This window comes from Dryobates pubescens, chromosome 20 (assembly GCF_014839835.1).
Source record: "Dryobates pubescens isolate bDryPub1 chromosome 20, bDryPub1.pri, whole genome shotgun sequence".
Taxonomy (NCBI): Eukaryota; Metazoa; Chordata; class Aves; order Piciformes; family Picidae; genus Dryobates; species Dryobates pubescens.
This window is the reverse complement of record NC_071631.1, coordinates 20,200,344-20,338,247: the sequence shown is the minus strand read 5'-3', so window position 1 is coordinate 20,338,247 and position 137,904 is coordinate 20,200,344. Positions and strand designations below refer to the sequence as shown.

The following is a 137,904-nucleotide window of genomic DNA, read 5'->3' as shown; positions in this document are numbered from 1 at the left end:
CCAGTTTGGATGAGGCCTTGAGCAGCCTGGGCTGGTGGGAGGTGTCCCTGCCCAGGGCACCTAACCCTACCCCAGCCCCATTCCATGACTCTATGATCTCTGAAGCCAGAGGCTGACAGAAGCAAACATCAGAGAGTGAAATCTGCTGTGGAAGGAGACAAGCCCAAGGCCACCACCACCTCTAGGTTTTCCCCAGCTGGCACTTGGAGGCCACTCCTTGATTTTGGACAGGGGAGCAAACAAGGAGTGAACTTTAGTGAAGGGTTCCCTCAGTCCCACAGAGAGAGGCTCCCAGGGGCAGGACAGAGGCCAAGCAGCCTTGAGGGAGTCTCAGTTTAACTCTCTCTCCATTTGGTGTCTTGGCACAGAGGGAAAAAGCTCTGAGGCAGTGGGCTGTGGAGGTCAGGGGTGATGAGATACCCTCCCAGGAGAGCAGAGGACACAGGACACAAGGGGCTGGGTTTTAGCAGAGAATAGAATAGAATAGAATAGAACAGAATAGAATAGAATAGAATAGAATGGAATAGAATAGAATTAACCAGGATGGAAAAGACCTTTGAGACCATCAAGTAAAACCAATCACCCAACACCATCTGATCAACTAAACCATGGCACCAAGGGCCTCAGCCAGGGATGGCGACTCCACCACCTCCCTGGGCAGCACATCCCAATGGCCAATCTCTCTTGCTGGGAAGAACTTCTTCCTAACATCCAGCCTGAATCTCCCCTGGCACAGCTTCAGACTGTGTCCTCCTGTTCTGGGGCTGGGTGCCCAGGAGAAGAGCCCAACCCCCACCTGGCTACAACCTCCCTTCAGGGAGTTGTAGAGAGCAATGAGGTCTCCCCTGAGCCTCCTCTTCTCCAGGCTAAGCAACCCCAGCTCCCTCAGCCTCTCCTCACAGGGCTGTGCTCCAGACCCCTCCCCAGCCTTGTTGCCCTTCTCTGGACACCTTCAAGTCTCTCAATGTCATTCCTAAGCTGAGGAGCCCAGAACTGGACACAGGACTCAAGGTGTGGCCTGAGCAGCGCTGAGCACAGGGCACAATGACCTCCCTGCTCCTGCTGGCCACACTGTTCCTGATGCAGGCCAGGATGCCATTGGCCTTCTTGGCCACCTGGGCACACTGCAGGCTCCTGTTCAGCTGCTGTCAACCACTACCCCCAGGTCCCTCTCTGCCTGGCTGCTCTCAGCCACTCTGCCCCCAGCCTGTAGCACTGCCTGGGGTTGCTGTGGCCAATGTGCAGAACCTGGCACTTGGATGTGTTCAATCTCCTGCCCTTGGCCTCTGCCCATCTGTCCAGCCTGGCAAGGTCCCTCTGCAGACCTCTCCTACCCTCTGACAGCTCAACTCCTGCCCCCAGCTTGGTGTCACCTGCAAATTTACTGCTGAGGGACTCAATGCCCTCATCCAGAGCATCAGTGAAGATATTGAACAGGATGGGGCCCAGCACTGATCCCTGGGGCACACCACTGGTGCCTGGCTGCCAGCTGGCTGTGGCATCATTCACCACCACTCTCTGGGCTCAGCCTCCAGCCAGTTCCTAACCCAGCTCAGAGAGCTGCTGGCCAAGCCAAGAGGAAGAAGCAGAGAAAGTGCAAGGAAGGGGAAAAGATCTGCAGGGTCCTGGTGCTGGCCACTGTGCTCAGCCCCCCTCACTGGTGCAAGGACTTCAGTTCATCTCAGTTGCCAAGTAACCACCTGAGCATCATCCAGGTGTCCCCAGCAACAGTTCCATGCCAACAGCTGGTGGCCACAGGCACAACCAGGGCCAGGAAGGTCCTGGGAAAGTGGAGGAAAGAGGCACCCAGGGGCTCATCCCCTGCCCATTTGCCTCTCCCACACAGTGCCAAGGCTTCAGGCTTGCAGGGCAGCTCCTGGGCTGAGCTGGGAGAGGTGCAGTGCTGGGAGAACCTGATCTGCCTGGGCTTTGCTGGGGCAGGCTGGAGCCATGGCCACCATGGAGGAAGAGGACCTGCTGGCCTATTTCCTTATGCAGTACAGGCAGAACCTCCTGACCCTGATCAGGTGAGGAGGCTGCTGCCCTGCCCCCAGCTCTGCTATCCTCTTACCTCCTTGATCCTCTTCACTTATCTCCTCCAGCCTTCCTTCCCTCACCATGGCAAACTCCCATCCCTCACCTCCACCACTTAAGCCTCATCTTGTACCTCCTTTCCCCAGCCCTCCTCCTCCCTGTAACACTTCCCTTGCTGTGCCAGAGGGATCCCTGCAGAGGAGGGATGTGGCTTCCATACAGCCAGATGGGATCTGAGATGCTGTTGGGCTGCCCAGCTCTGACAGCCCACCCAGGGTGGGCTAGATGGGTCACAGCACCCCAACACCATGGCACCAGGCAGCCAAGAGGGCCAAGGGCATCCTGGCCTGCAGCAGGAACAGTGTGGCCAGCAGGAGCAGGGAGCTCATCCTGCCCTGTGCTCAGCACTGCTGAGGCCACACCTGGAGTGCTGTGTCCAGTTCTGGGCTCCTCAGTTTAGGAAGGATGTTGAGCTGCTGGAAGGTGTCCAGAGAAGGGCAACAAAGCTGGGGAGGGGTCTGGAGCACAGCCCTGGGAGGAGAGGCTGAGGGAGCTGGGGTTGCTTAGCCTGGAGAAGAGGAGGCTCAGGGGAGACCTTCTTGCTCTCTACAGCTCCCTGCAGGGAGGTTGTAGCCAGGTGGGGGTTGGTCTCTTCTGCCAGGCACCCAGCACCAGAACAAGAGGACACAGTCTCAAGCTGTGCCAGGGGAAGATTAGGCTGGAGGTGAGGAAGAAGTTCTTCCCAGCAAGAGAGATTGGCCCTGGGGATGTGCTGCCCAGGGAGGTGGTGGAGTCCCCATCCCTGGAGGTGTTCACCAAGGCTTGGCTGTGGCACTTGGACCCATGGCTTAGTTGTCCGGAGGTGTTAGGGAATGGGTTGGACTTGATGGTCTCTGAGGTCTTTTCCAGCCTGGTTGTTTCTATGACTCTATTCTATGCCCCAACCTGTAACCCTGGGGTGAACTTCTGTGGCAGGAAACTCAAGCTGACAGAGGAGGAGCCTCTGTCTTCCTTCATCCACCTCCAGGACAAGAAGAAAGAAGCCAAAGAGCTGCGAAAGGTCGCGGAGGTGAAGGAAGAGGTGAGAAAGGTGGGAGGCTGGTGGGGCCTGGTTGGGAGGTGTTATGGTGTGGTGTTTTGGAGGGCAGCAGTGGGCAGGTGAGTGGCTCTGGGTGCAGGCAGCCTTCTGATGGTGGTTGTGGTGCTGCCAGGCCTTCAGGGAGAGGATGAAGCTCATTCTCCGCTGCTGGAAGGACCTCTGCGCAGAGGAGGAGCAGATGAAACCCTGGGTGGAGAAGATAGAGAGGATGTCACAGGTACACCTGACCCTGAGCTGCACCACCGCCTCCTCCCCTTCCTCAGGGAGCCCACACCTGGCCAAGCCTCCCCTGAGCCTGCAGGGGTGAGGAGCAGGGCTGACAGGGCACAGGCATGTGGGAAACCCCTAGGAGAGAGCTTGTCCTGTCCCAGTGCCATCTCCTGAAGGCCCCAAACATTCCCCCTCAGGAGCCTCAGGTTGTCCCCCCTCAAGGGACCTGCCTACAAGACCAAAGGGTCAGAGCAAGAGGGATGCTGCTGTTAGGCAGGGAGGGCAAAGGCTGCCAGGGGTGCTCCAGCCCTGGGCTCTGCTTTGTGAAGCTCTCTCCTCCCTGTGCTGCTGAATGACCCCAGCTCCATCTCGCCTTCCTTCCCCTCTGGGTGTGTGCTGATGGGGGAAACACCCCCAGGAAAAGGACATGCTAATCCAAACTCTGCAAAAGGCCACCCAATTGAGAGAGAGGACCATGCAGATGGAGAATGAGCTGCTGAGAGCTAAGCAGGAGCTGGAAGCCCTGAGAAGAAAGTACCTGAAGCTCTGCCACACAGGGAGGAAGTACTCCATCTTCAGCAGAAGTCTGGAGGATGTGGTGAAGATCTCACAGGTGAGTTTGGATGTGAGGGGCACAGACTATGGCCTCAAGGAGGGCCTTACATGGGGGCTGAAGCTAGAGGAGGAAGGGCAGGTCTAGGGATAGCGACACTGGGTCAAACCCAGGGACCTCAGATGGGATGGGCAGAGGTTCCCTGCAGCCAAGGTGAGCCAAGGGGACCAGGGTTAGGGACAGAGAACCAGCAAAGGAGAGGAAGGCTCGAGACAGGCAAAGGAAAAGCCCTGGAAGGGGGAAAAGCTCAGGGCTGAGGGAAGTGGGGACTCCTTGGTGCCACAGTTTCACATCTCATGGGGGGTTTGGGAGGAGTGAAAACCTGTCTGGGAATGAGAAGCTAGGGCAGCTGTCCCCAAAGCTATGCCCAGCCATCACTCCAGCTGCCTCTCCTACTCCTGCAGTCCCTGCTCTGCCCCTTCCATGTGTGGCTGACTCAGTGCTGGTGGTTGCAGTTGTGCTTCACCAAAGCACTGCTCACTGTGGGGGAGAGCTGCAGCATCTTGCAGTGAAGGGGAAAAGGACCTGGGGGTCCTACTGGATGGAAGGTTTGCCATGAGCCAGCAATGTGCCAATGGCAACCTGGGGTGGATTAGGAGGGCTGTGTTCAGTAGGTCGAGAGAGGTTCTCCTGCCCCCCTGCCCTGCCCTGGTGAGGCTGCATCTGGAGTATTGTGTCCAGTTCTGGGCCCCTCAGGTCAGGAAGGACCTCAGGGAACTGCTTGAGAGAGTCCAGCACAGAGCCACAAAGATGCTGCAGGCAGTGGAACATCTTCCTTAGGAGGAGAGCCTGAGGGAGCTGAGGGCTCTGTAGCTGGGAGAGGAGGAGCCTGAGGGTGACCTCATTGCTGCTGATAAAGCTGTGCAGGGTGATGCCCAGAGGCTGGAGCCAGGCTCTGCTGGGGGATGCCCAATGCCAGCACAAGGGGCAGTGGTGGAAGCTGAGGCAGAGGGAGTGCCATGGACACAGAAGGAAGAATTATTTCCCTGTGGGGGTGCCAGAGCCCTGGAGCAGGCTGCCCAGGGGGGCTGTGGAGTCTCCTTCCCTGGAGATATTCAAACCCCACCTGGATGTGTTCCTGTGTGACCTGCTCCAGGTGCTCCTGCTCTGGCAGGGGGGTTGGACTGGGTGAGCTTTTGAGGTCCCTTCCAGCACCTAACATTCTGTGATCTCTCCTTGCTCATGCCAGGGACAGCTGTGGGACAGGGACAGCCGTGGGACAGGGACAGCTGTGGGACAGGGACAGCTGTGGGACAGGCACAGCCCTGGCACAGGGACAGCTGTGGGACAGGGACAGCCCTGGGACAGGGACAGCTGTGGGACAGGGACAGCCCTGGGACAGGGACAGCCCTGGGACAGGGACAGCTGTGGGACAGGGACAGCCCTGGGACAGGCACAGCTGTGGGACAGGCACAGCTGTGGGACAGGGACAGCCCTGGGACAGGCACAGCCCTGGGACAGGCACAGCTGTGGGACAGGCACAGCTGTGGGACAGGCACAGCCCTGGCACAGGGACAGCCCTGGGACAGGCACAGCCCTGGCACAGGCACAGGGAGGGTGTCACCATGCAGGGCATGTGGGGATGCTCACACCCCAGCTGGGGCAGGAAGAAAGGAAGATCTCTCAGCTGGGGGAGGCTGGTCAGGGCAGGGTGCCAAGCAGCATGAGGCTTGCAGTCATGAGCTGAAGGGAAGCCAGAGGGAGTGCTGACCAAAGGAGTCCTGTGTTGCAGTTTGAGGAGGTGCAGGAAATCATCTGGCGCTACAAGACGCTGGTGAGGGTGAGCAAGGACCAGCTGCAGTCACAGCAGGAGGGCAAGGAAATGGCTGCTCAAGCAGACCTGCTCCTCAAGCAGCACAGAGAAGAGATAGAAGCTGGCATCCTGCAGTACCAAAATGAGATGGAGCAACTCCCAGAGAGCTTTGAGCAGGCTCAGAAGGAAGTCATCCTCTGGGTGAGGACCTGTGGGATGGGCAGGGGGAGATCTCCAAGGCCTGGCTGTGCTATGGGACAGCAAAGTGCCCAGGGGGCCAAGAGAGCCAGTGGCATCCTGGGGTGCAGCAAGAACAGTGTGGGCAGCAGGAGCAGGGAGCTCATCCTGCCCTGTGCTCAGCACTGCTCAGGCCACACCTTGAGTCCTGTGTCCAGTTCTGGGCCCCTCAGGTTAGGAAGGAGGTTGAGATGCTGGAAGGTGTCCAGAGAAGGGCAAGAAAGCTGGGGAGGGGTCTGGGGCACAGCCCTGTGAGGAGAGGCTGAGGGAGCTGGGGTTGCTTAGCCTGCAGAAGAGGAGGCTCAGGGGAGACCTTCTTGCTCTCTGCAACTCCCTGAAGGGAGGTTGTAGCCAGGTGGGGGTTGGTCTCTTCTGCCAGGCAACCAGCACCAAAACAAGAGGACACAGTCTCAAGCTGTGCCAGGGGAATTTTAGGCTGGATGTTAGGAAGAAGTTCTTCCCAGCAAGAGAGATTGGCCATTGGGATGTGCTGCCCAGGGAGGTGGTGGAGTCCCCATCCCTGGAGGTGTTTAGGAAGAGCCTGGATGAGGCACTTGGTGCCATGCTTTAGTTGAGATGGTGTTGGGTGATACTTTGGATTTGATGATCTCTGAGGTCTTTTCCAACCTGGTTAATTCTTCTCTCTTCTCTTCTCTTCTCTTCTCTTCTCTTCTCTTCTCTTCTCTTCTCTTCTCTTCTCTTCTCTTCTCTTCTCTTCTCTTCTCTTCTCTTCTCTTTTCTCTTCTCTTCTCTTCTCTCCTCTCCTCTCCTCTCCTCTCCTCTCCTCTCCTCTCCTCTCCTCTCCTCTCCTCTCCTCTCCTCTCCTCTCCTCTCCTCTCCTCTCCTCTCCTCTCCTCTCCTCTCCTCTCCTCTCCTCTCCTCTCCTCTCCTCTCCTCTCCTCTCCTCTCCTCTCCTCTCCTCTCCTCTCCTCTCCTCTCCTCTCCTCTCCTCTCCTCTCCTCTCCTCTCCTCTCCTCTCCTCTCCTCTTCTCTTCTCTTCTCTTCTCTTCTCTTCTCTTCTCTTCTCTTCTCTTCTCTTCTCTTCTCTTCTCTTCTCTTCTCTCTGAGCCTCTCCAAGCCTCTCCTCTCCTCTCTGAGCCTCTCCTATCTGAGCCTCTCCTCTCCTCTTTCAGCCTCTCCTCTCCTCTTTCAGCCTCTCCTCTCCTCTTTCAGCCTCTCCTCTCCTCTCCTCTCTGAACCTCTCCTCTCTGAGCCTCTCCTCTCCTGTGTCCCCATGCTGCCTGTGCCCTCTGCCCTCAGGAGACCTGCTGGGGCAGCATCCAGGACGTCACTGCAGAGAAGACCCAGCGGCTGGGCTGCAGCAGGATGGCCATCCTCAACCTCTTCCTGATCACCAGCCTGTGGATAGAAGTCAACCTCAATGTCCCAGCAGATGACAGCTGTGCACAGCTGAGCATGGTAGAGCCAAGCCAGAGCCCTTCTCCCTGTCCTGGCAGTGCAGCAGTAATGACCCTCAGCTGCCCAGAGGGAGGGGAAAGTGCAGAGCCCAGCAGACATCTTCCCTTGCTCCTGGGCTCTCCCCTGGCCATGGGCAATGGGCAGAGGACACCAGGCAAACCCCTCCTGCCTGAGCAGGGTGAGGGCTCCTGGTGGGGCAGAAGGAGAGGGAGGCAGCAGGGCTGGGGCAGAGGGCACCAGGCAAACCCCTCCTGCCTGAGCAGGGTGAGGGCTCCTGGTGGGGCAGGAGAGGGAGCCAGCAGGGCTGGGGCAGAGGGCACCAGGCAAACCCCTCCTGCCTGAGCAGGGTGAGGGCTCCTGGTGGGGCAGGAGAGGGAGCCAGCAGGGCTGGGGCAGAGGACACCAGGCAAACCCCTCCTGCCTGAGCAGGGTGAGGGCTCCTGGTGGGGCAGGAGAGGGAGGCAGCAGGGCTGGGGCAGAGGATACAGCAGGTACAGATCTGGCCTTGGGCTCAGGCTTGCCCACAAAAGCCCACTCTGGTGGTGCAGGGCCAGCAAGCCAAGTGCCTTAACCCTCCTACTCAGTCAGGCTGGTGAAATCTGTGCTCCAAAAGAGCTCCCCTCTGCCTCCTGCTCCCATCCTAGAGCTGAGCTCTGCCATCTCTCTTCCCCACCCCAGATTCAGCACCTGACTGAAGACAGCAAAGACCTCTGCATGAAAGCCAAGCCGAGGAGACGGAGGAGACGCCAGCGAGCAGCTGCACCTCCAGGGCTGTGAGGGACACAGCCACACCACCTGCCCTGCCTGCAAGGGCTCAGCAGGGTGGGAAGGGAGAGAGGAGGAGGTTTGAGGGCTCTGCAGATGCTGTAGACTCCACCAAACCTCACACCAGTGCAGCTTCATGCCCTGCTGGCTCCTCTGTCCCGCAGAGCTGCTGCTAACTTTGATGCTGTTAAAAAGCACCAAAGCTTCCAGGGAGTCTCCTGGTTTCCTGGGAGGGTTGGAAGCATCAGAGCAGCTCCATCCCACAGCTCCCTCCCCACTGGGTGCCTCCTCTGGCAGATGGGATTCTGGTGGCAGGAGATAGTGTAGGCCTGCATCTAGTGGAGTCCCTCAGGACACCTGTACTGACAGCCCTCAGGGGCCAGTACTGGCAGCAGTGCTGTTCAATGGATTCATCAATGACCTGGCTGAGGGCACAGAGAGCACTGTCAGCAGGCCTGCTGGTGGCACCAAGCTGGGTGGAGTGGCTGGCACAGGAGGGCTGTGCTGGAGAGCTGGGCAGGGAGACATGGAATGAAGTTCAACAAGGGCAAGGGGAGAGTCTTACACCTGGGAAAGAACAACCCCATGGAGAAGTATAGGTTGGGACTGACCTGCTGGAGAGCAGTGAAGGGCAAAAGGCCCTGGGGGTCCTGGTGGGTGGGAGGTTGACCATGAGCCAGCAATGTGCTCTGCTGGCCAAGAAGGCCAATGGTATCCTGGGGTGGATTAGGAGGGCTGTGGTGAGTAGGTTCACAGAGGTTTCCTGCCCTGGTGAGGCCACATCTGGAATATTGTGTCCAGTTCTGGGCCCCTCAGGTCAGGAAGGACCTCAGGGAACTGCTTGAGAGAGTCCAGCACAGAGCCACAAAGATGCTGCAGGCAGTGGAACATCTTCCTCAGGAAGAGAGCCTGAGGCAGCTGAGGGCTCTGGAGCTTGGAGAGGAGGAGCCTGAGAGGTGACCTCATTGCTGCTGCTAAAGCTGTGCAGGGTGACTGCTCAGAGGCTGGAGCCAGGCTCTGCTGGGGGATGCCCAGTGCCAGCACAAGGGGCAGTGGTGGAAGCTGAGGCAGAGAAAGTTCCATGGAAACAGAAGGGAAAACTTTGTGAGGGTGCCAGAGCCCTGGAGCAGGCTGCCCAGGGGGGTTGTGGAGTCTCCTCCCCTGGGGATATTCAAACCCCACCTGGATGTGCTCCTGTGTGACCTGCTCTAGGTGCTCCTGCTCTGGCAGGGGGTTGGACTGGGTGAGCTTTGGAGGTCCCTTCCAGCCCCTGACATTCCCTGATTGTGTGTCCCAGCAAAGCATGCAGGACAGGAATGTAGTCTCAAAGAGGGAGATGTGAGCTACCTGAGAGGGTTGTCACAATGCTGGGGGGAGGCCATGCCTGTGTTGCAGGACAACTTGAGAGATGTTCCTCCAGCACAGCTGTGGGTGTGGATTTCTCTGAACAGCTCTGTGCTGCATGCTAAGCCTCCCCTTCTCACCACCTCACTCCCTGCCATTGTGCCAGGGGAGGCTTAGGCTGGAGATCAGGAACAATGTCTTTGCTGCAGGAGTGGTCAGGGCCTGGCAGAGGCTGCCCAGGGAGGTGGTGGAGTCCCCAGCCCTGGAGATGTTCCAGCACCCTGCGGCCATGGCACTTGGGGCCAGGGTTCAGTGGCCATGGTGGGGCTGGGTTGCTGGCTGGACTGGGTGAGCTCAGAGGGCTTTGCCAACCCAAAGCAGCCTATGGTTCTGTGATTCCATGACTCTCCCTCAGGCTGCTGGCAAAAGTGTGGAGAATGGAGAAGGTGAAGCTCAAGCAGGCAAAGCTACTGCACAGAGCATTGAGCTCTGGGCTCACTTTGAGGGCCCACAGGATGACTGCAAGACAAGAGGAGTGGAAATGGCTTTGGAGGTCAGGCCAGGCTCAGAGTTTTGGGGGAGGCTCTTTTGATGGATCAAGGACCCAAGGACACAAGATTACAGATTTGGAGGTGAAAGGCCTTGGACTTGATGGCTTCAGAGGTCTTTATCAACCAAACAATCCTGGGAAAGACATTAGGAAGAGGTTGGGGAGACCCTGGCACAGGCTGCCCAGGGAGGCTGTGGCTGTCCCCTCCCTGGAGGTGTTGAAGGCCAGGCTGGATGAGGCCTGGAGCAGCCTGGGCTGGTGGGAGGTGTCCCTGGCCATGGCAAAGGGGTTGGAGCTGGAGGATCTTGAAGGTCCCTTCCAACCCAAACCCATTCTGGGATTCTGTGATGCTTTCATGATTCTGTGATCACCTGCTCTTGCTCCCTTCTCTCCAGCACTTACTCCTGTCTGGAGGCAGTGGATTCAGCTAATGCATCTTCTAGAAGAGTCTGAACCCATCTGGTCCATCTTCCCAACACCTGGGGGGTGCTGAAGAACTTGAGCCCTTCCTTGGAGAGTGAGGAAGGCCCAGGTTAACCCCCTCCCTTTCCCAGATCTGTGCTCTCATCAGGGACAGGGAAGAAGGTGGAGCCCAGAGCTGGTGCTGGCTGCTTGTCTGGGCAGCAGATGAAGGGTGAGCTGGAGGTGGGACACTTGGTGCACAGCCTGGGGTGCAGAGGATGCTCCCTCTGTGCCTTGGCTGGCTCTGCAAGCTGGAATTCATAAACCCAGCAAGAAGCACAGTACCACAGGCACCACAGGCACCACAGGCACCACAGGCACCACAGGCACCACAGGCACCACAGGCCAGGTCTCAGCAAGAACTCATCCAGGAAAACTGATTGCACAGCTTCAGATTGCATTGGGTTGGAAGGGACCCTCCAAGCTCACCTTGTCCAACCCCCTGCAGGCTGCCCAGGGCCACAGCAAGGCTGATCCTGAATGTCTCCAGGGATGAGGCCTAACCACATCCCTGGGCAGCCTGTTCCAGTGTCTCACCACCCTCATGGTGCAGAGCTTCCTCCTGATGTCCAACCTGAACCTCCCCTGCTCCAGTTTCACACCAATGCTCCTTATCTTATCCCCTCAGGCTCTTCTAAACAGTCCCTCCCCAGCCTGCCTGGAGGTGCCCTTCAGACATTGAAATGCAGCTGGACTGCTGAAGCTTAGTGAGTTAGCCCCCACCAGCAGAAGCTGGCCCTGTGCAGTGATGCCAGGGCAGCAGCAGACACCAGGGCGAAGGCTTCCGTGGCAGAGGCAAGGGCAGTGCCTGCTGCTCAGCTGCTCTGTGGGGAAGAAGGGCTCCTTCCTCTGGGAAAGCCTGCCTTGTAAATGCAGTGTAGGCCCTCATCTTCTCCTGACTTGATCTCCAGAGCAGTGGGAGGTGAGTGGCAGCTGAGGTTTCAGCTGGTAGGGAGCAGCAGAAGCCGGCGCAGGTTGCTGCAGCCACCGAGTGCCCACACAGGAGTGATGTGATTGTGCTTCCTCCATAGAGCTGGGATGACAGCTGTCAGGGAATGGCAAGAGTGGGCTGCTCCTCAAGGGAAGGAGCTCAGGTGACAGCAGAGCAGGCAGCAGGATGTCCTCACCGGCAGGTTGCAGCCCCCATGGTGTGTGAGCAAGAGCAGAGGGGTTCATGGCTGTGTCCAGTGATGTCCACACTGCCTTGCAGTCATGTCCCTGCCCATGGCAGGGGGGTTGGGACTGGATGAGCCTTGAGGTCCCTTCCAACCCTGACAGTTCTGTGATTCTGTGATTCTATGATTCTGAGGAGTTGGTCCAAGGTGAAGAGCTGAAGTCAAGTCAGCAAGGCAAGGTGGGACTCGGCCAGGAACGAAGCTGGGCAGAGGCTTACTGCAAGGCAGGGACCAAGGGTGAGGATCTGAACACAAATGGAGCTCCTGAGCAGGGCAGAGGAAGCTCCAGGGAAGCTCCACAGAGTTCCTTCTCAGTCTTTGCCTCTCCAGCAGTCTGACCCCAGGAAGCATGGCTGGCATCAGGGGCAATCAGACCCCTGGCAGGTGGGGAAGGGGTCAGAGAGCCTGCGAGTGCACCAAGAGCCCTGCCCTTCACATCTGCTGCCAGTGGGCTGAGAACTGCCATTTGGCAGCGTGGTAGGAGCCCAGATTTGTGTCCTGATGGAGTGACAGTGAAACCAGGCCTGTGCTCAGGGCTCTGCTCCACTTGCTGTGTGTGTGCACAGCCTGCTCCAAGGACCACAGGCTGCAAGGAGGAAAGAGATGTCCAGTCTGGGAGCAGAATAAGCACAGAGGAGCCCAGGGGGTGAGTGACAGAGCTGGGAAGGGGCTGGTTCCTTACCCATTGGCCATCCAGCAGGAGCAAGGAGGTCATTGTGCCCCTGTACTCTGCATTGGTTAGGCCACACCTTGAGTACTGTGTCCAGTTCTGGGCCCCTCAGTTTAGGAAGGACATCGAGACACTTGAACGTGTCCAGAGAAGGGCAACAAGGCTGGGGAGAGGCCTTGAGCACAGCCCTGTGAGGAGAGGCTGAGGGAGCTGGGGTTGCTTAGCCTGCAGAAGAGAAGGATCAGAGGCGACCTCATTGCCCTCTACAACTACCTGAAGGGTGGTTGTGGACATGAGGGGGTTGGTCTCTTCTCCCAGGCAACCAGCACCAGAACAAGGGGACACAGTCTCAAGTTGTGTCAGGGGAGGTTTAGACTCGAGGTGAGGAAAAAGTTCTTCAGTGAGCGAGTCGTTCGTCACTGGGATGTGCTGCCCAGGGAGGTGGTGGAGTCCCCATCCCTGGAGGTGTTCAAGGGGAGATTGGACGTGGCACTTGGTGCCATGGTCTAGTTGTGAGGTCTGTTGGAACAGGTTGGACTTGATGATCCTTGGGGTCTCTTCCAACCTTAGTTACTGTGATACTGTGATACTGTGATCCAGGAGGGGTGTTCAGTTGCCACATCAACAGAGTGGGACACAGATAGGATCTGAGGGGTGTGGGAGGATGCTCAGGGGAGTAAGAGGGATGAAGAAGACATGGGGTAAGGGTGAGTGGGAGGCTTTCCCTTGGCTTTGATAATGGCTGAGGGTCTGCAGTGGTTCCTTGCACAGGAAGGGCTTCCCACAGACCCCTTCCTGCTGCCTTGTCTGGGCTCCTTCCCCAGCAAGCAGACACCTTCAGCCTGGCTGCAGTCTCCCCCGTGGCTGGGACCATGGAGGGGACCTTGAGAGGCAGGTGGAGAGCACTTCAGCCTGGTGTAAGTCAGTGTCTGAGTGGGAAGCAGATGCATTGTGTGGTGTTTGTAGGCAGTTATCCAGTCCTCAGCCTCACAGCTGGGCCTCATGAGGACCCTGTCACCTCCCAGGAGACAGCAGCTCTCCGTGCCAGGGCTGGGTGTGAGAGCCTTCAGCCCACAGCCAGCAGCATCCTCAGGGCCTGGCCTTCCTCGCTGCTCTCCAGAAGAGACAAAAAGCCAAGCAGGGGAGCGTGAAGCTTGCTGAGGCCCTCAGGGGGCTGGAGACGGTTGGTGAATGTCCTGTAGAGGCAGCAGTGACGACTCCAAGGGCTGCTGCCTGCGCTGGGAAAGCCAGCCCGTGACTCATCCCAGCAGAGCCGATGCCGTGCCCTTGCCTCTCCTCTCGGCAGTGACACATCCGAGGGGACCAGGAGCACTCACATCCATCCTGAGAGGTGACTCAGCTGTCCTTCTGCCCGCAGCCACCTCCTCAGCCCTTCTGGTGCATCTCGCTGGTAGCAGCTGCTGGGAGCTGGTGGGAGAGGAGCAGCTCTGCCCTGCCGCTGAGCAGGACGGGGAGGCTGCGGCTCGGAGCCTGCCGCTCGGCAAGCGACAGTCTGGGGCCAGGGCTGCCTCCAGGCTGGGCTCATGCGGAGGGCAGAATGCTGGCCCAGGGCTGCTGAAGTCCTTTGGATGCCGAGAACTGGCCAGGTTGGAGACTTGACTCTTGACTGGGTGGCTGAGCTGAGCTCCTCTGAGGAGCTTTCAGCACAGGACAGAGGCTGATGGGACCCAGGGGTCTGACCAGGCACCTGCTGATCTGCTGCAGTGGGCTCTGTTGCTTCCATTCAGCAGGCTGGGCCTGGCAGTGTCCACCTGTCACCCAAGGCAGATGCATGCCCTGTAGCTCTGCCCAAAAGCCTGCTCCTGAGCAGGTGCTGAGCTCCTACTTGCTCCTCCTTAGCCCCACCAGCCCTTACTATACTGAACAGCAAGGTGCAGCAGGTGTGGATGCTGCTCTGCAGCTTGGTTCTGTGGCCCCAACCATGTCCCCCCCCCCCCCCCCAGGGAAACACCTGGGTTTAGAAGGTCAGAGACCAGCAACTGAAGGTATTGAGGTGCCAGACCACATCCAGAGAAGGGCAACAAAGCTGGGGAAGGGTCTGGAGAAGAGGGCTGGGGGGGGGAGCAGCTGAGGGAGCTGGGGGGGGTTAGTCTGGAGGAGAAGAGGCTGAAGGGAGACCTCACTGCTCTCTGCAGCTCACTGGGAGGAGGCTGGAGCCAGCTGGGGGTTGGGCTCTTCTCCCTAGTCTCAGGTGGTAGAAGGAGGGGAACTGGCCTGGAATTGTGCCAGGGGAGGGTTAGGTTGGAGAGGAGGCAAAATGTCTTTGCTGCAGGAGTGGTCAGGGACTGGCAGAGGCTGCCCAGGGAGGTGGTGGAGTCCCCAGCCCTGGAGGGGTTCACGAAAGCTGTGGCCATGGCACCTGGGGCCATGGTTGAGTGGCCATGGTGGGGTTGGGTTGAAGGCTGGACTCGATGACCTTAGAGGGCTTTTCCAGCCCAAAGAATTCTGTGCTTCTGTAACTGAAACCTGGGGAGATGTTTGCTTATGTGCCATTCATGCCACACCAGCAGGGCACAGACAGCAGATCTCCCCTGGTGCAAAGTCCTTAGCCAGCCCTGAGCAAGCCATACTCGAGTGCCAGATCTCCAGGAGGCACTGCAAATAACCCTTCTGCCACCACAGACCTGGATTGAAGCTGGGGGCAGACTGCTGTGAGGCCAGGCTGAGAGAGTTGGCCTTGGGCAGCCTGCAGAGGAGAAGGCTCCAGGGAGACCTTCTGGTGGCCTTGCAGGGCTTCAAGGGCTGAGCAGAGAGCTGGGGACAGAGTTCTGAGCAGGGCCTGTGGTGACAGGACAAGGGGGCATGGCTTGGAACTCAAAGAGGGAGATTCAGGCTGGGGAGAAGGAAGAAATGTTTGCCCCTGAGGGTGGTGAGAGCCTGGCCCAGGCTGCCCAGAGAGCTGGAAGCTGCCCCCTGGCTGGAAGCATTGCAGGTCAGGTTGGTTGGGGCTGTGAGCAACCTGCTGTGGTTGGGGATGTCCCTGCTGAGTGCAGGGGGTTGGCCTGGCTGAGCTTTCTTGAGCAAAGAGAAGCTGATGTGCCTTGTGATGCCTTGGGATGTGGAAGTAAAGACTAGAATGACCTCACCAGGGGCTCAGGCCAGTGACAGTTCTACAACAAACAAGCTGCTTGGTGCTGCCAGGCTGCCTCCTCCTCGGGCAGCCACAGGCTCTGGCTTTGCTCGCTGTGGGACTTGTGGGGCTGGGGTATGCTCTTTTCTTTTCAGCAAGACATCTTTTCCTTGGCACAGAGAGCAGCTGAGTCCAACACTGGCTACATCTCCAGCCTGTTTTGCCTCTTGCTGATGGCAGATCCCCAGCAGCCCGAGGCGTTCGCGTTGGTTTCATCTGGACTCTGTCAACGTCTCCTCCGCAGCAGGCTGCCGCTCCGCCAGCGTGGGCACGAGCTGGCACTGCTGCTGCTCGCTGCTGAGCTCTCTGCCCCAGCAGAGGGCTGGGGGATTCCCACTGCAGGGCTCTCTGCCAGCTGCAGAGAGGCCATTGTGTAGTCCAAGTGACGGAGACAGGCTCTGGCACACGGCTTGGCTCTACAGGAGGGCACTGACAGCTCCAGGTGCCTCAGGATGCCCGCCTGGAGACCTGCTCTTAGGCACCGTGGCAGTTTTAGGCTAGGCCTTTACAGTTCTGCACAGACCTTGAGTGAAAGGTCAATAAATCCCTGCTGGGGGTGAAAAGGGAAATCAAGATCATTCTGGAGCAGGCTGCCCAGAGAGGTTGTGGAGTCTCCTTGTGTGGACAGCTTCCAAGCCCAGCCCCTGCAGCTCGATGCCATCTGTCCCCTCGTCCCTGGCATGTTCCTCCCCCCCCCCCCCCCCCCCCCCCCCAGTCCCAGCAGCCTTGGGCAAGGTTGTCACAGGCAGTGCCTGATGCCAGCAGCGTGGCAGCAGGTGCCCTGCCAGCCCCAGAGGGTTCAGCATCAGCTGGCAGCCCTTGGGGGCTGAGCCTGCTTCCCTCCCTGCCCAGGTGCCATGGGCACCCCTGAGCCCCACGGGCTCACTGCTGCCAGGCACTCAGAGCTGCCTGTGCCACGCAGGACCTGCACAGCCCTGGTTCCATAGCACCCCTGACAGTGCTTGCAGAGAGACTGAGGGAGCCCTGGGCAGGGCAGGGAGCTCTGGGCAGGGAGCTCTGGGCAGGGAGCTCTGGATAGGACAGGACAGGGAGCTCTGGGCAGGGAGCTCTGGGCAGGGCAGGGCAGGGAGCTCTGGGCAGGGAGCTCTGGGCAGGGAGCTCTGGACAGGGCAGGACAGGGAGCTGTGGGCAGGGAGCTGTGGGCAGGGAGCTCTGGGCAGGGAGCTCTGGGCAGGGCAGGGAGCTCTGGGCAGGGAGCTCTGGATAGGACAGGACAGGGAGCTCTGGGCAGGGAGCTCTGGACAGGGAGCTCTGGGCAGGACAGGGCAGGGAGCTATGGGCAGGACAGGGCAGGGAGCTATGGGCAGGGAGCTGTGGGCAGGGCAGGGAGCGGCGCAGGGGCACGTCCGGCTCGGCAGAGGCAGCCCCCGAGCCTCAGCTCACGGTGCTGCCCCAGCAGCAGGCACGGAGGGGATCTTTCCTCGGCCTCCGCCAGCTCCCCCCCGAGAGGCGCAGGGGAGGCGGCCCCGGCACGGCCCGGGCACCCCAGACCCAGGCGGGAAGCAGCCAGGTGCCAGCCCGGGCACCCCAGACCCAGCCGGGAAGCAGCCAGGTGCCAGCCCGGGCACCCCAGACCCAGGCGGGAAGCAGCCAGGTGCCAGCCCGGGCACCCCAGACCCAGGCGGGAAGCAGCCAGGTGCCAGCCCGGGCACCCCAGATCCAGCCGGGAAGCAGCCAGGTGCCAGCCCGGGCACCCCGGAGCCCAGGCGGGAAGCAGCCAGGTGCCAGCCCGGGCACCCCGGAGCCCAGGCGGGAAGCAGCCAGGTGCCAGCCCGGGCACCCCGGAGCCCAGGCGGGAAGCAGCCAGGTGCCAGCCCGGGCACCCCGGAGCCCAGGCGGGAAGCAGCCAGGTGCCAGCCCGGGCACCCCGGAGCCCAGCCGGGAAGCAGCCAGAGCCCAGCCCGGGCACCCCGGAGCCCAGGCGGGAAGCAGCCAGGTGCCAGCCCGGGCACCCCGGAGCCCAGCCGGGAAGCAGCCAGAGCCCAGCCCGGGCACCCCGGAGCCCAGCCGGGAAGCAGCCAGGTGCCAGCCCGGGCACCCCGGACCCAGCCGGGAAGCAGCCAGGTGCCAGCCCGGGCACCCCGGAGCCCAGGCGGGAAGCAGCCAGGTGCCAGCCCGGGCACCCCGGAGCCCAGGCGGGAAGCAGCCAGGTGCCAGCCCGGGCACCCCGGAGCCCAGGCAGGAAGCAGCCAGAGCCCAGCCCGGGCACCCCGGAGCCCAGGCAGGAAGCAGCCAGAGCCCAGCCCGGGCACCCCGGAGCCCAGGCGGGAAGCAGCCAGGTGCCAGCCCGGGCACCCCGGAGCCCAGGCGGGAAGCAGCCAGGTGCCAGCCCGGGCACCCCGGAGCCCAGGCGGGAAGCAGCCAGGTGCCAGCCCGGGCACCCCGGAGCCCAGGCGGGAAGCAGCCAGGTGCCAGCCCGGGCACCCCGGAGCCCAGGCAGGAAGCAGCCAGAGCCCAGCCCGGGCACCCCGGAGCCCAGGCAGGAAGCAGCCAGAGCCCAGCCCGGGCACCCCGGAGCCCAGCCGGGAAGCAGCCAGGTGCCAGCCCGGGCACCCTGGAGCCCAGGCGGGAAGCAGCCAGGTGCCAGCCCGGGCACCCCGGAGCCCAGGCAGGAAGCAGCCAGGTGCCAGCCCGGGCACCCCGGAGCCCAGGCGGGAAGCAGCCAGGTGCCAGCCCGGGCACCCCGGAGCCCAGGCGGGAAGCTCCCTCTGGCTCCTTCCCGGAGGCTCCCCCAGGCCGAGCAGCAGCAGCAGGGTCGGGGCCGGCTCCGGCCCCGCCGCCGCCAGGGGATGCCCAAGCGGCAAACCCCAGCAGGACCCAAAGGAAGTGCAGGGATGAGGCAGAGCCTGGCGTGGAGAAACAGGAACAAATCTATTGATGGAAAAGAGAAACACAAGTGTTCACAGCTACAGAAACTTACTGCTGCTCAGCCTGCAGGAGAGAAGGCTCTGGGGAGACTTCAGAGCAGCTCCCAGTGCCTGAAAGGAGCTAAGGAGAGCCAGGAAGGGACTTCTGACAAGGGCTGGGAGTGAGAGGAGGAGAGGCAAGGAACTGAAGCTTGAGCAGGGCAGAGTGAGACTGGACAGGAGGAAGAAATTGTTCATAGTAAGGGTGGAGAGATGCTGGAACGGGAGGGAGGTGACAGAAGCCTCCTCCCTGGAGGTGTTCAGGGCCAGGCTGGATGAGGCCTGGAGCAGCCTGGGCTGGTGGAGCTGTCCCTGCCCCTGGCAGGGGGCTGGAGCTGGATGAGCTTTGAGGTCCCTCCCAACCCAAACCCATTCTGTGAGGCTATGAATCTGCAGGAGGTCATCAACAGCCACACTCAGCAAAGCCTCACCAAAGATACCCACAGGAAGGGCTGAACAGATCTGCAGGCAGAGCCAAATAAAGGACTGCAGCAACAGCAGAGAGGAGCAAACAAAAACTCCTCCTGCAGCAGCCTCCTTCGGCAGCTGCCCCCCAGCCTCCACCCAGCCTGGAGGCAAAGGCAGCAGCACAGCTCCTGGCCCAGGGAGCAGCCCCAGGCCCAGCGGAGCTGGGGGCTCCTGAGTGGCTCAGCTGCAGCCTGGGCATGGTCCTGATGGGCACTGGAGGTGCCACAGCCCTGGCACACGCTGGGCAGAGCAGCACTCTGCTGCCAGCACTGAGCACCCCTGGCCTCTGGCTTACACTTGGGGTGCTGAGCCCTGGGGAAGTGCTGCCTGCCCAGCATGGGTGGGAGCTCAGGGCAGGGCAGTGGTGGCAGTGGTGCCACCAGGACAAGGGCACAGGAGCTCAGGGCAGGGCAGTGGTGCCATCAGGACAAGGGCACAGCAGCTCAGGGCAGGGCAGTGGTGGCAGTGGTGCCACCAGGACAAGGGCACAGCAGCTCAGGGCAGGGCAGTGGTGCCATCAGGACAAGGGCACAGGAGCTCAGGGCAGGGCAGTGGTGGCAGTGGTGCCATCAGGACAAGGGCACAGGAGCTCAGGGCAGGGCAGTGGTGGCAGTGGTGCCATCAGGACAAGGGCACAGCAGCTCAGGGCAGGGCAGTGGTGGCAGTGGTGCCATCAGGACAAGGGCACAGGAGCTCAGGGCAGGGCAGTGGTGGCAGTGGTGCCATCAGGACAAGGGCACAGGAGCTCAGGGCAGGGGAGTGGTGGCAGTGGTGCCATCAGGACAAGGGCACAGGAGCTCAGGGCAGGGCAGTGGTGGCAGTGGTGCCATCAGGACAAGGGCACAGGAGCTCAGGGCAGGGCAGTGGTGGCAGTGGTGCCATCAGGACAAGGGCACAGGAGCTCAGGGCAGGGCAGTGGTGGCCGTGGTGCCACCAGGACAAGGGCACAGGAGCTCAGGGCAGGGCAGTGGTGGCAGTGGTGCCACCAGGACAAGGGCACAGGAGCTCAGGGCAGGGTAATGGTGGCAGTGGTGCCACCAGGACAAGGGCTTGAGTGGATGTGTTGGGCTTGAGTGGATGTGTTGGGTTGGGCTTGTGTGGATGTGTTGGGTTGGGCTTGAGTGGATGTGTTGGGTTGGGCTTGAGAGGATGTGTTGGGCTTGAGTGGATGTGTTGGGTTGGGCTTGAGTGGATGTGTTGGGTTGGGCTTGAGTGGATGTGTTGGGCTTGAGTGGATGTGTTGGGTTGGGCTTGAGTGGATGTGTTGGGTTGGGCTTGAGAGGATGTGTTGGGCTTGTGTGGATGTGTTGGGTTGGGCTTGAGTGGATGTGTTGGGCTGGGCTTGAGAGGATGTGTTGGGCTTGAGTGGATGTGTTGGGTTGGGCTTGAGAGGATGTGTTGGGTTGGGCTTGAGTGGATGTGCTGGGCTTGAGTGGATGTGTTGGGTTGGGCTTGAGTGGATGTGGTGGGTTGGGCTTGAGTGGATGTGGTGGGTTGGGCTCGAGAGGATGTGTTGGGCTGGGCTCGAGAGGATGTGTTGGGCTCGAGTGCGGCAGGGCTGGGGAGGGAGCCTGGGGCTGTGGTATGGCTCAGGGAAGAAGCTTCCAGAAGCTTCCTGCCCTCCAGAGCGGAGCTGCCCCTGGCCAGGGCAGAGCCAGTCAGCACCCCTGAGAGGACAGCGCTGCCGGAGCCTCCACGGCCGAGAGCTCTGCAGCCCGCGGCAGGGACTGCAGCTGGGAGGAGCAGTGGGGGCAGCGCTGGCTCCTGGGGCAGGGACGGCAGCGCTGCTGCAGCCGAGGAGTGTGAGGAGGAGGGAGCAGCATTCTGCTGTAGTGTGAGGTGTTCCTGCCCATGGCAGGGGGGTTGGAAGTGGCAGATCCTGGAGGTCCCTTCCAACCCTGGCAATTCTGTGAGGCTTGAGAGTTGTGGCACAAGCAGCTCCCTTCGGTCCACTTGCTCCAGCACACAGCCCTGAGCAGCTGCACAAAGCACTTCAGAGCAGCCCTGGGTCCATCCCCTGGCACAGCTCTGTTGCCCAAAGGTGGCCTCTGAACGCTCCCAGCCCAAGGAGTCTGTGGGGCAGGCTGCAGCAGGATTTGCCCAAAGGAGCTGATTTCAGGGGCAGTGAAGCTCTCTTCAAGCTGTAATGGGGAATGGGACTGGGGAGCTGACTCCTCTCAGGCCTGCTGCTGGGGCTGCGGGCCCTGGGGTCTGCATAACAGAGGGGAGCTGCAGCAGGGCCGGGGCTCAGCCTGGCTCTGGCTGCCTTTCTCCGGCCGCCCTCTCTCTCCCTGCAGGGAAGGAGCTGGTGCTGTTCATCCGCCCAGCGGCACAGAGCTGCGAGCCCGAGCGCCTCAGCCAGGAGCTGGACACCTTCGCGATGCAGGACATCCTCTGTGGCTGCGAGTGCTGCCCGCAGCCTCGCTTCTCCGTGCTCTCCACCGACAGCGGCATCGAGCGGGACCTGCCCCTGCCGGCCGAGGAGTCGCTGCCGCCCTGCGGCGCGGAGCCGGAGCACTCCCGGCTGCACAGGAAGGGGGGCATGAGAAAGAAGCCCTCTCCCCTGGAGAGCGTGGCCTTCCTGCAGGCCGGCTGCGACGGGGCCGGGCTGAAGCCCCCGGGCAAGCCGCAGAGGAGAGCTGCCCCCGCCCCGGGGCCGGCAGCCCTGCCGCAGAGGCTGCGCACTGCCCGCATCCTGCTGCTGGGGGACGACCGCGTCCTGGGGCGCCTGGCCCGAGCCTACCGCTCCCTGAGGTAGCTTGGTGGCCGCAGCCTCTTGGGCTCTGGGCGCCGGGGGGAGGGCGGCAGGGAGTGGGGGCTTTGCTCTGCAGCCTGGTGCAGCAGCCCAGATGGGAGCCCATCCCCACCCCGGCCCCCGGGGCGAGCCGGGGCCCAGTTCTGCACCCAAATGCCTCTGACTTGACTGGCTGCAGGGGAGGGTTGGCTTCTGCCGGCCCGAGGGGTGCCCAGGCTGAGCTTTGCCCTTCTGCCCATGGGATGGGGTCGGTGAACAAGAGCTGAGGCGAGAGATCGTTCCTACCAGAAGGAAAAAGCCCTGAAGCGAAGCTGTTGTCCGGGTGGAGCTTCCCAGCTGCTCCACCTGGGCCAGCAGAGCAGCCTGGGCTGGGGCTGGGCTGCAGTGCAGGCAGCAGCCTGAGGAGCAGGGCTGGTGCAAAGAGGAAAACCAGTCCCAGCCAAGAGCTTGCCTGCAGGTTGGGCTGGCTGCAGGGAAGGGTTTGATTCTGCTGGCCCAAGGGGTGCCCATGCTGAGCTTTGCCCTTCTGTCCATGGGATGGACTGGAGGCCTGGAGCAGGCTGCCCAGAGAGGCTGTGGAGTCTCCTTGTGTGGAGAGCTTCCAAGCCCAGCTGGGCACTGTGCTCCTGGGCAGGCTGCTGTGGGTGCCCTGCTCGAGCAGGGGGCTTGGAGTGGCTGATCTGCAGAGCTCACTTCCAACCCTTACCATCCTGTGTGAGTCTGTGGTAGCCCATGAGACCCTGCAGTGTGCAGCTCTGCCTGTCCTCTTCCTCCTCCTGGGAGCACTTGGGAGCTGGGATACTGGAGACAGTGAGTCAGGATGACACGAGCATTGAAGCTGCAGCCAGACTCCCTTCAGATCCACATACAGAAGACATTTGATGTTCCACAGCCCTTCTGTGATGCTTGGTGGGACAAAAGGCTGTCACCAGTGAACAAATACCTCAGAAGTGTTCAGCACTCTGAGCATCAAAGGACATCAACCCATGGAGGCTGTTTCTTGCCTCTTCAAAGATTCCCCAGCCTGGCTCTGAAGTGCAATGCTAGGTCAGGAGACAGAAATGGATGGGTTGGACCTCCAGCAGCCCTGTGCTCTGCAGTACCAGGGGGCTCCAGCCTGATCTTTTAGCAGCTTCTTTCTTCTCCAACCACCTTCCTGTGACCCAGCCTGAGACATCTCTCTGCAAGAGATCCCAGGTGGGGAAAGGATCTGCAAAGCAAACCTTCCAGCAGACATTTATTTGTATGAGTTGCAACCAATGCAGATGGAACAGGGAGGCTCCTGTGTGCTGCACACCTTTGCCATCACTTCAAACAGAGGTCACCTCCCCTGCTGTGACCAGGCCAGGAGCTGCCTCCTCCTCCACACCCAGCCACACAAACACAGCCAGCCAACACTGACCAAAGCAGGCCAGCACCTTGCCCACCCCCCCCCAGCCAATCTCCCTGCTCAAGCACCCCCAGGCTGAGGTCCTGGGGCTTTGTGGGGTGAAAGTAGGGATGGGTTAGGGGAAGGGAGCAAGTTTTGGGTCAAGAGCTCTTCTTTGCCTTTGGCTCCATCTCAGTCCACCCATCCAAGCTGGCTCAGTTGCTCACCCTTCCCAAGCAGGCTCAGGGGAAGGCAAAGACACTGAGAAGAGTCTCCTAGGGCTCGAGGCTTCGGTTTGGCTGGAGCAAAGCACACAGCTGTGGTGCACCACAGGTGGGGCACTGCAGAGTGACCCAAGCAAAGCAGCCCCTGCAGCTTGTGGAAGAGCAGGGAGTGAGTGACCCAGTCTGTCCTGTCAGCTCCAGGAGGGATGGTCCTGATGATGGCCCCAGCCACCCTGCCTGGACAGCAGCCCCGGCTCTGGACTGCACCTCGCTGCACCACACAGGCTTGGCACAGCAGAAAGGAGCAATCAGGGCCTTCATTTGCCCCTGTGACCTGCAGGGTGCTCCTCCAGCCCGCACTGAAGCCTCCCCCAAGCAAGGAGAGCAGCAGGCCCTGGCAGGTGGTGATTGGAGGATGCTGGGGGACGTGAGCAATAAAGAGGCCAAAGGAACAGGCTTCAGAGTGAGACCACTGAAGTCAGCTCCGAGGTGACAGGAACCAAATCGGGGTCACATCTGCTAGAGGTGACCTTCTGTCATGCTGAGCACTGCCCTGGGAGTGTGCAGAGGGACTGCTTTAGGCTGTGGAAGGCCTCTGTGGGGAGGAGATTGCTCAGCAAGGACAAGGGAGAGGAAACCTCCTTGCCAAGGCTGGAGAACAGGCTCCCACACACTGAGCCTCCTGGCAGTGCTGATCAAGAAGTGCAGGAGGAGCGTGGACCTGCCTGGGGCACTGCACTAAGAGGGATCCCCCCTGCAGTGTGTTTTATAAGGATGAAGGTGCTGCCAGGTGCCATGGGAAGAGCCAAAGGGGTTGGAGCCATCTCACTGGCATGGGCATGTCAGACAGCAGGAGCACCATCTCAAGCCCCTCCAGCAGCTGGCAGCAGGACTGAGCTGGACTGAGCACTTTGGCCAGCATGCAGCCAGAGCTCTTGAGCAGCCACCCAAGTGGGAGGCCTCCCACAGCAGCCTCCAGGGCAGCAGGAGATGGCAGAGACATTCAGTCAGTGAGCAAGAGCCCCTGCCCTGCTGTGCTGGCATGAGCAGCTCTGTGCCACCTCAGCAGGGGGGGATGATCAGAAGGTGACAGCAGGAACTGAGGCTCAGGGTGGCCTCAGGGTCTTAGCAGCCTCCTACGTGGAGCTCTGTGTTCAGCTCCTGGTGCCAAGCCCAGTGGTGCTGGCTGGGGCACTGGAGGGCAGGACTGAGTGGCATCCTGGCAGGGAGTCTCTCTCACCTGCTGTCTCCACCTTCCCTGCCACCTCTCCTGGCTCCTCTTTGGTTTTCATCTCCTCCTGTGTGTTCCTCTGTTCTTGTGAATTCTGCCTCTATGCCTTGGAGCTGAAAGGTGAATCCAGCAGCAGTGAGGTGTGGAAAGCAACTCCTCTGCCCATAGTCCCACACACCAGCTCTGTGCCCAAGTGAGAGCTTCACAGGAGGGAGCCCTGCATTCAGCTGGCTCTGGGCACAGCTCTCCACAGCCTGCTCAGCCCTCCCCAGAGCCACAGAGCACCTTGCAATCAACCTGATGCCAGCACAACGAGACCCAGGCCAGAGAGATCCCCCCACCAAGAGTCCTCAGGAGCCATCCCATGGAGACTCAGGTGGTGGCCCAAGGTTAAGTCATCCTCTGTGGCCACAGGCTGGCTGGGATGGAGGAGCACAATGTTCTCCAAACATCAGCTCCCAGTGCTGTGCTCTCTCCACTTCTCTCTGCTCTGGACCCCCTTGCTGCTGCTGCACACAGCTCTTCCAAGCTCAGCTTGGGTGGAGTTTGGTGTTGGTTGCTGCCACGGAGGAGATGAGCACTGAGGTGGCCCCAGGGGACACATGCCATCATTCAAGCTCGCCCCAGCCTGCTTGGAAAGTCTCTTTGGTGGTGGTGCTGCAGTGGGAAGCATGAACAATGATGGGAGGTTGAAAGGCTCGGAGGAGGCTGTGGACTCTGCCTGGAGACCTGGAGAGGAAAGGCAAGAGATAGGAACCCCTGGGCTGCTACCATGGGATGCCCTTGGTGCCTCCCTTCTCCCCTGGCCAGAGAGCCAACCCTGCTCTGCAGAGCACCTGGTGCCAATGAGGCTAAGTCCTGCCTGCCAGGCCACCTGCCACCAGGGCAGTCCCCAGCAATCATCAGGCTGAGATGGGGCCTGCCCCAGAGTCTGCAGCTCACTGGGCCTCCATGACCATCATCTTCCTCTTACACAGTGCTGTCAGGTGGGACTTAGCACTCAGCTTTGGCCCTCACCTGCTGAGTGCAGCCAGGCATGGAGAGGAAGGTGGAAGCTCACTGGGCAGATGGTTACAGCTCCTTACCAGCTGTCCTCCATCTCTGCTCCCCCTCCACCCCGCTCTCTCCATCTCCTTCTCCCCTGACCGCTGTTGTTTGCCTTCCAGCTCCTCTCTCAGCCCTCAGCAGGACTCCAGCACTCTTCCCTGGGGGCAGACCCTGCCTGCAGCACCAGGAGCCGTGTGTGCCCCCTCTGGGACACCCTGAGGGTCGCCCACCCTGCCCAGGCCACTCAGCACAGCGTGGAAGCTCCTCTTGCCCAGCCCAGCTGCCCAGGACGTGTACACTACCGTGGGCATGTCCTGTGCAGAGGAGCTGGGGTGGCCTACATGATGGAGCAGGTGAAGCCACAGCACTCCTTGAGCAGGGTGAGACCTGTTTTGGTCATGTATGGGGTGGAGGTTTGCTGTCCTCTGGAAGTCATTTTCTTCTCTTTGACAGGAGCTGTGGAGAGAGGAGCCAGTGTCTGCCTGGGCAGGGGGGCACAAGCTCCCCACTGCTTCTTAGGGGGCTTCTCAGGGTTAGGCTGCTGAGCCTCCCTGGAGCCACAGCTGAGCATGAGCTGCATCCAGGAGGCACATCCCCGTGGATGTGCACAGGCAGGACCCAGGCACAGGGCCCCTGGGCTGGAAATGCCTCCCAGCACTCTGGGGAGCTGTTCCTCCAGAGATGATGGAGGCACAGGGAGGAGGGTGGCCTGCTGCCAGAGGCCACATGGCTGGAGAGGTGTCACAACTTGTGGCCTTAGGTAATAGTGTGGGGGGCTGCAAGGGGCTGGTTGGAAAGGGCCAGAGGAGGCACCTCAGCCCTGAAAGGTCACCTGTTTGACACCCATTCCTACAGGACATGGTGGCTGGGAGGGAGATGGGAGCATCACACCTGCACTGATTGGGGATGCTTCCTTCCCCAGCAGCAGCAGCTGGACTCCTGGTCAGCTAACCCCATGCACAGCAATGGACTCCGGGAGACAGAGTGCTCAGGGAGAGGAGAAACTGCCCCCAAGGGTCAATGCAAGGAAGGAAACTCATCAACCACCTACTTGCTTTCTGGAGGTAGCTTTTGGAGAGCTTACTTTGCAGGAACTCTGCCATTTCCTTGTCTTCCTCCCTTTCCCTGTGCCAAAGAGATTGGTTACCGCTCAGGAAGGCTGCAGCAGGGCGTCCAGGAGCAGCTGGCAGGGCACAGTGCAGAGAGGACAGGCTGCAGTGCCCTCAGGGCAAGGGAGGAGCTGCCCCCAGCTACCTGAGCCTCTCAAACTCCACATCATCCACCAGGAAATCCCGGGTTTCCACCAGCTTGTGGATCTGCTGCACCAGCTCCTCTTCCCTCTGCTTCTCCTCGTTGGACTTCTCAGTCTCTGCAGCAAAGGGAACACATTTCACACCCCCCAGGGCTCAGCCTGCCCAGGCCGAGACTGCTCTGGGGCTGCCCAACCCCGGGGCTAAAGCTCCACCCTGGGTCCAGACACAGGCTGCTCAGTGAGCAACAGCCTCATCCCCACCCACCCTGGCTGGGAGGAGACAGCTTTGGGCCACCAAAGCCTTGGGGCTCTTTAGCATCTTCATTGATGATCTGGATGAGGGCATTGAGTCCATCAGCAGCAAACCAAGCTGGGGGCAGGAGTTGATCTGTTAGAGGGTAGGAGAGCTCTCCAGAGGGACCTTGCCAGGCTGGGCAGATGGGCAGAGGCCAAGGGCAGGAGATTGAACACATCCAAGTGCCAGGTTCTGCACATTGGCCACAGCAACCCCAGGCAGTGCTACAGGCTGGGGGCAGAGTGGCTGAGAGCAGCCAGGCAGAGAGGGATCTGGGGGTAGTGGTTGACAGCAGCTGAACAGGAGCCTGCAGTGTGCCCAGGTGGCCAAGAAGGCCAATGGCATCCTGGCCTGCAGCAGGAACAGTGTGGCCAGCAGGAGCAGGGAGCTCATTCTGCCCTGTGCTCAGCACTGGTCAGGCCACAGCTTGAGTCCTGTGTCCAGTTCTGGGCTCCTCAGTTTAGGAAAGAGGTTGAGGTGCTGGAAGGTGTCCAGAGAAGGGCAACAAAGCTGGGGAGGGGTCTGGGGCACAGCCCTGTGAGGAGAGGCTGAGGGAGCTGGGGTTGCTTAGCCTGCAGAAGAGGAGGCTCAGGGGAGACCTTCTTGCTCTCTGCAACTCCCTGCAGGGAGGTTGTAGCCAGGTGGGGGCTGGGCTCTTCTTTCAGGCACCCAGCACCAGAACAAGAGGACACAGTCTCAAGCTGTGCCAGGGGAGGTTTAGGCTGGAGGTTAGGAAGAAGTTCTTCATAGAGAGAGAGATTGGCCCTTGGGATGTGCTGCCCAGGGAGGTGGTGGAGTCCCCATCCCTGGAGGTGTTTGGGGAGAGCCTGGCTGAGGCCCTTGGTGCCATGGGTTAGTTGATCAGACAGTTGATCTTGAAGGTCTCTTCCAACCTGGTCTGGTCTATTCTATTCTATTCCATTCCATTCCATTCCATTCCATTCCATTCCATTCCATTCCATTCTATTCTACCCAGCTTCAAAGTGTTAGCTTCTCCTCAGAGTGTTCTTGGGCATGAGCTGTGCAGAGTGGAGAAAGGGCCTCAGCAAGGTGCTCTCTCTGGTGGGAGGTGACTGTGTCTCCTCTAGGACCTTCACCCCATTGACTATGGCTCTCCTGGGGCCTTCACCCCACAGTACTGAAGGGGGCTGGGTCTCAGTGAGCTGGGAACTGTCACACTGAGATGTTCTCCTCCAGGCAGGAGGTGGCTAAGCCACACTTCCCATGCCAGCACACCCAAGCAGTCCTCAGCTTGGCCCTGAGCTGGAAAGAGGTCTGGAGACCTCTAGGTCAGGTCCTCCAGGTGGCTGAGAAAGCAGGCAGGGATTCAGGAGTGTGGGAATTCTCCCCATGCCCACAGCAGCTCTCATCACCATTGACCCCACACACACAGAGCCATGAGGACCAAGAGGATCCATTGCCTTTGTGGCCTTATTCCCTTGCTGAACATGGTCCCAGGGATCTCATCCTCTACATCTGACCTTCCAAACCACTGCCAGCCCTGTTCCCACCCCAGGGGCAAAAATGACCACGAGTGTCTGTAGGCTGTTGGGAATGTGTTGTTTGGTTGGCACTTGAACCCAGGGTGGCCAGCAGGAAGAGGGAGGTTCTCCTCCCCCTCTACTCTGACCTAGTAGGATCACATCTGGAGTCCTGGGGCCAGTTCAGAGAGGCAGGGAACTGCTGGAGAGAGTCCAGGGGAGGCTGCAAAGCTGCTGAGGGGCCTGGAGCAGCTCTGGGAGGAGCAAAGGCTGAGAGCCCTGGGGCTGAGAGCCTGCAGAAGAGCAGCCCCAGAGGGCAGCTGAGCAATGCTCAGCAAGAGCTAAAGGAGCTGTGGGGGGCAAGAGGCTGGGGCCAGACTCTGCTCAGTGGTGCCCAGGGACAGCACAAGGGGCAGTGGGCACAGACTGGCAGCCAGGAGGTTGGATCTGAGCAGGAGGAGAAAGTTGTTTGCTGTGAGGGTGCTGGAGGCCTGGAGCAGGCTGCCCAGAGAGGTTGTGGAGTCTCCTGGTGTGGAGAGCTTGCAAGCCCAGCTGGGCACTGTGCTGCTGGGCAAGCTGCTGTGGGTGCCCTGCTGGAGCAGGGGGCTTGGACTGGATGCTCTGCAGAGATCCCTCCCAGCCCTCCCCATGCTGGGGTGCTGCAGCATGCTCCCTATGGAGCCAGCAGTGCCTGGTATCTCCCCATGCCTCCATGGTCAAGGCTGCTGCTCTGTTTCAGCAACACAGACTTGTCTGGCTGGCAGAGAGAGATCTGCCAGCAGAGAGAGCCCAGGACAGAGTGGTCTGGGATGTCCCAGGGATGCTAAGGGCTGAGAGGAGCTGCAGCATGGGGCAGCCCTGGAAGCCTGCTCTGAGCCAGTCCACAGTGGGGCCAAGCAAGGTCCTTTCCCTGGCAGAGTAGCCTGGAAGGTGTCAGCCTCAGGTCCTGCAGGGCTGGGTGCTGGCTGGAGTGCCACCATGCTGGATTGTGTGTGATGATAAGTGGCACAGGTGGGGGCAGGGCTCAGGAGTGTTCAGTGTAGATGCAGAGCTGCCTTGGGTGGAAGGAAGCTCTGCCTGGCCCTGCTGCAACCATTTAACATCACTGCTGAATTCAGCAGCCAGCTCCAAAATCAATCCAGCAGGGGCTGGATCAATCTCCAGCCCTTTCTTCAGCTAAACAAAACTGCAGCACAATCCACAGCGTGGAGCAAGCCTCCCAGGCTGGGCCTCAGCACTTACCTGGAGGAGTTATTGATCTGTAGTGGAAAGCCTGCTCTGTATTGATCAGAGGGACTGCTGTGAGGGGCTGGGTGGGAGGAACTTCTCATGATTGCTGTGCTGTTAGGAACATCCCCCAGCAGCCAAAGGTTTCTCCTACTAAAGATTTCTCCTACCATTGTGTTTCTGGGGCCCTCAGCCCGAGGAGGATGTGGACCTGGTGGAGCAATTGCAGGGAGAGCCACAGAGATGATCAGAGGGCTGAGAATCAACCCTAGGGGGACAGGCTGGGAGAGTTGGGGCTGTTCAGATCTGGGGAGACCTTGAAGCAGCCGAATAGAATAGAATGGAATGGAATGGAATGGAATGGAATGGAATAGGAAAGGATAGGATGGAATGGAATGGAATGGAATGGAATGGAATGGAATGGAATGGAATGGAATAGGAAAGGATAGGATGGAATGGAATGGAATGGAATGGAATGGAATGGAATGGAATGGAATGGGAAGGGAAAGGATAGGATGGAATGGAATGGAATGGGAAAGGATGGAATGGAATGGAATAGAATGGAATAGGAAAGGATAGGATGGAATGGAATGGAATGGAATGGAATGGAATAGAATGGAATGGAATGGGAAAGGATAGGGTGGAATGGAATGGAATGGAGTGGAATGGAATGGAATGGAATAGGAAAGGATAGAATGGAACGGAATGGAATGGAATGGAATGGAATAGGAAAGGATAGAATGGAATGGAATAGAATGGAATGGAATGGAATGGAATAGAATGGAATGGAATGGGAAAGGATAGGGTGGAATGGAATGGAATGGAGTGGAATGGAATGGAATGGAATAGGAAAGGATAGAATGGAATGGAATGGAATGGAATGGAATGAATGGAATAGAATAGAATGGAATGGGAAAGGATAGGATGGAATGGAATGGAACGGAATGGAATGGAATGGAATGGAATAGGAAAGGATAGAATGGAATGGAATGGAATGGGAAAGGATAGAATGGAATGGAATGGAATGGAATGGAATGGAATAGAATGGAATGGAATGGGAAAGGATGGAATAGAATGGAATAGGAAAGGATAGGATGGAATGGAACAGAATAGAATAGAATGGAATGGAATGGAATAGAATGGAATGGAATGGGAAAGGATAGGGTGGAATGGAATGGAATGGAATGGAATGGAATGGAATGGAATAGGAAAGGATGGAATGGAATAGGAAAGGATGGAATGGAACGGAATGGAATGGAATGGAATGGAATGGAATGGAATGGAATGGAATAGAATAGAATGGAATAGAATGGAATGGAATAGAATGGAATGGAATGGAATGGAATGGAATAGGAATAGAATGGAATGGAATAGAATGGAATGGAATGGAATGGAATGGAATAGGAAAGGATGGAATGGAATGGAATGGAATGGAATGGAATGGAATGGAATGGAATGGAATAGAATAGAATGGAATAGAATGGAATGGAATAGAATGGAATGGAATGGAATGGAATGGAATAGAATAGAATGGATGGAATGGAATAAGAAAGGATGGAATGGAATGGAATGGAATGGAATGGAATAGAATAGAATGGAATGGGAAAGGATAGGATGGAATGGAATGGAATGGAATGGAATGGAATGGAATGGAATGGAATGGAATGGGAAAGGATAGGATGGAATGGGATGGAATGGAATAAGAAAGGATGGAATGGAATGGAATGGAATGGAATGGAATAGAATAGAATGGAATGGGAAAGGATAGGATGGAATGGAATGGAATGGAATGGAATGGAATGGAATGGAATGGAATGGAATGGGAAAGGATAGGATGGAATGGGATGGAATGGAATGGAATGGAATGGAATGGAATAGAATAGAATGGAATGGGAAAGGATAGGATGGAATGGGATGGAATGGAATGGAATGGAATGGAATGGAATGGAATGGAATGGGAAAGGATAGGATGGAATGGAATGGAATGGAATGGGAAAGGATGGAATGGAATGGAATGGAATGGAATGGGAAAGGATAGGATGGAATGGAATGGAATGGAATGGAATGGAATGGAATGGAATGGAATGGAATGGAATGGGAAAGGATAGGATGGAATGGAATGGAATGGAATGGAATGGAATGGAATGGAATGGAATGGAATGGGAAAGGATAGGATGGAATGGAATGGAATGGAATGGAATGGAATGGAATGGAATGGAATGGAATGGGAAAGGATAGGATGGAATGGAATGGAATGGAATGGAATGGAATGGAATGGAATGGAATGGAATAGGAAAGGATAGAATGGAATGGAATGGAATGGAATGGAATGGAATGGAATGGAATGGAATAGGAAAGGATAGAATGGAATGGAATGGAATGGAATGGAATGGAATGGAATGGAATGGAATGGAATGGAATGGAATGGAATGGGAAAGGATAGGATGCAATTGAATGGAATGGAATGGAATGGAATGGAATAGGAAAGGATGGAATGGAATGGAATGGAATGGAATTAACCAGGTTGGAAGAGACCTTCAAGATCATTGTGTCCAACCTATCACCCAACACCACCTAATCAACTAACCCATGGCACCAAGCACCCCAGCAAGTGTCCTCCTGAGCACCTCCAGTGATGGTGACTCACTGGAGGGACCCAGCACATGAGATGCTCTTTCTCCCTCAGAGCCAGAGCTGTGTGGTGTTTGCTCTTGTCTGAAACCTCCAGAGGTAGGAGGTTTGGCCCTCCCTGGGCTGTGAAGGGACAGGGGTGGCCCTGGCTGTGACAGGGACCGTGAGAGTCAGTGCTCATGGTAAGTGGGGGTGGCAAAAGCAGCATCTCCTCCCAGCTGAAGCTTTCACCTGGGCTGTTTGCCTCCTTTCAACACCCAAACCAGGGGCACCAGCAAGCCCCCTGGCACCCAGCCTAGCCTGGCTGCGGCCACCACTGCCCCAGCCATCGCTGCCACCCAGTCCTGACGTGGCCAAACCAGGAGTTCCTTGGGTCTCAAGGAGCTGAGACCTCTGGAGGCATCTCCCCTCCCCTCCCTGGGGTGCTCTGACACTGTCCCTTGCTTGTCCTCTCCAGCTGGTCTGGGATCCTCCTTGTGGCAGGTCCACAATGAGCGTGTCAGCAGCCACTGTCCCCTCACTTAGCTCCTGTCCTACTTCCACACCAGGCTGTTCTCACTCAAAGGGCTCAGGAGCTTTCTCCTTTTCTGCCTCCTCTGCCCTTCAGCCCAGGCCTGGACAGGGACTCCCTGGCTACTGCCAGCAGCAAGGCTCCCAAAGGGACCTCAGCTCTGCCTCAGGAGCCACCCTGCTGGCTGTGGCAGTGGTGACTCTGGGAGCATCCCAGGGTGGGAGCCAGTCAGGAGATTCTCTGGGGGGGTGGAAAGCCTTCTGCTTGCTGCAGCAGCAGGGTGCAGCTCTCTGGGGCTTTACCAAGCCTCACCTGGAAGAGCAATGAGTTTCTGAAGCTCCTTCTTCAGCCGGCTGATCTCCTTGCAGAGCTGAATGTCATCCATCCTGCAGGCACACAAAGCACACTGCTGAGGGGCAGGAGAGGACCAAAGCCCCCAGAGCAACACCCAACCAACACTTGAAGGCAGGGGAGGTGGGGAGCAGAGGCTGACCTGGGAATCATAGAATCACCAAGGCTGGAAAAGACCTCAGAGGTCATCAAGTCCAAGCTGTCGCCCAACCCCTCCTGAGAACCAAACCATGGCTCCAAGGGCCACAGCCAGTCCCCTCTTCAACACCTCCAGGGATGGGGACTCCACCACCTCCCTGGGCAGCACATTCCAACAGCTAACAGCTCTCTCTGGGAAGAACTTTCTCCTCACCTCCAGCCTAAACCTCCCCTGGCACAGATTGAGACTGTGTCCTCTTGTTCTGGTGCTGGGTGCCTGGCAGAAGAGACCAACCCCCACCTGGCTACAACCTCCCTGCAGGGAGTTGCAGAGAGCAAGAAGGTCTCCCCTGAGCCTCCTCTTCTCCAGGCTGAGCAACCCCAGCTCCCTCAGCCTCTCCTCCCAGGGCTGTGCTCCAGACCCCTCCCCAGCTTTGTTGCCCTTCTCTGGACACCTTCCAGCAGCTCAACATCTTTCCTAAGCTGAGGAGCCCAGAACTGGACACAGGACTCCAGGTGTGGCCTGACCAGTGCTGAGCACAGGGCAGAATGACCTCCCTGCTCCTGCTGGCCACACTGCTCCTGAGGCAGGGAAGAGGCAGCCCAATTCAGCTCACAGCTTGTGGTGGTGATCATAGGTTCATAGATTCACAGTCTGGATTGGGTGGGAAGGGACCTTGAGGATCATGTACTCCAATCCCTGCTGTGGACAGGGACCCCTCACACTAGATCAGGTTGCTCAGAGACACATCCAGCCTGGCTGCACAAGCCCCCAGGGTTTTCAGAGTCTCAGACTGGGTTGGGTTGGAAGGGACCTTGAAGCTCAGCCAGCTCCAACCCCCTGCCAGGGGCATGGACACCTCCCACCAGCCCAGGCTGCTCAAGACCTCATCCAGCCTGGCAGGGGACATCCACAACCTCCCTGGGCAACCTGTTCTAGTTTCTCATCACCCTCACTGCAAAGAATTTCTTCCTCATCTCCAGTCTCAGTCTCCTCTCTCCCAGCTCAAAGCCATTGTCCCTTGTCCTGTAACCCCCAAACCTTGTCAAAAGTCCCTCCCCAGCTCTCCTGGAGCCCTCTTTGGGTACCAGAAGGCTGTTAGGAGGCTGTGTCACTGCTTGGCAGGCAGAAAGCTCCATGGGTAATGAATGGAGAGTTATGACAAGCAGGCACATCCTCCCTGAGGCAGCAGCTGGGCTTCTGCTGATCCCCCCTGCAAAGAAACCCAAAGCCAAGCAGCAGAATCCAAACCCAAATGCAAGCTGCTGTTACAGGAAAAGATCTGAGAGGCCTGTGCTGCCTTTCTGCAGGAGGTAGGGAAGTGAGACATGACACAGAGGGAAGTCTGCACACTCAGAAGGTGTCCACAGAGAAACCAGGTTCATTCCATCAGGAGAAGTGGAGCTGCAAGCAGTGGAATCATCTCTGGCTCACCCCATGGGACCACAGCAAGATACTGATCAGGATGGGCTTGACTCAAATCTTCCAGGATCTGAAGGGGGTACAAGAAAGCTGGGGAGGGACTCTTGAGGGTGTCAGGGAGGGATAGGACTGGGGGGGAGGGAGCAGAACTAGAAATGGGGAGATTCAGCTTGGATGTGAGGAAGAAGTTGTTGCCCAGGAGGGTGGTGAGAGCCTGGCACAGGTTGCCCAGGGAGGTGGCTGGGGCTCCATCCCTGGAGATATTCAAAGTGAAGCTCAACAGGGCTCTGGGCAACCTGATCTAGTTGGGGTTGTCCCTGCTGACTGCAGAGGGGTTGGGCTGGATGTCCCTTCCAACCCAGACCATTCTATGATGCTATCCTTCTTTCTTTTCTCTCTCCTCTCCTCTCCTCTCCTCTCCTCTCCTCTCCTCTCCTCTCCTCTCCTCTCCTCTCCTCTCCTCTCCTCTCCTCTCCTCTCCTCTCCTCTCCTCTCCTCTCCGAGCCTCTCCTCTCCGAGCCTCTCCTCTCCTCTCCGAGCCTCTCCTCTCCTCTCCTCTCTGAGCCTCTCCTCTCTGAGCCCCTCCTCTCCTCTCCCCTCTCCTCTCCTCTCCTCTCCTCTCCTCTCCTCTCCTCTCCTCTCCTCTCCTCTCCTCTCCTCTCCTCTCCTCTCCTCTCCTCTCCGAGCCTCTCCGAGCCTCTCCGAGCCTCTCCTCTCCTCTCCGAGCCTCTCCTCTCCTCTCCTCTCCGAGCCTCTCCTCGCCTCTCCTCTCCTCTCCTCTCTGAGCCTCTCCTCTCTGAGCCTCTCTGAGCCTCTCCCCTCCCTCTCCTCCCTCTCCCTTGGCTGCATTGTTTTGCTATCCTCTGCTCCTTTCTCTTGTCCCTTCTTTTGCACAGGGGGTCAGGGGCAGGCAGGGAAGGAGAAGCTGGCAGCTTCCCCTGGTCTCTGGCCAGGGGCTTCCTGTGCTGCTTGCTAACTGTAAATCCCTGTAGCTGTTGTAGCTCCTGGGTGTTTTGTACCTGTTCATTGCACCCCAGTGCAGATTGTAGTTCAGCCTGCACACACAGCTCCCTTTGCCTCCCCCTGAGCTGTGCCCACTGATAACCCATGGCTGCCATCACCTCGAGCAGATGTGCCACCGGTGCCTTCTGAAGCAGCTGTCCTTCCCCTGAGTCATGCTGTCCACCCCTCCTGGGGATGACTCATGGCTGCTGAAGCTACTTGAAGATGAAGCTTTGCCAGTGGAGCTGAGGACCCCAGAGACAGCAATAAAGGAAGGGAAAACAAACAGCCTGCCAAGAGGGGACCCTCTGAGATACTGCTGCAGGAGGAGATCATCTCAAGTGGAGGAGAAGACTTCCTCTTGGTTCTGTCAGAGTTTTGCTCCATCTGATGGACTTCAGGTTGAGGGAGCTTCTCCTCCCCCCTCTACTCTGACCTACTGATGCCACAGCTGGAGACCTGGCTCTGGGTCTGGGCTTCCCAGATCAAGACCAGGAGCTACTGCAGAGAGACAGTGGAGGACCACAAGGATGCTGAGGGGCCTGGAGCAGCTCTGGGAGGAGCCTTTGTGGCCTTATTCCCTTGCTGAACATGGTCCCAGGGATCTCATCCTCTACATCTGACCTTCCAAACCACTGCCAGCCCTGTTCCCACCCCAGGGGCAAAAATGACCACGAGTGTCTGTAGGCTGTTGGGAATGTGTTGTTTGGTTGGCACTTGAACCCAGGGTGGCCAGCAGGAAGAGGGAGGTTCTCCTCCCCCTCTACTCTGACCTAGTAGGATCACATCTGGAGTCCTGGGGCCAGTTCAGAGAGGCAGGGAACTGCTGGAGAGAGTCCAGGGGAGGCTGCAAAGCTGCTGAGGGGCCTGGAGCAGCTCTGGGAGCAGCAAAGGCTGAGAGCCCTGGGGCTGAGAGCCTGCAGAGGAGCAGCCCCAGAGGGCAGCTGAGCAATGCTCAGCAAGAGCTAAAGGAGCTGTGGGGGGCAAGAGGCTGGGGCCTGACTCTGCTCAGTGGTGCCCAGGCACAGCACAAGGGGCAGTGGGCACAGACTGGAACCCAGGAGGTTGGATCTGAGCAGGAGGAGAAAGTTGTTTGTTGTGAGGGTGCTGGAGGCCTGGAGCAGGCTGCCCAGAGAGGTTGTGGAGTCCCCTGGTGTGGAGAGCTTCCAAGCCCCCCTGGGCACTGTGCTCCTGGGCAAGCTGCTGTGGGTGCCCTGCTTTGGCAGGGGGCTTGGACTGGATGCTCTGCAGAGCATCTTCCAACCCACACCAGCTGGGGTGCTGGGATTGTTGGCACAGCAGGTCTGTGTCTGGGAGCTGCATGTGGAGAACAGGGAGGTCTGTTTGTCCTCCTGTTGCCAGCTCACAGTCCTGTGGTGACTAAGCCTTGAGCTTGTACAAAGAGCAGCAATGGCAAGGTTGGCACAGGACACCTGAGCACAGACTGCCTGCTGCTGATCATAGAATCACTGAACTGGGGGGGTTGGAAGGGACCTAAAGGATCCAGAGCCCAGGCCTTGGATTGCTCTTCTCCGGCAGTGCTGCACAGGGATCACAGATCACAGGGTCACAGGATGTCAGGAAGGGACCTCCAGAGATCAGGGAGTCCAAGCCCCCTGCCAGAGCAGGACCATAGAATCCAGCTCAGGTCCCACAGGAGCACATCCAGACAGGGCTGCAAAGGCTCCAGGGAAGGAGACTCCACAACCTCTCTGGGCAGCCTGCTCCAGGGCTCTGGGACCCTCACAGGGAAGAAGTTCCTCCTCCTGTTGAGGTGGAACCTCCTGTGCTGCAGTTTCCATCCCTTGCTCCTTGTCCTATCCCAGGGTGCAGCTGAGCAGAGCCTGGCCCCTGCCTCCTGACCCCCAGCCCTCAGCTATTGAGAGACATTGATCAGATCCCTCTCAGCCTTCTCCTCACCAGACTAAGGAGCCCCAGGGCTCTCAGCCTCTCCTCCCCAGGCAGGGCTGCAGTCCCTTCAGCATCCTTGCAGCCCTGCCTTGGACTCTCTCCAGCAGATCCCTGTCCCTCCTGAGCTGGGCAGCCCAGCACTGGATGCAATATTCCAGGTGAGGTCTCAGCAGGGCAGAGGAGAGGGGGAGGAGAACCTCCCTGGATCTGCTGGCCACACTCTTCTTGAGACACCTCACACTAGATCAGGTTGCTCAGAGCCACATCCAGCCTGGCCTTAAATACCTCCAGGGGAACAAAGCTCTGTGCAGCCCATCAGGCCACTTTGGCTTCTTCATCCTCTGGAGTGCTGAACAGCATCCTCATAACCCACCTGGGGAAACTGAGGCAGGGGAAAGGGAAGTCACACTGGTGAGGCTGCACCTCAGATCCTGGGTTCAGGTTTGGGCCCCTGGCTCCCCTGCAGTCCCTTCAGCATCCTTGGAGGCCTCCCTTGGACTTTCTCCAGCAGATCCCTGTCCCTCCTGAGGTGGGCAGCCCAGCACTGGATGCAATACTCCAGGTGAGGTCTCAGCAGGGCAGAGGAGAGGGGGAGGAGAACCTCCCTGGCTCTGCTGGACACACTCCTAATGCCCCCCAAGACCCCATTGGCCTTCTTGGCCCCCAGGGCACATTGCTGTCCCATACAGAACTTGCTGCCCACCAGCACTCCCAGGTCCCTCTCCCCAGGGCTGCTCTCCAGCAGATCACCTCCCAGCCTGTCCTGCTGCAGTTTTTATTCCTTCCCAGGTGCAGGACTCTGCACTTGTCCTTGTTGAACCTCATGAGGTTCCTCTGTGCCCAGCTCCCAGTCTGGCCAAGTCTCACTGAATGGCCTCACAGCCTTCAGGTGCCTCAGCCAAGGCTCCCAGCTTGGTATCCTCACCAAACTTGCTGAGCAGTCTGTCTGTCTGTCCCCTCATCAATGCCATTGATGGAGATGTGGAACAGGACCAGACCCAGCACTGATCCCTGGTTACAGTGGAGTGAGAGCCTGGCATAGGCTGCCCAGGGAGGTGGTGGAAGCCTCCTGCCTGGAGGTGTTTGCAGCCAGGCTGGATGTGGCTGTGAGCAACCTGCTGCAGTGTGAGGTGTCCCTGGCCATGGCAGGGGGGTTGGAGCTGGCTGAGCCTTGAGCTCCCTTCCAACCCTGGCACTTCTGTGATTCTGGAGCTCTCCAGCTGGACTTGGCACCATTGCCCTCAGCCTTTTTCCTCCTCACTGCTGTGCTCCACAAAGCTCCACACAGCCCCTCCACACCACTCAGGTGTGTAGTCCTGGTGTTCCCAGGGCTCTGCAGCCGAGGCCACCTCTGTGGCTGACCCCCTTTGGTTTCCCAGGTACAAGTCAAGGAAGAAGCCAACCAGAGGCTGAATAAAACTCAAGTGCTGAGAGTGTGGCTGGCACCTGTGAGCTCTCTGTGCTGGTTGCCATGGAAAGCATTTAAGAGCTGCACTTTGTATGATTTCCAACAATGTACCCAGGAGGAGCTGAGCTTCACAGAGGTCCTCCCTCCAGAGCTGAGCCTCCGCTGCGGGAGCCAGCGGGAGCCTGGCCACGCTGCCATCAGCAGCACAGCCCCTGCTGCAGCCCAGGGAAGCTGGCTCCTGCCATCAGCAGCACAGCCCCTGCTGCAGCCCAGGGAAGCTGGCTCCTGCCATCAGCAGCAGCACAGCCCCTGCTGCAGCCCAGGGAAGCTGGCTCCTGCCATCAGCAGCAGCACAGCCCCTGCTGCAGCCCAGGGAAGCTGGCTCCTGCCATCAGCAGCAGCACAGCCCCTGCTGCAGCCCAGGGAAGCTGGCTCCTGCCATCAGCAGCAGCACAGCCCCTGCTGCAGCCCAGGGAAGCTGGCTCCTGCCATCAGCAGCAGCACAGCCCCTGCTGCAGCCCAGGGAAGCTGGCTCCTGCCATCAGCAGCAGCACAGCCCCTGCTGCAGCCCAGGGAAGCTGGCTCCTGCCATCATCAGCAGCACAAAGCCAGCCTCAAAGCCCCAGAGCAGGACCTGGGAGCACTGCAGGCAAAGTTCCCCATGAGCCAGCACTGTGTCCTCGGGGCTAAGAAGGCCAGTGGGGTCCTGGGGTAGAAGAGTGAGGCCAGCAGGGCAAGGGAGGTTCTCCTCCCCTTCTGCTCTGCCCCAGTGAGGCCACAGTGCTGTGCTCCCCAGCTCAAGAGAAGCAGAGAGCTACTGGAGAGAGCCCTGCTGAGCTGGGGCAGGGCAGCACACTGAGGGATGCAGCTGATATGCCTCAGGGGTGGGATCCATCCAGAGGGAGCTGGATGGGCTGGAGAAGCAGAGCTGTGTGAACATCAGGAGGGGCAACAAGGCCAAGTCCTGCACATGGGGCAGGGCAAGCCCCAGCATCAGTCCAGGCTGGGGGTGAAGGGCTGGAGAGCAGCCCTGAGGAGAAGGACTTGGGGGTGCTGGGGGGTGCAAAGCTGGAGGTGAGCTGGCACTGAGTGCTGCCAGCCCAGCCCCAGCCTGCCCTGGGCTGATCCCCAGCAGTGTGGGCAGCAGGGGCAGGGAGGGGATTCTGCCCCTCTGCTGGGCTCTGCTCACAGCCCTGCAGTGCTGGGGCAGCTCTGGAGCCCTCAGCACAGCCAGGGAGCTGCTGGAGCAGGGCCAGAGGAGGCCACAGCAATGCTGGCAGGGCTGGAAGCCCTCTGCTGTGAGGCCAGGCTGAGAGAGTTGGCCTTGGGCAGCCTGGAGAGGAGAAGGCTCCAGGGAGACCTTCTGGTGGCCTTGCAGTGCTTCAAGGGCTGAGCAGAAAGCTGGGGACAGAGTTTAGGGCAGGGCCTGTGGTGACAGGACAAGGGGGGATGGTTTGGAACTCAAAGAGGTAGATTGAGACTGGAGAGAAGGAAGAAATGTTTGACCCTGAGGGTGGTGAGAGCCTGGCCCAGGCTGCCCAGAGAGCTGGGAGCTGCCCCCTGGCTGGAAGCATTGCAGGTCAGGTTGGTTGGGGCTGTGAGCAACCTGCTCTGGTTGGGGATGTCCCTGCTGGCTGCAGGGGTTGGACTGGGTGAGCTTGGAAGTTCTCTTCCTACCCAAACCAGTCTGGGATCCTGTGAGTCTGTGACCTCCCCAGAGCAGCAGTGCACCACCAGCCTTCAGCTCCCTTCCTGAGCCCAGCACAAGAGCACTGAGGGCCCACTGGGAGAGGAGGTGCTTGGGGCTGACTGTGGCAACACTCAGTGTAGCTGAATCCAAGTCCTCAGCTCTGCACAGAAATAGGCTCAGGGACACATCCAAGCCCCTCCTGAGAGTAAGGGCAGAGTGGTGGGAGAGAGAGGCTGCACTTCAGCTGGAACACCATGGGGAGGGCAACCTCAAGCCTGCCAGTGCCTGGGGATGATCTCTGCTTGCTCAGGCAAGCAAGTTGGGAGCAGGAGTTGAGCTGTTAGAGGGTAGAAGAGCTCTCCAGAGGGACCTTGCCAGGCTGGACAGGTGGGCAGAGGCCAACAGGATGGCACTGAACAAATGCAAGTGCCAGGGGCTGCACTTTGGCCACAGCAACCCCAGGCAGAGCTACAGGCTGGGGGCAGAGTGGCTGAGAGCTGCCAGGCAGAGAGGGACCTGGGGGTGCTGGTTGACAGCAGCTGAACAGGAGCCAGCAGTGTGCCCAGGGGGCCAAGAAGGCCAATGGCATCCTGGCCTGCAGCAGGAACAGTGTGGCCAGCAGGAGCAGGGAGGTCATTGTGCCCTGTGCTCAGCACTGCTCAGGCCACACCTGGAGTCCTGTGTCCAGTTCTGGGCTCCTCAGTTTAGGAAAGATGTTGAGTTGCTGGAAGGTGTCCAGAGAAGGGCAACAAAGCTGGGGAGGGGTCTGGAGCACAGCCCTGGGAGGAGAGGCTGAGGGAGCTGGGGTTGCTGGAGGAGGCTCAGGGGTGACCACATTGCCCTCTACAACTCCCTGAAGGGAGGTTGTAGCCAGGTGGGGGTTGGTCTCTTCTCCCAGGCAAGGAGCACCAGAACAAGAGGACACAGTCTCAAGCTGTGCCAGGGGAGGTTTAGACTCGAGGTGAGGAGAAAGTTCTTCACTGAGAGAGTCATCAGTCATTGGGATGTGCTGCCCAGGGAGGTGGTGGAGTCCCCATCCCTGGAGGTGTTGAAGAGGGGATTGGATGTGGCACTTGGTGCCATGGGCTAGCCATGAGGTCTGTGGAGACAGGTTGGACTTGATGATCCTCGAGGTCTCTTCCAACCTTAGTGATACTGTGAGACTGTGAGACTGCTTAGCCTGCAGAAGAGGAGGCTCAGGGGAGACCTTCTTGCTCTCTCCAACTCCCTGAAGGGAGGTTGTAGCCAGGTGGGGGTTGGGCTCTTCTCCCAGGCAGCCAGCACCAGAACAAGAGGACACAGTCTCAAGCTGTGCCAGGGGAGGTTTAGGCTGGAGGTGAGGAGAAAGTTCTTCCCAGCAAGAGAGATTGGCCACTGGGATGTGCTGCCCAGGGAGGTGATGGAGTCCCCATCCCTGGAGGTGTTCAAGAGGGGATTGGATGTGGCACTTGGAGCCACGGTTTGGTTGTCAGGAGGGGTTGGGTGACAGGTTGGACTTGATGATCTCTGGGGTCTTTTCCAAGCAGGCTGATTGCATGGTTGTGTGGTTGTGAGCAGCAGGAGGGCTGGGGGATGTGTGGCTGGGGCAGCAGGGGGCAGGGCAGCACTCACATGTAGCGCAGCTCCGACTCCCTCCTCACCAGGATCTCCCTGATCCGCTCGATCTTGAAGAGCTCTCCTTCGATGTCGTCGATGGTGGTGGTGGAGTCAGCCATGGACACAATCTCATCTTCTGCAAGTCAAACAGCAGCCGGGTTAGCCGGCAGCAGACGGCCACAGGGTGCTGTGAGGACCAGCAGGGACCACAGAGCTGTGCCCCCTGCAAACACCAAACCAGCGGCAGCAGAGGGTGGGCAGCAGGTCGAGGGAGGTTCTCCTCCTCCCATCTCTGCCCTAGTGAGACCACATCTGGAGTCCTGGGGCCAGTTCTGGGCTCCCCAGCTCCAGAGGGACAGGGAACTGCTGGAGAGAGTCCAGGGGAGGCTGCAAAGCTGCTGAGGAGCCTGGAGCAGCTCTGGGAGCAGCAAAGGCTGAGAGCCCTGGGGCTGAGAGCCTGCAGAAGAGCAGCCCCAGAGGGCAGCTGAGCAATGCTCAGCAAGAGCTAAAGGAGCTGTGGGGGGCAAGAGGCTGGGGCCAGGCTCTGCTGAGTGGTGCCCAGGGACAGCACAAGGGGCAGTGGGCACAGACTGGCAGCCAGGAGGTTCCATCTGAGCAGGAGGAGAAAGTTGTTTGTTGTGAGGGTGCTGGAGGCCTGGAGCAGGCTGCCCAGAGAGGTTGTGGAGTCTCCTGGTGTGGAGAGCTTCCAGTCCCAGCTGGGCACTGTGCTGCTGGGCAAGCTGCTAGGGGTGCCCTGCTTTGGCAGGGGGCTTGGGCTGGCTGAGCTCCAGAGGCCTCTTCTAACCTCCCCATGCTGCAGCAGCAGCAAGCACCTGCACCATTTTAAACTCCTTTGCAGACTTGCCCCTGCTTTGCTGGTGCTGCAGAGGGAGAGAGCCCAACAGGCACATGGGATGGCACTGAGCCATGGGGACACTGAGCTGCCAGCCTGGTCCTGGTGAGCTGGAACAGCCCTGCTGATCACTGCATTAGGACCCAGGCTGGCTTGGCTTGCTGAGCCCAGCTCCAAGCAGACATGCAGTATGCATGAAGTGTCTGTGCTGCATGAGGACCTCAGAGGCCAGCTGGCCACCCTGCTTGAGCCTGCAGCTCTCTGAGCCCTAGAAACAAGCACTGGGTGCCCTGCTTGAGCAGGGGGATTGGACTGGCTGACCCCCAGGGGTCCCTTCCAGCCCTCCCCATGCTGGGGTTCTGTGATTCTATGATTCTGAGCATCCTGACAGCTCAGAGTGGGGTGTGATGCAGGTGCCAGCATGCTGGCATTGGCTGAATGTGCTTTTGGTGGCTAGTGGAGGAGTGACATGACCCTCAAGTAGTCCTCTTGGGATTCTAAGACAGAAGCAGGGGCAAACTCAGCTCCCAAGCACTCACACTACCCCAGGCTACTCCTGTTTCCTCTAGCAAGCCTCTGCCAGCAGCCCTGGAACCCCTCCTCACTCTGGGAGTGATTTCTCTAGCAGTTTATGAGGTGGGTAGAGGACCACTGAGTGCAGTGTTTTGCCATCTGCCTTAATGCTGATCTCTTCCTGCCCTGGGTCCCCTTTGGAATCACTAAGCCACAGTCTCCAGCTCCCCACTCTCCAGTTCCCAAGCCTCAGCTGCCTGAAAATCCTGCTCCTGGCCCTGCTGCTCCCTGCTCATGCTTCTCCTTCTGCCTGTGTGGGGGAAACTCCAGGGCTGCAGGGCAGCAGTGCCCTGGGGGGCAGCTGTGCCCTGTGAGGGTGCAGGGGGAGCAGGATTGGCCCTGCTGTTGGCATTCTGGATGTTCCCTCACAGCCTGCCTCTGCTGCAGCTGCTGAGCCCCTGTCTGAGCATCCCAGCAGGGCCAGCTCAGCCCCTGGGTGATCAGTGTGCTGCTGCCTGCCACTGGGGAGGGGAGGGGGCTCTGCCAGGCACCCCAGGCTGGGAACTGGGAGCTGGGAGCTGGACAACCTCAGCTGTCCCCATCAAGAGGCCTGGGAGGGACAGGCAGGGGGGGGGGATGTGAAGGCACTGTGAGAGCCAGCATGGAGTCCTGCTGTGCAGCAGTCTGAGCAAACCAGTGAGATGCCAGAGGGACCCCTGTGCAGCAGGCAGGGGAAAGGGGGAGGCAGAGCTGGTGGCCAGAGCAGTGGAGTGAGGGTGCTGAGCTCCCATCCAGGTTTGGCTGTGAGGCTGCTGCCTTTTTGCCCTGAGCAGGCAGCACAGAACCACTGAGGATGGAGAAGCCCTCTGAGATCACCCAGCCCAGCCATCACCAGCAGGGCCACCAAACCATGGCCCCAGGTGCCATGGCCACACATTCCTGGAACACCTCCAGGGCTGGGGACTCCACCACCTCCCTGGGCAGCCTCTGCCAGTCCCTGACTCTTGCAGCAGGGACATTTTCCCTCATCTCCAACCTCAGCCTCCCCTGGCACAATTTCAGGCCAGTTCCTCTCTTTCCACCACCTGAGTCTAGGGAGCAGAGCCCAACCCCCAGCTCACTGCATCCTCCTTGCAGGGAGCTGCAGAGAGCAATGAGGTCTCCCCTCAGCCCCTGAGCCAGCTCCCTCAGCTGCTCCTCCCCAGCCCTGTTCTCCAGACCCTTCCCCAGCTTTGTTGCCCTTCTCTGGACCTGCTCCAGCTCCTCAGTGTCCCTCTGGGAGCCAGGGGCCCAAACCTGATCCCAGGATCTGAGGTGCAGCCTCACCAGTGTGACTTCCCTTTCCCCTGCCTCAGTTTCCCCAGGTGGGTTATGAGGATGATGTTCAGCACTCCAGAGGATGAAGAAGCCAAAGTGGCCCTGATGGGCTGCACAGAGCTTTGTTCCCCTGGAGGTATTTAAGGCCAGGCTGGATGTGGCTCTGAGCAACCTGACCTAGTGTGAGGTGTCTCAAGAAGAGTGTGGCCAGCAGATCCAGGGAGGTTCTCCTCCCCCTCTCCTCTGCCCTGCTGAGACCTCACCTGGAATATTGCATCCAGGTCTGGGCTCCCCAGTTCAGGAGGGACAGGGATCTGCTGGAGAGAGTCCAAGACAGGGCTCCAAGGATGCTGAAGGGACTGCAGCACTGCCTGGGGAGGAGAGGCTGAGAGCCCTGGGGCTGCTTAGTCTGGAGAGGAGAAGGCTGAGAGGGATCTGATCAATGTCTATCAATAGCTGAGGGCTGGGGGTCAGGAGGCAGGGGCCAGGCTCTGCTCAGCTGCACCCTGGGATAGACCAAGGGGCAATGGATGGAAACTCCAGCCCAGGAGGTTCCAGCTCAACAGGAGGAGGAACTTCTTCCCTGGGAGGGTCCCAGAGGCCTGGAGCAGGCTGCCCAGAGAGTCTCTGGAGCCTTTGCAGCCCTGCCTGGATGTGTTCCTGTGTGACCTGTGCTGGATTCCATGGCCCTGCTCTGGCAGGGGCTTGGACTCCCTGATCTCTGGAGGTCCCTTCCAACCCCTCACATCCTGTGAGCTGTGACCCTGGAACTGGATGATCCCTGAGGTCCCTTCCAACCCTGGCAGCTCAGTGATTGCAGGATTCATCCAGCTGGTGATGGCAGGGGACAGCTGTAAGAACTTCACCTCCATGACTCCTCAGCTCCATGCTACCTGGGCCAAGCATCTGTCCCTACTCCGTGCTGGAGGAGGATGCACACACAGGCTCATGTTGTGGGCAGAGATGCTCCTGTCCTTGCCTCCAGTGCTTTTCAGACTCCTTAGCCTCCTGCTGTCCAACACAAAGGCCACCTCTGCAAACCTGAGGCTCTCTCAGCAGCACAGAGCTCAGCCCAGCGCTGGTGTGAGCAGGCTGTGCTGCAAAGCCAGGACGAGGGATGCTTGTTTCTAGGGCTCAGAGAGCTGCAGGCTCAAGCAGGGTGGCACCTGTATCACACCCCACTCTGAGCTGTCAGGATGCTCAGAATCATAGAATCACAGAACCCCAGCATGGGGAGGGCTGGAAGGGACCCCTGGGGGTCAGCCAGTCCAATCCCCCTGCTCAAGCAGGGCACCCAGTGCTTGTTTCTAGGGCTCAGAGAGCTGCAGGCTCAAGCAGGGTGGCACCTGCATCACACCCCACTCTGAGCTGTCAGGATGCTCAGAATCATAGAATCACAGAACCCCAGCATGGGGAGGGCTGGAAGGGACCCCTGGGGGTCAGCCAGTCCAATCCCCCTGCTCAAGCAGGGCACCCAGTGCTTGTTTCTAGGGCTCAGAGAGCTGCAGGCTCAAGCAGGGTGGCCAGCTGGCCTCTGAGGTCCTCATGCAGCACAGACACTTCATGCATACTGCATGTCTGCTTGGAGCTGGGCTCAGCAAGCCAAGCCAGCCTGGGTCCTAATGCAGTGATCAGCAGGGCTGTTCCAGCTCACCAGGACCAGGCTGGCAGCTCAGTGTCCCCATGGCTCAGTGCCATCCCATGTGCCTGTTGGGCTCTCTCCCTCTGCAGCACCAGCAAAGCAGGGGCAAGTCTGCAAAGGAGTTTAAAATGGTGCAGGTGCTTGCTGCTGCTGCAGCATGGGGAGGTTAGAAGAGGCCTCTGGAGCTCAGCCAGCCCAAGCCCCCTGCCAAAGCAGGGCACCCACAGCAGCTTGCCCAGGAGCACAGTGCCCAGCTGGGCTTGGAAGCTCTCCACACCAGGAGACTCCACAACCTCTCTGGGCAGCCTGCTCCAGGCCTCCAGCACCCTCACAGCAAACAACTTTCTCCTCCTGCTCAGGTGGAACCTCCTGGGTTGCAGTTTGTGCCCATTGTGCTGTCCCTGGGCACCACTGAGCAGAGGCTGCCCCCAGCTCTTGCCCCCCACAGCTCCTTTAGCTCTTGCTGAGCATTGCTCAGCTGCCCTCTGGGGCTGCTCTTCTGCAGGCTCTCAGCCCCAGGGCTCTCAGCCTTTGCTGCTCCCAGAGCTGCTCCAGGCCCCTCAGCATCCCTCTGCTGGGCTCTCTCCAGCAGTTTCCTGTCTCTCTCGAGCTGGGGAGCCCAGAACTGGCTCCAGGACTCCAGATGTGATCTTAGCAGGGCAGAGAGGGGAGGAGGAGAACCTCTCCCCAGTAGCTGCCTGAAGCAGGACAGCCTGGTGAATGCATGGTTTGGCCAGTGTGAGGTTAGGATCTCTGCCTTCCCTCAGCTCTGGCTGTGTCCCTCCCAGCTGTGCACAGACCCCTCCCCTAGCCTTGTTTCCTGGGTCTGAAGGGGGTTGCTAAGGGACTGGACTGTGGTTGCTACAGGACCAGGATGTGGTTGCTAGGGGACCAGAGTGTGGTTGCTAGGGGACCAGGATGCTGAGGTCTCTTGTCCTGCTGCTCTGCCATCCCAGAGCTCCTCTTGCCCAAGACATTTTGCTGTCCCCCACCCCTAGCACAGCTGAGCAGTGGGGGCTGTGTCCTGGGGACAGGCAGGATCTGCCTGCACAGGCAGGTGACAGCACAGGAGAAGGTGCAGCAGGGACAGCTGCTTGTGGCAGCCACTCCCTGGGCTTTGGGTGCACCTCAGCACAGCTCCAGGGAAAAGCTGCACTGCTCCAAGTGTCAGTTCCATCACCAGGCTGAAGTGACAAGGCTGATTGCTTTGGAGATGCACCAATAAACAGAGACAGGAGCTCACTGCAGCCTTCACCAGCCAAGGACAAGCCTGAGCCCCCCTGCCAGGGAGCACAGGGGTGGGCCTGGGGGAAGCTGAAGCCCTCCTGGCCTGGGTGGGCTGGGGAATAACCCAGAATATCTTTGTTCACTGTTGGTAGAACTCTTTGGCTGAGTGTTTGAAGTGTCAGACAAGCAATCCCAAGCACTGATACAGGCTGGGCAGGGACTGGCTGGAGAGCAGCCCTGAAGAAAAGGCCTTGGGGTGCTGGGGGAGGGGAAGCTCAACAGGAGCCAGCAGGGAGCACTTGCAGCCCAGAGAGCCAAGCAGAGCCTGGGCTGCAGCAGGAGAAGTGTGGCCAGCAGGGCCTGGGAGGGGATTCTGCCCCTCTGCTCCACTCTGCTGAGACCACAGCTGGAGCTCTGGGGCCAGTTCTGGAGCCTCTGTGCCAGGAAGGATCTGGAGGGGCTGGAAGGTGTCCAGAGAAGGGCCACGAGGAGGAGCAGAGGGCTGGAGCTGCTCTGCTGTGAGGACAGACTGAGGGAGTTGGGGTTGTTCAGTCTGGAGAGGAGAAGGCTCTGAGGAGACCTCATTGTGGCCTTCCAGGATCTGCAGGGGGCTCCAAGAAAGCTGGGGAGGGACTTTTGAGGCTGTCAGGGAGGGATAGGGCTGGGGGGGATGGAGCAGAACTAGAAATGGGGAGATTCAGCTTGGATGTGAGGAAGAAGTTGTTGCCCATGAGGGTGGTGAGAGCCTGGCACAGGCTGCCCAGGGAGGTGGTGGAAGCCTCCTGCCTGGAGGTGTTTGCAGCCAGGCTGGAGGTGGCTGTGAGCAACCTGCTGCAGTGTGAGGTGTCCCTGGCCATGGCAGGGGGGTTGGAACTGGCTGAGCCTTGAGGTCCCTTCCAACCCTGACAATCCTGTGAGTCTATATTTCCCAGTGCTTTGAGCCCAGGTGTCAGCATCACTGCCTCTCCCTTCTTATCCCAGAGCCTCCTTAGCAGGAGCAGAAGATGGGAAAGGTGAATCCTCCCCTGTGCACACAAAGGAGGGAGGCAGCAGTGCTGGGCTGCTCTCCTCCCTCAGCAGCAGGAGGCTGGGACATGGGTTTAGACTGTGGGCAGCTGCCCACAAGAGTGAGGAAGCTCCTGGCTCAGCTTTGGGTGGGTTCCCCTCAGAAGCAAGGAATATGTTGTGCATGGCACCACCTGCCCAAGAGGAGCTGCCCTCATGCAGCCCCCCCTGAAGTCACCTCTCTGTAGGGCACTTCCCAGCAAGCTGCTGAGGTCAGAAGTGTCCTGGGGAAAGGGGACAGAGGATGGGTGTACGACACACAGCAGAGCAGTGGCTGCAGGACTCAAGCTCCTCAGCCCTTGTGGCGCTGCCTTCCTGTGCTGTGATCAAGGTCATGGCACTCTGCATCCCCCTGGCACAAAGTGTCCTCTGGAATGCCAGGGAACTGCTCACCACAGCAGGAAGCCCTGGCCAAGAAGCTCTCTGAGGGCAGCTGTGCCTGGGGCTGCTTAACTCAGGACAGAAGCCCTGGGAGGGAAGCTGCAGGAGAATGCTCCTGCAAAACCAAGCTCTCAGCCCTTGGCAGGGAGCACCTGGGCACAGGGACACAGAGCTGCACTTCTGCACCAATCCACTGACCCTGAAACCAGCAGGTGAAAACAGCTGACAGGCTGGGGGGGTGAGCTTGCTGATGGAGACTCCTTCCACCTGCCAACATCTGCCCAGGACCACAACTCATCCTGCCAAGAGCTGAGCACCGGAGTGAGGGCAGGGGATGGGTGAGGAGAGGCTGAGGGAAGCAGGCTGAAGAGTCATTCAGACACTGGAAGTCAGATCAAAGAGGTGTGAGGTCTCCATCTGTACCTTCCAGACAAGGCTGTGAGCAGGAGGATTTAACTCCTGCTCCTGCTTGGAGCAAAGGACTGAGCTCAGAGGGGAAGCTTAGGCTGGAGGTGAGGAGAAAGTTCTTCCCAGAGAGAGAGATTGGCCCTTGGGATGTGCTGCCCAGGGAGGTGGTGGAGTCCCCATCCCTGGAGGTGCTCACAGAAGGCTTGGATGTGGCACTTGGAGCCATGGTTTAGCTGTCAGGAGGTGTTAGGTATCAGGTAATAGGTTGGACTTGGTGACCTCTGAGGTCTTTTCCAGCCTGGTTGGTTCTGTGACATCTCCCAGGCCAAGTTCCTCTACAATTTCACCCAATGAGGTCAGCCTGTGACAGCCCCTTGGGATGTGCATGGACCTTCCCTAGCAGCTCAGGAGATGCTTTCTGCTGGCAGATGTGGAGCAGTGCTGAGTTACAGCACCACAGGACAGCCCCTTGGGATGTGCATGGACCTTCCCTAGCAGCTCAGGAGATGCTTTCTGTAGGCAGATGTGGAGCAGTGCTGAGTTACAGCACCACAGGACAGCCCCTTGGGATGTGCATGGACCTTCCCTAGCAGCTCAGGAGATGCTTTCTGTAGGCAGATGTGGAGCAGTGCTGAGTTACAGCACCACAGGACAGCCCCTTGGGATGTGCATGGACCTTCCCTAGCAGCTCAGGAGATGCTTTCTGCTGGCAGATGTGGAGCAGTGCTGAGTTACAGCACCACAGAGTCACAGAATTGCTGAGGCTGGGAAAGACCTCTGAGATCACCAAGCCCAGCCTGTGACCTAACAGCACCACATCAGCTAAACCCTGCCACCAAGAGCCACATCCAAGCTTTCCTTACACACCCCTCCAGTGATGGAGACTCCACCACCTCCCTGGGCAGCACATCCCAGTGCCTCATCAGCCTTGCTGGGAGTTCTCCAGCCCCAGCAGCTACAGGCAAGGGCCAGGCCACAGCTTTCTGTGGGGAGACCGAAGGGCACCACGCACCCAGGCCCCTGTGCAGTGGCAGAGACATCACCCAGCAGTCACACCTGGCAAGGGCAGACCCCCAGAGCTCAAGAGGGATTAAAAGCCAGAACGTCCTGCAGGCAGAGGGCAAAAGATCACAGGGTCAGAGGATGTTAGGGGTTGGAAGGGATTCAAAGAGATCATCAAGTCCAACCCCCCTGCCAGAGCTGGAGCATAGAATCCAGCACAGGTCACACAGGAACACATCCAGACGGGGCTGGAAAGGCTCCAGAGACTCCACAACCTCTCTGGGCAGCCTGTTCCAGGGCTCTGGGACCCTCACAGTGCAGAAGTTCCTCCTCCTGTTGAGGTGGAACCTCCTGTGCTGGAGTTTCCATCCACAGCCCCTTGTCCTATCCCAGGGTGCAACTGAGCAGAGCCTGGCCCCTGCCTCCTGACCCCCAGCCCTCAGCTATTGAGAGACATTGATCAGATCCCTCTCAGCCTTCTCCTCTCCAGACTAATCAGCCCCAGGGCTCTCAGCCTCTCCTCCCCAGGCAGTGCTGCAGTCCCTTCAGCATCCTTGGAGCCCTGCCTTGGACTCTCTCCAGCAGATCCCTGTCCCTCCTGAGCTGGGGAGCCCAGCACTGGATGCAATATTCCAGGTGAGGTCTCAGCAGGGCAGAGGAGAGGGGGAGGAGAACCTCCCTGGATCTGCTGGGCACACTCTTAGTGCCTCCCAGGCTCCCATTGGAGAGGGTTTGGCCAGAGCTGCCAATGGGTTTCTTACACCTTCCCCAAGTGCCTGGCACCAGTGAGGGCCTAAGGATGCAAGCATCATTAAAGCTGTGACCAACTCACAGTCCTGAGTGTCCCTTAGGGGATGGAGAGGAATGACAGCAAAGTGAAGCCAGGCAGCCCCCACAGCTGCACACACCCCAGCAGGACCAGGCACAGATGTCAGCACTGACCCCAGCCCAAAGCCCCTTGGCTGGCACCATTTCAACCCAGCAAAGCACCGAAGGGGCTCTGAGTGTAACCTGGAGATGCTCTGATCCTCCCCACATGGCCCAGGGGAAGCAAGCAGTGTTAATGAGCAGTTTAATAGCCAGAGCTTTCCACTCCATATGGCTTGGGTGAAAACATTTAGACAGCCTGCAGCAAGCCTGGGATGAGTCAGAGCAGCCAGCAGCACAGGGTTGAGCTTCCAGCCCTTTCCTTCATGATTAAAGTTGGGTGATTGATGGACAGCCCCCCGGGGAAGGGGGCACAGCTCTTTACCTAGGCTCCATCCCAAGAGGCTTTTAACTTCACTCCTATGCTTTCCTCTGCCCTGGAAAGGGCAACAGGCATCCAGCCCCCCAGAATCAGCCCTTGCTCCACAAGCTGGATAAGGAGGGTGATGGATAAGAACAATGGATGAGGAGAGGTGAATCCTCACCACCCACACTGCCTGGCAAGAGGGACACAAAGCCTCTGGAACCACCAATACATGGCCTGGAGCACCAGTGCCAGAGGAGAGCATCATGCTCAGAGGGGAGAGATCACAGCTGCCAGCAGCCTGCAAACCACAGCCCAGCTGCCCCCTCCGGTAACCCAGGGCCAAAGGTGCAGCCCTGGCCCATGGCTGCTGGGGAGGACTCCTCTGGCTCTATCTGTGCAGCCCCTGGCACAGCCAGCGCCACTGGGGCCGGGCCAGACAGTCACCAAAAGGACCAGAGCTCACAAGTGAGGTGTCAGGGATAGCTCATGGGGTATCACCAGGGATGTAGCCCCCTCCTCAGCACCCCACTGCTGCGTGCACTGCCCCTGGGTCACCTCCTGAGCACAAGCAGGGCAAGAGGCTGCCTGTGCTCAGAGCGTGGCAGGGTTGGCCTGAGATCGCCTGGGGTGCATTTAGAACGTGTCCAGGGAGGTTCTTCCACTCTGCTCTGCCCTAACGAGGCCACATCTGGAGTCCTGGGGCCAGTTCTGGGCTCCCCAGTGCAGGAGAGACAGGGAACTGCTGGAGAGAGTCCAGGGGAGGCTGCAAAGCTGCTGAGGGGCCTGGAGCAGCTCTGGGAGCAGCAAAGGCTGAGAGCCCTGGGGCTGAGAGCCTGCAGAAGAGCAGCCCCAGAGGGCAGCTGAGCAATGCTCAGCAAGAGCTAAAGGAGCTGTGGGGGGCAAGAGGCTGGGGCCAGGCTCTGCTGAGTGGTACCCAGGGACAGCACAAGGGGCAGTGGGCACAGACTGGAACCCAGGAGGTTCCATCTGAGCAGGAGGAGAAAGTTGTTTGTTGTGAGGGTGCTGGAGGCCTGGAGCAGGCTGCCCAGAGAGGTTGTGGAGTCTCCTGGTGTGGAGAGCTTGCAAGCCCAGCTGGGCAATGTCCAGCTCCTGGGCAAGCTGGACCCCTCACCATTCTGGGGTACACAGTGACAGCCAGCCTCAGCTACCCAGAGAGTGCCCCAGGAGCTGGGAGTCTATAGCCCTGCACTGATCCAGCACAGCCACAGCCACAGCCACAGCCTGCTGACAGGCACTGGGGGGGATGCTCAGCCACAGCTGGCATCCTGAGCCCAGCAAGTGTTTGACCTTTCCCTGGAACACCCTGATGTCACCTGGCTGCTGGGAACAGAGGTTCCAGGTGATGGAAGTGCTCAAACCACCCCCCTCCCCCAAGGGCAAGGTCTCCATACAGCCACCTGCCATGCAGAGGGGTGTGGGGAAAGATCCCTGTGGCACCAAGGAGAGGACTCCAAGTTCAGGCAGCTCACCAGGCAGGGGAGCAGCCTCACGGGCAGCACCTCCTCCGTTGTGCCAAGCAGGATGCTGGAGTTTGCTCCACCCTTGCCTTTCCAGCTGCCTCTCCCTGTCCTGCTGGGTGCAGGTGGCTAAGGGGGAGCAGAAGGAGCTGGAGAAGGGGAAAAGTCGGAGGGACGTCAGGGCAGAGGGGCTGCAGCAGCCTCCCCTCCCCAGGGTGTTGCCCGCAGCCCGGCACTGGGATCCTTCCTCACAATCCAAGGTCAGGGACTCTGCCCCAGACAGTCCCTCTTGTTTCGTGCCTGGGGAGCTGGCCCCAGAGGGGCAGAGGCAGCAAATGACAGGGAGGTCACAGCCGTGCCCGGGGCCGGGCATGACGGCGCAGGGCTCCGCGTCCCTCCGGGCAGCATCAGACGGATGGCGGAGTGCATCCTGCCTTCCCCGGGCTCCTTCCCTCCACCCTCCTGTCTCCACGCATCCCTGCTTCCCTCCGGCCATCCTTGCTCCCACCCAGCCCCTTGTCTCCTCCATCCACCTCTCCCATCCACTCTCCCTCATCCAGCCCTTCCCTCCCTCCACCACCCCCCTTCCCTCATCCCTCCCCTCCATCCCTCTCCCGCTCCATCCCCGTTTCCCTCCGTCCTTCTCCCCCCACTCCTCCGGCTCCACTCGCCACACGGCCGGGACCGGCTCGGGCAGCGCTCGGGGATGAAGCCTCCGGTTCCACCTCCCGCGGCTCGGCTGCCCGGGCCACTGGGGTCGGGGTAGAGGTGCGGGGTGGTGGGCTGGGGGCAAAGTTTGGACCTGGCACGGTCCCCGCCCGCCCCGGTCCCGCCGCGCTCACCTGGCCCCGCACCGGGAGGAGGCCAGCGGGTGGACTCCAGCGACCCGTACCGGGGAGGGCTCCGGTTCCGCTCCATGCCGCAGCCCTGCCCGCTCCTGTCCGCGCTGCTCGGGGCTGCCGGGGAGCTCCTGCTGCTCCGCGCCCTGCGCTCCGCCTCCGCGCAGCCCTGCTCCCCCCGCACGCCCACCCCTGCCGCTCACCACCTGCGCCCCCCGTACCCCCCAACCCCCTGCCCGGAGCCTCAGCCCCCGTACCTCCTGCACCCCCCGTACCCCCTGCCCGGAGCCTCAGCCCCCGTACCTCCTGCACCCCCCGTACCCCCCAACCCCCTGCCCGGAGCCTCAGCCCCCGTACCTCCTGCACCCCCCAACCCCCTGCCCGGAGCCTCAGCCCCCGTACCTCCTGCACCCCCCAACCCCCTGCCCGGAGCCTCAGCCCCCGTACCTCCTGCACCCCCCAACCCCCTGCCCGGAGCCTCAGCCCCTGTACCTCCTGCACCCCCCGTACCCCCCTGCCCGGAGCCTCAGCCCCCATACCTCCTGCACCCCCCAACCCCCCAGTCCCCTGCCCGGAGCCTCAGCCCCCGTACCTCCTGCACCCCCCGTACCCCCCAACCCCCTGCCCGGAGCCTCAGCCCCCGTACCTCCTGCACCCCCCGTACCCCTCACCCCCTGCCCGGAGCCTCAGCCCCCGTACCTCCTCTGTCCCCCATCCCCCCTAGTCCCCCGTGCTCCCCACTCCCCCAACCCCTGCACACTCCCCCAGTGCCTCCTGCACCCACCTCGACTCCCACCCCCGCTCTGCTCCCCTGCCTCCCCTGCACCTCCAGCACCCCCTGTTCCTCCCTGCAAATCCTGCTCCCCCTGCAGCTCCTGCTCCCCCCAGCCCCCCCACTCCCTGCACCGTGTCCCCTGCAGCCTGTGCCCTGCTCGCTCCCCCTGCAATCCCTGTGCTCCATGCACCCCTCACTGCCACTGCCCACCCACTCCCCCTGCTCCCCTCCACACAGTGCCCCTTGCTCCCCACATGCCCCCTGCATCCCTCTGCTAGCCCAGCCCCAGCCTGGCCTGGGCTGATCCCCAGCAGTGTGGGCAGCAGGGGCAGGGAGGGGATTCTGCTCCTCTGCTGGGTTCTGCTCAGACCTCCCCTGCAGTGCTGGGGCAGCTCTGGAGCCCTCAGCACAGCACAGCCAGGGACCTGTTGGAGCAGGGCCACAGCAATGCTGGCAGGGCTGGAAGCCCTCTGCTGGGAGGCCAGGCTGAGGGAGTTGGCCTTGGGCAGCCTGGAGAGGAGAAGGCTCCAGGGAGACCTTCTGGTGGCCTTGCAGTGCTCCCAGGGAGAAACTCTTTTACATGGAGCTTAGTGGCAAGACAAGGAGTGGTGGCTTTAAAATGAATGAGGGAGATTCAGATCAGATGTGAGGAAGAAATTATTCACTGGGAGTGTGGTGATGCAGTACAAGAGGTTGTCAAAAGAGGGTTGTGGATGCCCCATCCCTGGCAGTCTTCAAGGCCAGGCTGGCAAGGGCCTCCTAGAGGCATGGTGAGAGGGTGAGCAGGGGTAGCTTCATCTTCCAGGAGAAGCTTTTCCAGTGGAAAACCACAAGAGCAGGTGCTGAAAGTGCTCAAGGATGTGCTGAAAGTGCTCAAGGATGTGTTGAGCTGAAGGTCCAGGCTGGGCTGGGAGCACACTGGGAGCACCCACAGCAAGAGGGACCTCAGGGAAGAGCACTGCCCTTCCCCTCCCTCCATGGAGCCAGGCAGTCCTGCAGGACACAGCCATGGCCAGTCCCAACCATCCTGAAGGCTTGTCCCAGGCCACTGGCATGGAGGAGGTGAGGATGGGCTGGGGATTGTAACCCCTGCTGCTGACAGGGTTTGACACTGCTCACTCACTGAGAGCCAAAGCTCTAACCCCACTGAGGATGCCCAACCTGCCACCCTCCATGGAGACACAGAGCTCCACAACACATGGAGGGGACACGTGGAAGGGGCACAGGGCCTCTGCCAGGACATGGCCACATGCAGCACTGCCTTTGTAGAAGAGCACAGGTCCAAGGGCAGGGTGAGCCTGGGCTCAGGGACACATCAGATTTGGCAGGGGACTCAGGGACACCCTCCAGCATGGTTTGGGAAGTGCCACACAAAGTCCAGTGTGTGCCCAGGGACAGCACAAGGGGCAGTGGGCACAGACTGGAACCCAGGAGGTTCCATCTGAGCAGGAGGAGAAAGTTGTGAAGGTGCTGGAGGCCTGGAGCAGGCTGCCCAGAGAGGTTGTGGAGCCTCCTTGTGTGGAGAGCTCCCAACCCCCCCTGGGCATTGTGCCCCTGGGCAAGCTGCTGGGGGTGCCCTGCTTTGGCAGGAGCCCGGACTGGCTGATCTGCAGAGGTCCCTTCCAGCCCCTCCATGCTGGGATTTGGGCACTTTGGGCCGGAGAGCAGCTGGGGCAACGGCAGCAGGGCAGCGAGGGCCAGGCCTGGGGGAGCAGCTGTGGGGTTCTGCCCTCTCAGCCTGCCTCCAGCCGTCCCCTGGCCAGGCTGGCAGCGACACTGCTAGGCAGCTGCGAGGCAGTGCAAGGCAATCAGCTGCGGGAGAGCAAACCAGAGGCGTGGCAACAGCAGGGCTGGGGCTGGAGGATCGGCTGCTGCAGAGATACCAGGCAGTGGAATCTGCTATCGGCACCTTGCAGCATCCTTGTCTCCAGCTCTCCCCTCCCCAGGCTGCAGAGCTGATCCGTGTGAAATGGCCTCACCACAGCTGACAGAAAACCTGGGTCCAATCTTGGAATTCTCACCTCCAAAAGCCACAGAGGAGCTGCTGACTTTTGACCTGGCCCAGTGCTGGCAAGCAGAACAGGGGCATGGGGGACCCTGCTGCGCTCCTGCAGGGCTGCTCTGGCACACACACACGAAGGGAAGAGAACAACGAAGAGCCTGTGCAGGGGAAAAGGGGGGAAGGAAGGACATGGGAAGGGCTGGGGAGCTGTGAGCAGTGGGGCAGCTCTGGGAATCCCAGAACCCCAGCATGGAGGGGCTGGAAGAGACCTCTGCAGAGCATCCAGTCCAAGCCCCTGCCAAAGCAGGGCACCCACAGCAGCTTGCCCAGCAGCACAGTGCCCAGCTGGGCTTGCAAGCTCTCCACACCAGGAGACTCCACAACCTCTCTGGGCAGCCTGCTCCAGGCCTCCAGCACCCTCACAACAAACAACTTTCTCCTCCTGCTCTGATCCAACCTCCTGGGTGCCAGTCTGTGCCCACTGCCCCTTGTGCTGTCCCTGGGCACCACTGAGCAGAGCCTGGCCCCAGCCTCTTGCCCCCCACAGCTCCTTTAGCTCTTGCTGAGCATTGCTCAGCTGCCCTCTGGGGCTGCTCTTCTGCAGGCTCTCAGCCCCAGGGCTCTCAGCCTTTGCTCCTCACAGCTCCAGGCCCCTCAGCAGCTTTGCAGCCTGACCTGGACTCTCTGCCTCGCTTCTGCCTTGAGCAGCCACATCCTCGGGGGCTGTGAGCTGGATCCAACACATTCCACAGGCTCACTTAATTCCTCATGACACCAGGGGATGAAATCAAAGAGTCCAGAGCCATGCTTGGAGTTAGAATTCAATGAACAGAAGCCAGTGGGGCTGCAGCACTGGATGGCAGCAGGAAGTGCAGATCCAAGGGAGTGCAGCATGCAGCACAGAGACAGCTGGTGTGCAGCATGGGGACTGCCTGGCAGCTGAGCCCTGAGGGTCTCCCTCCACCCAGATATGTTCAGATCCACTGCTGAGATGTTTTAATGGGTCTCTGCTCTGCTGAGACCTCACTTGGAGTGCTGTGTCCAGCTATGGGACCCCCAACACAAGAAGGACAGGGACAGGCTGGGAGAGGGCCCAGAGGAGAGCCATGAAGATGATCAGAGGGTTGGAGAACCTCTGCCACGGGGACAGGCTGGGAGAGTTGGGGCTGTTCAGCCTGCAGAAGGCTGCAGGGAGACCTTAAAGCTGCATTCCAATATCTGAAGGGGTTGAAGGAGAGCTGGGGAGGGACTTGTGACAAAGGCTGGGAGTGACAGGAAGAGGGACAATGAGTTTGAGCTGGGAGAGGGCAGATTGAGACTGGAGATGAGGAAGAAATTCTCTCCAGTGAGGGTGGTGAGACTCTGGCACAGGCTGCCCAGGGAGGCTGTGGATGTCCCCTCCTTGGAGGTGTTCAAGGCCAGGCTGGATGAGGCCTTGAGCAAGCTGGGCTGGTGGGAGGTGTCCCTGCCCATGGCTGGGGGTTGGAGCTGGATGATCTTGAAGGTCCAGGTTGGATGAGGCTGTGGTGTCTTCTTCTGCACTGGCATCAGTGGAGACCCTGCAGAGGGCCAGTTCCTGCTGATGGATGGTATCTCACTGAGCTTCAGGGCCCCAAACACATCCCAATGTCTGCCTGCAGGGGGGTTGGACAAGATGACCTTGAAAGCTCTCTTCCAGCTGGATGCAGTCAGTGATTCTGTGAGTCTGGAGGTGTCTTTCACATTGTCAACATGAGAGGAGAGCTGCCAACAGCTCTGACAGAGGGTTTCTGGGAAGCACTGATCTTTCCTGGTGTGCAGAATCTTCTGCAGGAACCAAGCACTTAGAGAAGCATTCCCAGATCCACAGAATGGGCTTGGGTTGGAAGGGACCTTCAAGATCAGCCAGTTCCAACCCCCTGCCATGGGCAGGGACTCCTCCCACCAGCCCAGGCTGCTCAAGGCCTCATCTGGGCAGAAACATGGAATCCCAGACTGGGTTGTGTAGGAAGGGACCTTGAAAGCTCACCCAGTCCAACCCCTGCAGCCAGCAGGGACATCCCCAACCACAGCAGGTTGCTCACAGCCCCAACCAACCTGACCTGCAATGCTTCCAGCCAGGGGGCAGCTCCCAGCTCTCTGGGCAGCCTGGGGCAGGCTCTCACCACCCTCAGGATCAAACATTTCTTCCTTCTCTCCAGAGTTTTAGTTCAAACCATCCCCCCTTGTCCTGTCACCACAGGCCCTGCTCTAAACTCTGTCCCCAGCTTTCTGCTCAGCCCTTGAAGCACTGCAAGGCCACCAGAAGGTCTCTCTGGAGCCTTCTCCTCTCCAGGCTGCCCAAGGCCAGCTCTCTCAGCCTGGGCTCACAGCAGAGAGCTTCCAGCCCTGCCAGCATTGCTGTGGCCTCCTCTGGCCCTGCTCCAACAGCTCCCTGGCTGTGCTGAGGGCTCCAGAGTTGCCCCAGCCCTGCAGGGCTGTGAGCAGAGCCCAGCAGAGGGGCAGAATCCCCTCCCTGCCCCTGCTGCCCACACTGCTGGGGATCAGCCCAGGGCAGGCTGGGGCCTCAGTGCCAGCTCATCCCCAGCTTTGCACCCCTCAGCACCCCCAAATCCTTCTCCTCAGGGCTGCTCTCCAGCCCTTCACCCCCAGCCTGGACTGATGCTGGGGGTTGCCCTGCCCCATGTGCAGGACCTTGCACTTGGCCTTGTTGCACCTCCTGAGGTTCACACAGTCCCCACTTGCCTGTCTCTTGCAGGTCCCTCTGGATGCATCCTACCCTGAAGCTGTGCCAACCACACCACTCAGCTTGGTGTCATCTGCAGACCTGCTGAGGGTGCATCCATCCCACTGCCTGTGTCACTGATGCAGGATCTTACTATGCTGAGCAGATCCAGGAGAGGGATGAACATTCTGAGAGCAGCCCCCACTGAGTTTTACCTCATTTCACATTCTGGCAGTGCCAGACTATTTCAGTCCCTCACAGATGTGAGGTGCACACAGAGAGGAGCTGAAGGGATCATTTGCATTAGCCCTTCATAACATAGAACCATAGAAGTGTTAGGGGTGGAAGGGAGCTCAAGGCTCAGCCAGCTCCAACCCCCCTGCCATGGCCAGGGACACCTCACACTGCAGCAGGTTGCTCACAGCCACCTCCAGCCTGGCTGCAAACACCTCCAGGCAGGAGGCTTCCACCACCTCCCTGGGCATCCTGTGCCAGGCTCTCACCACCCTCATGGGGAACAACTTCTTCCTCACAGCCAATCTCAATCTCCCCACTTCTAGTTTTGCTCCATCCCCCCCAGTCCTATCCCTCCCTGACACCCTCCAAACTCCCTCCCCAGCTTTCTTGGAGCCCCCTGCAGATCCTGGAAGGCCACAGGAAGGTCTAGTCTGCCTAGACTTTCCAAAAGCCTTTGACACTGCTCCCCACAGAATTCTCGTGGCCAAGCTGGCTGCTCATGGCTTGGATGAGCAGTCATAGAATCATAGAATCAAGAGGTTGGAAAAGACCTCAAAGATCAGCAAGTCCAACCTGCCACCCAAGACCTCAGGACTAACTAAACCATGGCTCCAAGTGCCACATCCAATCCCCTCTTGAACCCCTCCAGGGATGGGGACTCCACCACCTCCCTGGGCAGCACATCCCAGTGGCTAACAACTCTCTCAGTGAAGAACTTTCTCCTCACCTCCAGCCTAAACCTTCCCTGGCACAGCTTGAGACTGTGTCCTCTTGTTCTGGTGCTGGGTGCCTGGGAGAAGAGACCAACCCCCACCTGGCTACAACCTCCCTTCAGGGAGTTGCAGAGAGCAAGAAGGTCTCCCCTGAGCCTCCTCTTCTCCAGGCTAAGCAACCCCAGCTCCCTCAGCCTCTCCTCATAGGGCTGTGCCCCAGACCCCTCCCCAGCTTTGTTGCCCTTCTCTGGACACCTTCCAGCACCTCAACATCTTTCCTAAGCTGAGGAGCCCAGAACTGGACACAGGACTCAAGGTGTGGCCTAACCAGTGCTGAGCACAGGGCACAATGAGCTCCCTGCTCCTGCTGGCCACACTGTTCCTGATGCAGGCCAGGATGCCCTTGGCCTTCTTGGCCCCCTGGCACACTGCTGGCTCTGCTGGATAAAGGCCTGGCTGGGTGAAAGGGCTCAGAGAGTGGTGGTCAGTGGAGTTCAATCCAGCTGGTGGCTGGGCACAGGTGGTGTTCCTCAGCACTCAGTGTTGGGACCACTTCTTTGTAACATCTTTATTGATGATCTTGATGAAGGCACAGAGTGTGCTCAGCAGTAAGTTCTCAGAGGACACCAAGTTAGGTGGCAGGGTTGATCTGCACCAGGGTAGGGAGGCTCTGCAGAGGGACTTGGATAGGTTGGATCCATGGCCAAGGTTAACAGGAGGAGCTTCAGCAAGGCCAAGTGCCAGGTTCTGTACCTGAGTCACACCAACCCCAAGCAAGGCTACAGCCTTGGGGCAGTGTGGCTGGAAAGCTGCTGGCAGAAAGGGACCTGGGGGTGCTGATGGACAAGCAGCTGAACAGGAGCCAGCAGTGTGCCCAGCTGTCCAGGAAAGCCAAAGGCCTCCTGGCTGGGATCAGCAATGCTGTGTCCAGCAGGAGCAGGGAGGGGATTGTGCCCTGGGACTCAGCTCTGGGGAGGCCACACTTTGAGTACTGTGCTCAGATTTGGGCACCTCAATCCAAGAGAGATGTGGAGGTGCTGGAGCCAGGGCAGAGCAGGGCAAGGAAGCTGGGAAGGGCCTGGAGAAGAAATCTGGTAAAGCACAACTGAAGGAGCTGGGGATGGTTAGTGTGAAACAGAGGAGGCTGAGGGGAGACCTCCTGGCTGTCTACAGCTACCTGAAAGGAGGCTGTGGAGAGGTTGGTGCTGGTCTCTTCTCACAGGTCATTAGTGACAGAACCAGAGGGAACAGCCTCAAGCTGCCACTGGGGAGGTTTAGACTGGACAGCAGGAAACATTTTCTTCCCAGCAAGAGTGGTCAGGGGTTGGAATGTGCTGCCCAGGGAGGTGGTGGAGTCCCCAGGCCTGGAGGTGTTTCAAGGTGGTTTGGATGTGGTGCTTGGGGCTGTGGTTTAGGGGTGACCCTTGCAGAGCAGGGCTCTGGGTTGGACTTGGTGACCCTGAGGGGCTTTGCCAACCTGAGTGATTCTGTGAACCCACTCCAGCAGCTGCTTTTGTGCTGAAGGAGGTGAAACTCACCTCTTGAACTGGTTTTCTACAAGCAGAGTCACTTCCAGATGAAGCATCCACCACACTTGAATCCACTGCAGCTGCTTCTGCAGGGCTCTGTGAGGTGCCACTTGCAAATGAGTTGCTCAAGACTAAAATGAGACACTGTGTGAGCAGCTAATTGGAGCTCCTGGGGCATTAGATGATAATAAGGCTGAGATAAATTCTTGACACTTCAAATTGTTCTCAATTTGAGTTTGGATTCCTGGGAGGAGGTGAGAAGAAAATCTTCCTAACAAGCCCCAGTTGTTCTTGGCAGGAGCACAAGGCTGTCCCTGGAGTCATTCTGGCAGAGGGTTCTACATGGCAGAGTGGAGCTGTGGCAGGAAAAGACAAAGGTGAAGCAATGCAAACAGAGAGATCACCTTCAGTGGCACCACTTCTCCTTCACACTCTCTGCTGAGTCCAGAACTCATGAGGTGAGTGGGCAGGCAGTGGCTGAATGAGAGAGCTCAGCCTTGTCAGCAGTGGTGCAGAGGGCAGCTAGCTACAGGCTAAAGGCTGGAGCTTGTGCTGTCCCTCAGGGGTCAGGACTGGGTCCAGTCTTGGCCAACATCCTCATCAGTGACCTGGATGGAAGGGCAGAGTGGACCCTCAGCCAGCTGGCTCATGATCCAAAACTGGCTGACACCCCTCAGGCTGTGCTGCCACTGAGTGAGACCTGGCCAGGCTGACAGCTGGGCAGAGGAGACCTCAAGAGGTTCACCAAGGGGAAGGGTAGGGTCCTGCCCCTGGGGAGGAACAACCTCCTGCAGCAGCACAGCTGAGGGGGGACCTGATGGGGAGCAGCTCTGCAGAGGAGCTGGGAGTGCTGAGTGACAGCAAGTTCCCCATGAGCCAGCACCCCCTCAGGGCCAAGAAAGCCAATGGTGTCCTGGGGTGCATTAAGGAGTGTGGCCAGCAAGGCAAGGGAGGTTCTCCTGCCCCTCTACTCTGCCCTAGTGAGGCCACATCAGGAATTGTGGGTCCAGTTCTGGGCTCCCCAGTTCAGGAGAGACAGAGAACTGCTGGAGAGAGTCCAGGGGAGGCTGCAAAGCTGCTGAGGGGCCTGGAGCAGCTCTGGGAGCAGCAAAGGCTGAGAGCCCTGGGGCTGAGAGCCTGCAGAAGAGCAGCCCCAGAGGGCAGCTGAGCAATGCTCAGCAAGAGCTAAAGGAGCTGTGGGGGGCAAGAGGCTGGGGCCTGGCTCTGCTCAGTGGTGCCCAGGGACAGCACTAGGGGCAGTGGGCACAGACTGGCAGCCAGGAGGTTGGATCTGAGCAGGAGGAGAAAGTTGTTTGTTGTGAGGGTGCTGGAGGCCTGGAGCAGGCTGCCCAGAGAGGTTGTGGAGTCTCCTGGTGTGGAGAGCTTGCAAGCCCAGCTGGGCACTGTGCTCCTGGGCAAGCTGCTGTGGGTGCCCTGCTTTGGCAGGGGGTTGGACTGGCTGAGCTCCAGAGGTCCCTTCCAACCCCACCACGTCTGGGTTCTGGGACTGTGTGGAGGCAGCAGGGGACAGCCTGCACTGCCCTTGGCATATTCCATGGCAAAAAAAGCATTCAGAGCTCTGCTCTGCTTTTTGCAGCTGGCTTATGGCTACCATTAGGAAGAGGTTATGAAAATCTATCCCTCTGCAGGGGAAGGATGCAGCTCATTGACCAAGGAAGCCCCTAAGCACCTGAGTGCAGCAGCTGAAAGGCCTGTAAGGCTCAAAGGTTCTCCACCAGCCCAGTTTAAGGTCTGCCACAGACCTTTTAATGCCATCCAGCCACCGATTTTCCACTTGTCAGTAGGGAGGTGTTGAAATCTCTGTGCTTTTGAGGCTAAGGCAAGGCAGATAAGGCAGCTTAAGGAGCCTTCTAGTCTTGCCAAGCCCTTCTCAGCACACAGATTGAGTTCCAAATAGGTTAACACAACCAAAGGGCTGCCCTCAGGCCAAACTGACCCCGGGGTCAGCTTCAAGCAGATCACCTCAGTCATGCTCCTGCTGAACAGGCACTGCCCTGTGTTAACTCCCAGCACACAGAGCTTGCTCTGATCATGAGGGCAGGCCACTGAACTTCCCTGTCACCCTGAAGGAGAGGTGCCACCCTAGGTAAATAAAGATGAGGAAGTCACTCTGGGCAGCCAGCAGCACTGTGAGCAGACAGGCTGAGTGTTTCATGGAGTCATAGAATGGGTTTGGGTTGGAAGGGACCTTGAAGATCATCCAGCTCCAGCCCCACTGCCATGGGCAGGGACACCTCCCACCAGCCCAGGCTGCTCAAGGCCTCATCCAGCCTGGCCTTCAACACCTTCAGGCAGGGCACATCCACAGCCTCCCTGGGCAGCCTGTGCCAGTGTCTCATCACCCTCACTGCAAAGAATTTCTTCCTCTTCTCCAGTCTAGATCTCCCCTCCTCAAGCTTCAATCCATTCCCTCTGGCCCCACCACTACAAGCCCTTGTGAAATGTCCCTTTCTGGCTTTCTTGTAGACCCCTTGCAACACAAATCACAAACCACTACTGCATTTATAACACCTCCCACCAGCCCAGGCTGCTCAGGGCCTCATCCAGCCTGGCCTGCAACACCTGCAGGGAGGGCACATCCACAGCCTCCCTGGGCAGCCTGTGCCAGTGTCTCCCCACCCTCACTGCAAAGAATTCCTTCTTCATCTCCAGTCTAAACCTATTTGCCTCAACCTTCAATTCATTCATTCCATTCCATTTCACTTAATTCATTCATTGCTTGAATCCCCAAACCATGCCCAGCCAGCAGCAAAACTCCCTGTTACAAATCAAAGCAGAGCAAATCAACCATTGGGTTTTTTTTTACTTCACATCCCTTATTCAGTGAAAGGAGCTCCCAGACACAGCACCTGGAGGAAGTTCAGTGTGCTCTGAGCACTGCAGAGCTCTTCACTGGGTGGTGTGGAAGCACAGCTCACAGCTTCTGAATAGAGAGTACAGAATTAACCAGGTTGGAAAAGACCTCAAAGATCATCAAGTGCAACCTATCACCCAGCACTATCTGATCAACTACACCATGGCACCAAGGGCCTCAGCCAGGTTCTTCCTGAACACCTCCAGGCATGGGGACTCCACCACCTCCCTGGGCAGCACATCCCAAGGGCCAATCTTGCTGGGAAGAACTTCTTCCTCACCTTCAGCTTAAACCTCCCCTGGCACAGTTTGAGACTGTGTACTCTTGTTCTGGTGCTGCTTGCCTGGGAGAAGATACCAACCCCCACCTGGCTACAACCTCCATTCAGTTGGACGTAGAGAGCAAGAAGGTCTCCCCTGAGCCTCCTCTTCTGCAGGCTAAGCAACCCCAGCTCCCTCAGCCTCTCCTCACAGGGCTGTGCTCCAGACCCCTCCCCAGCTTTGTTGCCCTTCTCTGGACACCTTCCAGCAGCTCAACCTCTTTCCTAACCTGAGGGGCCCAGAACTGGACACAGGACTCAAGGTGTGGCCTGAGCAGTGCTGAGCACAGGGCACAATGACCTCCCTGCTCCTGCTGCCCACACTGTTCCTGCTGCAGGCCAGGATGCCATTGGCCTTCTTGGCCACCTGGGCACACTGCTGGCTCATGCTCAACCAGTCACCCCCAGGTCCCTTTCTGCCTGGCTGCTCCCAGCCACTCTGAGCCCAGCCTGTAGCACTGCCTGGGGTTGTTATGACCTGTTCCACAGGTCACAGCTTCTGCTCTGGGGAGCAAGGATCCCATTCAAGTTTGCCATTCTTTCCAGCAAAGGTCACTCTGGATGATTTTTGGAAGCAGAACTCATGAAGCTCAAAAGGCAAAATCACCACAGGAGGGCTGTAAATTGAGAACAGTTTTAAAGTTCCAAAGCTTTTGTTAAACACAAAAAACCCTTCCCTGCCAGCTAGACACAGTTTATATTCAGCACTTCAGACTCCGTGGCCATCCCTGGAGGGCTTTAAAAGAGGGCAGAGCTGTGGTGCTGAGGGAGATGGTTTAACCCCAGCCTTGGTGGAGCCAAAGGTTGGCCTGGATGACCTGCAAGGTCTTTCTTCCAGCCCAAGTGACTGTCTGACACCACCTTCCCACCCCTCACATTCAAGCCCAGAGCAGCTGGTCCCACGCTGCTGTCACCAGCCCCTCTTGAAGCTTTCCTCCTTCATAGCTTTCACCAGCCAGTCCCTCTCGTCCTCCTCCTCCTCCTCCTCAGAGTCACTCCCCTCACTGGAGTCAGCGGCCAGCAGCCGGGAGTAGTTGATTTTCTTCTGCCGTGGCAGCTTGGATTGGACAATCAGGAAGCAGAAGAGCCACAGCAGCACGGCCAGGCTGCAGGCCCTGTACAGAACCGCCAGGCCGAAGCGCTCCACCACAAAGCCCCCTGCCAGGCTGCCCAGGCTCGCTCCTCCGCCCTGGAAGAGGCCCCGCAGGACGGCGTGCAGCGACCTCCCCGTGCCCGGGGTGGCGACGTCGTCCACGGTGGCCTCCGCCACCCACCACAGAGCGCCGCTGCTGAAGGCAGACAAGGTCTGGAGCAGCAGGACCGGCCAGGCAGCCCACAGGAAGGAGTAGCAGAGAAGCTGCACCGCCAGGAGGCTCAGGCTGGCTGCGACGATCTTGCTGCCGGAGAAAGTCCTCAGCAGCTTCCCTTTGAAGAAGTAAAGCAGCAGTTCTGCGAGCAGCCCCACGGCCACCGAGAGCCCCATGAGCAGCTCGCCGCTGCCTCGGTCCTCCAGCTGCCAGAAGAGGAAGTTGTGCAGGGCAGAGCAGGCGGCGCCGGTGAGGAAGAGGGTGAGGGCGCAGAGGAAGGCTCGGCCCTCGCTCCAGAGCAGCGCCAGGGCTTTGGCCGCCCTGTTGACGCGGTCGGGCTTCTTGGGAACGTGGATGGGGAAGAAGGCACTGACGAGCAGGGAGAGCGTTACCAGCGCAGCATAGCCATAGAAGTGGACAGCCAGGCGGCGGGTGGAGCCGCCGAGGGAGCAGCTCAGCCGGTCCACCAGCACGGAGACGCCGCAGGCACCCGCCGACGCTCCCAGGTAGCTCCAGATCCACAGCCTGCCGTACCTGTCGGTGGCGTCGACGAAGTCGAGGTATTGGTAGAGACTCTCGTCCACTGTCCGCTCCAGAGAGGTAGCCAGCAGCTCCCAAACCACCACGGCACCCAGCACCATAAGGAAAATCTGATTCCCCCTGTCCTGGAAGATGTTTGGCAGTGCCTCGAAGCTGACGACTGCAGCGTCCTGCTGGCGGTCTGAAAGGTTCCCGGACACGTAAGCAGCTCCCGGAGCAGGACGAGTCGTCGCAGACGAGGAGGGCTCATCCCTTTCGGTCACAGAAGAGCTTTCTTCGGCGCTCCCGGCAGGATCCACTGCAGCAGAACCCGGGCTGCTCATTTCCTTCTCGAGCCCAGGGCCTGGAGGTCCGGAGGCAGGAAGCGTTTCTGGCTCCTGTGTCTCCCAGTTGCCTGCTCTCACAGCAGCCGTCCAGCCGGAGGGGCCATCCACGTAGCCGCTCGTCTTGGTGTCACCTTTGTTCTCAGGGGTATCTGTCAGGCCGGACGGCGGCTGGGAGGCAGCACCGGCCAGGGCCGGCCGCCTGCTGCCCAGCAAGAAGACAGCAGCAGTCGCTCCCATCGCGTCCCCGGGCACGGCTGCGGTGCCGGTCAGAAGGCTGTGGCTGCTCGCGGCCAGCCCGGGCCCGGCGGTGGCGGCGCCCCGGTGCCCCGGCTGCTGGCTGGCGTTGCAGGAGCTGCCGGCGGCGTGGCGGCCGGCGGCCGGGATGAGGGTGAGCAGCAGGCCGGCCCCCGCCGAGCCCAGCACGCTGCCGGCCACCAGCAGCCGCCGCTTCCCGCGGCCCCTGAGGCAGCGGGAGCAGAGCGGAGTCCAGAGAGCCGCCGCCAGCTGCTGGGCCCCGGCCACGACCCCCACCAGCGGCGCGGGCAGCCCCAGGTGCCGCAGGTAGAGCGTCAGGAACGGGGCGGCGCAGGCCCTGCCCGCGCCCTGCAGCGCACGGAACAGGCCCGAGACGGCCAGCGCCCGGCCCACGTCCCACTGCTCGCCCATGGCGCCGCAGCATGCTCCTCCCGCGGGCGCCGGAGAGGCGGCGCGGTGCGGTGCGGCTGTGCGCTGCCGCCCGCCCGCTCCCTGCCCCGGCCCTGCACCTGCCGCCGGCGCCGCGCCCCGGCCCGCCCCGTTGCCAGGAGACGGTGTGCAGGGGAACGGCGCCGCCTGCTGCCCGCCAGCGGAATGGCTGCGCCCGCGCTGTCCCCTCGCCACCGGCTCCTCTGCCCCGGTGCCCTTCAGCCCCCGGTCCCTTCAGTCCCGGTGCCCTTCAGCCCCGATCCCTTCAGCCCCGATCCCTTCAGCCCTGATCCTTTCAGCCCCGGTTCCTTCAGCTCCGGTCACTTCAGCCCCGGTGCCCTTCAGCCCCGGACCCCTTCTGCCCCGGTGCCCTTGAGGTCCGGTCCCTTCAGCTTCGATCCCTTCAGTCCCGGCGCCCTTCAGCCCCGATCCCTTGAGCCCCGGTGCCCTTCAGCCCTGATCCCTTCAGCCCCGGTTCCTTCAGCTCCGGTCACTTCAGCCCCGGTCACTTCAGCCCCGGTGCCCTTCAGCCCCAGTGCCCTTCAGCCCTGGACCCCTTCAGCCCCGGTGCCCTTGAGGTCCGGTCCCTTCAGCTTCGATCCCTTCAGCCCCGGTGCCCTTCAGTCCCGGTCCCCTTCAGCCCCGGTCCCTTCAGCCCCAGTTCTCTCAGCTCTCATCTCCACAGCCTCTGTCCTCTCTGCTGCCATCTCCTCAGCACAGTCACCTCATGCCTGACCCCTGGTCATGGTCCTTTCTGTCCCAGTCACTCAGCCCGGGTCCTTCTAGCCCCTGTTTCCTCAGCCTCAGCTTCCTCAGTTCCAATCTTCTCAGCGTGGTCATCACCAGAAAGAGAGCCTTCAGCCACAAGGCCACCTCCTCATCCCCAATCTCCTCATCCCCAATCTCCTCATCCCAGTCCTCCTCATCCCAGACCTCCTCATCCCAGTCCTCCTCATCCCAGGTCTCCTCAGCCCAGTCCTCCTCAGCCCAGTCCTCCTCAGCCCAGTCCTCCTCATCCCAGTCCTCCTCATTCCAGTCCTCCTCAGCCCAGTCCTCCTCATCCCAGTCCTCCTCATCCCAGTCCTCCTCAGCCCAGTCCTCCTCATCCCAGTCCTCCTCATCCCAGTCCTCCTCAGCCCAGTCCTCCTCATCCCAGTCCTCCTCATCCCAGACCTCCTCATCCCAGACCTCCTCATCCCAGTTCTCCTCAGCCCAGGTCTCCTCAGCCCAGTCCTCCTCATCCCAGTCCTCCTCAGCCCAGTCCTCCTCATCCCAGTCCTCCTCAGCCCAGTCCTCCTCATCCCAGTCCTCCTCATCCCAGACCTCCTCATCCCAGACCTCCTCATCCCAGTTCTCCTCAGCCCAGGTCTCCTCAGCCCAGTCCTCCTCATCCCAGGTCTCCTCATCCCAGTCCTCCTCAGCCCAGTCCTCCTCAGCCCAGGTCTCCTCAAGGCCCAGACCACCATGGGACGGGACACAGATGCACCTGGGATGCCCGTGGTCTTTCCAGGATCTTTCCCTTCGTGCCTTCCCCAGACAGGTGGTTTGCTCTGGAGCACCCCAACTGCTGTGAGAAGGAGCAGAGCAGCTCTGCTGCCTCTCACACAAATTAAGACACTTTCCCTTCTTCCCCCCATCACCCCCCACCCCCTGGAGATTTTCCCCCTGAAATAATGGCAGCAATGTTCCAGCTTGGTTCAGGCCACAGAAGGAGATGCTGTTAGCTGCAGCATTTCCCCCTGTGTGGCAACCCCCAAAGCTAAACTCTTCAATGCAGAGTTCAGGATGGGTTTTGAGAAGCAAAAGCTGCCACGGTGGTCCTGAAGCAGGGAGGAGCTTTCCCTTTGTCACAGAAGGGCTCCTGAGCATCACACACATTCCCAAGCCCGTGCTGGGCTTACAGACTGCTGCTGCCACGTTTCTGTTGCTTCCACAGTCCTGCTGCTCTGCCATTCCTGCCCAGCCCTTCACAAAAGGGCTCTTGGAGCATGAAGCCCTTTTGTCCATGAAGACATCAGCCAGAGAGGGCCAAATCATAGAATCACAGAATTGTCAGGGGTGGAAGGGACCTCGAGGCTCAGCCAGCTCCAACCCCCCTGCCATGGGCAGGGACACCTCACACTGCAGCAGGTTGCTCACAGCCACCTCCAGCCTGGCTGCAAACACCTCCAGGCAGGAGGCTTCCACCACCACCCTCCTGGGGAGAAGGAGGACATTCAAGTTGTCCCTACCAACTTATTCCCCACCCACTGCAGCCACAGGCAAGCATCCAAACCCCAACCAAACTGCCACTTCCTGCTGGTTTATTTCTCATTTTGCTTTTAATTGGCATTCAGAGGATTGCACTCTCTGCTACAGCTCCCCCCTGGCACCTGCACAAATAACTTAGAACCCATCCACCCCATTTACAACTCTACAGAGCGAACTCTGGGCGCTGCAGCCCGCAGGCCAGCCCAGCCCAGGGCCTCTTGGCTTAGTAAGGATTTACCTGGTGCTGCCAGGCTGTGTGAACCCCACAGCGAAGCCCCAAGGTGTGAAAAGCCACTGGGGACTCCTTAAGCCTCGTGCTACCTGATGCAGCAGCTCACAGAGGGAAGCACCTAGGGCAAGCAGGTGTCTGCTGCCTTGTCTGTGAGCCTCCTGGCTAACTTCAGCTTACTTCAGGGCCAATATTTTTGCTGCCTGTCTGGCACTGAGGGGCATCAACATCTTTTTCTTTGACTTCTGAGGTGAAAAACAGCACTGAAGAATCCCAGCATGGTGGCATTGGAAGGGACCTCTGGGGATCAGCCAATCCAAGCCCCCTGCTCAAGCAGGGCACCCCCAGCAGCTTGCCCAGCAGCACAGTGCCCAGCTGGGCTTGGAAGCTCTCCACCCAAGGAGACTCCACAACCTCTCTGGGCAGCCTGCTCCAGGCCTCCAGCACCCTCACAGCAGGGTGAGGAACCTCCTGGGTTCCAGTTTGTGCCCATTGCTCCTTGTCCTGTCCCTGGGCAGCACTGAGCAGTGTCTGGCCCCAGCCTCTTGCCCCCTACCCTTTAGCCCTTGCTGAGCATTGATGAGATCCCCTCTGGGGCTCTCAGCCTTTGCTCCTCACAGAGCTGCACCTTCACAGCTGTTGCTGAGATCTTGCAGCCTTGTGTCTCCTGTGAGGCTGTGCTGAGGCTCAGGGCCTGTGCTTGGCTCAGCTGGGGGCAAGGGGCCACCTCTGCCAGCATTCCAAGGGAATTCCTTCACAAATGGTCATGCCCCAGCTGCCCAACATGATCTTCCTTGGGGCTGGTTTGGGATACAGTATTTCTTGGGACCTGGAGGCTTTTTATGCTGGTAACTACCTCCTCACCTGCCAACAGCCCCAGAGCTGCTGTGCCTCCAGTAGTGTGTTTCAGAGGTTGTTCTGGACTGCATGGTTGAGAGTGAGGATGGATAAACCTCCAGCCTGGGAGCAGGAAGGGACAATGGCTGCTGTGCCAGGTGACAGTGCAGGACAGGAGCTTGTTGGCAAGGAGAGGGACCTGGGAAGTCTGAATGCTGAGGATTTCCATGGGGCCCCACCAGCCAGGAGAAGCCACAAAGCCAGAGCAGTTCTGTGGAAGGGAAACTCCTCTCCACTAGCCCAGACTGGGATACCCTAGCCCAGGTGGTTCACCAGAACTGACTTCCATAGCTGCATCTCCCCAGGGCTGGGCTGACCCAGCACAAACAGGCCAGGGCAGTGGATTTGTCCCCAGCCAACAGGGGTTCCCAAGTGCCACTGAAGCTGGGTCACCCTGTGGCACAGAGCTGTCTCCAGGGACTCCTCAGCAGTGACAGCCTGAGCTGTGCACAGGTGCAGAGCTAAGGGACACTTTCTCTGGGCTGCTGTTCCAAGCTAGCACCCCTGGGTGAAAGCAGCCCAGGTGAGGAGTTATCTGAGAGCCAAGAGAGGAAAAGCATGACAGTGCCACAGGAGGAATGCTGCCTGAGCCTCTTCAGTGTGAGGTTAGGGAAGACTCTCCAGAGATGCTCCAGGAGCCATGGATCCCATTCAGAAAGTCACTGAACATCTGCCATGGCTCTTCCCTTCTTCAGGTCAATCACAACCTGGAATGAAGCCAGGGTCCTCCTACCCAACCCCCCACAGTGCTGGGGCAGTCTGAGCCTGGGTGGAAGCAAGAGCTGGCACTGCCCAGCCCTGGCCCAGCTGGAACTAGGGAAGGGTTTCTACACATGGGAGCCAGCAGTCTTGGAGAAGACCTTCAAGATCACCAAGCCCAACCACTAACCCAGCACTGCAGGGTCACCACTCAACCATGGCCCTCAGCACCACATCTGCCATGGGCTTTGAACCACCTGGCTGGCTGCTTCTACACAGCTCTGAAATCCTTCCAGGGATGGGGACTCCACCACCGCCCTGGGCAGCCTCTTCCAGGCCTTGACAACCCTTCTGGGGAAGAAATTGTTCCTTATGTCCAACTTAAACCTCTCCTGGTGCAGCTTGAGGCCATTTCCTCTTATCCTGTCACTTGTTCTGTGGGAAAAAGGACCCCACCTGGCTCCATCCTCCTTTTAGGGAGCTGTAGAGATCAGTGAGGTCTCCCCTCAGCCTCCTCTTCTCCAGTTCCCTCAGCTGCTCCTCCCCAGCCCTGTTCTCCAGACCCTTCCCCAGCTTTGTTGCCCTTCTCTAGACACACTCCAGCCTCTCAATGTCCTTCTTGGAGTGAGGGACCCACCATTGAACCCAGGATTTGAGGGCAACCTCACCAGTGCCCAATGCAGGGGACCAATCCCTGCCCTGCTGGGATCCCTGCTGGCCACACCACTGCTGATCCAGGCCAGGCTGCTGGTGGCCTTCTTGGCCACCTGGGTCCTTTTCCACTGGGCAATTTCCAGCTGCTCTGCCCCAGTCCTGGAATGTCCATGGGGTTGCTGGGGCCCAAGTGCAGCACCTGCTGAACCCCCAAGCTCTCCCAGTTGTGGTTAGGCTTACAATGAGGGTTTGCTGACCCAGCCAAGGGAATAATTGCTGGTTTGCCCAAAGACAGCTGGCACCCTGTGCCAGAACAAAGACTTTGCTGTGCACAGCTCCACCCAGCAGGCCCTGATCTCTGCCAGGCTGTAGGCATCACCAGAATAAATATTACCCACAGCAACTGCTCTGGGATCCACAAGCCCAGCAAGCACCATCACCTCAGCTGTGTTTCCCCCCAGCCCTCCTCAAATGAAGACACTGAGAAGTTCTCTCCTGACTTGTGCAAAGGGTTGCAACTCAGTTCTTCAGCATGGCTCTGCCCCTTGGCAGGAGATGGCCTCTGTAGTCATGGCTGTCACTCAGCAGGGCCTGGCTGTCCTCCCTCAAGCCTGCCCACCTCTGCTCTGGCAGCTTCTTCCACCCATCACCGCTGTAAAATCACCGCTGGCGGCTTCCAGTGTGGTCTCTCCTTGCGTCCCCTCTGTGCTGACCCAGTGGCACATCTCTCCAACCCCAGCTGGTTCTCCTTTTCCTCACTGGATGACCCCTGCAAAGGTGTTGATGGGCAAGAGCAGGGACTTGGGCAGGTACTTCACCAGCCCCCCATCTTCTGCTCCGTGCAGGCTGAGCTTCGTTGTCCTCGTCTTCTGCAAGCAGTAGCTGGGCTCTAGGCAAGGAGACACTTCCATGCTGCAAGAGCACAAGCACAGAGTTACTGCCTGGGCCAAGCTGCTCTGGATGGCCAGAGCCTGCCTGGGCTCAGATTCAACACCAGGGCACTCCACTGGCTGCTGAGGGAGGGCTCCCACGTGGAGCTGTGCTGCTGCTCTTGTGATTTTCTTTTTAACTGGTTTTGGCTGGAAAGATTCAGAGGTTTGTAGAATGGGTTGGGATGGAAGGGACCTTAAAGGTCATCCAGTTCTAACCCCCCAGCCCTGGGCAGGGACACCTCCTGAGTGCCCAAGACCTCATCCAGCCTGGCAGGGGACAGCCACAGCCTCCCTGGGCAACCTGTTCCAGTGTCTCCCCACCCTCACTGCAAAGAATTTCTTCCTCATCTCCAAACTAAATCTCCCCTCCTTAAGTCTCATCCTCCCCTCCTCCCCTCCCATCCTATCACTCCCAGCCCTTGTCAAAAGTCCCTCCCCAGCTCTTCTGTAGCCCCCTTCAAGGTCCTGGAAGGCTGCTCTGAGGTCTCCCTGGAGTTTTCTCTTCTCCAGGCTGCCCAGCCCCAACTCTCCCAGCCTGTCCCCATAGCAGAGGTGCTCCAGCCCTCTGATCATCCTGATGGCCTCCTCTGGATCTGCTCCAGCAGTTCCATGAGCTGATGTGTGTTAGAGTCTGACCACCAAACCAGCATCCTTCAGCTGAGGTCTCCACACTGCTGCTTGGATGGCTGTTCCACATGGCCCATGGCCTTTGAACCACCTGGCTGTCTGCAGCCAGCACATCACATCTCACTGCAGCTACAGCAGGGGCATGGATCCTCCTGCTTTCACAGGGCTGAATTCTCTCCCATCACCTTCCTATGCTTGAGGCACCCTGGTGAGGAATGCAGTCAGTGGAGAGAGCATCAGCTCCATGGATTGTGTAAGGAGATCTAAGCTGAGTTTGTCCCTGGAGGTATCTATCCTTCTCCTGTCTTAATGAACCCCAGGAGGGTGGTGAGAGCCTGGCACAGGCTGCCCAGGGAGGTGGTGGAAGCCTCATCCCTGAGGGTTTGTAAGGCCAGGCTGGATGTGGCTGTGAGCAACCTGCTGTAGTGTGAGGTGTCCCTGCCCATGGCAGGGGGGTTGGGACTGGCTGAGCCTTGAGCTCCCTTCCAACCCTGACAATCCCATGATTCTCACAGTATCACCCCAAACTGCCAAGGTGGGAGAGCTCCATCCTGCCCTGCTTTCCCTGGAGAAGCAATATGGATCCTTTGTCATCTCTGGATCAGGATTGGAACCCCCTAGGAACCAGCTTTGCCCCCATGGGAGCCCAGGCCGGGAGGGCTCAAGCTGCCCGTGCAGAGCCTGGCAGATGTGGCATCCTCACCTGATCACATTCCTGTAGGTTCTTCTGCTGTCCTTGTCCAGACACACCGTGAAGGGCCTCTGCTCTGTGCTCCTGATGGTGATATTTTGAGTCCTCAGCCTGGTTGCCACAGCCTGGGTTGAGAGAGGAGGAAGAGCCCAGTGAGAATCTCACCTCCCTTCCTCGGCTGCGTGGCGCTGGGGGGGTGGCACACAGCAGGTATGAAAGGCACAGATGATGACCTCTGTGACACCAGGTGGCTTCTGTAGGGAGAGAAGAGTCTCTCTTGACCTTCTGCTGTCACCCATCACAACCTGGTCACACCTGGCAAGGGCAAACATTAGTTTGAAACAGAGGAGGCTGAGGGGAGACCTCCTGGCTGTCTACAGCTACCTGCAAGGAGGTTGTGGAGAGGTTTGGTGCTGGTCTCTTCTCACAGGTAATTGGTGATAGAACAAGAGGGAATGGCCTCAAGCTGCCACTGGGGAGGTTTATAGAATCATAGAATGGTCCAGGCTGGAAGGATGACCTCCAAAGCTCATCCAGCCCAACCCCCCTGCACTCAGCAGGGACATCCCCAACTAAATCAGGCTGCCCAGAGCTCTGTCCAGCCTGACCTTCAATATCTCCAGGGATGGAGCCTCAACCACCTCCCTGGGCAACCTGTGCCAGTGTTCCACCACCCTCATGGTGCAGAGCTGCTTTCTAACATCCAATCTCAATCTGCTCTGCTCTAGTTTGAAGCCATTGGCCCTGGTCCTGTCCCTGCAGGCCTTTGCAAACAGTCTCTCTCCATCCTTCCTGTAGCCCCCTTCAGGTACTGGCAGGCTGCTATTAGGTCTCCTTGGAGCCTTCTCTTCTCCAGGCTGACCACCCCCAGCTCCCTCAGCCTCTGCTCATAGCAGAGCTGCTCCAAGCCCCTGACCATTTCCATGGCCCTCCTCTGGACCCTCTCCATCAGGTCCCTGTTCCTATACTGAGGCTCCAGACCTGCACACAGCACTGCAGGTGAGGTCTCAGCAGAGCAAAGTGGCAGAATCCCCTCTCTGGATCCCTGGCAATGCTGCTTTGGATGCAGCCCAGGTTGTGATTGCTCACACTGTTTACACTGGACAGTAGGAAACATTTTTTCCCAGCAAGAGTGGTCAGGGGTTGGAATGTGCTGCCCAGGCAGGTGGTGGAGTCCCCAAGCCTGGAGGTGTTTCAAGGTGGTTTGGATGTGGTGCTTGGGGCTGTGGTTTAGGGGTGACCCTTGCAGAGTAGGGTTAATGGTTGGACTTGGAGATCCTGAGGGGCTTTTCCAGCCTGAATGTTTCTGTGATGCTGTGATTCCAAGCTGGTGATGGCTGCACAGTTTGCAAGGTTTGGGATGGCTGGTGTAGGGCATGGTCTGCTCTCCAGACCCAAGGTGTACCTTGGTGGGCAGCATGGGCTGCACTGTGTTGGGGGTTTCCAACAGCCAGCTGAAAACAGAGGCAGAAGTGTGCTGGGCAGCTAAAAATACCAGCTGGGAGGCTGGAGGCCTCAGGGCCTAAATGACCAAGCCCCAATGATACTTCATGTCACCCTGACTGCAGTGCCACATTCCCCCAGGGCACTGTGTCCCCTGGGCTCCACTTGAATGCAAAGCAAAGAGGACAGGAGCCCAAGTTTTCAGCCCCAGCTCTTGCACATCCATTTCCTGAGCTCATAGTTACACAGTCCCACAGCATGGCAGGGCTTGGAAGGCACCTCTGGGGATCACAGAGTCCAACCCCCCTGCCAAGGCAGGGACACCTAGAGAAGGCCACACAGGAATGCACCCAGGTGGGGTTGGGATGCCTCCAGAGATGGAGACTCCACCACCTCTCTGGGCAGCCTGCTCCAGGGCTCTGTCACCCCTGAGTTAAAGAAGTTCCTCTTCATGTTTAGCTTCATTGAAGTTCCTGCTTCTTGCTTCTGCTTTGTGGAATACATTTCTCCAGTGGCCTCTGCTCTCCTGAGCTCTTGGGATGTCCAAGACACTGCAGCTGGAGGTGTGGAGCTAATGGAGTTGATGACAGGGATCTGCTGGAGAGGGTCCAAGGGAGGGCCACAAGGATGCTTAGGGGACTGCAGCACTGCCTGGGGAGGAGAGGCTGAGAGCCCTGAGGCTGCTTAGTCTGGAGAGGAGAAGGCTGAGAGGGATCTGATCAATGTCTATCAATAGCTGAGGGCTGGGGGTCAGCAGGGAGGGGCCAGGCTCTGCTCAGCTGCACCCTGGGATAGGCCAAGGAGCAATGGATGGAAGCTGCAGCACAGGAGGTTCCACCTCAACACAAGGGAGAACTTCTTTATCCTAAGTACTGGAGCAGGCTGCCCAGAGAGGTTGTGGAGTCTCCTTCTCTGGAGCCTTTCCAGCCCTGTCTGGATGTGTTCCTGTGGGACCTGTGCTGGATCCAAGGTCCTGCTCTGGCAGAGGGCTTGGGACTCAATGATCTCTTTGGGCCCCTTCCAACCCCTGACATCCTGTGAGCCTGTGATGACAAAACTCCAGACCCTCTCCTGTACCAAACTGGAGCCAAGCTGACTGGGGCTGTGTTTTATTCCTTCACTTTGTCCCTGGGGTCACAGAATCACCCCAGCAGCAGCTCAGTCCTTCAGGGTCTCCCAGGAGAGGATTCCATGCGGTGTTGATGCACTCAGGGATGGCATCTGGAGCCTTGGCTCACAAATGAAGACTTTCCCATGGAAAGGAACTGCAGGAAAGTCTCTGAGCAGGGTGGCCCCAGAGCCTTCTCCTCCTCACAGTGTGTTTCCCCTTTCACTGTTGTCTTATGGGGGTCACCATCCCTTGGCCAACCCCTCCAGGGCCATGAGCACCCAAAGCTACTTACTGAGAAGGATCTTCCTGACAAGTTGTTGATCCTGATGATTTCAGTGATGGTCACATTCAGGCACAGCAGGTCTGCAACAGAAGCAATGTGTTAGCCTTAGACCACAGCATGAGCTCAGCTCAGCTTTGGGTGCCAGATCTGGGTGCAGAACCAGGGGGCTGTGGGGTGTGTAGGACAGCAGGAAAGGAGGACTCCAGCAAGCTGCATGGGCTGAGGGTCGGTGTGGGATCATGCCCAGGGTGGAAACCTCAGAGCTTATGCTAAGGGCAAGGAGAAAGAGGAAGGCTGCAGCATGAGGAAGATGCTGCTGAGCCAGGATCATGGTATGCTGAACCCCATGCTACAGGGAGCCCCAGGCACATCACTCACTACAAAACTACATGCTGGGAGGTGTCCAGAGGAGGACCAGGAGGATGAGCAGAGGGCAGGAGCTGCTCTGCTGTGAGGACAGACTGAGAGAGTTGGGGTTGTGCAGGCTGGAGAGGAGAAGGCTCTGAGGAGACCTAATTGTGGCCTTGCAGGATCTGCAGGGGGCTCCAAGAAAGCTGGGGGGGGACTTTGGAGGGTGTCAGGGAGTGATAGGGCTGGGGGGGATGGAGCAGAACTAGAAATGGAAAGATTCAGCATGGATGTGAGGAAAAAGTTGTTCCCCAGGAGGGTGGTGAGAGCCTGGCACAGGTTGCCCAGGGAGGTGGTGGAAGCCTCCTGCCTGGAGGTGTTTGCAGCCAGGCTGGAGGTGGCTGTGAGCAACCTGCTGCGGTGTGAGGTGTCCCTGGCCATGGCAGGGGGTTGGGACTGGCTGAGCCTTGAGGTCCCTTCCAGCCCTGACAGTTCTGTGATTCTATGACAGAACACAAAGCCACAGACCAGTGCCAGCAAAATGTGCAGGGCACTGCTTCAGCCCCCACAGCCCAAGCACGGCTGCCACGGAGTCCCAGGGCTGGATTTACTCTGCTGATCAGCAGAAAGCTCAGCAAACACTTTTCACATGGCTCCAAGCAGCAAGGACCTACCTTCAGCCTCATCAGCAGGGATGGCTTTCATCAGCAGCCCTGTGGAGCGCAGGGCCAGGGCCAGCTCCTTTGCTCGGTCACTCAGCACAACCTGCAGGAAGGGCTCTGTTAATTCACCCTGGACACAGAGAGGGCAGCACCTGGAGCACAGCCCTGTGAGGAGAGGCTGAGGGAGCTGGGGTTGCTTAGCCTGCAGAAGAGGAGGCTCAGGGGAGACCTTCTTGCTCTCTGCAACTCCCTGAAGGGAGGCTGCAGCCAGGTGGGGGTTGGTCTCTTCTCCCAGGCACCCATCAGCAGAACAAGAGGACACAGTCTCAAGCTGTGCCAGGGGAGGTTTAGGCTGGATATTAGGAAGAAGTTCTTTACAGAGAGAGTGATTTGCCAGTGGGATGTGCTGCCCAGGGAGGTGGTGGAGTCACCATCCCTGGAGATCTTCAAGAAAAGCCTGGATGAGGCACTTAGTGCCATGGTCGAGTTGATTGGACAGGGCTGGGTGATAGGCTGGACTGGATGATCTTGGAGGTCTCCTCCAACCTGGTTGATTCTATGATTCTATTCTATGATTCTAAGAGGAGGCTCAGGGGAGACCTTATTGCTGTCTACAACTACCTGAAAGGAGGTTATAGCCAGGTGGGGGTTGGGCTCTTCTCCCAGGCAAGCAGCACCAGAACAAGAGGACACAGTCTCAAGCTGTGCCAGGGGAATTTTAGACTGGATGTTAGGAAGAAGTTCTTCATAGAGAGAGAGATTGGCCACTGGGATGTGCTGCCCAGGGAGGTGGTGGAGTCCCCATCCCTGGAGGTGTTTAGGAAGAGCCTGGCTGAGGCCCTTGGTGCCATGGTTGAGTTGATCAGATGGTGTTGGGTGAGAGGTTGGGCTCAATGATCTCTGAGCTCTTTTCCAACCTGGTTAATTCTATTCTATTCCAAGAGGCTTTTGGAGTTCACCACAACAATTCTGACCTCTGGAGTGCAATCCCAGAGGTGGGTCAGAGATCTGTGGCCTGCTGGGGGTCCCTCTGAGCAGAGACACTCTGGGCTGTTGAGGGCCCCACACTTACCTTCCTGTATGTTACTGTGAGATCTATGCCAGGGCCATCCAGGGCTGTTTTCTTCTTGGTCAGGCTTAACTCTGCAAGGAGGGAACCAGGCAGGATTGAGGTTTCACCCATCCAACCTGTCTGTGGTCAACAGAGAGGGGTCCTCCCATGGGGGTGAGCCACCCCAGCCATCATCCAGCAGTCATGGTTTGTCACACTGGCTCTTCTCTCCTTGCCTACAGGGGCTGAGGCTCTGTGCACTCAACAGGTCCACCAAGGTGGACTCACTCGAGGGTCTGTGCCCAGCTACAATGGCAAACAGCCTTTGGATTGGACCCTGGGGGGGCACTGATGGCAGGGCTGGATGTGACCTGTCACAGCCCAGCCTTCAAGCTGAAGTTTCTAACAGGAGCTGAGCTTGTGGTGAGAGCCTGGCACAGGGTGCCCAGGGAGGTGGTGGAAGCCTCCTGCCTGGAGGTGTTTGCAGCCAGGCTGGAGGTGGCTGTGAGCAACCTGCTGTGGTGTGAGGTGTCCCTGGCCATGGCAGGGGGTTGGAACTGGCTGAGCCTTGAGGTCCCTTCCAATCCTAACAATGCTGTGATTCCAAGAGGGGAAACATCTGGGAAAGGGGATGGTTCTAAAGCCCAGCTTGTTTCCTTGACACAAAGATGGAGCTGGTCCAACTGCAGAGGGTCCTGGAGCCACCCAAAGCTGTCATCTACAGAACCTGGTCGAGACCTTGGGCCAGGCACCACAAGGTCTTACATTCAGCCTCATGTCATGCACTGAAGGTGGAGGTGGAGATGTTAAGGGAAGCCCCCTGCTCACCAGGGAAGAAGAGATATTGATGGGCAGGAAGTTTTGCTGCTCTCAGAGGGCTGGTGCACCTCTCCTATGGGGCCAGGCTGAGAGAGTTGGGTTTTTCAGCCTGCAGAAGAGAAGGCTCCAGGGAGACCTTAAAGCAGCCTTCCTGTATCTGAAGTGGTCCACAAGAAAGCCAGAAAGGGACATTTCACAAGGGCTTGTAGTGGTGGGGCCAGAGGGAATGGATTGAAGCTTGAGGAGGGGAGATCTAGACTGGAGAAGAGGAAGAAAATCTTTGCAGTGAGGGTGGGGAGAGCCTGGCACAGGCTGCCCAGGGAGGTTGCGGCTGTCCCCTGCCTGGAGGTGTTCAGGGCCAGGCTGGATGAGGCCTTGAGCAGCCTGGGCTGGTGGGAGGTGTCCCTGCCTGTGGCAGGGGGCTTGGACCTGGCTGATCTTGAAGGTCCCTTCCAACCCAACCCATTCTGTGACTCCATGAATCTACACTGCCTCATGGCATGGCCGTGGCTGCTGCAGGCTGGGTGGGACCTGGGGCTGGCAGGACCCCCAGGGTGGCAGCTGTGGCTGCAGGGCTCGGGGGGGGTCTCACACACACACACACCTCTGGGGGAGGCGCTGTCCTGAGCCTGGCTGCGCAGCTCCGTGAGGAACACATCCTCGGCTGGCTCCTGGGCTGGGGCGTTGAAGAACAGCTGAAAGAGAGCAAAACCTCTAGGAACAGCTCCCCTGCCCTCACCCCGAGCTGTCACCCTGCCCTTGTGGCTTCACAGGGCTCCCTGGAGCACCCAGGCGTGAGACGATCCAAAGGGACCTCCAGCCTCGGCCCGGCGGCCGGGGCGCTAGGGGGTGCGGGCAGCTGCCTGCGCTCCGCTCTCCGAAGCCAAGGTCCTGCCGGGAGGCTGCTGGAGCTGTCGCAGAGCCACGGCCGGGGGCCCCTGCCGCTGGGTGTCACTGCACACCCGCAGACCAGGCTGCTCCCGGCTCCCCCAGCCCCACTGCGGAGGCTGGCTTAGCTTCCAGCCACCCAATTCCTGATGCAGCCAAAAGCAACTGGCAGACAAACGAATCACTTTGTGTTCTGGGCTTGCTTCGAGCACAACGCAAAGATAAAGCCCTGGAGAACCTCTCCTGGCCACTTCCAGCCCTCCATCCATGTAGGACCTGATTCTCACTTCCAGGAACAGCCCTGGAGAACCTCTCCTGGCCACTTCCAGCCCTCCATCCAGCTGGGACTTGACTCTCACTGCCAGGAAAAGCCCTGGAGAACCTCTCCTGGCCACTTCCAGCCCTCCATCCAGCTGGGACCTGATTCTCACTTCCAGGAAAAGCCCTGGAGAACCTCTCCTGGCCACTTCCAGCCCTCCACCCAGCTAGGACTTGACTCTGACTTCCAGGAAAAGCCCTGGAGAACCTCTCCTGGCCACTTCCAGCCCTCCATCCAGCTGGGACCTGATTCTCACTTCCAGGAAAAGCCCTGGAGAACCTCTCCTGGCCACTTCCAGCCCTCCACCCAGCTAGGACTTGACTCTGACTTCCAGGAAAAGCCCTGGAGAACCTCTCCTGGCCACTTCCAGCCCTCCATCCAGCTGGGACTTGACTCTCACTGCCAGGAACAGCCCTGGAGAACCTCTCCTGGCCACTTCCAGCCCTCCACCCAGCTAGGACTTGACTCTGACTTCCAGGAAAAGCCCTGGAGAACCTCTCCTGGCCACTTCCAGCCCTCCACCCAGCTAGGACTTGACTCTGACTTCCAGGAAAAGCCCTGGAGAACCTCTCCTGGCCACTTCCAGCCCTCCATCCAGCTGGGACTTGACTCTGACTTCCAGGAAAAGCCCTGGAGAACCTCTCCTGGCCACTTCCAGCCCTCCATCCAGCTGGAACTTGACTCTGACTTCCAGGAAAAGCCCTGGAGAACCTCTCCTGGCCTCTTCCAGCCCTCCATCCAGCTGGGACTTGACTCTGACTTCCAGGAAAAGCCCTGGAGAACCTCTCCTGGCCTCTTCCAGCCCTCCATCCAGCTGGAACTTGATTCTGACTTCCAGGAAAAGCCCTGGAGAACCTCTCCTAGCCACTTCCAGCCCTCCATCCAGCTAGGACCTGATACTTACTTCCAGGAAAAGCCCTGGAGAACCTCTCCTGGCCACTTCCAGCCCTCCATCCAGCTGGGACTTGACTCTCACTGCCAGGAAAAGCCCTGGAGAACCTCTCCTGGCCACTTCCAGCCCTCCATCCAGCTAGGACTTGACTCTGACTTCCAGGAACAGCCCTGGAGAACCTCTCCTGGCCACTTCCAGCCCTCCATCCAGCTGGGACTTGACTCTCACTGCCAGGAAAAGCCCTGGAGAACCTCTCCTGGCCACTTCCAGCCCTCCATCCAGCTGGCACTTGATCCTCACTTCCAGGAAAACTCCCTGCACCCCAAGAGGAGCATCACAGTATTAAGCAGAAAGGCCAAACAGGCTCAGTGTTGCCAGGCCAAGCAGCAGCACAGCCTGCCTGGCAGCAGGGTGGGTTAGCTGCCTCTCTCTGAACCCCAAATCTGGAGTCAGTTCCTCTTTCCCCTCCTTGAGTCACTCACTCTCTCTCATTTGATTTTTAACTGGGAGAAGAAAGGAGTGACATAAAAATCCATCAATCCCCCCCCCCAAATCCTCAGGCACACCAGCTGAGGCCCAGCTGCCCTGTGTGTCCCCAGGCTGTGTGTCTTCAGATCTCACTGCTCTCCATAGCTCCCTGACAGGAGCCAGGTGGGGGTTGGGCTCCTCTCCCTAGTCTCAGGTGATAGAAGGAGAGGAAATGGCCTGGAATTGTGCCAGGGGAGGGTTAGGTTGGAGATGAGGAATAAAACCTCTTTGCTGCAGGAGTGGTCAGGGATTGGCAGAGGCTGCCCAGGGAGGTGGTGGAGTCCCCAGCCCTGGAGGGGTTCAAGGAAAGTGTGGCCACAGCAGCTGGGGAGGTGGTTGGGTTGGCCATGGTGGTGCTGGGCTGGTGGTTGGACTGGATGGCCTCAGAGAGCTTTTCCAACCGAAGTAACTCTGTGCTTCCAAGATCCTATGTCTTGCTGCTGTTCTAGCAGGATTACCAAAGCTTTTCTGGCTCTTTGCAGCTTGTCCATGCAGTGGCTGCTCCCCTGCTGCAGCCACATGGGCTGTGGGCAGGTTGGAGGCAGCTGTGTTCAGCAGTGCCACCCTGAGCTTTGAAGGGGGGAACCTGAGAGAAGAAGAGCAGATGGGGGTGGTGGTGTTACAGGACCAGCTCCTTGCTGTCACACCAAATGCCAGGTCTCACTCTGACAGCATTTCCCAGCAGGGCTGGCAGGAAATCACTCAGAGGCTGTTTCAGGAAGCCCTGCAAAGCCCCTGCAAGGTGCAGGAAGGTTTTGGCAAGGCCACTCAGAAAACTCCTCTTTGCTCACAGCACTGAAAGCAGCAGGAGGTGCCAGAGCTCCTGAGCAGCCCCACATCCAGCAGAGCAGGAAATCTGTGTCCTTGCTAATGTCCAGGCTCACTTTGCTGTCCTGTGTGATCCTGAAATAGCCCTTCCAGCCCCACTGCCACCAGCTGTGCTACAGGGAGTCACTGGGGCTGGGAGGAGAGCCACTGAGGAGCACAGAGATGCAGGCTCAGATCTGCTGAAAGCCCCCAAACCCCCTTGACTTGGAACAGCTCTGCCTGCAGTGGGGCAGCAGTGTGCCCAGGGGGCCAAGAAGACCAATGGCATCCTGGCCTGCAGCAGGAACAGTGTGGGCAGCAGGACAAGAGGTTATTCTTCCCCTGTGCTCAGCACTGGTTAGGCCACACCTTGAGTCCTGTGTCCAGTTCTGGGCTCCTCAGCTTAGGAAAGATGTTGAGCTGCTGGAAGGTGTCCAGAGAAGGGCAACAAAGCTGGGGAGGGGTCTGCAGCACAGCCCTGGGAGGAGAGGCTGAGGGAGCTGGGGTTGCTTAGCCTGCAGAAGAGGAGGCTCAGGGGAGACCTTCTTGCTCTCTGCAACTCCCTGAAGGGAGGTTGTAGCCAGGTGGGGGTTGGTGTCTCCTCCCAGACAAGCAGCACCAGAACAAGAGGACACAGTCTCAAGCTGTGCCAGGGGAGGTTTAGGCTGGAGGTGAGGAAGTTCTTCCCAGTGAGAGAGATTGGCCATTGGGATGTGCTGCCCAGGGAGGTGCTGGGGCTGGCATCCCTGGAGGTGTTTGAGCAAAGCCTGGAGGAGGCACTCAGTGCCATGGTCCGGTCGATTGGATAGGGTTGGGTGGTTGGTTGGACTCGATGATGTTGGAGGTCTCTTCCAGGCTGGCTGATCCTGTGCTTCTGTGGGGGTCTGCATGCCCTGGCAGGGCCATGTGAAGGCACAGGGGATGTGTCACCTACCTTCACAGCATAGACCTGGAAGCAGACAGGCTGGGTGCCCATGCGAGCGTAGTAAGCGATGACGTCGGTGAGGAACAGATCAGTCACAAGATGTTTGCTTGGAGAGGAAGGCTGGGGGGGGAGGGGAGGAGGGGCAAATCACATCTTGGATCAGCCACAGCCACTTCTCAAGAACACTGCCACCAACCCTCCCACCTTCCTAGGTAAAGAATGAGCCAGGAGCTGAACAGAGGTTGGAGCCAGGTGGGGGTTGGTCTCTTCTCCCTAGTCTCAGGTGGTAGAAGGGGACTCAGGTTGTACCAGGGGAGGGTTAGGTTGGAGAGGAGGAAAAATCTCTTTGCTGCAAGAGTGGACAGGGATTGGCAGAGGCTGCCCAGGGAGGTGGTGGAGTCCCTATCTCTGGAGGTGTTCAAAGAACCCTGTGGCCATTGCACTTGGGGCCATGGTTCAGTGGCCATGGTGGGGTTGGGTTGGACTGGGTGATCTCCAAGCTCAGTGATTCTGTGATTCTATGTTACTTGCTCAGGGCAAAAAACCCCTCCTGGTGATGTTCTCCCACTGACTGTCAAAGCTTTCCCAGCTCTTTCCAAGCCACATGCCAGTAGGTTCATGCCTGAAGGGCCACGGTGCTGCTGGGTGGCAGGTTGGACTCAATGACCTTTGGGGTCTCTGCCAACCAAAAGGATGATTCTCTGCCATCCTGCCCCAGCTCTGCAGCACACCCAAGCAGCTCTGCCACAACCAAAGGCAAGGGGAGAAGCAAAGGCTTGTGCCCAGCCCCCAGCCTGTTCTGGAGGCTGTGCCCAGCCAGCAGAGCTGGGGGGCTGTGGGTAAGTGACTCATTTCCATGTGCTGTCTCGAAATCTGCCTGTTCCTGTCCCTTGGTCAAAAACCCCCTCACAGCTAGTGGCTCCTGTGGGCTGGGGCAGTGTGAACCACATGAGCCTTCCTGGCTGCCAGGGCCTGGGGGGAGCTTTTCAACATCACAGTGTCACAGAATGGTTTGGGTCGGAAGGGACCTCAGGGGTCGTTTACTCCAACCCCTTAGCCGTGGCCAGGGACACCTCCCAGCTAGGCTTGGCTGCCCCAGGCCTCAGCCAGCCTGGCCTTCAACACCTCCAAGGAGAGGGCATCCACAGCCTCCCTGGGCAACCTGTGCCAGTGTCTCAACACTGAAGAACTTCTTCCTCAGCCCAGTCCAACTCTGCTCTCCCTCAGCTTCAAACCATTGCCCCTTGGCCTGTCACTGGGCCACCCTTATGAAAAGTCCCTCTGCAGCCTTCCTGTAGGATCCCTGCAGCTCTTGGAAGGCAGCTCAAAGGTCCCCCTGAAGTCTTCTGAATAACCCCAGCTAGCCCCAGCAGAGCAGGGGTACAGCAGCCCTTTGTGGCCTCCTCTGGCCTCACTCCAGCAGCTCTGTGTCCTTTTGCTGTGGACACCAGAACAGGAGGCAGGATTGGAGGTGAGGTCTCAGCAGAGCAGAGTCCAGGGGCAGAATCCCCTCTCCTGCCCTGCTGCCCACACTGCTCTGGCTGCAGCCCAGCACACAGCTGCCTGCTGGGCTGCAGGAGGGCACTGCTGGCTCCTGGGGAGCTGCTCAGCAACCAACACCCCCAAGCCTCCTTCTTCAGGGCTACTCCAAACCCACTCTGCACCTGGCCTGGATGTGTGCATTTGTACCTTAGGCTCTGTCTGGGGCATGAAGGAGCCCAGCAGGGCAAGAGCTTGTCCTCTGCTACAGCAGATGGGTTTGGGAAATGGGTCAGGCTGGCAAGGTGGGAAGGTTTCCCTCTTACCATGGTGGCCAGCTTGGGAATCATGTGGCACAGAGTGTTGATGTTGCTCTCATACCACGGGTCAGCTCTGCCCAGGTAAGTGGCCACCTCACAGAGCTCCTCCTGGCCTGTGGCAGGCTGCTCCTGTTGGGAGGAAAACACAGCTCAGCATGGTCATGGCTCAATAGCAGGAGGCAAAGAGGAGGCAGAAGGAGCTGGGGCACAAATGCCATGTGAGCAGCTGCCCTATGCCTCCCCCTGGCAACACCTTTCTGGCAGCACTCATCTAACAGGTGCTCAAGAATGAAAATCAGATGAAGAATGGAAAGAAGAATGTCATCCCAGAATCCCAGCATGCTGGAGGGTGGAAGAGACCCCTGGGGAGCATCCAGTCCAAGCCCACTGCTCAAGCAGGGCACCCACATCAGCTTGCCCAGGAGCACAGTGCCCAGCTGGGCTTGGAAGCTCTCCACACAAGGAGACTCCACAACCTCTCTGGGCAGCCTGCTCCAGGCCTCCACACCCAAAAACATTTCTCCTCCTCCTCAGATGGAACCTCCTGGCTTCCACTCTGTGCCCATCTTACCTTGTTCTATCCCTGGGCACCACAGACAAGAGCCTGGCCCCAGCCCCCCAGAAAGGCTCCTTTTCACAGTGACACAGCTGTCAGGACTCTCAGCCAGCTCTGGGCCAGCTGCAGATGTCCTGAGGACTGCAGCTGCTTGTTTGTCAGAGTCCTGAGGCTGTCAGGGGGGGTGAGATGAGCACAAGATAAAGACTGAGGCAGTGACTTGCAGAACTAAAGTTGGGGCCATGATCAAGCAGGCAAAGCCGTCAGTGAGGGCTGAGTGCTGCCTGCTCTGTGCCTCTAGGAAGTGTGAAAAGCATCAACCCTTGGCTAAAGCTCCCCAGATGCTCCTGTAGCTGGAGCCCAGAGCAAAACTTGCTGCTGGCTGCGGTCAGGGTGCTTGGAGCAACCTCAGTGTCTCTGGATCTGACAGATTTCATGGATTCATTGAATGATTGGGTTGGGAGGGACCTTCAAGATCAGCCAGTTCCAACCCCCTGCCGTGGGCAGGGACACCTCCCACCAGCCCAGGCTGCTCCAGGCCTCATCCAGCCTGGCCTTGGACACCTCCAAGGAGAGGGCATCCACAGCCTCCTTGGGCAGCCTGTGCCAGTGTCCCTCCCAGCCTCACTCTAAAGAACTTCTTCCTAATCTCCTGCCTAAATTTGCCCTCCTCAAGCTTTCAATTCCCACAGGCAGCCTGCAACCTGAGCCTCCCCACCCTGTCCTGGCTCCCATCCTCCCTGTTCTAGGAACAGGGCATTGAGGGATGTGAATTCCTGGAAAGCCCTCCTGCTCTTCCTCCAAAACACCCCTCAGCTGCTGGCAGCAGCACCCAGAGGGGCCCAGCCCAGTCTCACCGAGGTGCTTGGCTGCTCTGCCACGACTGGGATGTAGTAGAACTGCAGGTTCAGCCTGGGAGTCAGGAAAGCTCTGCGTGTCTCTCGCTTCCTTCAGATGGGAAAAGAAAGAGCTGAGTCACAGGGGGAAGTCTTGCCCAGGGCTGGCAGTGCCAGCAGCCTGCAGCTCCTCTGCAGCAGGAGCACAGGTCCTCCTCACCCTCCTCCTTTGCCCAGTGTGAGGGGATGCCTCCCTCCATCAAGCAGAGAGAGATGAATTGGGTAAGGGGTGAGCACAGAATCCCAGAATGCCAGGTTGGAAGGCACCCCAAGAGCCCTCTGGTCCAACCTGCAGGCAAGCTCTTGGCTGGGACTGGTTTTCCTCTTTGCACCAGCCCTGCTCCCCAGGCTGCTGCCTGCACTGCAGCCCAGCCCCAGCCCAGGCTGCTCTGCTGGCCCAGGTGGAGCAGCTGGGAAGCTCCACCCGGACAACAGCTTCGCTTCAGGGCTTTTTCCTTCTGGTAGGAACGATCTCTCGCCTCAGCTCTTGTTCACCGACCCCATCCCATGGGCAGAAGGGCAAAGCTCAGCCTGGGCACCCCTCGGGCCGGCAGAAGCCAACCCTCCCCTGCAGCCAGTCAAGTCAGAGGCATTTGGGTGCAGAACTGGGCCCCGGCTCGCCCCGGGGGCCGGGGTGGGGATGGGCTCCCATCTGGGCTGCTGCACCAGGCTGCAGAGCAAAGCCCCCACTCCCTGCCGCCCTCCCCCCGGCGCCCAGAGCCCAAGAGGCTGCGGCCACCAAGCTACCTCAGGGAGCGGTAGGCTCGGGCCAGGCGCCCCAGGACGCGGTCGTCCCCCAGCAGCAGGATGCGGGCAGTGCGCAGCCTCTGCGGCAGGGCTGCCGGCCCCGGGGCGGGGGCAGCTCTCCTCTGCGGCTTGCCCGGGGGCTTCAGCCCGGCCCCGTGGCAGCCGGCCTGCAGGAAGGCCACGCTCTCCAGGGGAGAGGGCTTCTTTCTCATGCCCCCCTTCCTGTGCAGCCGGGAGTGCTCCGGCTCCGCGCCGCAGGGCGGCAGCGACTCCTCGGCCGGCAGGGGCAGGTCCCGCTCGATGCCGCTGTCGGTGGAGAGCACGGAGAAGCGAGGCTGCGGGCAGCACTCGCAGCCACAGAGGATGTCCTGCATCGCGAAGGTGTCCAGCTCCTGGCTGAGGCGCTCGGGCTCGCAGCTCTGTGCCGCCGGGCGGATGAACAGCACCAGCTCCTTCCCTGCAGGGAGAGAGAGGGCGGCCGGAGAAAGGCAGCCAGAGCCAGGCTGAGCCCCGGCCCTGCTGCAGCTCCCCTCTGTTATGCAGACCCCAGGGCCCGCAGCCCCAGCAGCAGGCCTGAGAGGAGTCAGCTCCCCAGTCCCATTCCCCATTACAGCTTGAAGAGAGCTTCACTGCCCCTGAAATCAGCTCCTTTGGGCAAATCCTGCTGCAGCCTGCCCCACACAGCCCTCTCCTTCACCTCCCCACTGGTGCCCAGAGACAGGACCAGGGGTCATGGGCATAAACCTGAAGAGCAGAAGTTCCATCCAGACAGGAGGAGGAACTTCTTTGCTTTAAGGTGGCAGAGCCCTGGAGCAGGCTGCCCAGGGAGGCAGAGCAGTGTCCATCTCCAGAGACTTTCAAAACCCACCTGGATGTGTTCCTGTGCCACCTGCTCCAGGTGACCCTGCCGCGACAGGGGGTTGGACTCCATGATCTCCAGAGGTCCCTTCCAACCCCTACCACTCTGTGGATCTGGAATCCCCAGGTCTGAGCCCAAGCCCCCACAAGAAGGAAGCTGCTGCAGTCAGTAGGAGCCTCCTTGACCTTGGCCCTTGGGTGATGTCAAACTCACAGCTCAAGAACCAGGGCTCAGTGGCAAGTTTTGCACAGGCTCCTCAACACAGGAACCATCCCCACTCCCCACAGCCCCCCTGGGCACTCACAGAGCTGCTCCTCTTCTGTCCAGAGGTGAAAGCTGATGTTGGGGTTGGGCAGAGGGGTGCCCTGCAGCCCTCCCAGGGGAGCATTGCCTGCAGGAACAAGGAAGCTTCAACACTCTCAGTTTTCACAGAGGTGATTCTGCTCTGTGAGACCACACCTGCAGCACTGCATTCAGCTCTGGAACCCACAACCAGAGGGAGGAGATGGAACTGCTGGAGAGGGTCCAGAGGAGGCAACAAAGATGATCAGAGGGATGGCAAACCTCTGCTATGAGGACAGGCTGGGAGAGTTGGGGCTGTTCAGCCTGGAGAAGGCTCCAGGGAGACCTTAGAGCAGCCTTCCAGTACCTGAAGGAGCTCCAGGAGAGCTGGGGAGGGACTTTGGACAAGGGCTGGGAGGGACAGGGTGAGGGACAATGGCTTTGAGCTGGGAGAGGGCTGACTGAGACTGGAGATGAAGAAATTCTTCAGAGTGAGGGATGGTGAGACACTGGCACAGGTTGCCAGGGAGGTTGTGGACTCCTCATCACTGGAAGTGTTTGAGACCAGGCTGGATGAGGCCTTGAGCAACCTGGGCTGGTGGGAGGTGTCCCTGGCCATGGCAGGGGAAGTGGAACTGGATGATCTTCAAGGCCCCTTCCAACTCAAGCTTTTCTGTGGTTCTGTGACCACACAGCAGCAGTTTTCCTGCACAGATGCCCAAGCCCTCCCTGGTGCTGTGCTGAGAGAGCCCTGCTGAGCTCCAGGCGCTCTGCCACCCTGGCTGCCTTCTGGCCAGATGTGAGGATGGAATCTCAGAGCTCTGCTGTCACACACTGAGCCACAAGAAGGTTCCTACCCCATTAGGGGAAGGCAGAAATGAAGATGAGGAACCTCAGGTATGGGCAAGTGAAGAACTTTGCCACAGACAGCAGAGAGATTACAGAGCAAATGGAACTCTTCTAGCACTGAACCTCCACCACCCATGGGAGGATCTCCCTTGGTGATCTCAGCTGAGATGCAAGGCAGCCCTCTGCCCCCACCATTGCTGGCTCTTTTTAACCCCTCCTGCTCTTTGAGAAGCACAGAGACAATCTGATAGCTCTCTGCCACCAAAAGGATGTGGTCCCATTCCTCTGCCCTGCACTACTCTCAGTTCTTCTTGCCCCAGGACAGTCTCCAGCTCTTTCAGGAGATGGGGTTGGGCTGTAGGGACCTCCCTCCAGGAGCTGCCATGAAGAGACAACCATGATCCCCATTTCCCTCTGGTCTACCTCAGAGCTGTGTGAGGAGCTGGGATGGATGGAGGTGTTTGGTACAGTCAGTGCAGCCCTAGTGACACCATCCTGGGACAGAGAGCTGAGAGGGGTGGAAGGAGGTGGTGGAAGGAGACCACTGTCCAGCAGAGCAGTGCAAGGAGGTTTCAGGGAGTGGTGCACAGCCCAAGCCATGGCAGGAGGTGTCTTAGACCAGCAGAGCACTCGAGAGTCTATTCAGCCTCTCCTACTTGACATCTGTGGTCCCCATTACAAACACTGGAGGTCTGTGGGCCTCAGGGCAGCTGAATTAGCAGCAGAGATTGCCACAGGCCCTTTTCTCAGGGGACAAATCTGCCTTCCACTGCCAGGGGCAGGCTGGCATCCTGGACAAGAGGCCACTGCAAGGAGCCCAGCTGCAAGGACCTGATCCTGGTGCTGGGTGCTGCTGGAGTGGAGGCAGACGGGAGGTGGGGATGGGAGGACAGCTGTGGGAGGGCAATGGTGAGGACACAGCAGAGAGAGGTAGGGGGCTGCCAGCTTGTGCAGCTCCCTCAGCCCCCCAGGAGCTCACCTGCCTGCAGAGAGCTGAGGACAGCCTGGTGAATCTTCTCCAGCCTGGCTGCATGCTGGCTGCGGGCTGCGCTGGCCTCGTGTCCTGCAGACTCGACTGCTGCCACCACTTGCTGGAACCAGTGCTCCACCTCGCTCAGGGACAGGGCCTGCGGTGAGGAGCAGCCATGAACACCAGCAGATGTGGAAAGAGGACATGCTCCACGGGCAGGGTTGTGGAAGGGGGCAGAAAGAGAGCAAATGAGGCCTGCAGCAGGGGCCACAAACGCTCTCCTGTCCCTAGGGCAGCTGGGAGGAGAGCTGTTGGCTCTGCTGTCTCTCCCACATCCTTTTCTGGCAGGTTTGCAGCAGGTGGATGCTGTGCTGCCAGCTGCTGCAAGCTTGAGGAGCTGCTTGAGCTCCTGCAGCGGAGCTGGCACCTCAAGTGATCCTCAGGGGATGGAGACAGCAGACACACAGAGGAGTCCTTGGAGTGGGAAGCACTGAGAGCCCCTGCCAAGACACCTTGCTGACCCAAACTTTGGTCTTACTGTGGTCTCACAGCTCCTTGCAGGAGGTTTTGGAGAAAACCAGTTGAAACATGGTCTTAGAAGTCCCTTCCAACCCAAACCATTCTGAGATGCTTTTGCAGTGTCCTGGGTTTTTTTTTTTGCAGGGCCCAATGTTGCTGTGCAGAGCTGAAGGCTCAGCATGAAGATTGAGAGCCTCTGGCTCCTGCTCCAGCAGCTTCTCTGCATGTGAAGGGTTCTTTAACTTAACACCAGCTCTGCTCCTGGCCCAGCCTTGCAAGTAGCTCTGGGGCTGTTGGGGATGGAGACCAGCAGCAAGGAGATGTCTCCAGGTGCCAGAAAAGCTTCCCTTGCACCAAAGTGCCAGAGCAGGACCATCAGAAGTCCCCCAGGGATCAGTGCTGGGCCCCATCATCATTAACATCTTCATTGATGATCTGGATGAGGGCAGTGAGTCAGTCATCAGCAAGTTTGCAGATGACACCAAGCTGGGAGCAGATGTTGGGCAGTTAGAGGCCAGAAGGGCTCTGCAGAGGGACCTCAACCGACTGGACAGATGGGCAGAGGCCAACAGGATGGCATTCAACAAGTCCAAGTGCCAGGGGCTGCACTTTGGCCACAGCAACCCCAGGCAGAGCTCCAGGCTGGGGTCAGAGTGGCTGAGAGCTGCCAAACAGAGAGGGAACTGGGGGTGCTGATTGACAGCAGCTGAACAGGAGCCAGCAGTGTGCCCAGAGGGCCAAGAAGGCCAAGGGCATCCTGGCCTGCATCAGGAACAGTGTGGCCAGCAGGAGCAGGGAGGTCATTGTGCCCTGTGCTCAGCACTGGTTAGGCCACAGCTTGAGTCCTGTGTCCAGTTCTGGGCCCCTCAGTTTAGGAAGGACATTGAGAGACTTGAAGGTGTCCAGAGAAGGGCAACGAGGCTGGGGAGGGGTCTGGAGCACAGCCCTGTGAGGAGAGGCTGAGGGAGCTGGGGTTGCTTAGCCTGGAGAAGAGGAGGCTCAGGGGAGACCTCATTGCCCTCTACAACTCCCTGAAGGGAGGTTGTAGCCAGGAGGGAGTTGGTCTCTTCTCCCAGGCAGCCAGCACCAGAACAAGAGGACACAGTCTCAAGCTGTGCCAGGGGAGGCATAGACTCGAGGTGAGAAGAAAGTTCTTCACTGAGGATGTGCTGCCCAGGGAGATGGTGGAGTCCCCATCCCTGGAGGTGTTCAAGAGGGGATTGGATGTGGCACTTGGTGCCATGGGCTAGTCATGAGGTCTGTGGTGACAGCTTGGACTCGATGATCCTCGAGGTCTCTTCCAACCTTGGTGATACTGTGATGCTGTGAAGTGCTGCTGGTTACCTGCTGCAGCCACTGCTCTGTGCAACTTCACAAAAGCTTCTTCAGCCTTGGATGTCTTTGTGTTGATAAGCCTCACAAACTGGGAGGGATCACACAATGACAGGGCTTGGAAGGAACCTCTGGAGATCACTGAGTCCAGCCCCCTCCTGCCAAAGCTGTGTGCAGCCTCCCACCCCCCGTGGCTGCCTTGATGGGGTTGTGGCAGCTCTTGGGTGTGGAGGATTTGGAGCCTGACCAAGCAAACCCTGGCCTTGTAGACCTTGCCTGGGTGCCATCCCTGCTGCTCCTCATCCATGTGTGTGAATCCTGCTCACTCAGGGCTCCTGACTGAGGTTGGCAGGCCTGGAGCAAACAGCTGGTTTCCAACCAAAGCCAACTAGGTCCCCAAAGGGCTGCTCAGTCACAGACTCCTTAAGGCTGGGGGAAGTTTAGGCTGGAGGTGAGGAGAAAGCTCTTCCCAGTGAGAGTTGTTAGCCACTGGGATGTGCTGCCCAGGGAGGTGGTGGAGTCCCCATCCCTGGAGCTGTTCAAGAGGGGCTTGGATGTGGCTCTTGGAGCCATGGTTTAGTAGTCAGGAAGTGTTGGGTGAGAGGTTGGACTTGATGATCTCTGAGGTTTTTTCCAACCTTATTGATTCTATGAGTCTATGAAATGACCTCCAAGGTCATCAGGTCATCATGCCTGCATGTTACCCAGTGCAGGCTGCTCCCAGCTGGATGTGGTCTGAATGCTGCTGGGTCTCTAATCCTGTAGGGAGCTCAGATGCTGTGAAGGAAAGACTTTTGCTGGTACAGAGCTCACCTCGAGCCTGGGGAGGGCATGGCCCCAAGCTCTCCAGCCTCAGCATCTCTTGCAGCCACTGCTCTGAGGGCAGCTGCTGGCTGCAGGCAGAGTGCAGGACTCCTTAGCTGGCCAATTCCTTTGCTGCCTAGAGCAAAGCAATCACTCTCCAGGTGTGCCAAGGACAACAGCCTCACCTTGGCACCCTTGGGGTGGAACATGCTGCAGAAGCCACCTCCTTGACATGCTGGCACCTCTCACTGGGAAGAGATTTCAGCTGAGATATGTGGTTGGGTTTTACTGATAGCAAAGAGAATAGGAACAGCCACTCTGAGCAATAGGTACTGGGGTTAGGGACCTTGGGACTGAGCTTAGGAATGGCTTTGAGGGGTTAGGGCTGCAAGGGACTTCTGCTTCTGTTAGTTAGCTTCTTCTGGCCAGGGCTGTGGTGCCAGGGCTGTGGTGCAGGGATGCTGCTAGGGATATGCTTAGGACTTCTGTTAGCTGCTTCACCTGTTAAGGGCTTCTGGGACTTCTGGACACTCTGAGACTCTGTGATGCTGGGGATTCTACAATGCTGCAGTAAAGACTTCTGGGAGGCCTTCTGAGCTTCTCTGCTCCCTGCATGTCTGGAATCTCATCGCTCTATGGCAGCAGGGCTCCTGCCTGCCTTTGTCACCCGACGGCTCCTCGTTGCAAGGGTTCTGCAACCACATTCAGCTCCCCTGGGCCAGGGAGGGTGATAGTTACCTGCAGACTTGCCTTCAGGCCACTGCTGTCACAGCCTTCCCCCAGGGCTGCCTCCATGGCATGGATGATGACATAGCACATGCAGGCCCGGGGGCTCTGGGCCACCTGAGCTGCCTCCGTGTCGGTGAGCAGAGCGTTGCAGATGGCCTCAGAGAGCAGCTCAGGATCAGCAAAGATGAAAATCCTGTGTGGGACAGGAAGGGTGAGAAAAGAGGGAGGTGAGATGAGGAATCCTCATTACTGGCACCAGGGGTGGCACAAGGAGCTTGTGTCTGCAGTATCCTGTGCAGAGGAAGGGAAAGAAAGACATCAGGGTGCTGGAGCAGACCCAGAGAAGGGCAATGAAGCTGGGAAAGGGCTGGGGCAGAGGTCTTGAGAGGAGAAGCTGAGGGAGCTGGGGTTGTTCAGCCTGGAGAAAAGGAGGTTGAGGAGAGACCACCTGGCTCTCTGCAACTCCCTGGAAGGACATTGGAGCCAGGTGGGGCTTGGACTCTTCTCTCTAGGAACAAGTGATAGGATGAGATATAATGGCCTCAAGTTGCCCCAAGGGAGGTTTAGGCTGGACAGGAGAAACACTTTTTTCTCCCCAGAGGGTTGTCAAGGCCTGGAGGTTGTGAAGTTCCCACACCTGGAGTGGTTTCAAAGCTGTGTAGATGTGGTGCTGAGGGACTTGGTTTAGGAGCAGGCTTGACAGTGTTGGGTTAAATGTTAGACTCAATGACCTCAAAGGGCTCTTCCAGCCCAAAGTATTCTGTGATTCTATGATTGCTGCTGATATCCCCCTTCTCTGCCCTGCCTCCCCACCAAGGGAAGCTCCCTGCCTCCCAGCATCAAAGAAACCAGCTGACACACAGGGGAGGAAAATGCTCCTCCTAATGCAGAGCTCATTTGAGCCAGGTGCTGAATTCCAGCAGTTTGTGTCCCCCATACCCACACAGAATCACAGAACTGTCAGGGTTGGAAGGGACCTCAAGGCTCAGCCAGTCCCAACCCCCTGTCATGGGCAGGGACACCTCACACCACAGCAAGTTGCTCACAGCCACCTCCAGCCTGGCTGCAAACACCCAGGAGGCTTCCACCACCTCCCTGGGCAGCCTGTGCCAGGCTCTCACCACCCTCCTGGGGAACAACTTCTTCCTCACATCCACTCTGAATCTCCCCATTTCTAGTTTTGCTCCATCCCCCCCAGTCCTATCCCTCCCTGACACCCTCAAAAGTCCCTCCCCAGCTTTCTTGGAGCCCTCTTCAGATACTGGAAGGCCGCAATTAAGTCTCCTGGGAGCCTTCTCCTCTCCAGCCTGCACAGCCCCAACTCCCTCAGTCTGTGCTCAGAGCAGAGCAGCTCCAGCCCTCTGCTCATCCTCATGGCCCTTCTCTGGACACCTTCCAGCCCCTCCAGATCCTTCCTGGCACAGAGGCTCCAGAACTGGCCCCAGAGCTCCAGCTGTGGTCTCAGCAGAGTGGAGCAGAGGGGCAGAATCCCCTCCCTGGCCCTGCTGGCCACACTTCTCCTGCTGCAGCCCAGGCTCTGCTTGGCTCTCTGGGCTGCAGGTGCTCACTGCTGGCTCATACTGCAGTCTGCTTCATCCTCAAATTGTCTGCTCCATCTGGCATCAATTGAGAGCACAGGGAAGGGAGACATTGCACTGGGAGACAACAAAAGCAGTCAAAGGCATTCAGAGAGGTGCTACTCACTTCTCCTGGTAGGGGTATGGGTCGCTTTTGAGGCTTTGTTCAGCAATGACCATTCTCTGGTACAAGGTACCTGGCAAAGGCAAGAGGACAAAGACAGAGTGGGTCAGAGCATGAGAACTCATGCCACAGCTCACTGGAGTTGCTCCTTCTTGTGGAGGTTGATGGTAGGTCTGCCAAGTCAGCAAGCAGCTGTTGCTGGAGAGATGATGAAAAGAGCCAAGAATGGAGCCCAGGGTTAAATATAGGCAAGGCCAAAAATAGGCCATGCTACATAAAAAGAACCTCCTCTCTATTCAGGGATGATTTCCTGTGTTTCCCTTCCTTTGTTTAGAGGATTAGGAGCTTGAGAGCAGCATCAGAAGCAGGAGGAAGAGCCTTGCTGCCGGCCTCTCTCCCCAGGTCCACAGCAGGAGTGGCCTTTGGGTGGATGTGAAAAGCAGAGCACGTCTCTGAACCAGGAGAGGTGGGTTTTGTCCTCACCCAGTTAAGGCTGGGAAAGATACCTCTGCCCTGCATTGCTCAGCTACAATCCCAGAGCCCCAGCATGGTGGGGGGTGGAAGGGACCTCTGGAGATCATCCAGTCCACCCCCCCTGCTCCAGCAGGGCACCCACGGCAGCTTGTGCCTGGATCATCGTCATGCTGAGGTGGTGAGCAGTGTGTGTGGTGATGACAGATCCTCTCTGCCCACCCTGGTGTCCTGGGCTAGCCCTGCCCCCTTCCCTGGCACTGGCTGGGTGTAGGGGGTGCCTGAAGCTGGCCCATCAGGGCTGAAGTGCTGTCGCTGTGCTTCCCAATGAGCCTCCTGCGGTGCAATCAGGAGGAGAAAATGCAACAAGAGGCTGGAGACAGAGGGCAGAGAGGGCTCCCCCCCCAGCTACAGCCCTCGGGAAAAGAAGCCTTGATTTGGGGAAACAAAATCAGTGGAATTGATACCAAGCCACCACCAATTTACCAACTGAAGCAGAGCAGGACAGAGCTCAGCACAGCTGGATCTAAAACTCAAGCTTTCCCCTCAGCCCCTCCATTCTCCCCAGGACCAGCTCTGCTCTCCCCTTCCCCCCCGGGGTGGAACAGAGGGGCAGGCAAAGGACGTCAGTCCCAAGCCATTCCGTGTCGTCTCTGCTGCTCCCTCCTCCTCACACTCCTCGGCTGCAGCAGCGCTGCCGTCCCTGCCCCAGGAGCCAGCGCTGCCCCCACTGCTCCTCCCAGCTGCAGTCCCTGCCGCGGGCTGCAGAGCTCTCGGCCGTGGAGGCTCCGGCAGCGCTGTCCTCTCAGGGGTGCTGACTGGCTCTGCCCTGGCCAGGGGCAGCTCCGCTCTGGAGGGCAGGAAGCTTCTGGAAGCTTCTTCCCTGAGCCATGCCACAGCCCCAGGCTCCCTCCCCAGCCCTGCCACACTCGAGCCCAACACATCCACTCAAGCCCAACCCAACACATCCACTCAAGCCCAACCCAACACATCCTCTCGAGCCCAACCCAACACATCCACTCAAGCCCAACCCAACACATCCACTCAAGCCCAGCACATCCACTCAAGCCCAACCCAACACATCCACTCAAGCCCAGCACATCCACTCAAGCCCAGCACATCCACTCAAGCCCAACCCAACACATCCACTCAAGCCCAACCCAACACATCCACTCAAGCCCAGCACATCCACTCAAGCCCAACCCAACACATCCACTCAAGCCCAGCACATCCACTCAAGCCCAACCCAACACATCCACTCAAGACCAGCACATCCTCTCAAGCCCAACCCAACACATCCACTCAAGCCCAGCACATCCTCTCAAGCCCAACCCAACACATGCACTCAAGCCCAACACACCCACTCAAGACCAGCACAACCTCTCAAGCCCAGCACATCCACTCAAGCCCAACCCAACACATCCACTCAAGCCCAACCCAACACATCCACTCAAGCCCAACCCAACACACCCACTCAAGCCCAACACACCCACTCAAGACCAGCACATCCTCTCAAGCCCAACCCAGCACATCCACTCAAACCCAACACATCCACTCAAGCCCAGCACATCCACTCAAGCCCAACCCAACACCTCCACACAAGCCCAGCACATCCACTCAAGCCCAGCACATCCACTCAAGCCCAGCACATCCACTCAAGCCCAACACATCCACTCCACAGCTCCTTTAGCATTGCTGAGCATTGCTCAGCTGCCCTCTGGGGCTGCTCTTCTGCAGGCTCTCAGCCCCAGGGCTCTCAGCCTTTGCTGCTCCCAGAGCTGCTCCAGGCCCCTCAGCAGCTTTGCAGCCTCCCCTGGACTCTCTCCAGCAGTCCCCTGCCTCTCCTGAACTGGGGAACCCAGAACCCCCAAACACTTGGCCAGCTCCCTGCAGCAATCCCTGCCACTGCTCCCTGCAGCAGGCAAAGACCATGCCAGGGATGGAAGTCCCTCAAGCCCCCCCTGCCATGGCCTGAAGGACCCAAGCCATGCACCATGCCATGCACAGGCAGTGTGCAGCAACCTCCATACCTGGTGCTGCTCTTTCCGTCTTCAGCCTGGCAGCATAATCCAAACCAATGGTGCAGAAGGGCTTGGGCAGGGTGAGCAGCTTCTTACAGAAGTCATAGACCCTGCCACAGAGCTCATCTGAGATGCAGGGAGCCTGCAGAGAGAGAGGGGCACATCAGGAGGTGCTGCAGGCAGGGACCACTGATGGTGCTACCCCTACCTACCACAGAGAGAGCAGAGGATCACCCCAAACCCACCAGGGCTTCAAACACAAGAGCACAGCATGGCTTGGGTGGGAAGGGACCAGTCCAACCCCCTGCAGTCAGCAGGGACATCCCCAACCACAGCAGGTTGCTCACAGCCCCAACCAACCTGCCCAGCAATGCTTCCAGACAGGGGGCAGCTCCCAGCTCTCTGGGCAGCCTCAGAGTCAAACATTTCTTCCTTCTCTCCAGTCTCAATCTCCCTCTTTGAGTTCCAAGCCATCCCCCCTTGTCCTGTCACCACAGGCCCTGCTCAGAACTCTGTCCCCAGCTTTCTGCTCAGCCCTTGAAGCACTGCAAGGCCACCAGAAGGTCTCCCTGGAGCCTTCTCCTCTCCAGGCTGCCCAAGGGCCAACTCTCTCAGCCTGGCCTCACAGCAGAGGGCTTCCAGCCCTGCCAGCATTGCTGTGGCCTCCTCTGGCCCTGCTCCAACAGCTCCCTGGCTGTGCTGAGGGCTCCAGAGCTGCCCCAGCACTGCAGGGGAGGTGTGAGCAGAGCCCAGCAGAGGGGCAGAATCCCCTCCCTGCCCCTGCTGCCCACACTGCTGGGGATCAGCCCAGGACAGGCTGGGGCTGGGCTGGCAGCACTCAGTGCCAGCTCACCTCCATCTCTGCACCCCCCAGCACCCCAAGTCCTTCTCCTCAGGGCTGCTCTCCAGCCCTCCCTCCCCAGCCTGGACTCATTCAGGGCACTGCCCTCACCCAGGTGCAGAATCAGGATCTGAAGCAGTCAGGCTCACTGTGGACACACATTGTGCCTGGTTGTAATCTCCTGCACTATCAGGCACCTAAACTCCCCCAGATGAAGTGGTCAGCTAGAAGGACCTCTCCTCACTCCCAGATGAGAGAGTTGTGTCCAGCCATGGCTGTCCCATGGCTTTGCTGGGCTGCTACTGGGGTATTTCAGGACAGAGCTGGGTGCTGAGGGATTGTCTCTGGCTGCTGCCCCAGCAAAGCCCACTGCAGGTTACCTTTATCAAGGTGTACATCAGTGTGTGCAGCAAGGGGATGATGTAATGCCTGAAGTCACCTCTCTCTGCCTGTGGAGAGAAAAGGCTCCATCAGTGCAGGCAGAGCCTGGCAGGGTGCTGGGATGGGCAGCAGCACTGGGAGCAGCAGACACCAGAGAGAAAGGAGCTGCCAGGATGTGCTGGGCTCTGTCTGCCCAGCAGCTCAGACACAAACACAGTGAGCACAAGCTTCATCCTGGCCTAGGGGTGATGCTCTTCAGGTCAAGGCAGGGTTTGGGATCCTTCCACAAGCCATCAGGGTAGGCAGGATGTCCCTGGGACAAACAGGTCCTGTGTGGTGAGCATCCCATGCAGGAAGGGTGTAGAGGATAGACCATGCTGCCATGGACACTGATGTCTGACTCCCACCTCTGTGGGGACAGAGAGGACCTAAGCAGCCAGGACAGGTCCCCTGGGAGATGGGGACCCAGGGACAACCCCAGGGGAAGAGGCACTGGTTTGGGTGAGCACAGGGACTGCACCATCACCACATCATAGAATTGTCAGGGCTGGAAGGGACCTCAAGGCTCAGCCAGTTCCAACCCCCTGCCAGGGGCAGGGACACCTCACACTGCAGCAGGTTGCTCACAGCCACCTCCAGCCTGGCCTAGGGGTGATGCTCCTCAGGTCAAGGTAGAGTTTGGGATCCCTCCACAGGCCATCAGGGTGGGCAGGATGTCCCTGGGACAAACAGGTCCTGTGTGGTGAGCATCCCATGCAGGAAGGGTGTAGAGGATAGAACAAGCTGGGCAGAGGCCAACAGGATGGCATTCAACAAGTCCAAGTGCCAGGGGCTGCACTTTGGCCACAACAACCCCAGGCAGTGCTACAGGCTGGGGTCAGAGTGGCTGAGAGCAGCCAGGCAGAGAGGGACCTGGGGGTAATGGTTGACAGCAGCTGAACAGGAGCCAGCAGTGTGCCCAGGTGGCCAAGAGGGCCAAGGGTATCCTGGCCTGCATCAGGAACAGTGTGGCCAGCAGGAGCAGGGAGGTCATTGTGCCCTGTGTTCAGCACTGGTTAGGCCACACCTGGAGTCCTGTGTCCAGTTCTGGGCTCCTCAGCTTAGGAAAGATGTTGAGCTGCTGGAAGGTGTCCAGAGAAGGGCAACAAAGCTGGGGAGGGGTCTGGAGCACAGCCCTGTGAGGAGAGGCTGAGGGAGCTGGGGTTGCTTAGCCTGGAGAAGAGGAGGCTCAGGGGAGACCTTCTTGCTCTCTGCAACTCCCTGAAGGGAGGTTGTAGCCAGGTGGGGGTTGGGCTCTCCTCCCAGGCACCCAGCACCAGAACAAGAGGACACAGTCTCAAGCTGTGCCAGGGGAGGTTCAGGCTGGAGGTGAGGAAGCTCTTTGCTGAAAGAGAGCTTGGCCCTTGGGATGTGCTGCTCAGGGAGGTGGTGGAGTCCCCATCCCTGGAGGTGTTGAAGAGGGGATTGAATGTGGCACTTGGAGCCATGGTTCAGTTAGTCCTGAGGTGTTGGGTAACAGCTAATAGGTTGGACTTGATGATCTCTGGGGTCTTTTCCAACCTGGTTGATTGTATGATTCTATGAAGCTGCCATGGACACTGCTGGATGTGGAGGCTCCAGGAGCTCTCCAAGAGCAGGCTTTGCAGCCCCAGAGCTCTGAAGCACAGACACAGTAGGTCCATGAGCTCAGGGATCTCCTCTCTGTTGCAAAACCTCCCCTGGAAATGCAAAAGCTCTGGGCAAAGGCTGTCCTGGTGGCTGTGGGACAGGACCAGAGTGAGCAGCAAAGAGAGATGCTGCTGTGGCCACATCCTGGCCCATGAGGAAACAGGTGGATGCCCAAGCTCACACAGCTCCAGCTCTTCCCTGCAGTCTGATCTGGCTCTAAGCACAGCTCCAGTGACAGAGACTGAGACAATTTGGCCTTTGTAGTCTGGAGAAGCCTGGGGAGGTGGGGGAGAGGGTGTATCTATCTCATCAATGCTGATCAGGGTGTAGGGGGATGGGACCAGGCTTTGTTCAGTGGTGCTCAGAGACAGGACAAGGGGCAATGGGCACAAATGGACTGTCCCACCTAACCATGAGGAGAAGCTTCTGTAGTTTAAGGGTGGCAGAGCCCAGGGAGGTGGTGAAGTCTCCAGTTTGGGAGACATGAATGTCTCCATCTCTGCAGACATTCCAAACCCTCCTGGATGTGTTCCTGTGTGACCTTTGCAAGGTGAAGCTGCCTGGGCAGGGGGTTTGGACTCCATGATCTCCAGAGGTCCCTTCCAACTCCTGCCATGCTGTGATTCTGTGTCAGGAATGGATAAACCTGGCAGAGAGATTCCCACCCCAAAGATACTTCCTGCACCTTTCCCCAGGGCTGCTGTGCTGGTGGAGCTGAGTTAAATGGAAGTGATGGCAGCAGCAGTCCAGAAGTGATCAACAGGCTGAACCCTGCTGGCTGGCTGACACCAGCTGAGCTTTGCCCAGGGCCCTGGAGGAGCTCAAGCATGAAATTGCTGCATTATCATCTGAGGGTGATGCTGACTGCTCAGAGCTGCTGCAGCACCAGGCAGATGAGAAGTGACACTGATTTACCAGCAGAGCTTCAGGGATGAATCAGAGAGTCAGAGAATTGTTTGGGTTGGCAAAGCCCTCTGAGATCATCCACTCCAGCCAGCAGCCCAGCCCCACCATGGCCATCAAACCCTGGCCCCAGGTGCCAGGGCCACAGGGTTCTGGAACCCCTCCAGGGCTGGGGACTCCACCACCTCCCTGGGCAGCCTCTGCCAGTCCCTGACCACTCTTGCAGCAAAGGCATTTTTCCTCCTCTCCAACCTGAACCCTCCCCTGGCACAATTGCAGGCCAGTTCCTCTCCTTCTATCCCCTGAGACTAGGGAAAATAACATAAGAATGAAGGGAGAAGGAAGGGAACTGCAGACCAAGAGGCCTGAGAGCCCTGCTGGGCAAGGAGTGCTGAGAGCAGCAGCAAAGTGGTCCCAAGGATAACGAGGAGGGACTTGTGCAGGGCTCCAGCCCCCTGCAGGAATCCCTGCACCCACAGCCAAGGGTGCTGGGGGTGTTCCTGGCTGTCTGGACTTGGCAAGGTCCCTCCCTAGGGCACTGATGGAAGGTCAACCCCCACAGCCTGGGGGAGACAGGCTGGCAGTAGCCTCAGAGCCGCTCAGAGGCAGGAAACAGGGGTTGGGAAAAACTGCTCCATGCCCTCAGCCCTGTGGTGTGTGCACACATCTGCGGCACACAGAGTGGGGAGGGAGGGCACAACCTCTGCAGAGGGAGCTTGTCCACCCCAGGGCTGAGCAGCAGGGGGCTGTGGGCAGTGCTGAGTGAGGTGGCTTCACCCTTCCAGGTCAAAAGGAGAAAGAGCCAAGATGTAGAGGAAGATGATTCTGCCAAGCACCAAGGGATAGGATGAGAGAAAATGGCCTTGAGCTGCATGAGAGGAGGCTTAGGTTGGACCTCAGGAGAAACTTCTTCCCTGAAAGGGATCTCCAAGCCTGGCCCAGGCTGCCCAGGGAGCTGGCTGAATCCCCATCCCTGGAGGTGTTTCAAAGAGGCAGAGATGTGGTGCTGAGGGCCATGGTTGAGCAGCAGCCTTGGCAGAGTCAGAGAATGGTTGGCCTGGGTGATCTGGAAGGGCTTTGCCACCCCAAACAATTCTGATCTATGATTTGTGGCCTTTGGTCTCTTCTCACAAAGAGAGAAACAGCCTCAAGTTGTCCCAGGGGAGGTTTAGGTTGGGCTTGGGGAACAATTTCTTCCCCTTGAGGGTTGTCAAGGCCTGGCCCAGGCTGCCCAGGGCAGTGGTGGAGTCCCCATCCCTGGAGCTGTGTAGCTGTGGTGCTGAGGGCCATGGGTTTGGTGGTGCCCTGGGTTCAGGGTTGAACTGCATGATCTTGCAGATCTCTTCCAACCATGACTCCAAAACGGTACAGAGAGCTTTCTGCACAAAGCATGACCCTCAGGGGCTCAGCAGCAGGGTGGGGAGGAGGAGGGGGAGGAGGAGGTGGAGGGCTGCCCATCCCTGTACCGGAATCAGAGGGCACCGGGTAGGATGAGGCAGGCTCTTGAGGAAAGGGGAGAAAAAAAGGTGCTATGACAGATGACATCTCAGCAAACCACAAAGCAGAGCACCCCAGGGTGCTGGGGGTGTGCAAGAGACCAGCAAATGACAAGAGAAATCCATCAGAGAGCACGTGCCCCCCGAAGTTTCCATCAGCTCCTCTCAGGACAGGATGCTGAGGTTAGGTATTTCTAACCCGGGGTGGAAATGAGTGACATGAACCAGAGGCCACCCACCCCCTGGGGTGGAAATGAGTGACAGGGAGGAGAAATTTCCACTACCTGTGACCAGAGCTGGCTGGGGTGAGGTGAGGGAGGTGCAGGGGTGGTGGGGAGTGTTTGTCAGCAGGCTCTTTGCAGCCTGCAGAGGTTGGTTTCCTTTGCCTGCTGGTGCTCTGCCCATGGCTCTCTGTCCCTTTGGGGGCAAGCCCTGGTCCTTGCTGCCATCAAGCTGGGGGCAAGGTCTGGCCCACACATTTCCGCTCTGTGCTGTGAGCCACAGTCCCCAGCCAGGCTCAAGGTCCCCAGAAACATCTCTTTGAGTTGAACTGAGTCCCCAGCCCTCTACTCCTCCATGCACATGCTGCAGAGAGGCCAAGCTTGGTGCTCAGAGGACAGCACTGAGGTAGCACTCACCCTCTCCAGCTCCTTCACCAGGATGCTGACCAGCATGGAGCTGTTCCTGGGGTTCTGGTCAATCTTTTTGTGCAGGGTCCAGCGCAGCATCCCTGAGGAGTGAAAGCCAAGGAAGAGGTCAGGCTGCCAGGGAAGAGGTCAGGCTGCCAGGGGAGAGGTCAGGCTGCCAGGGAAGAGGTCAGGCTGCCAGGGGAGAGGTCAGGCTGCCAGGGGAGAGGTCAGGCTGCCAGGGGAGAGGTCAGGCTGCCAAGCAGAGCAGTGATGGATCAGGGGCAGGACATCATGGGGAGAGGTCAGGAGAGCTGGGCACTGCTGCTGCAGAAGTCACCCCCAGGTTGCTGCACTGACAGCCCCATCAGAGCCAAGCCCCCAGCTTCTCTGCCCTTGCCTCCAGCCATTGACCCCCTGCAAGGGACAAGCCATGCTGCAGCCTGTTCTGGATCAGCTGAAGATGGTGCAAGGTGGGCACCAGGAGCTTGCCAAGGATTTAGCACCTCCCAGAGCAGGTTAGGAAGGGCAGAGCAGCGCCAGCGGGGGTGATGCCATCCCGTGTGCCCCCATCCCGTCACCAGCGGAGAGATGGGAGGAAGGGGAGGTTTGGAGGCAAGCAGTGCCCCAGCAGGGCAGCAGGGGGGCCCGTGGCTGGCAGCCCTGGGAGGCATGGCAGGGCTGCAGCTCACCTCGGTCACACTGGCAGGCAGGGTGGTGTCCATCCAGCTGGCGCAGCAGGCTGCGGACGCGGCGCAGGATGTCCGACTCCACCTCTGGGGGGACAGAGAGCACCTGGGCAGCCAGGACAGCACCCCTGGGAGATGGGCACCCAGGGACAGCCCCAGGGCAGGAGGCACTGGTTTGGGTGAGCACAGGGACTGCACCATCACCACATCATAGAATTGTCAGGGCTGGAAGGGACCTCCAGGATCAGCCAGTTCCAACCCCCCTGCCATGGGCAGGGACACCTCACACTGCAGCAGGTTGCTCACAGCCACATCCAGCCTGGCTGCAAAACCCTGACAATCACAGAATGTTAGGAGCTGGAAGGGACCTCAGAAGCTCATCCAGTCCAACCCCCCTGCCAGAGCAGGAGCACCTGGAGCAGGTCACACAGGAACACATCCAGGTGGGGTTTGAATATCCCCAGGGGAGGAGACTCCACAACCCCCCTGGGCAGCCTGCTCCAGGGCTCTGGCACCCCCACAGGGAAATAATTCTTCCTCCTGTGTCCATGGAACTTCCTCTGCCTCAGCTTCCACCACTGTCCCTTGTGCTGGCATTGGGCATCACCCAGCAGAGCCTGGCTCCAGCCTCTGGGCATCACCCTGCACATCAACAGCAATGAGGTCACCTCTCAGGCTCCTCCTCTGCAAGCTCCAGAGCCCTCAGCTCCCTCAGGCTCCCCTCCTAAGGAAGATGTTCCACTGCCTGCAGCATCTTTGAGGCTCTGTGCTGGACTCTCTCAAGCAGTTCCCTGAGGTCCTTCCTGACCTGGACACACTACTCCAGATGCAGCCTCACCAGGGCAGAGGAGAGGGCCAGGAGAACATAGGGCTGCACAGTCCCCCTCAGAAGAGACCTGCTGCTCTCAGACCATCATGAGCTGGTGGAAATCACAAAACCCCAGAACTCCCCAGGCTAGGTGAAAGACATCAGCCACAGTGTGAGCAAGACAAAGACAGCTGAAGCCATGAAAGAAGACACTGGGCAGCACCACGTGCACCTTGCACACATCAAAACCAAACTGCAGCCAGCTTGTGGCTAAAAATAAGTCAGACAACCTCAGCCTCACTTAGTGGTGTGACTCCTAAGTGGGGTGAGGGCTTGTCACCACCAGTGAGCTCAGAAGACATCTGGCTGGCCATGAGCACCAGCACGTCACAGATTGGAAATGAAAGTCAGCCCTGGAAGCAGCTGGGGCATTGGCCAGGAGAGCTGCAAGGTGCTTTTACTCCAGCACAGCCTTTCTTTCATGGAATCATAGAATCAACCAGGTTGGGAAAGACCTCAGAGAACATCAAGTCCAACCTATCACCCAACACCTCATGACTAACTGAACCATGGCTCCAAGTGCCACATCCAATCCCCTCTTCAACACCTCCAGGGATGGGGACTCCACCACCTCCCTGGGCAGCACATCCCAATGATGAATGACTCCCTCAGTGAAGAACTTTCTCCTCACCTCCAGCCTAAACTTCCCCTGGCACAGCTTGAGACTGTGTCCTCTTGTTCTGGTGCTGGGTGCCTGGGAGAATAGACCAACCCCCACCTGGCTACAGCCTCCCTTCAGGGAGTTGGAGAGAGCAAGAAGGTCTCCCCTGAGCCTCCTCTTCTGCAGGCTAAGCAACCCCAGCTCCCTCAGCCTCTCCTCACAGGGCTGTGCTCCAGACCCCTCCCCAGCTTTGCTGCCCTTCTCTGGACACCTTCCAGCAGCTCAACATCTTTCCTACCCTGAGGAGCCCAGAACTGGACACAGGACTCCAGGTGTGGCCTGAGCAGTGCTGAGCCCAGGGCACAATGACCTCCCTGCTCCTGCTGACCACACTTCCTGCTGCAGGCCAGGAGGCCATTGGCCTTCTTGGCCCCCTGGGCACACTGCTGGCTCCTGTTCAGCTGCTGTCAACCAGTTACCCCCAGGTCCCTTTCAGCCTGGCTGCTCTCCAGCCACACTTTGTGACCCTCTTTACCCTGGGCTGCTCTTCCCTGCCAGCAGAATGACTCTGGCTCCATTGCACTGCAAACCCAAGCATTGTACCAGGTGGGTGAGGAAGGTAAAGTCCTCCTCCTGCAGGAAATGGTAGGCTTGGAGCAGAGAGACCATGGCTCAGCATCACCCACCTGTGCTCTCCATGACCAGGCTGAGCTGCAGCAGGGTGGCTGCAGAGTCTCTCTGGCGCTGGGGTGAGTGCACAGCTGCTCCTCACACGACATGGGCATAGCCTTGGGTCCTGTGTCTCACCTGCAAAGAAACAGGGCACACTGGTATGGGGCTGGTGGTGCAGACCAGGATCAGCCTGAAACTTGGGAGGGAGGGCAAAGCCACCACAGTATCACAGTCTCACAGTATAACCAAGGTTGGAAGAGACCCCAAGGATCATCAAGTCCAAGCTGTCACCACAGACCTCACAACTAGACCATGGCACCAAGTGCCACATCCAATCTCCCCTTGAACACCTCCAGGGAGGGTGACTCCACCACCCCCCTGGGCAGCACATCCCAATGACGAACGACTCGCTCAGTGAAGAACTTTCTCCTCACCTTGAGTCTAAACCTCCCCTGGCACAGCTTGAGACTGTGTCCTCTTGTTCTGGTGCTGGTTGCCTGGGAGAAGAGACCAACCCCCACCTGGCTACAACCTCCCTTCAGGGAGTTGTAGACAGCAAGAAGGTCTCCCCTGAGCCTCCTCTTCTCCAGGCTAAACACCCCCAGCTCCCTCAGCCTCTCCTCACAGGGCTGTGCTCAAGGCCTCTCCCCAGCCTTGTTGCCCTTCTCTGGACACCTTCAAGTCTCTCAATGTCCTTCTTAAACTGAGGGGCCCAGAACTGGACACAGGACTCAAGGTGTGGCCTAACCAATGCAGAGTCCAGGGGCACAATGACCTCCCTGCTCCTGCAGGCCACACTGTTCCTGATGCAGGCCAGGCTGCCATTGGCCCTCTTGGCCACCTGGGCACACTGCTGGCTCATGTTCAGGCAGCTGGCAATCAGCACCCCCAGGTCCCTCTCTGTTTGGCAGCTCTCAGCCACTCTGACCCCAGCCTGGAGCTCTGCCTGGGGTTGCTGTGGCCAAAGTGCAGCCCCTGGCACTTGGACTTGTTGAATGCCATCCTGTTGGCCTCTGCCCATCTGTCCAGTCGGTTGAGGTCCCTCTGCAGAGCCCTTCTGGCCTCTAACTGACTAACATCTGCTCCCAGCTTGGTGTCATCTGCAAACTTGCTGATGACTGACTCAATGCCCTCATCCAGATCATCAATGAAGATGTTAAAGGGGATGGGGCCCAGCACTGATCCCTGGGGGACGCCAGGACACCATGGGACTCCAGCAGGGAGGATGTCCTCCAGGGAGGCAGAGCCCTAAGAGTGAGCACAGCGTGGCTCAGGGGCTGTGTTTTGCTGGTGAAAGCTTCAGCTTGAACTCAACCCATCTGAACACTTGGCCCTCAAAGCCTCCTGCAGCAAGGAGGCCTCTAGGGCCGAGCTTCAGCAGCAGAGCAAGGCAGGGCTGGGTACCTCGTCATCTGCAGGGGAAAATGAGGCTGAAGTGCAACATTCAACCAGAAAAAGATGAGACAAAAAGAGCCCAAATTTCCCTGAGGTTTCCAGGCTTGCTGTCCTCATCCACTGCCATCCTGACCCAGCATCCCAGAGAAACAAACCCTGAGGACAGACTGGGAACTGGGTATGCTGCAGAAGGAAACCAGCCTGGAGCCAGACAGCTGCCCTTGTCCTCAAGCATTGTTCCCTCAGAGAAAGAGGGAAAGAAAATAATCCTGAGGGGAGGAAAGAAGGTGAGAGGACTGCAGGCCAGCGTGGGGCACCATGGGGGAGCAGAGGAGAGCAACCCAGGCTGAACAACCCCAGCTCCCAAGCATCAACGATGGAAATGTGACCACAGGGATGCTCAGCTGTAGGGATCTGGAAATGTCAGCACTGAGAAGCTCAGCTGTAGGGATCTGGAAGTGTCAGCACTGAGAAGCTCAGCTGCAGGGATCTGGAAGTGTCAGCACTGAGAAGCTCAGCTGCAGGGATCTGGAAATGTCAGCACTGAGAAGCTCAGCTGTAGGGATCTGGAAGTGTCAGCACTGAGAAGCTCAGCTGCAGGGATCTGGAAATGTCAGCACTGAGATGCTCAGCTGTAGGGATCTGGAAGTGTCAGCACTGAGAAGCTCACTGCAGGGATCTGGAAATGTCAGCACTGAGAAGCTCAGCTGCAGGGATCTGGAAATGTCAGCACTGAGAAGCTCAGCTGCAGGGATCTGGAAATGTCAGCACTGAGAAGCTCAGCTCTAGGGATCTGGAAATGTCAGCACTGAGAAGCTCAGCTGCAGGGATCTGGAAGTGTCAGCACTGAGAAGCTCAGCTGTAGGGGTCTGGAAATGTCAGCACTGAGAAGCTCAGCTGCAGGGATCTGGAAGTGTCAGCACTGAGATGCTCAGCTGCAGGGATCTGGAAATGTCAGCACTGAGATGCTCAGCTGTAGGGATCTGGAAATGTCAGCACTGAGAAGCTCAGCTGCAGGGATCTGGAAGTGTCAGCACTGAGAAGCTCACTGCAGGGATCTGGAAATGTCAGCACTGGGATGCTGAGCTCTGGGGATCTGGAAATGTCAGCACTGAGATGCTCAGCTGTAGGGATCTGGAAATGTCAGCACTGAGAAGCTCAGCTGCAGGGATCTGGAAATGTCAGCACTGAGAAGCTCAGCTGCAGGGATCTGGAAATGTCAGCACTGAGAAGCTCAGCTGCAGGGATCTGGAAATGTCAGCACTGAGAAGCTCAGCTGCAGGGATCTGGAAGTGTCAGCACTGAGAAGCTCAGCTGCAGGGATCTGGAAATGTCAGCACTGAGAAGCTCAGCTGCAGGGATCTGGAAATGTCAGCACTGAGAAGCTCAGCTGCAGGGATCTGGAAATGTCAGCACTGAGAAGCTCAGCTGCAGGGATCTGGAAGTGTCAGCACTGAGAAGCTCAGCTGCAGGGATCTGGAAATGTCAGCACTGAGAAGCTCAGCTGCAGGGATCTGGAAGTGTCAGCACTGAGAAGCTCAGCTGCAGGGATCTGGAAATGTCAGCACTGAGAAGCTCAGCTGCAGGGATCTGGAAATGTCAGCACTGAGAAGCTCAGCTGCAGGGATCTGGAAATGTCAGCACTGAGAAGCTCAGCTGCAGGGATCTGGAAGTGTCAGCACTGAGAAGCTCAGCTGTAGGGATCTGGAAATGTCAGCACTGAGAAGCTCAGCTGTAGGGATCTGGAAATGTCAGCACTGAGAAGCTCAGCTGCAGGGATCTGGAAGTGTCAGCACTGAGAAGCTCAGCTGCAGGGATCTGGAAATGTCAGCACTGAGATGCTCAGCTGCAGGGATCTGGAAGTGTCAGCACTGAGAAGCTCAGCTGCAGGGATCTGGAAGTGTCAGCACTGAGAAGCTCAGCTGCAGGCATATGGAAATGTCAGCACTGAGAAGCTCAGCTGCAGGGATCTGGAAGTGTCTGCACTGAGAAGCTCAGCTGCAGGGATCTGGAAATGTCAGCACTGAGAAGCTCAGCTGCAGGCATATGGAAATGTCAGCACTGAGAAGCTCAGCTGCAGGGATCTGGAAATGTCAGCACTGAGAAGCTCAGCTGCAGGGATCTGGAAATGTCAGCACTGAGAAGCTCAGCTGTAGGGATCTGGAAGTGTCAGCACTGAGATGCTCAGCTGTAGGGATCTGGAAATGTCAGCACTGAGAAGCTCAGCTGTAGGGATCTGGAAGTGTCAGCACTGAGAAGCTCAGCTGCAGGGATCTGGAAGTGTCAGCACTGAGAAGCTCACTGCAGGGATCTGGAAGTGTCAGCACTGAGAAGCTCAGCTGCAGGGATCTGGAAGTGTCAGCACTGAGAAGCTCACTGCAGGAATCTGGAAATGTCAGCACTGGGATGCTGAGCTCTGGGGATCTGGAAATGTCAGCACTGAGAAGCTCAGCTGCAGGGATCTGGAAATGTCAGCACTGAGAAGCTCAGCTGCAGGGATCTGGAAATGTCAGCACTGAGAAGCTCAGCTGCAGGGATCTGGAAATGTCAGCACTGAGATGCTCAGCTGCAGGGATCTGGAAATGGCAGCACTGAGAAGCTCAGCTGTAGGGATCTGGAAGTGTCAGCACTGAGAAGCTCAGCTGCAGGGATCTGGAAATGTCAGCACTGAGAAGCTCAGCTGCAGGGATCTGGAAATGTCAGCACTGAGAAGCTCAGCTGCAGGGATCTGGAAATGTCAGCACTGAGAAGCTCAGCTGCAGGGATCTGGAAGTGTCAGCACTGAGAAGCTCAGCTGCAGGGATCTGGAAATGTCAGCACTGAGATGCTCAGCTGCAGGGATCTGGAAGTGTCAGCACTGAGAAGCTCAGCTGCAGGGATCTGGAAATGTCAGCACTGAGAAGCTCAGCTGTAGGGATCTGGAAGTGTCAGCACTGAGAAGCTCAGCTGCAGGGATCTGGAAGTGTCAGCACTGAGAAGCTCAGCTGCAGGCATATGGAAATGTCAGCACTGAGAAGCTCAGCTGCAGGGATCTGGAAGTGTCAGCACTGAGAAGCTCAGCTGCAGGGATCTGGAAATGTCAGCACTGAGAAGCTCAGCTGCAGGGATCTGGAAATGTCAGCACTGAGAAGCTCAGCTGTAGGGATCTGGAAATGTCAGCACTGAGAAGCTCAGCTGCAGGCATATGGAAATGTCAGCACTGAGAAGCTCAGCTGCAGGCATATGGAAATGTCAGCACTGAGAAGCTCAGCTGCAGGGATCTGGAAATGTCAGCACTGAGAAGCTCAGCTGCAGGCATATGGAAATGTCAGCACTGAGAAGCTCAGCTGCAGGGATCTGGAAATGTCAGCACTGAGAAGCTCAGCTGCAGGGATCTGGAAATGTCAGCACTGAGAAGCTCAGCTGTAGGGATCTGGAAGTGTCAGCACTGAGATGCTCAGCTGTAGGGATCTGGAAATGTCAGCACTGAGAAGCTCAGCTGCAGGGATCTGGAAGTGTCAGCACTGAGAAGCTCAGCTGCAGGGATCTGGAAGTGTCAGCACTGAGAAGCTCAGCTGCAGGGATCTGGAAGTGTCTGCACTGAGAAGCTCAGCTGCAGGGATCTGGAAATGTCAGCACTGAGAAGCTCAGCTGCAGGGATCTGGAAGTGTCAGCACTGAGAAGCTCAGCTGCAGGGATCTGGAAATGTCAGCACTGAGAAGCTCAGCTGCAGGGATCTGGAAGTGTCAGCACTGAGAAGCTCAGCTGCAGGGATCTGGAAGTGTCAGCACTGAGATGCTCAGCTGCAGGGATCTGGAAGTGTCAGCACTGAGAAGCTCAGCTGCAGGGATCTGGAAATGTCAGCACTGAGAAGCTCAGCTGTAGGGATCTGGAAGTGTCAGCACTGAGAAGCTCAGCTGCAGGGATCTGGAAATGTCAGCACTGAGAAGCTCAGCTGCAGGCATATGGAAATGTCAGCACTGAGAAGCTCAGCTGCAGGGATCTGGAAGTGTCTGCACTGAGAAGCTCAGCTGCAGGGATCTGGAAATGTCAGCACTGGGATGCTGAGCTCTGGGGATCTGGAAATGTCAGCACTGAGATGCTCAGCTGCAGGGATCTGGAAGTGTCTGCACTGAGAAGCTCAGCTGTAGGGATCTGGAATATGTCAGCACTGAGAAGCTCAGCTGCAGGGATCTGGAAATGTCAGCACTGAGAAGCTCAGCTGCAGGCATATGGAAATGTCAGCACTGAGAAGCTCAGCTGCAGGGATCTGGAAATGTCAGCACTGAGAAGCTCAGCTGCAGGGATCTGGAAGTGTCAGCACTGAGAAGCTCAGCTGCAGGGATCTGGAAATGTCAGCACTGAGAAGCTCAGCTGCAGGGATCTGGAAATGTCAGCACTGAGAAGCTCAGCTGCAGGGATCTGGAAGTGTCAGCACTGAGAAGCTCAGCTGCAGGGATCTGGAAATGTCAGCACTGGGATGCTGAGCTCTGGGGATCTGGAAATGTCAGCACTGAGATGCTCAGCTGTAGGGATCTGGAAATGTCAGCACTGAGAAGCTCAGCTGCAGGGATCTGGAAATGTCAGCACTGAGAAGCTCAGCTGCAGGGATCTGGAAATGTCAGCACTGAGAAGCTCAGCTGCAGGGATCTGGAAATGTCAGCACTGAGAAGCTCAGCTGCAGGGATCTGGAAGTGTCAGCACTGAGAAGCTCAGCTGCAGGGATCTGGAAGTGTCAGCACTGAGAAGCTCAGCTGCAGGCATATGGAAATGTCAGCACTGAGAAGCTCAGCTGCAGGGATCAGGAAATGTCAGCACTGAGAAGCTCAGCTGCAGGCATATGGAAATGTCAGCACTGAGAAGCTCAGCTGTAGGGATCTGGAAATGTCAGCACTGAGAAGCTCAGCTGCAGGGATCTGGAAATGTCAGCACTGAGAAGCTCAGCTGTAGGGATCTGGAAGTGTCAGCACTGAGATGCTCAGCTGTAGGGATCTGGAAATGTCAGCACTGAGAAGCTCAGCTGTAGGGATCTGGAAGTGTCAGCACTGAGAAGCTCAGCTGCAGGGATCTGGAAGTGTCAGCACTGAGAAGCTCAAAGCAGGGATCTGGAAGTGTCAGCACTGAGAAGCTCAGCTGCAGGGATCTGGAAGTGTCAGCACTGAGAAGCTCACTGCAGGGATCTGGAAGTGTCAGCACTGGGATGCTGAGCTCTGGGGATCTGGAAATGTCAGCACTGAGATGCTCAGCTGTAGGGATCTGGAAATGTCAGCACTGAGAAGCTCAGCTGCAGGGATCTGGAAATGTCAGCACTGAGAAGCTCAGCTGCAGGGATCTGGAAGTGTCAGCACTGAGAAGCTCAGCTGCAGGGATCTGGAAGTGTCAGCACTGAGAAGCTCACTGCAGGGATCTGGAAATGTCAGCACTGAGAAGCTCAGCTGCAGGGATCTGGAAATGTCAGCACTGAGAAGCTCAGCTGCAGGGATCTGGAAGTGTCAGCACTGAGAAGCTCAGCTGCAGGGATCTGGAAATGTCAGCACTGAGATGCTCAGCTGCAGGGATCTGGAAGTGTCAGCACTGAGAAGCTCAGCTGCAGGGATCTGGAAATGTCAGCACTGAGAAGCTCAGCTGTAGGGATCTGGAAATGTCAGCACTGAGAAGCTCAGCTGTAGGGATCTGGAAGTGTCAGCACTGAGAAGCTCAGCTGCAGGGATCTGGAAATGTCAGCACTGAGAAGCTCAGCTGTAGGGGTCTACCCCACACCCAGATCCCTCCCAGCCCACAGATCCAGCACCTCATGGTCCTCCCCCTTCAGTGCCCACAGTGAGGGATCATCTCCTCACCCATGGGCACAGCAGCAGCTGCAGGAGTCTGCCTGAGTGAGCTGCAAGAAGCCTCTCAGAACTTCTAGGGGGAAGCTTTTGCAGCCTGCAGGTTTGGCCTTCTCTTCTTTTGGTCTTGCTTTCCCTGCATTCTAGAAGTCCTTGAAACACTCACATTTGTGGCTGGCAACAGGGAGCCCACCTCCAGCTGTCCCCACACCACCCCTGTCCTGTCACTCCTCTGGGTCCCTCCAAGCACAGCTGGGCCATCAGCCTACAGAACCAATGAATCAATGAATCATAGAATGGTCCAGGCCAGAAGAGACCTCCAAAGCTCATCCAGCCCAACCCCCCTGCACTCAGCAGGGACATCCCCGACTAAATCAGGCTGCCCAGAGCTCTGTCCAGCCTCACCTTCAATATCTCCAGGGATGGAGCCTCAACCACCTCCCTGGGCAACCTGTGCCAGTGTTCCACCACCCTCATGGGGAAGAACTGCTTCCTCACATCCAATCTCAATCTGCTCTGCTTTACTTTGAAGCCATTGGCCCTGGTCCTGTCCCTGCAGGCCTTTGCAAACAGTCTCTCTCCAGCCTTCCTGCAGCCCCCTTCAGGTACTGGCAGGCTGCTATTAGGTCTCCCTGGAGCCTTCTCTTCTCCAGGCTGAACACCCCCAGCTCCCTCAGCCTGTGCTCATAGCAGAGCTGCTCCAAGCCCCTGACCATTTCCATGGCCCTCCTCTGGACCCAATCCATCAGGTCCATGTTCCTATACTGAGGGCTCCAGCCCTGCACACAGCATTGCAGGTGCAAAGTGGCAGAATCCCCTCTCTGGATCCCTGGCAACTCTGCTTTGGGGGCAGCCCAGACTGTGAATTGCCTTCTAGTGCTGCAAGCTCACACTGCCTCCTCTTGTCCAGCTTCTCCCCCACCAGCACCCCCAAGTCCTTTCCCTCAAGGCTGCTTTCTATCTCCTGCTGCCCCAGTCTGTATTGACAGTGAGGATTGTTTCAGCCCAGGTGCAGAACCCTGCACTTGCCCTTGTTGAACCTCATGGAACAAACCTAGACTGAGATAGAGATTGGTAGATTGAGATTGCATGTGAGGAAGAAGTTGTTCCCCAGGAGGGTGGTGAGAGCCTGGCACAGGTTCCCAGGGAGGTGGTGGAAGCCTCCTGCCTGGAGGTGTTTGCAGCCAGGCTGGAGGTGGCTGTGAGCAACCTGCTGCAGTGTGAGGTGTCCCTGGCCATGGCAGGGGGTTGGAACTGGCTGAGCCTCGAGGTCCCTTCCAGCCCTGACAGTTCTATGGTTCAGTGAAAGAGGAGGTGTGACAGAGGAGGACTCCTGCCCCCCTGCAGGTACCAGAGCAGCAACCACCCCCCAGCGGCGCTGCACAGCTGCCGTCTTCTCGGCATCCCAATGATCTTCCCGCCGGGACAAGCACAGGGGTCCCTGATGCTGGGGCTCACCCGTGGTGCCTGTGCTGAGCAGAGGAGCTGGGGCTGCACCCTGGGCTCCTCCAGCACCCCTGCCTCAGGGCTTGGCCCTGCCGAAGTGAAACTCAAGCTGCTGCTAACCGCGGGGGTGGCTTCCTACATCCGTGCCCTGCCTGCCGGTGCCTGGGGGGGCAGCTGCTGGCCAAACAGGGAAGCTGCCCCCCAGAACTTGCTTTCCACATTTAGGAAAGGTCTCCACAGGGCCAGAGCGCCCTGAGCTCCTCCTGCCTGAGAATCTTCACTTCTTGGCTCAGCTGTCTGCTTGAACAGCGCTCCTTTCCTCACCCTCAGCAAAGAGGAGCTGAGGCTGAGCCTAGAGTCCACCTCCTGCTCCAGCCGGGGGGGATCCCATGACAATTCAACTAAAAAGTGCCCCAAACTGGCCCCCAGCACATTCAGAGTCCAGTCACACTCTCTGGAGGACTGAGAAATGTCATATGAGAGGAGGCATGAAAGAATACACATGGTGAGGAAGACTATGGTCAGCCTGGTTCCTTGCAGGCACCAGCTGCTGGTTCTCCCTTGGCCTGGCCATAAGCAGCAGATGGACAAAGGAGCAGAAAACCTTCCATAGTTGGGGATGTTTTCTTCCTGTTTTGATATCAAGGGTGAAAACACCAGGGCTGCCAGAGGAGGAGGAAGGATGCATGGCAGGGACTGGCTTGAGAGCAGCCCTAAAGAAAAGGCCTTGGGGTTGCTGGGAGAGGAGAAGCTCAACAGGAGCCAGCAGGGAGCACTTGCAGCCCAGAGAGCCAAGCAGAGCCTGGGCTGCAGCAAGAGAAGTGTGGCCAGCAGGGCCAGGGAGGGGATTCTGCCCCTCTGCTCCACTCTGCTGAGACCACAGCTGGAGCTCTGGGGCCAGTTCTGGAGCCTCTGTGCCAGGCTGGAAGGTGTCCAGAGAAGGGCCATGAGGATGACCAGAGGGCTGGAGCTGCTCTGCTATGAGGACAGACTGAGGGAGTTGGGGTTGTGCAGGCTGGAGAAGAGAAGGCTCTGAGGAGACCTCATTGTGGCCGTCCAGGATCTGCAGGGGGCTCCAAGAAAGCTGGGGAAGGACTTCTGAGGGTGTCAGGGAGGGATAGTGCTGGGGGGGATGGAGCAGAACTAGAAGTGGGAGATTGAAATTGAATGTTAGGAAAGAGTTGTTGCCCATGAGGGTGGTGAGAGCCTGGCACAGGTTGCCCAGGGAGGTGGTGGAAGCCTCCTGCCTGGAGGTGTTTGCAGCCAGGCTGGAGGTGGCTGTGAGCAACCTGCTGCAGTGTGAGGTGTCCCTGCCCATGGCAGGGGGGTTGGAACTGGCTGAGCCTTGAGGTCCCTTCCAACCCTGACTGTTCTATGATTCTATGACTGAGTGTGGGAAGGGCTGCAAGCTTCAGCCCCAGTTTGGAGCAGTTCAGAGTGCTCCAGCAGGACCACATCTGCCCTCTGTGGCCATGCTGGATGGAGATGCTGCCTGCCTTCCCTCATGGCAGACCATGAGGAATGAAGCCTGGCACAAAGGGTGCCTTGGGCACCACCCAGAAGCCACTTGTCACTGCAGGGACACACCAACCATGTGCAGCTGCAGTGACACACTCAGAGATGCTGATTTGGGTGAAACTCCTTTTATCAGAGTGTGCAGCTGCAGGACACCATGGAGACCCCAGGGCTGGTGTCAGAGCAGTAGGAGATGTCACCCATTGGCACCTGGAGGGGGCAGCAGGATCCCTGTCACTGCATCAGGCTGTTTCTTGACCTGTTGAGACAGGAGCAGTCCCTGCCACACACCCTGTGCCCCTCTGCCTGCCAGGCTGCTCCCAGGACCCAGCAGCCATAAAACCTCAGGAGACCAGATGTGACATGCTGGGATTTGATGCTGTCCTTGGAGAAGGTGGAGAGGGTTTGTTCCTGTACCTTCTGCAGGCACAAATCCCTTCCTGGGGCTCCTTTGCCATTGCCACTCCTTCTGGTCACAGGCTGGGGGGCTAAAGACCCTGCTTATGACACCTCTGCACTTTGTGCCCTGCCCCACCACATACTGTGAGCCAGCCAAGGTCACAGAATCCCAGAGCACATCAGGTTGGAAGAGAGCTCCAAGCTCATCCAGTCCAGCCCTCGACCCAGCACTGAAGGGTCAGCACTAAAGCATGTCCCTAAAGTGCCAGGTCCCTGCCTGAGCTGTGCTGCAGCCTCTCCTTCTCAGCCAGGGATGCAGGTGAGCCAGGTCCCTTCTCCCAGCTTTGCAAAGACCCTCTCAGCCCAGGGGGCTTCACTGGGTCTCCAGGACCAGACTGCCACCATTCATGGTGCCACATCTCCACCTCCCAGCACAGCAGATGGGGGCTGCTGCTGACAGTCCCTGGAGAGAGGGGAGCAGGAGGGACCAGAGCCTCCCACAACAGACATCCTCTCTGCCTGCCTCACCTCTCCTGAAGTGGTTGATCCCTGGTGCTAGTAGGGAGATCACAGAAACATAGAATCATCAGGGCTGGAAGGGACCTCAAGGCTCAGCCAGTTCCAACCCCCCTGCCATGGCCAGGGACACCTCACACTGCAGCAGGTTGCTCACAGCCACCTCCAGCCTGGCTGCAAACACCTCCAGGCAGGAGGCTTCCACCACCTCCCTGGGCAGCCTGTGCCAGGCTCTCACCACCCTCCTGGGGAACAACTTCTTCCTAACATCCAACCTGATGTTATCTCCACGCCTGGGGATGGGCTCCTAGAGCCTGGTGGATTAACTCAGACCTCCAAGAGAGAGGGTCACAGGCTTTGGCCTGGGGAATTCTTGTCCCACTCCCCTGAAGGCTTGGGATAGCATATCATAGATCACAGATCATAGATGATATCATATATCATGTCATATCATAAATCATCTATCAGCATCTCTCATATATTTTATGTCATGTATCATATATAGAATCACAGAATCAACCAGGTGGGGAAAGACCTCAGAGATCACCCAAGGCCAACCTAGTACCCAGTACCTAACACCTCCTGACAACCAAACCATGGCTCCAAGTGCCACAGCCAAGCCTTTTTTGAACACCTATCATATCACATATCACATACCACATATCAGATAGCAGATGTCATCTCCCACCACAGTCTGTTCCTGCACCACCTCAGCTACAAGTGAGACCAGAATGACCGTGCAAGGGAGGACCCTGCCCCGAACCCGCTCAGCCCCGGGCTGCACTCACCTTCCCCTGTGTCACAGCCCCCTTCTGGGCACAGCATGGTCCCAGCAGGCACATTGTAAGGAGAAGGGAGGAGGAGGAGGAGGCGGATCAGGCAGCGGTTCCTCAGCCAAGGCTTGGCAGGGGGGAGCTGGACGGCAAAGCAGTGATGCCCACGGCGCCGGCTCAGCGCCGCCCGGCGCTCGCTGCCGCTCTGGCCGCCTGTGTCTGAGCCCACGGGTGACCACAAGGCTTCTACCCAGGAACAGGAAGGGCTCCCCGGCCCCAGGCAGCACACATGACCGTGGGGAGATGAGCGATGAGGCCAGGGGAAATGTGACAGCACGGGGCGAGCGCCGGGGCGAGCCGCGGGCTGCTCGCTTCCCCAGCCTGCAGCCGGGGAGGCTTCTCTGCTTTCTGTCCCCCTTCCTCCCACCCTGGCTCTCTTCCCTTCCGTGCAGCAGCCACCAGGCACTCTTTCAGCCCCTAGCTGGTTATTTTGCTGCCTGCCAGCTCAGCAAGACCAGAGCCTTCCCTGCCTTCAGCCCACTCCTGTGCAGAGCTGCAGATCTCTCTGCAGTGCTTAAAATACCCCTGGCATCAGCTGCAGCCTCTTCAGCTGCAGGCCAGAACCAAAGGGGAAGGCAGGGAGGGAAGTCCCACTCCGCTCCTGGGTCTGCAACAGCTATGAGGGCTTGGGTGAAAAGGCCCTTAAGTGAGCCCAAAGTCACCTCTGCAGGAGTTTGGGGTGGCCATGGGAGCCACCTGGCTCAATGGGAAGCACTTGGCAGTGAAGGCACAGCTCACCCCAGCAACTGGGAGGTGAGAACAGGGTTTGAAGGGGGTTGCAGGCTCATCCTCCTTTCCAAGCTGCTGGGTTTGTTTCTAGGCTGCTGGAGAAAGCATGAGCAGGACCCAGGCACTGGAACAGGCTGTCCAGGGAGGCTGTGGATGCCTCCTCTCCAGAGGTGTTTGAGGCCAGGTTGGACAAGGCCTTGAGCAGCCTTGTGGAGTGCATCCTTGACTGTCCCAGGGGGATGGAACTGGAGGATCTTCAAGGTCCCTTCCAACCCAAAAGCATTCTGTGTATCACTGGGGGTTGAGCACTCCACACACCCAACCTCAGGGCCCCTCCTCTGCAGGGCAGCAGATAGTGGGGAGCCAGAGGTGGGGACCAGTTTGGTGGCTGCTGACTTTTGGCCAAGCTACTACAAGCTGAAGTGCAGTCATGGAATCATTCACAGAATGGTTTGGATGGGAAGGGACCTTAAAGGTCATCCAGCTCCAACCCCCTCCCATGGGCAGGGACACCTCCCACCAGCCCAGGCTGCTCAAGGCTTCATCCAGCCTGGCCTTCAACACCTCCAGGGAGGAGGCAGCCACAACCATGTGGAGATGTCTCATGTGGAGATGAAGCCTCTGGGGCTGGAATCCTTCAGTTTACCTCCCTCACCTCTCCATCCTCCCACTGCTCACCCCTCTGAACTACTTCCCTCTTGAGCAGGGGTCCACTGTTCACTTCATGCTCTGGTCCAGGCCTGCACAAGGAATTGGTTGTCCTGTCCTTGGTGCTTACAGCAAGGGAGGCAGGGTGGGGAGACCACACTGAACCCTTCCCTTTTCTCTGAGGGTGGCCATTAGCAGGACAGACACCAAAGCCCCTGTGATGAGCTGGGTTTCAGCAGATCACTTCTTGTCCTGTTGGCTTTTTGGATGTGTCAAGAGGGTCCCAGCTACAGCTGGGTGGACACCATGAGGCTACACAGACAGAAGGTCATCAGCCCCTGCTGCAGGCAGAGGCCAGGCTGGGGCTGCATCAGCTGCTCCTGTCCTCCACCAGGGAGGATCTATGGCCACTCAGCTCTTGTCAGACCATTTGGTTCACAACCCAGGCTGACATCCTGCTGGGTGTCAGGATGTGTCACCTGCAGTCCCAAAGGGCCCTGGATGAGGCTCAGCACTGTGTGGGCCTATGCCAGAGGAAACGTCACCTGGCCACCAACCTCCACACCCCACTGAGCTGCTGCAGCCTGAGCAGAGACAGTCAGAAGGTGTCAGCAGAGTCACAGCCTCCCCACCAAGAGAGCTGGGGGGCTTTGGGGCACTGCCAACACACTGCCAGCAAACACCCAGGAGCCTCTACGAGGTGCAGGGGATCCCAGGTTGACCATGAGTAGAGCTGACTTCCAGGAGACACCTTAGGCCATGTCCCACCCCACAGCAGCCCCTTTCAGCCTTCCTCAGCCTGTTCCATCAAAGTCCTGCCAGGTGAACTTCCCAGGGAGCACATGGCACAGCAATGGCATTGCCCCCAGAGCCTGGGGCACCTGCTGGAGGAACAGTCCAGCTCTGCAGGATTGTACCTCCTGTCCCAAGGGAAGGAGCATAGAATGCTCCAGGCTGGAAGGATGACCTCCAAAGCTCATCCAGCCCAACCCCCTCTGCACTCAGCAGGGACATCCCCAACTGGATCAGGTTGCCCAGAGCTCTGTACAGCCTCACCTTGAATATCTCCAGGGATGGAGCCTCAACCACCTCCCTGGGCAACCTGTGCCAGTGTCCCACCACCCTCATGGTGCAGAACTTGTTCCTAGCATCCACTCTAAATCTGCTCTTCTCCATCTTAGAGCCATTGGCCCTTGTCTTGATTCTGCAGGCCTTTGCAAACAGTCTCTCTCCGTCCTTCCTGTAGCCCCCTTCAGGTACTGCAGGCTGAATTAGGTCTCCCCAGAGGCTTCTCTTCTCCAGGCTGAACACCCCCAGCTCCCTCAGCCTGTCCTTGTAGCAGAGCTGCTCCAACCCCCTGAGCATTTGTGTGGTCCTCCTCTGGACCTGCTACATCCTATGTTGAGGGCTCCAGACCTGCACACAGTACTTCAGGTGAGGTCTCAGCAGAGCAAAGTGGCAGATATTCCCTTTTAGCTCCAATCCATGGCAGGAGTTGAAGCAGAGTCCTTTTTGAGCCCTCAGTATGTGAGGACACTGGGGTGGGATTGAAGTCACAGTATCAGAGTATCACTAAGGTTGGAAGAGACCCCAAGGATCATCGAGTCCAACCTGTCACCACAGACCTCATGACTAGACCATGGCTCCAAGTGCCACATCCAATCCCCTCTTGAACACCTCCAGGGATGGGGACTCCACCACCTCCCTGGGCAGCACATCCCAATGGCTAACAGCTCTCTCTGGGAAGAACTTTCTCCTCACCTCCAGCCTAACCCTCCCCTGGCACAGCTTGAGACTGTGTCCTCTTGTTCTGGTGCTGGTTGCCTGGGAGAAGAGACCAACCCCCACCTGGCTGCAACCTCCATTCAGGGAGTTGGAGAGAGCAAGAAGGTCTCCCCTGAGCCTCCTCTTCTCCAGGCTAAGCAACCCCAGCTCCCTCAGCCTCTCCTCACAGGGCTGTGCTCAAGGCCTCTCCCCAGCCTTGTTGTCCTTCTCTGGACACCTTCAAGTCTCTCAATGTCCTTCCTAAACTGAGGAGCCCAGAACTGGACACAGGACTCAAGGTGTGGCCTCAGCAGTGCTGAGCGCAGGGCACAATGACCTCCCTGCTCCTGCTGGCCACACTGTTCCTGATGCAGGCCAGGATGGCATTGGCCCTCTTGGCCACCTGGGCACACTGCTGGCTCATGTTCAGGCAGCTGTCAATCAGCACCCCCAGGTCCCTCTCTGTTTGGCAGCTCTCAGCCACTCTGACCCCAGCCTGGAGCTCTGCCTGGGGTTGCTGTGGCCAAAGTGCAGCCCCTGGCACTTGGACTTGTTGAATGCCATCCTGTTGGCCTCTGCCCATCTGTGCAGTCGGTCGAGGTCCCTCTGCAGAGCCCTTCTGGCCTCTAACTGACCAACATCTGCTCTCAGCTTGGTGTCATCTGCAAACTTGCTGATGACTGACTCACTGCCCTCATCCAGATCATCAATGAAGATGTTCAAGAGGATGGGGCCCACGGCAGATGGAGATGTGTCCATTCACATGAATCACCTCACCCTCATTGTACTTAGAGAAGTGGCCCAGGCTGGTGACATTCACACAATCACAGACTGTTGGGAGCTGGAAGGGACCTCAAAAGCTCACCCAGTCCAACCCCCCTGCCAGAGCAGGAGCACCTGGAGCAGGTCACACAGGAACACATCCAGGTGGGGTTTGAATATCTCCAGGGAAGGAGACTCCACAACCCCCCTGGGCAGCCTGCTCCAGGGCTCTGGCACCCTCACAGGGAAAACATTTTCCTCCTGCTTCCATGGAGCTTCCTCTGCCTCAGCTTCCAGCACTGCCCCTTGTGCTGGCATTGGGCATCCCCCAGCAGAGCCTGGCTCCAGCCTCTGGGCATCACCCTGCACATCAACAGCAATGAGGTCACCCTCAGGCTCCTCCTCTGCAAGCTACAGAGCCCTCAGCTCCCTCAGGCTCTCCTCCTAAGGAAGATGTTCCACTGCCTGCAGCATCTTTGAGGCTCTGTGCTGGACTCTCTCAAGCAGTTCCCTGAGGTCCTTCCTGACCTGGACACAATACTCCAGATGCAGCCTCACCAGGGCAGAGGAGAGGGCCAGGAGAACATAGGGCTGCACAGTCCCCCTCAGAAGAGACCTGCTGCTCTCAGACCATCATGAGCTGGTGGAAATCACAAAACCCCAGAACCCCCTAGGCTAGGTGAAGGACATCAGCCACAGAGTGAGCAAGACAAAGACAGCTGAAGCCATGAAAGAAGGCCCAAACCCAGCCCTTCTGCTGGTGGAAGCTGGGCTGGCAGCACTTGGGTGGGCTCAGCTCAGTCATGAAATAGGTTGCACAGGGAGGTGGTGGAGTCCTCATCCCTGGAGGCGTTCCAGCATCCTGTGGCCATGGCACCTGGGGCCATGGTTTGTTGGCCATGGTGGTGTTGGGGTGCTGGTTGGACTTGATGCTCTCCAAGGCCTTTTCCCCCTGAAACAATACTGTGATTCTGTGTCATGACTCTCCAGCCCTCCAACACAACCTCCACTGCCCAGCACCACCTGAATTGAAGCCCAGACATCATTTTCTGGGCCTCTGCTGAGCAGGGATGTGCCCTCTGAGGACAGCAGTGACAGGGGAGGACACAGCCACCCTGGGGTGCTCACATGCTTGCTTTCTCCACGTTATATTTAGTCCCTGTCCAAAGCCAGCCCCTTCCAGCCCTCCTGCAGCCCTGGCTTCAGTTACAGCCTGGCTGCAGGAGCAGGGCTGAGGTTTCCTGGGGCTGTTATCAGCCCAGCCCCAGGCGCTGGGCAAGAAAAACCTGCCTGGAGGCTGCCCCCAGGCCATGCTCCTCCACTCCCCTCTCCCACCACCACTTAGCAACATGGTCACAGGTTGCATTATCTTGGAAGGGACCCTCCAAGGTCATCTTGTCCAACCCCCTAGCAGTCAGCAGGGACACCTCCAGCTAGAGCAGGCTGCCCAGGGTCACATTGAGTCTGACCTTGAATGTCTCCAGAGGGGGAGACTCAAACACCTCCCTGGGCAACCTGTGCCTGTGTTTTGCCACTCTCATTGCAAAGAACTTCTTCTTGATTTCCAACCTGAATCTCCCCTGCTCCAGTTTCAAACCACTGCTCCTCATCCTATCCCCACAGGACCTGAACAGTCCCTTCCCAGCTTCCCTTCAGGTACTAGAAGGCTGCCCTGAGGCTTCCCTGGAGCCTTCTCTTCTCCAGGCTGAACAGCCCCAATTCTTTCAGCCTGTCCTCACAGGAGAGGTGTTCCAGCCCTCCAAGCCAACCCCAGAAAACCAGCCCCCAGCCCCCTATCCCCCCCTTTCCCCCAGCTGGCTCCCCATGCAAGGCAGGGTCATAGAATTGCTCTGGCTGGAAAAGACCTCAGGGCACAAGCAGCGACTGCTCCACCAGCAGACAGACGTGGCTTAAAGAGGAGGGGACAATAAGGAGGTCAAACCTGCTCTGCTGGACTCCCCTGGATGATTTTGCTGCAGAGTCAGTTTGCCATGGTGCAAGGGATGGTGGTGGGTCCAGAGGAGCCGCTGCACAGCTGAAGCAGCATGGGCAGCAGCGAGCTGAAGGAGGCAGGGCGCCTGCTCGGGGCAGGGGACACACAGGAGGGCAGGTAACCCCCACTGAGGTGACACATGTCCTGTGGAGCTGCCCCTGCCACGCTGGCTGCCCTCCCCCTGCTCCCTGCAGCTGCCTCTGGGAGAGGCTGGTTATGAAAGCAGCACATCAGAGGCTTCCTCTAAGGTTACAGAGCTGGGGGGGCACTGCCCAGCCTGGGTTACCTTCTGGCTCTGGTGAGAGTGGCTGGAGCAGATGTGCCAAGGCTGCAGCAGAAGTGTGGCCAGCAGGGCCAGGGAGGGGATTCTGCCCCTCTGATCCGCTCTGCTGAGACCACAGCTGGAGCTCTGGGGCCAGCTCTGGAGCCTCTGTGCCAGGAAGGCTCTGGAGGGGCTGGAAGGTGTCCAGAGAAGGGCCACGAGGAGGAGCAGAGGGCTGGAGCTGCTCTGCTGTGAGCACAGACTGAGGGAGTTGGGGCTGTGCAGGCTGGAGAGGAGAAGGCTCTGAGGAGACCTAATTGTGGCCTTCCAGGATCTGCAGGGGGCTCCAAGAAAGCTGGGGAGGGACTTCTGAGGGTGTCAGGGAGGGATAGGACTGGGGGGGATGGAGCAAAACTAGAAGTGGGGAGATTGAGATTGGATGTGAGGAAGAAGTTGTTGCCCATGAGGGTGGTGAGAGCCTGGCACAGGTTGCCCAGGGAGGTGGTGGAAGCCTCCTGCCTGGAGGTGTTTGCAGCCAGGCTGGAGGTGGCTGTGAGCAACCTGCTGCAGTGTGAGGTGTCCCTGGCCATGGCAGGGGGGTTGGAACTGGCTGAGCCTTGAGCTCCCTTCCAACCCTGACAGTTCTGTGATTCTAAAGGGGGAATTCCTTCACTGCAAGAGCTGAAGAGCTGCTTTCACAGTCTCACAGAATCACAGAACATTAGAGGCTGGAAGGGACCTCCAGAGATCATCCATTCCAACCCTCCTGCCACAGCAGGATCACTTAGGGTAGTCCACACAGCAATGCATCCAGGTGGGTTCTAAGTCTCCAGAGCAGGAGACTCCACAGCCTCTCTGGGCAGCCTGCTCCAGGGCTCCATCAGCCTCACTGTAAAGAAGTTTCTCCTCCTGTTGAGGAGAAGCAAACCTGAGGATCTGACCTTGCTGCTCCAAAGGGCAGCTGACAGCTCCCAACATGCTGTGCAGTGGCTCCTCTGGACCCACCATCATCACTTGCCCCACGGCAAAGTCATCCAGGGGAGTCCATCAGGGCAGGTATGACATCCTGTTTGCACCCTCCCCTTAAGCCATGTCTGTCTGCTGGTGGAGCAGCCACTGCTCTTGGCCCTGGTCCTGATCTCCAGCCCAGCTGCACAGCTCAGCTAGAGGAAAGGGAGATGAATGCAGCTTGCCAGCCTCCAGCCCTCCTTGCTGTCCAGGCAGCAGCTCCAGGCTCCCCTGAGGACCTGTGAAGGATGAGAGCCAAGGGCAGGACCAGGCTCCGTCTCGCCACTCCAGAGCTAAGTGTCTCAGACACACTGAAAAGGATGCAGAACTTCTGGTGTGAAACTCAAAACCCACATCAAGGTCCCCTGCCTCATTTCTGGCCCTGCTCAGACCAGACACCAGGGTGCAGAGACCTGGAGAAGAGGTAGTGGGGAACCAAGTATGCTGGGGACTGGCCTGGGGCTCCCCTTTCGGACTGATATTCACTTTCAGCTCCAAACCTGGCAGGGTTTGTGGTTTCAGACAGCTCTGATGTGAGACCAGCTGCTCTCCCTCAGGCTATCACTGCCAAGGAAACTCATCTCAAGCTCAGACTCTGCTTTCCAGCAACACTTTGCTGGCCATTGCCTGCTGGCTGCTCTGGCAAGGCACATCCCTGCCAGAACCATAGAATTGTCAGGGCTGGAAGGGAACTCAAGGCTCAGCCAGCTCCAACCCCCTGCCATGGGCAGGGACACCTCACACTGCAGCAGGTTGCTCACAGCCACCTCCAGCCTGGCTGCAAACACCTCCAGGCAGGAGGCTTCCACCACCTCCCTGGGCAACCTGTGCCAGGCTCTCACCACCTTCCTGGGGAACAACTTCTTCCTCACATCCAATCTGAATCTCCCAACTTCTAGTTCTGCTCCATCTCCCCCAGTCCTATCACTCCCTGACACCCTCAGAAGTCCCTCCCCAGCTTCTTAGAGCCCCCTGCAGATCCTGCAAGGCCACAATGAGGTCTCCTCAGAGCCTTCTCCTCTCCAGCCTGCACAACCCCAACTCCCTCAGTCTGTCCTCACAGCAGAGCAGCTCCAGCCCTCTGCTCCTCCTCGTGGCCCTTCTCTGGACACCTCCCAGCCCCTCCAGATCCTGCCTGGCACAGAGGCTCCAGAACTGGCCCCAGAGCTCCAGCTGTGGTCTCAGCAGAGTGGAGCAGAGGGGCAGAATCCCCTCCCTGCCCTGCTGGACACACTTCTCCTGCTGCAGCCCAGGCTCTGCTTGGCTCTCTGGGCTGCAAGTGCTCCCTGCTGGCTCCTCTTGAGCTTCTCATCCAACCCGTTCCAGTCCAGAAGACTCATGCCCATGGAGAAGGAGGTGAGAATGGGCTCTTACAAGCCAATTCACTAAGGAAACACCTTCACAGCTCCCACTGCAGGACCTTCAGCTGCCCAGCAGGACTCAATGAGCCCCAGGGCCCTTTGCTGGAGCTGCTGTGGAAGCTGAGCAGCTTCCTGGATCACTAACGACTCTTCGGAGACTTCCTCACTCACGTCACTTTGCATTCTTGCTAAGGAAAGAAATCAGTTTTCAGGAAGCATCAGCTCCTTGGATTGAATGTCCCTTTCCATTCCCAGAGCTGGCTTTGGGAAAAAAAACAAACCCAGCAAAACACAGTCAGAGGGGAGACCGAAACGAGATGTGAGAGCCCCTGCCAGGCCTGCTGGCGCAAACTGCCCAGGCAGAGCTTCCACCCGAGGGGAAACACAGCCACAGAGCCATGCAGCTGCTGAGCTTGGAAGAGACCTCTGAGATCACAGAACTGTCAGGGTTGTATGGGACCCCAAGGCTCAGCCAGTTCCAACCCCCCTGCCATGGGCAGGGACACCTCACACTCCAGCAGGTTGCTCACAGCCACCTCCAGCCTGGCTGCAAACACCTCCAGGCAGGAGGCTGCCACCACCTCCCTGGGCAGCCTGTGCCAGGCTCTCACCACCCTCATGGGCAACAACTCCTTCCTAACATTCAATTTCAATCTCCCCACTTCTAGTTCTGCTCCATCCCCCCCAGTCCTATCCCTCCCTGACACCCTCAAAAGTCCCTCCCCAGCTTTCTTGGAGCCCCCTGCAGATCCTGGAAGGCCACAAGAAGGTCTCCTCGGAGCCTCCTCTTGTCCACACTGAACAGCCCCTAACTCCCTCAGTCTGTGCTCACAGCAGAGCAGCTCCAGCCCTCTGCTCATCCTCATGGCCCTTCTCTGGACACCTTCCAGCACCTCCAGATCCTTCCTGGCACAGAGGCTCCAGAACTGGCCCCAGAGCTCCAGCTGTGGTCTCAGCAGAGTGGAGCAGAGGGGCAGAATCCCCTCCCTGGCCCTGCTGGCCACACTTCTCTTGCTGCAGCCCAGGCTCTGCTTGGCTCTCTGGGCTGCAAGTGCTCCCTGCTGGCTCCTGTTGAGCTTCTCCTCCCCCAGGACCCCCAAGGCCTTTTCCTCAGGGCTGCTCTCAAGCCAGTCCCTGCCCAGCCTGTGTTGGTGCCAAGTCCAACCACTCACCTAGAGCTCAGCCCAAGCAGTGCTTCCAGCTGAGGGGAAACACAATCACAGAGCCATGGAGCTGCTGAGCTTGGAAGAGACCTGTGAGATCACCAAGTCCAACCACTCACCCAGAGCTCACAATGCCTCCACTGCTGCTAAACCACCCCCACTAAAGCACCTCCCTCAGCACCACATCAGGTGGTAGAATTGCCTCAGTTGGAAAAGGCCTCTGAGGTCATCCAGTCCAACCATCAACCCAACACCACCATGGCCACCAAACCCTGTCCCCAAGTGCCATGGCCACGTGGTTCTTGAACACCTCTAGAGATGGGGACTCCATCACCTCCCTGGGCAGCCTCTGCCAGTGCCTGAGAACCCTTTCTGGGAATTAATTGTCCCAAATATCCAACTTGAACCTTCCCTGGTGCAACTTGAGGCTGTTTCCTCTTGTCCTGTCGCTTGCTGCTGGAATAGACCAACCCCCACCTGGCTCCAGTCTCCCTTCAGGGAGCTGCAGAGGGCAATGTGGTATCCTCTCAGCCTCCTCTTCTGAAGACTAAGCAGCCCCAGCTCCCTCAGCTGCTTCTCTTGGCTTTGGGGAATGAACAACATGACAGCTGCTGACAGGCTAACCCAGAGAGCCATGAGAAGCAGATCAGCAAGGAAGGGGTGAGAATGCAAAGTGTCACCAGGAGGACAAGGTCAGTGAGGTTTAATCACACAGTACAGGCAGCACCAGAAACCACTGCTTTCAGTAGGACCCTGGGCAGGAACAATCCTCATTGTCACTACAGACTGGAGGTTAAGGTGTTAGAAAGCAGCCCTGTGGAAAAGGATTTTGGGGTGCTGATGGGTGAGAAGCTGGACAGGAGCAGGCAGTGTGAGCTTGCAGCACAGGAGGCAAATCACAGCCTGGGCTGCATCCAAAGCAGTGCTGCCAGGGATCCAGAGAGGGGATTCTGCCACTTGGCTCTGCTGAGACCTCACCTGCAGTGCTGTGTGCAGGTCTGGAGCCCTCACTACAGGAAGGACCTGGACCTGATGGATTGGGTCCAGAGGAGGGCCATGGAAATGGTCAGGGGCTTGGAGCAGCTCTGCTATGAGAACAGGCTGAGGGAGCTGGGGGTGTTCAGCCTGGAGAAGAGGAGGATCTGGGGAGACCTAATAGCAGCCTGCCAGTACCTGAAGGGGGCTGCAAGAAGGCTGGAGAGAGACTGTTTGCAAAGGCCTGCAGGGACAGGACCAGGGCCAATGGCTTCAAACTAGAGCAGAGCAGATTGAGATTGGATGTTAGGAACAAGTTCTGCACCATGAGGGTGGTGGAACACTGGCACAGGTTGCCCAGGGAGGTGGTTGAGGCTCCCTCCCTGGAGATATGCAAGGGGAGGCTGGACAGAGCTCTGGGCAGCCTGATCCAGTTGGGGATGTCCCTGCTGAGTGCAGGGGGGGTTGGGCTGGCTGAGCTCTGGAGGTCCCTTCTGGCCTGGACCATTCTATGATTCTATGAAGATGCCCCCAGTCCCACCAGCCTGGGCTGAAGAGTCACACCAGAGACTCACAAGCAAGACTCAGCCCAGCACAGATGACACACAACAGCAGCTCCCTTGGAGAGCTCCTGCCCAAGCCATGTTTGATGGATGGTGCTGCCTTCAAGGCATGTCACACCTCAAAATAGAAAGATGTGAGTCAGCCAGCATGGCATCTGCCTGCAGAGCAGCCACCAGCACCACCAAGGCTCACAAAAGCAAGAGAGCCACTGGGGAAGCAACTCCTGACAGCCCCCAGGCCTGGGCAGGAGATGTGGGCAGCGTTAGGAACGCAGGACACAACCAAACCAGGAGTCCTCTTGGCTCAGCTCTTTCACAACCACTTGGAGTAGAGGAGGTCTCATTTTGTGGCAAATCAGAGCCCTGCCAGATCCCCACAGATGCTAGGCACATGCTGGGTGCTGGGGAGGGGAATGCTGCTGCCCACATCCCAACAGCCAGGTGCAAACCCAGAGGGGGCTGAGAGAAGGTCATTCTGGCCCTGCCCCAGCAGCAGCTGTGCCCACCCCCTGTAGCAGAAGATGGTGAGATGGTGGCAATCCATCCCAGTGAGATGGTGCACAGGGCAACTGTTGCCCAAGGGGCTACAGGCAGGTCCCTGTCACCAGCAGATCAAGACCATGTCCAGCACAAGCAGCACTGCCCTGAGATAGCCTTCACAGAACTCCCAGAGGGAACCATCTGAACATGAAAGAGAAAGTGGAAAGTGCTGCACTGGGGATGTGCAAGCTGGAACAGGGAGCAGGGAGCACTCACCCTACCCCACAGCCCTTCCATGGCCCAGGGGTGGCTTTTGTAGGGAACAAAGCAAGGAATGTGGCTGTCACACTGCAGCCTGGACATGCTGTCCTGGAAGGGCCAGGAAAGTTCATTGGTAGCTGTCCTGTGCCATCCTACCCAGTGGCAGGAATTATTCTCCCCTGGCTGATTCGAGGCCATCTGGCCAGGAATGTCCATCCCAGAATGGTGGAGCAGCAGCAGACAGGGAAGTGGGGGAAACAAGTCAGTGTGAAACTCATGAGGGCCAGCAAGGCCAGGTGCAAGGTCCTGCACATGGGGCAGGGCAGGCCCCAGTATCAGAGCAGGCTGGGGGTGAAGGGCTGGAGAGCAGCCCTGAGGAGAAGGACTTGGGGGTGCAAAGATGGAGATGGAGGTGAGCTGACACTGAGTGCTGCCAGTCCAGCCCAAACCTGTCCTGGGCTGATCCCCAGCAGTGTGGGCAGCAGGGGCAGGGAGGGGATTCTGCCCCTCTGCTGTGCTCTGCTCAGACCTCCCCTGCAGTGCTGGGGCAGCTCTGGAGCCCTCAGCACAGCCAGGGAGCTGTTGGAGCAGGGCCAGAGGAGGCCACAGCAATGCTGGCAGGGCTGGAAGCCCTCTGCTGGGAGCCAGGCTGAGAGAGTTGGCCTTGGGCAGCCTGAAGAGGAGAAGGCTCCAGGGAGACCTTCTGGTGGCCTTGCAGTGCTTCAAGGGCTGAGCAGAAAGCTGGGGACAGAGTTCTGAGCAGGGCCTGTGGTGACAGGACAAGGGGGGATGGTTTGAAACTCAAAGAGGGAGATTGAGACTGCAGAGAAGGAAGAAATGTTTGCCCCTGAGGGTGGTGAGAGCCTGACCCAGGCTGCCCAGAGAGCTGGGAGCTGCCCCCTGGCTGGCAGCATTGCAGGTCAGGTTGGTTGGGGCTGTGAGCAACCTGCTGTGGTTGGGGATGTCCCTGCTGGCTGCAGGGGGCTGGCCTGGATGAGCTTGGAAGGTCTCTTCCCAGCCAAACCAGTCTGGGGTTCCATGGTTCTAAGCCTCACAGCTCTGCCTCTTTAGGAAGCAGGACTAAAAGAACCAAAACACACAGGAAGCTATTCTGGGATCAGCACCATCACAGCTGCTGGCATTCCTCCAACAGCTGCTGCCAGGCCAGCCCTGCACCACCACTGGAGCCCCAGCATCTCCCAGCTGTGGGGAGAGACTGCAGGGCAGAGACTGGGAGCAGTGAGCCCAGAGCTCATGAGGACAACTTGAGGCTTTGAGGGCTCCAACTATTTCCTCTGCTCAATGAATGTTTGACAGAAAGTGCTGCAGTTGGAACAGATTCATGTGCCAGTGCCAGACAGCTCTCCATGCTCCCTCCCACTGCAGATGCAGGACATACCTTAGGAGGGTCAGTGGGCTGGGAGATGCTCACCCTCCACTGTGAAGGCTGAATCAACAGCTCCTGAATGTGAACCATCAGAAACTGGCTGAGAACCACCAGAGAATTGCAGGGGCTGGAAGGGGCCTCAAAAGATCAGGATGCCCTAGAGCAGATCACACAGGAACACACCCAGGCAGGTCTGGAATATCTCCAGAGAGGGAGAAAGCTTTGGGAGGCTTAGTCACTGCCCAACCAAAATACCAAACAAGTGCACACCTAGAAGCCTGTGTAAGACTCAGAGGTGCTAAATCAGTCCTTGCAGCCCAGAGGAATTTGGTTGTGCTCAGGCTTAGTCAAGAGACAGAAATATGCTGCCCAGCTGCATGGGCACTGGGATTGCTCCCAGGGGAAGGCAGCAGCAGCCCAAGGAGGTGAGAGATTGTGGTTGGATGGCTCAGGGAGGGGCCTCTCACCCAGCCAGAGGATGAAGAGGAAAACATTCAGCAGGGAAGAGGAGGAGGAGGAGGAGGAGGACTAGAACTTGCCCGCTGCACAGAGTTGGATCATATTCTGTTCTATCTACGTCTCTTTGAAGCTCAGGCCCCAGCACTCCCCCCGGTGTTTCCTCTCTGGCCAGGGCTGCTGCACTCTCCTGCTTATCACCGCTGCCATCGCTCTTTATTGCCATGTCACAGGGCCCCCAGGGACCCACGGGGCCCCGGGCCAGGGGGAGGGGAACATGGGCAGCCACACGACTGCACAAAGAGCCAGTGCCAGAGCTGGCCCCCATCCAGCAAAACCCAGAGCACAGCCTCCCTTCAGAGGGGTGCGTGAGCTCTGCCTGCCCTACCGGGCAGGGAGCTGGAAGCGGGGTGCCCCAGCACGGCCAGGGCGAGAGGTGGCCAGGAGCGGCTCTGTGCAGGTGATTCCGTTCCTTGCCGCCTGGAGGGGCTTCAGAGAGGGCAAAATGAACACGCCTGAGGAGTGCTGAAGCTGCCCCGAGCCGGTGGTATCAGCCTCAGCCCGTCTGGCTGAGCAGCAGCAGCAGCGGTCGCTGGCTGCGGGCTGCGCGCAGGGGCTGCGACGGCCGCGGCCGGCCGGGGGCCTTGCGTGGGCGCCAGAGTGATGACAACCCCAAAACCACCCACAGCTTGTCCAGGGGTGCAGGCAGCAAACTCTCTGTGCTCCTCCCTGGGACAGGCTCCAGGGGAAAAGCCTTTCCCCCGCCCCAAGATCCAGCTGACTGTCGGGGGAAGCTTGCACAGCTACTCCCTTCTCCAGAGGAGCAGCAGCTTCCCCTGCTCCTGCTCCACCGCTGCCCTCTCCCCTAATTCACCCTGAGGAAGGAAACCAAACTGACCCCATTCAAATCCTTCCGAGGGTCTTTCATCCACAGGGGTGCAGCACTCCAGCACACGCTGCGAGCCTCTAAGACGCAAAGCGCTCCCCGGTAGAGGCGCAGCGCTGGGCACCGACCGGCAGGGCAGCAGGACCCGCTCCGAGGAGCAGAGCGAAGAGAAGGCAGAGGACGAGCCCCGCACCTCCCCATGCACAGCCCCAGGCGCAAGCCACCCTCCAGGGCTCTACCTGATTCTTCAGGGCAGGCAGCGAGGAGCCCAGGGAGTCACACACCCCCCCGAGGTCCCATCCAGCGTGAAAGGAGCAGGGCGAGGTCCTGGAGGAGTCATGGCAGGGTCCGCTCCGGCCAGCAGGGAGGTCAGGGTGCGCCGGGGGAGCGCCGGGGCAGCTGCCTGGCTCCGCAGCACACTTCAAAGTCTGCAAAGCTCAGAGGGAAGCGCCGGAGTTATTTCAAGACAACTTCCTCTTTCAGAGAGAAGTCCCCGCAGGAGAGAGCTGTCCCCACGTGGGTCATGTTCGCTCCGGACGTGCAGGAGCAGGCGAAAGAGGTTTCGGCTGTGCCCTGCCCCTAATCCCCCAGAACCAGCCGCGCAGGTCAGGCTGCTCTGGGATGAGCCTGGCCGGGGACAGACGCAGTCAGCCCTGGCACAGGAACAGCCTCCACCGTGCCACTAACCATCCCACACAGGGGCAGCTCCTCTGGTGCGGCCATCTCCCAGCCCGGGCAGGGAGAGCGCCCGAGGCTGCTGCACAGCCAGCCCCTCGAAATAAACCAATGTTGCTACGAGAGACAAGGAGGAGTCTGTCCAAGGAGACACTTTCCCAGCTCCCCGTTCCAAGCGCGGTGCTTGGTGCCAGCTCCTCCCGCCCACAGCATCTCCCAAACATCTGCTTGTGCTCAGTGCCAGCTCCTGCAGCTGCCCAGAGCAGCTCCTTGCCTGCCCTCTGCCAGCTCGGGGAGGCAGCCTGGGCAGGGGATGCCCAGCCCAGCCCCTTCTGGAACGCTGTTCAGAGAGAAATTCGTGCTGGCAGAGGTGCAGGCTGCGTGCTGGTTGGAGCAGCTCTGGCTGTGCTCAGTGGGGCATCACGCTGGCAGCACTTGTGAGTCAGTGTCAGGAGTGCAGCACTTGGGCAGAGCCCAAACAGGGACCCAGGTGAGGCTGCTCAGGGCTGTCCATCAGTGTCCTGACACCCAGGTAGGGCTGAGAGCCATTTGCACCTTGTCCTTCTCCCGAGTCTCAGGTGATAGGAGAGGAAATGGCCTGGAATTGTGCCAGGGGAGGGTTAGGCTGGAGATGAGGAACAATTTCTTTGCTGCAAGAGTGGTCAGGGATTGGCAGAGGCTGCCCAGGGAGGTGGTGGAGTCCCCATCTCCAGAGGTGTTCAAGAAGTGTGTGGCCATGGCACCTGGGGCCATGGTTTGGTGGCCATGGTGGTGCTGGGTTGATGGTTGGGCTGGGTGATCTTAGAGGGTTTTCCCAAACCAAACAAAGCACAGGTTGGCACATGGGGGATGTGTAGGCCAGGCAGATCCATCCCAGACCACAGACAAATGTTCATCCCCGTGGGATGTGGGTGCAGGGCTGGGGTGAAGCCAGCAGCTCTGTCGGGGCTGACGGAGCACACTTGCACGCCCTGGGCCTCACTGTGCAGAGTCACAGAATCACAGAGTTGTTTTGGTTGGAAAAGACCTCCAGGATCATCCAGTCCTGGAAAAGACCTCCAGGATCATCCAGTCCTGGAAAAGACCTCCAGGATCATCCAGTCCTGGAAAAGAACTCCAGGATCATCCAGTCCAAACATCCACCCAGCACCACCACGGCCACTACACCACGGCCCCCAGTGCCATGGCCACAGGGTTCTTGAAGTCCTCAGGGAACCTCAACAGCATGGGCAAAGCATTTCCAGCTGGGGATCTGCCCCAGCCAGTGCTGCCCTTGCTTCTGGCCAGAGCCCTGCTCAAGCATTACCTGGAGCAGCCCTTGGGCCTCTGAGTCTTTTTGGGAGGATGTGGGCTGGGGGGGAGAAAGTCCTCAGCGAGGGAGCGTGGGAACCGCAGGCGAGGCGCTCGCACTTCCCCTGCGATTTCAGAGCAGCAGAAGCTGTAGGTGCAGAGCCATACCTGGGCCCCAGATGTGAAAAGAGCCTAAAAATAACTGACTTCCTTCCTGCCTGGGAGAGAAAGGCAGGGGGAGGCCGTCAGCACCGCTCAGGCTGGGCTGTGCCGGTGCCAGGTCGCGGTGCTGAGCGGTGCCTCCTTCCCTGGCAGCCGGCCCGCGGGCAGGAAGGCTCTGGGGAAGCAGCAGCAGGCAGCTGATGACCTCCTGGTTTCCCCTCTCCTGTTTTCCAGGCACATTCAATCCCATTCATGAAGGACAGACAGACACACACACACACATGGCCTGGCCAGGGTGGCTGGTGGCCACCAGCCCAGCCTTCTGGCCAGCATGGATGTGGCATGCACATAGAATCAGGGAAGGGTTTGGGTTGGAAGGGGCCTCTAAAGGTCACCTAGGGACATCCCCAGCTGTACATAAAGGGTGGCTACCAAGAGGATGGA

General features: G+C 58.5%; 3 protein-coding genes across 3 annotated transcripts; all 3 read right to left on the bottom strand.

Annotated features, from left to right (window-relative positions):
- Positions 1-25,161: 25,161 nt before the first annotated feature.
- On the bottom strand, positions 25,162-54,487 carry LOC104308621 (bMERB domain-containing protein 1). Its single transcript, XM_054170732.1, has 7 exons — positions 54,382-54,487; positions 42,435-42,555; positions 33,213-33,286; positions 26,758-26,872; positions 26,555-26,628; positions 25,806-25,959; positions 25,162-25,185 (listed from the first exon to the last, which is right to left on the bottom strand). Exons 1-6 carry the CDS (start codon positions 54,455-54,457, stop codon positions 25,841-25,843), a joined length of 579 nt encoding a protein of 192 aa, XP_054026707.1. The 5' UTR covers positions 54,458-54,487; the 3' UTR covers positions 25,162-25,185; positions 25,806-25,840.
- An 8,410-nt stretch (positions 54,488-62,897) lies between these two features.
- On the bottom strand, positions 62,898-68,397 carry MFSD6L (major facilitator superfamily domain containing 6 like). The gene is given in 2 exon segments (XM_054171112.1): positions 62,898-62,946; positions 66,441-68,397. Coding segments are annotated over 2 exon segments (1,980 nt in total). The 5' UTR covers positions 68,372-68,397.
- Positions 68,398-73,821: 5,424 nt separating this feature from the next.
- PIK3R6 (phosphoinositide-3-kinase regulatory subunit 6) lies at positions 73,822-106,668 on the bottom strand. The gene is made up of 18 exons (XM_054170630.1): positions 106,587-106,668; positions 105,907-105,998; positions 101,201-101,269; positions 99,989-100,121; positions 97,491-97,560; positions 95,796-95,979; positions 92,412-92,559; positions 90,606-90,692; positions 89,443-89,899; positions 88,657-88,747; positions 87,250-87,372; positions 85,454-85,564; positions 81,690-81,780; positions 80,288-80,358; positions 79,228-79,318; positions 78,215-78,285; positions 75,381-75,493; positions 73,822-74,030 (listed from the first exon to the last, which is right to left on the bottom strand). The coding sequence occupies exons 2-18, from the start codon at positions 105,994-105,996 to the stop codon at positions 73,874-73,876; spliced, it is 2,157 nt and encodes a 718-aa protein (XP_054026605.1). The 5' UTR covers positions 105,997-105,998; positions 106,587-106,668; the 3' UTR covers positions 73,822-73,873.
- Between the last annotated feature and the right edge of the window lie 31,236 nt (positions 106,669-137,904).

Coding starts and splice junctions, on each gene's coding strand:
- PIK3R6 (XM_054170630.1), bottom strand. CDS start 105,996: ATGCTGCGCTGGACCCTGCACAAAAAGATTGACCAGAACCCCAGGAAC. Junction 90,693..92,411: donor CCTCAGCTCTCTGCAGGCAG/GTGAGCTCCTGG, acceptor TTGTTCCTGCAG/GCAATGCTCCCCTGGGAGGG. Junction 78,286..79,227: donor CCCTGCTGATGAGGCTGAAG/GTAGGTCCTTGC, acceptor CTTCTGTTGCAG/ACCTGCTGTGCCTGAATGTG.
- LOC104308621 (XM_054170732.1), bottom strand. CDS start 54,457: ATGGAGCGGAACCGGAGCCCTCCCCGGTACGGGTCGCTGGAGTCCACC. Junction 42,556..54,381: donor TCCTCCCGGTGCGGGGCCAG/GTGAGCGCGGCG, acceptor TTTGACTTGCAG/AAGATGAGATTGTGTCCATG. Junction 26,873..33,212: donor GAAACTCATTGCTCTTCCAG/GTGAGGCTTGGT, acceptor CCTTTGCTGCAG/AGACTGAGAAGTCCAACGAG.